Source organism: Natrix helvetica (assembly GCF_964273705.1).
Source record: "Natrix helvetica genome assembly, chromosome: Z".
NCBI classification, from domain to species: domain Eukaryota; kingdom Metazoa; phylum Chordata; class Lepidosauria; order Squamata; family Natricidae; genus Natrix; species Natrix helvetica.
This window is the reverse complement of record NC_138554.1, coordinates 59,305,937-59,429,765: the sequence shown is the minus strand read 5'-3', so window position 1 is coordinate 59,429,765 and position 123,829 is coordinate 59,305,937. Positions and strand designations below refer to the sequence as shown.

The following is a 123,829-nucleotide window of genomic DNA, read 5'->3' as shown; positions in this document are numbered from 1 at the left end:
GTAATTCTTGAGGACTTCAAAAATTTCAGCGATGAGTTCTATGTCCGGTTGTTGGGTGGGCATGGCCATGTTGGCCTCCTGTACCACGGTGGGAGGCATTTTTGCCTTCCCCAAGTTCTGGAGGCTTTACTTGAGCCTCTGGGAGGTTGAAAGCTGCTTCCCCCAGGCTCCAGAGGCCAAGTTTGTTTTTTTGGAACTTCTGGTAGGCCCGTTTCCCCCCCTCCCCAAGCCTCTGCGTAGACCCTGCACTTACCTCACATCCAAAACAGGCCGCATGGAGACTCCTGGGAGAGGCTGGGCGGGTTGGGAAGGGTGGGGCAGGCGGGGCCAGCCAGAGGTGGGATTTGAAGGTTCTCCAAACTGGTCATAATGTTAGCTACAGGTTGTCCCAAACCCAGGCAAAGCCATAGCAGCCCACCCCTGGTCAAAAGTCAGGAGAGCATCTAGTAAACCACCTCACTTAATGAACTCCGATCTCTGTTCTCCCCAATGCACTTATTAAATGAATGCACAGGTGAAGTATAATATGGGGTGCCCCATATTATAGTGCAGGCAGAAGCCCATCTGCCTTCAGTCTCCTAAGGCTCCCTCCCACTCCCTGAAATATCCCAAACTCTGCTTCCTATCCCTTGAGGGTCCCTACAGCTTCTTGGGCCTCCTCCTCTATCTCCCACCTCCATTCACTGATCCCCATATACCTTTGAAGAGCTCCAGAGCCCAGACGATTGGGGTACAGAAGGACAGGCTGTTCCATTGCCAGGACAGGTGGAAGAATTCAACAGTTGCGATCTTTTTATGAGATGCTAACTAAGCTCCTGGTTTTCCTTTTTTTCACCACTTGCTTTTTTTTGCCACTAGGAATGAGAAATTCTCATAGTTTTCCTTCCCTGTATAGTTTCTATCTTTCCCTCCCCTAGCATTAGCAATCATATGCTAAATGTTAATGCTGGGAGAAGGAAAGAAAAACCCTCTTGGCTTTCCTTTCCTTGCTAGCCCTAGCATTGGGGAGTGGATCAGGAATTGCACAGGGGGATGCTACACAGGTTGGGAAGAGTGCTTGGTTGAGTGCAAGTGATCCATGTAGGGAGGGCAAGGGGCACAGAATAGGTGGCTGGTATGGATCAAGAAATGTGTGTGAGGGGGCTTGAGGCTGTGTAAGAGGTGCTATGTTGATCAGGAGGGTTCTCCTGATCAACACAGCACCTCTGTGGGGTTATATGATGCCTGGCCAGTGCTTGGGAGTATGTGACTGGTGCTGTGCAGGTCAGGTACATTGTGCGTGTATCTGTGTGGGTGGATGGCATGGGCCAGGAAGAGTGCATGGGGGTATGCAAGAAGCCAAGTGAGTCAGGGAAGGCACACAGAGTTGATGAGAGTGTCTGGGGATGTGCAAGAAATGTCCTGTGAGTCAGGGAAGGCATTCACAAGGCAGCACAAATTGGGGGGAGGATACAGGGGGAGGGGAGAATAGCATGAATCAGAAAATATATGTTAGGATTGATTCCTTCTCTATGCCCAGCTACTCCCTCCCTTTCCTCCCACTTTTCTTCCCTTTCCTGCTGGCATGTAAGTGGCAAATGCTGGGCGGGGGGAGGAACAAGAGATTGTTAAGATTGGTGGGAAATTGTCATGGAATGTTGAAAATGAAGCTCACACGACATAGCGGCAGCACAGCAGCAACCAGTAGTATTAAAGCAGTCACAACTTTCCAAAACATTATTCCCTCATGACTCATGAATCTGGATTTTGGTCAAAATCTGTTAACCTATTTGAAGTACCTTTGTAAAAAAAAAAAAGATTTCTCTATGATGTAGTATTTTGCTCAAAGTTCATGACATGAGAGTTTTAGTGGTATATAGTACACAATAAAGTGCATAGATTAAAATAGTTTGCTTGAACTTTACACATGTGGATCTGGTCACTTGTGCCTGACAATGATATAGTCATTAAGCACATCATCATGTGATCATGCTACTTAGTGATAGAAATCCCAGTTATCATAAGTAAAACATGGTCACATGGATCATTAAGTAAGGATGTGTGAATTCTGAGTTCCTGCTGGTTTCCCCATTGCTTCTACTTGTAAGAAGCTGAAAGGGAATATCACAAATCACGATTACAGGACTGCAGTTTGATATTGTAATTGCAACTTGGGCATTAAGCACCCAGATAACAATTATGTGACTTCAGGGATCATGCAGTCCCCCTTGCTATTTTTAAAGTGTTCAGTTTGTATCTGGATATTCTACTTTGCTTTGTTTTCTCTTCAGAGAAAATTAGCCCTTCACTTCCAACGTTTGTGCGTAAACATATTATACCCTACAGTATGTTCATAAATCATTTGTCTCTCTGTGGAACTAACATCTGCTATATCCATTACAAATATTGCTCTGTATTTCACAGAATCTACACAAATATGACATTAAAAATTATTCAAACTTAAATTAGGGCATTTAAACCAATCAACATTGTGATTCCATAATCCATAAAGTTGATATAAGCAGAGAGCATGTCTGTGCTATTTAAATTCCTGGACAGTTGCTTTATTTTTAGAATAGGCATTTGATAATGTTAAGCTCTAAGTTAACTGGATCTTTGTTATTAATTTCATATGTACCAAAACGGTTCTTGTATATGTCCCATTACAGGACTACACATCATTGCAAGACTGTCAGTTTAATGACTATGGCATTATTTAGAAACATTGATTTCTCTACTATTTGAGCAGAATCCTTCTTTCTACAGCTACCATTACATAGCACTGTGTTGCTTTAAACAAGACAACTGTTCCTGTGGCTTAGAAAAGAATTTATGCCTTTAATACCAGTGATTTCTGATTCACTCTGCAAAAGTGTGGCATATTACAGCAGTAAACCAGCCTGAAATCTAAGCAAAACCCCGCCATGACTGAGATTAACTATGATTTATATGCTCTCAGTGAAACAGCTAAGGTTTTGCCAGGTGCAAAGACAGATCACATTAATCAAATCCCAAACATGGGCAAGAGGTTAAAAGTCCATTCAGGCTATAATTATCTGTTTCTGCAGCTGGACAACATGAGCTTGTAGACTGAATCATACACAAGAAAACAGGTACAAATCTGTCTAAAGCAATGTTTTTCAAACTTGGCAGCTTTCAAGGTATGTGGTTTTCAACTCCCAGAATTCCTCACATATCTTAAAATTGCCAAGTTTAAAAAACAGAGATTTACAGTAATCAGTCTAATATTCTCGATCACAGATAATGATAACCAGATGATGCCCATGAGTGGTGATGTTAGCTTTGAGAACTGAATTACACTGATTATATAGCTCACCTCATTGTAAAATAATATGTAAGGGTTTATTTATTTAAATATGAATTGCTCTTTTTGTTAAAGTTTGAGAATGTTACAAAAATGTTTCCTTTTACCAAGCTGTATATGAAAAGTTCAAATTGTCAGAACATTTGTATTTGTTTTGCAATACATTTTTCATATGATTAAGAAAAAAAGTGTTTGCTTATAGATAACATCAACATCACATTTGAAATAGAAAAATAAAGGCTCAATTCTATTGACTTTAGGATAGAAAGCATCTTCCCAGGGAACAGAGAAGTACGTATAACAATTTTTCATTAAATTTCAGGCTCCAATATTAACTATTTTTTAAAATGCCTGCTATAAGTTCTGCAACTTCAACTGTTTGTACACAGTTTAAATGCATATTTCTTTCCATAATAAAGGCTTGAGTTTATATTGGTTGTTGAACTTCATGATTGCTTTTAATCAGTTTGTGTTTTCTTGCCATTTCTCTACCTTCAAACACACTAGCTTTTCCTCTTAATTTTGGAGAGGGAAACTTAGTACTGTAATAGAGCATGACATCACGGACAGCAGTTATCTTGTTTGAAACTCAGGAAGAAAGAAAACTGCTTGAGACTTAGATGTTTGAAGGTAGAGACTGCTTCTTTAACTTATGTAAAGCAGTAAGTCAATTACAATGCATTGCAACAACCAACTAACATTACTAAATTGTTCACAATGCAAATCCAGTCATTGCCATATGCAAATATATAGCTTTGGATTATTTTCCTCAGTAAAAAAAGTCTGGTTTTGACTCATTTAATTGGGTAACCTTTATTCTTTTGAGTACTTATATTTTAGATCATATTTATGCAGAAATATTGAATATTCAAGAGTACACAAACTTCAGCACCTGATGACCAACATCTACAAGCTGAAAAGGCTATTACTAAATGAACCTTGGGTGTTGGATTTTTCAATGTAGTCAGTTCACACATTAGTTTCAGTCTATGTACACTAATCAAGTGAGAGATGTGTATATAAAGTATTGTCTAATATTAGAGTTCTCACATTGTGTCCTGTTCTTTCAGTTACCTGAATTGAAAAGTACTTTTTCCAACACAATTTTTACAAAGTTGTCTCTAGCAAAATTTATTGAAATGAAAGGGGTCAGCATACAAGGACTTCAGCAAGTGAACTCTTTTCAACTGGAAACCAATACATCTCTCTGCACATTTGGGTGGAGATTTTCTGTTTCTTGCCCTCACACCTATTAACATTAACTTGCCAGGAGGCAATTCTCTTTACTGACGAGGACATCTGCAGCTAGTTGTTTATCTTATGTTATGTTGAACCTTTATCATTCTTGGAACTCCCTCTTGCAACATCATAGAAAAATGGAATATGATCAGCCTGTTTGATTTTCACTTTGCCCTCAGCTTGTGTTTTGTAAATTTCCAAGCGGATAATTGCAAAAGTTGGAAGGAAGCATTTGGTTTTTATTCAAGCTATGTAGACCCAGATTCATTTGTCCTTGTCCACAAGAAATAAGTGGCAACAACTATGCTAATTCAAGAGCATTCTGCTTGGAAAAGCCTGCTATGTCTTTGACCCTAATGGCTCATTTTTAAAAAAATGACTGTTTAATCTGGACTCTTTTTTAAAACTGATGGGTGTTTCATTTGTAATTTTTCAATCTTGAGTGATTTTTCTTTAAATGTGTATTGCCTGAACTATTTTGTATAGATGGAGAAAAGCAGACAATATGTATAGTTAAAACAAAACTAACAATGTTGGATAAATCACTTGCCTTGCATACTTAGCAGAAAGTTGGGAAAATATTTCCACAAATAGACGGGATCATTTGAAAAACCTAGAGCTGGAAGCCTGGCACAGGATTAAATCTGGGTCCAAGTTAATAAACAGACCTGAAGGTGAAAGGCTTCTCTTTATTTACTCAGTAAATATGCTATTACCTGCTGAGTCACGTGACACATATTGTTAGGATAGTGACAACACCCATCAAGTATAAATACAAGAATAACATTATTTCATAATTCCATGGAGGCTAAAGAGAAATACTACTGTAGTATATGATTGGATGTATTACTAATGGTACCCAGTTCATAACCAGAGATCAAATTTATAATATATTCAGTTATGTGACTGCATTTGGGGTGCTGGACAACTACTTGCTTTCACTGCAAGTTGTAGCATCCTGTAGTGACATGACGTTATAAGACTTGTGGTGAAAACTGGCCCCTTAGTGAACAATGTTAACTTAATGACCCACTTAATGGTCTCTTGATGACCCCTTTTAATAACTATCACAACTTGCAATTATAATTCAGCACACAATTAGTCATAAATCAAGGACTACCTACATGTGATTGCTAAGAATCTATACAGACTTGATGGCATAGAATATAAATACATAATTGTCATATTATGTAGACAAATGCCGATCACTTTAAAAATAAAAATAAGTGGTTTCCTCATGCTTAATGAACAGATGTGTGTGCATATTTTTTAATGACCTGACAAGCTGCAACCCCACAGGATGTACAGAATGTTTCAGAAATCAGGATGAAGAAATGTGTGTGGGGTGTGTGTGTGTGTGTGTGTGTGTGTGCAAGAAAATAAAGTCTTAGCATGCACAAGGCTCCTGGCAGTTATGAGTATATAATTATGGGGGGAGGGGGATAAAAATAAAATTGAGGGGGTTATGCAGACAAAAACTTCAATTTCTTCTTTATCAACAGGATATTTAGAAAGGGAACACTGTTTTCCTTCACTAATATTACATGGGAATATCAGTTGAATTTATGCAGGTCAATTATAGATTGATAATTGTTTTAATTCATAAGGCTGAAAATCAGCCAAGATTTATTTAATCCAGAATTTAAAAACAAATTCTGAAGGTATAATAGTGTTTTTGAAAAAACTGTAATCAATTCAGCTAAGAATCTTTATTAAACTTAAAATGCACTGTGACTCCTGCTTTGGCAGCTTCTTATCAAAGGCACTTAGGTTAGAATTTTAAAAGGATACCCTATCATTTTTATTTCTATTCTTTGAGGTTCAAAAACCTTTGAGGTTTTTTTTCCCCTAAATGGACACTACTTTGCAACTGCAATAGAAAAACTTGATTAAGGTTAACAAAAGTACTTGTTAACATGCAGATTATGCCATTAGTAACTTGAATCACAAATTGTACATTCAAGTTCAGAGATTTGTGGTATCAATATTATTAAACACTTGAAAACCTAAGCATTATAATGGCATTGCCTTGAAAGGAAAATGTGATTTTTTTTCCTCCCAAATTTTCTGAAAAGTTTTTTTTCCTCCCACGTTTTCCTTTTCCCAAGTATTATGATAGCAATATGCAAACATCTTAATTTTTCTTCAATCTTAGGAACATACACTTTTGTATTGTTATGTATGAAACATTTTTAGCAGGAAGAAGGCTTTAATAATTCCAATGGGAACTGGATCCTGGAACAAACAGTCCCAAGTGCAATAAATAGAAGCTTCTGTTTGCGCTGTACAGAGCTGGGCTTTATTTAGATTTTGTCACTTAGTATGTAAGTGAATGTGTGTGCACACCTCCATTGTTACAAAACACTGAACAAGCTTACATAGAGGGAGCATAAATAAAAGGATTATAACAAATGCAAAATGAGAAGGAAAAGTTTGTGCTAAACAAGTGTCTTTAAATGAATTGGTATCAATCAAAAATCTTATAGAGCAGTGAGAATAAAAAAGGCTTAATAAGTAGTCTGAAGGCAATTTATTCTTTTATTATAAATTTAGAGTGAATGACCAATGAAAAAGGATGACAATGGAGTACCAAGAAAGCTCATATATCAAAATTTTAGCAGCATTTCAACAGTTCTGGGCTTCCAACATTCTTCAAGAAAAGCTTCCTCAAATCCTTTCCAGTAAATACAACTACAGCAATAAGTTTTAAACAACAGAACAGTCTTCTGGAAAAAAAAACACAAGAGTTGTACAACAAAGTGATTAATGCCAGAGAACTTCTCAAATGCTAATGCTTCAGAATTCCATAGCAATAAAAGGACACCAAATATTGTCTCTTAATTGCTACTTGGAAAACGCCTTATTAGATGCATAAATTAATTACATCAATTTGCAGCTTTTTTGATAGATTTATCTACTAATATATTCATTTTATAAAACACACAAGACTGGCAAACTAAGATAATTCCTCAAAAAGTAAAAACTGATTTCTTATACAACCTGTTAAATTATCTTAGCAATGCGGGAACTGCAGCATTATCAATCTTTCCCACTCTTCGTTGACATCCTGTGTTCTGATGAATAACATGCTGTGGATGTTTCCATGTCACCACTAATCTGGAGCAATATAGATACATGCAACTATAGGGTGGACTCTCCTAGTTTGGCCTGACTGCTACATTGAGATGTTATCAAAGGACAAAATGACGCTGCAGAATTTTTCACTTCACCAACTGTTAGTATCAGAACTAATCCTTCCAAATGCTTCTTGGAGCTAGTATTGATAATAAAACTCTCCACAGTGCCAGTTTTAACAGCCAAACACCTCTTACTTGAGTACTTCCCTTTTTCTTTAGATACTGAAATGTCACAACTAATGTGCACACTGCCAGTATTGCACAATTCCACTATATGGATGAGATTTACTGGATGCAATCATAGAAACAAGACAGGATTTCAGTTTCATCTTTCTTTTCCTGAACTTGTTCATTAGATTGATAGTAATGAACCAGAATGAGAATCACATACAAGTGATGGCAAACATGTTTTAAAAGAAATTTGAACTCATCATATATAAAAGCAGAGTTGGATTTCTAAAAAAATAAATGCAATGGGTAGTAGATAACTGCAACAATATGCTTTCCTACTTACAGGAAATATTAATATTATCTTGGCATTGCTGGTGTTTGATGAGTAGAAAAGAATGCTAATTAAAATATTTAGGGAAGGAGAGCAATAGCAAATACACATACTGACAAACAGTATAATACTGTCAAGCTATTCCCCTTCTTTGGTACTGTCTAAACTTTCTTATCCAAAATATTTAAGGGAAATGCAACATTAAAAAGCTACATTTCAAAGTATTTATAAAATCAATGTGCATACAGTATTATACACAACAATATGATATGAACCACATTTTACCAATGTACTTCGGTACTATTTTATTTCAGTATCATTAAACTTTTTTCAAAAAAGAATCTTACTCAGTTTACATTTTGCTTCATCATATATTATTATGTTGACAAATGTCCCAGCTTCTTAATGGGTTTTAAAAATCACCACTAAATGATACATTATATACAGGTTTTACTAGAGATTAAGTTCTAGGCAATTATTTTCATCTCACTTATAACTTAAGGTAGTATTATCAACTACAAGCATGTAGGTATATGGGTGCGTGTCTATATACACACACAGACACACACACACACATTGTACAGAAGAATGGCACCAAAGATACTCATAGTATGTACAGTAGATGTTAGATACTGAGGATAAATGACTTGCAGACTATCTCTTACTGTATGGTTGATCAGGGAGTTCTGCATTCTGAGGATGAGACTTAAAAGAGATACTCCCTTTTTTCTGGAAAGAACAGTGAAGTATCAGACATATGGTAATATTCCATACATTAAGATTGCCATAATGCCAGCACTGAATAAGCCAGCTACAGGAACAGTCACAAACCAAGCTAGAAAGATATTGCGGAAGAGATGCCAGTCAACAGCCTTCTTGGATCGTATCCAACCAACAGATACCACAGAACCAACCTTGAAAATTTGAGAAAAAAGTTAGAATTAAATATATCTTAATATGTTTAAATATATATATGACGATAGATAGATAGATAGATAGATAGATAGATAGATAGATAGATAGATAGATAGATAGATAGATTGATAGATAGATAGATAGATAGATAGATATGACTGCGGGTCAATAAATTTTGCTTGTTTAAATAGTCAGGAATTCTTTATTGATTACCACTAGCACATTACCTTGTGAGTTACATAGCACAAACCAGCAATTTGTGGAAAGGGATGGGTTAGTAACCACCAACAAGTATGTCTAATGTGTGATGCAAAAAAAAAAAAAAACCTTCACTTTAATAAGTTACATTTTAATGCTAAGTATAAATGACATCCCAACCCTTCACTTTCTCAAGATAGTCAGAAAGGTTAATGTGCTGTGACCATTAAACAACCATATTTATGGACCCCAGTTTATAAATAAATGCCAGTCAGCTGATGCCCAAAGTTAAAAGGCTCAAAAAGATTGTTCACATTTTAATTTCTTATTCATTTTTACATGGAGCAAGTTCAATAAATTCTTTCCAATTATTGACAACAGCATAATCCACTTAATGTATCTTAAAAGCTAGTCAAATGACCATTTCTGATCAATCAATTCTGACAACATTATTTTGGAAATGGATTGCAAACAAACAAACAAATAAATTCCAAGAATCTGTTTTGTAACCCCAGAAAAGTTTGGCTGTTTTAAAAGATTGTAAACGTGGTACATTAAGTGCTCTGAAGTAATTTTGGGAATCAAATCCAAAACACTGCAAAGCCTTAGAACAAATATGTATGCAAACTAATAAATTGTTTCTACTCATTTTTATCTGGATTCTATGACTTTTCAATCCCTCTTAATTGTCAGTTGAATGCTTAACAGCAAAGATTAGGACACCACCTAGAATGACATTCTATGAAGCATCAGCACTTATTTCAAAGGGGAAAAAATATGGTTACACTCTTCTTATATGCACAAGAATGAATTTTGGGCTCATGGGCTTCTTTAGATCATGTAATATACATTGGCAGTGTAGCTGTAGCACACTTTTAGCAGCACTGAGCAGGTGCCAGGGACAGCAGAAACCTATTCAAGTATTGGAGGACACAATCATCAGCATTCAAGAATGACAGATGATAGTGCCCATAACTAAAATTCAACTGATAACTGATCCAACTATTGCATATTAAATGGGAGAATAGTTATTAAATCTTCTATAATCCCAAATCTTGCCCCCAAGTTCTTTTATTTCTGTTACAAGGGCATGAATAGTGTTCAGTTGTTTTTTAACTGGACCTGAAATCTGCAGCCATGTGACTGCTAATTGCAGTAACTAACTCAATTGTTTCAATGCATTTCATACTGGAGTATAAACAACATCTACATGTCATCCTACTGTATCAAATAATCAGTACTATTACCTAGATCAGGGGTCGGCAACCCTAAACATTCAAAGAGCCATTTGGACCTGTTTCCCCTAGAAAACACCGGGAGCCACAAAACCTGAGTGGGAGTGACTAACTCGACATCACTCACTCACATCCAATCACATGCCCCCCCCCCACTAGTCATTAGGGCAGTGAACAGGTTGTTAAAAAAAACCCTGGAACCACAAAACCCTTTTGACATATCTCTCTCTCCCTCCTCCCTTTCTCTGTCTCTCTCTCTCCGTCTCTCTCTGTCCCCTTCAATCTCCCCTCTCTCTGTATCTCTCTGTGTGTGTGTCTCTCTCTCTCCCCCTCTCTGTGTGTCTCTATGTCTCTCTCTCTCTCTCCCCTCCTCTGTGTATCTCTTTTTCTCTCTGTGTCTTGCTATGTCTCTCTCTGGCCAGCTGTGGTTGTGAGAGGAAAAGGAGAGGGAGGAGGAGGGTCCTCCTCCTCCAGGCAGCCAAAGTCCCCCATGCAAGTTTTAAAGCCATGGCTGGATGCTGCAGGCCCATCATCCTTTCCGTCATCCCCTCCCAGATCCCATTTCCACCCGCCAGCCCTCATGTTGGCAAGGCCGGCATTGGTTGCGGCCTGGTTGGGACAGTATCTTGGGGCGGAGAGCAGGTTGCATGTCTCTGCAAGCAACTGAGGAACACCCAGCACCAACAAGGGCCAGAAGAAGCTCCAGCAAGAGTGAGGCACTGGAGAATCAGCCCCGACCGCTTCTCCATCACCCACCGTTTCCCTTACCTTCTCAGGCCAGGCAAGGAGTGACTGGGAGGGGAGGGATGGGGCCAGCTAGTGGTGGGATCACCCAACCTGGAGGCACAGCAGAGGGCCCAAAGAGCTGCATGTGGCTCTGGAGCCACAAGTTGCAGACACCCGACCTAGATGTTTTATACTGTCTTCAGCCCTTGCTCATTTTTTTAGGTTTATCTTCCACTGATCAGACTCACTAGTAATATCTCCATCACTTTTTTGCTAGCTTTTTTCTTCTTTTCAACAAAATTAAGAAAAAGACTAGGAAGAATGGGGCATACAAAAATGAACAGATGTGTCTGAAGTTCTGGCCTGGCTTTTGTGGTTGACTCGTTACATATCCCTGCTCACAATCAGACCACAGTAATGGGAGGGGATAGGGAAAACTTTGGGATGTAAGAGAATACAAGTTCCCTGGAAGTGTGAGACAGACTCAAACCCCAAGGTTATTGCCTGGGATCATCCGAGGCAGACAGTTTATTTGCAAAATAAAAACAGTGCAACTGATTGGGAAATTCAGGGGGGGGGGGGGAAGAAAAAGGTTTTCTGATGTTGTTTATGCACCAGAACTGGCTTTTCTACTTCTGTACCCATAAGGTTTTTAATTAAAGTTATGGAGAAAAAAGGTTCTGGGAGGGTCTTTTTTTTTTTTTGCTGTTTAATGCAGTGGGACAGTTGACATTAAGCTAGTTCTCAGGGTAATGGCCTACCTGGATTCCACCAGGTCATCCTTGAGATGTTGGCTATGGTCAAAGAAATGGAAGAAAAAAAGAAGCCAGGAAGTGATTCTGGCTTGGGTATCAGAGGTTGCTATCTCAGGCTGGAGCAAGAGCACAGGCCGCTTGCACATGCCCTAAACCAAAACCCAAGAAGTCTGAGCAATCACCTGCAGCCAGGAAAGAGTGAGAGAGAGATGCCCCGTACCAGGCACTGAAGATCAGTGGATGACAAATATGGACAAGGCAGCAAAGGCCAAAGACCCCCTTCTCCCTGCCAGAATTATGGTCTGACGTAGAAGATGGAGAGCAAAGTGGCTAGCCAAATAGGATGAACCTCCTAAGTGGAACATCCCAAATGCCAGTTACAGCCCATCAATGGAGCATCTGAAAGAGAAATTCACAGGGATGGAAATTCGTGCTGCAGCAACACCAGGAGCCGCTTCTGCTACTGGCAAAGGGATAGTGGAAACCCTGGTGGCCCTGGCAATTCCCTCTCCTCTCCTTCAGCCAGCAACACAAGCAGCTGCACCTGCAGTCAGAATGCCAGTGCAAATGGCCTTCACCACGCTGTCGCCACTGTTGCACCAATAGCGCTGCTGTGGTCAGGACCAGGGCTGTAGTCAGGGCTCTAGCCTTGTGGTTGCATCTGGGATTCCAGCACTGGTACCAATAGTGGCAGGTTGCATTCCACCTATTGCGGAGAAACAGCAGCCAACCCCCTTGGTGGTCCTCTTTGATGGGTGCCCGAGGCACCTAGCCCATTTCTTGTCTCAAGTCTGAGATTTCAGTGTCCTTGGGAATAAAGTAGGTCCTTATGGCCTTGCTGGACTCGGGGTGCACCAGATACCAAGTGGTAGAGAATTTAGGAATGGGGCTAAGAAAGCTAAGGAAGCCCATAGCATTTTCTCAGCTAAACAGTTCTGTAACAGGTGAGTGCCAGCAACTTTCTTAACTGAGTTTGTGAAGCTAAAAACTGGGACTTACAGAGAGACTATTCAATTTATCATGGCTCCGGAGATGACAGAGGCCAAGGTCCTGAGCCAGTGGAAAAAATGGGAGTCCATCTGTCAATTGGGATAGAAACAAGTGGCAGATGTGAAGAAAACCAGCAAGAGTTAAGGAAAGTGCTAAGCCACCTACAGCTAAGAAAGTGAAAGTGGAACCTGCCAATAAATCTGCCAATAAACTAAAGGAAAGTCTCACCTTAGAGCTGTTGATTCTCAAGGAATATTGCAACCTGGCAGAGGTCTTTGGCAAAGGTATCAAACACACTTCTGCTCCAGAGACTGTGTGATTGAGGTGGTGCCCGAGGCTAAACTGTCAAAGGCAAACTATATACACCTAGGGAGATGGAGGAGGTCTGCACATTGATAGAGAAAAAATTAGCCAGGAGCTTCATTCAACTGGATAAGTCAAGGATAGCAGCCCAAGCTTTTCAAAGAAAACAAAGATGGATTAGGCCAGAGGTGTCAAACCCGCGGCATCACGTTGTTGTCATGTGACGAACCACAACTTTCTCCCCCTTCGCTAAACTGGAGGTGGGCGTAGCTCGTGCATGACACATCCGGCCTGTGGGCCACAAGTTTGACACCCCTGCTTTAGGCTGTTGGCCAATTATAGAGGGCTAAACTGTATATGCGTGGTGAATACGTACCCACTCCCTCTAATGAATGACCTGTTGGGCCTGCTTGCAAAGGGAAAGTTACTCATGAAGTTGGACTTGAGGAACGCATACTACAGAATGAAAATTAAGGAGGGGGACAAATGGAAAACAGAGTTCAACTGCCTTCAGGGTTGCTACCAGTTATGTTTGTGCTATAGTGGGGCCCCAGGGGTGTTCCTGCAGCTAATAGATGAAGTCCTACATAAGTATTTGTACAAGGTGGTCTTGGTGTATCTGAACAATTTATTGATATACAAAAAACCAAGGAAAAGCATATGAAATTGGTCAGAGCAGTGCTCAAGAAGCTATGGAGGACTCAGCTTTTCATGAAGTTGTCCAAGTGTGATTACCACAAGATCAGCTTAGACTACCTAGTGTACTGGATTTTAAAAGATGGCATAGGGATGGATCCCAGGAAGGTCCGAGCGATCTTAGAATTGGAACCTCCATGAACAAAGATGCAACAGAGTTTCCTCAGCTTCATGGATGGAGGGAGGATAGCCTTCCTGGGGAAGCTTATCTATGGACTTTATTGTGGAATTGTTGGAGAGCACTATGATCTGGCTCATTACAGACATATTCTCTAAGCAGGCCACTTTTTGGCATGCCCTAAGATCCCCTCCTCTCAGGATCTGACTAAGCTCTTTGTACAGCATGTGTACTGGCATGGCATTCCAAAACACACAATTTCAGATTTGGGGATGCAATTCACCTCAAAAATTTGGCCTAAGTTCTGGAGGTTGTTAGGCATCCTCAGATGAATGGAGCTTGTGAACGTATGAATGCAGTCATGGAACAGTACCTTTGATGCTACATGAACTGCCAGAAAAATAATTGGATTGAGCTCTTGCATATTGCTGAGGTGACTATCTAGTAGTATTGGGTTTTGCCCCTTTCGAGTGCTATGGGTGTGGAATTTGTGCCTAAGCCAGAGCTTCCTCAAGAATCTTCTTCGATGACTTCATTGGCTGAGGGGATGAATACTCTGAAAGCTATCTGGCCTGTAGTGCACAAACATTAGAAGTAGCACGGGAAGTGCAAAAGAGACAGGCTGATAAGAGAGTACTTCAGAGGGAATTTAGAATAGGAGATGATGTGTACCTGTCCACAAAGTTCTTGCAATTGGGCCAACCCTGCAAGAAGCTGAGCCCTGAGTACATAGGTCCTTTCCATATCATCTGGATTATAAATCTAGTGACAATGGAATGAAAGTGACTAAAAAGTCCTAGGTGCATTCACCCAGTATTTCACTGTATTTCCCAAAGCACTTCCATAGCTTATTGCTGAGGCTGGCCATTAAGTCGGCTCTCCCCTCATATGGGTAGACAGAGAGAAACACTTCAAGGTCAAGGAGACCCTTGATTCTCAATACCACAAGGGGAAGTTGCATTATTTAGTCTTATGGAAAGGGTTTTCCTTGACAGAGGCAGAGTGGGTGGCAAGGGAACGTCCATGCCCCTAGGCTTATTCAGACGTTCCATGCCTCTGACCCCGATAGGGTGTTAGTGCGAAAAGCCATAGTGTAGAAATAATGTGCCTGTTTATTTCTTTGTAGGGTTAATCTTCTTTCTGGAGAGTCAGCATATCATAATTGACTCTCAACATAGCCCTGCTTGCAACCAGACAACAGTAACGGGAGGGAGGATGGAAGGCATTGGTATATAAGGGAGGTTTACAAGAGAACTCTGAAATGCAAATGTGCTGCCTGAAAGCATGAGACAGACCCAAACCTCAAGGTCATCACCTGGCAGGCTGTTTCCAAAATAAAGCAAATGCAACTGACTAGTGGACAATGGACAATCAGAGCTCCAGTGGGGAAAAAAGGAGTTCCTATGCTGTTTTGCATGCAAAAACTTCAGAACTGGTTTTTCTACTTCTGTACCCATATGGCTTTTCAGTAAATTTATATTCTTAGAGAAAAAAAATGTCCCAGGAGTTTCTTTTGCTGTTTAATGCAGTGGGACAGTTGACAAGGAATTTATAGGGAAAGAACTTGGAATGGTAGTACAAACAGAACGTAAAAAGCACCACATTTTATTTAAACACTGAACTAAAAAATTGTAATTTCCGTATTTGAATTTATTTTTTTCTTCAAATTTTTAAAAGGGCATCAGTTATACTGGTTTTTAGAAGCAATTGTATACATTATACAAATTTAGTGTATTTATTTTAATGACAATACATATTAGAAAAGCAGTTAAGTTCATTACTAAAAGCTACAATGTCTAGAATTTCAAACAGCTAGGCTTATATTGGTTTGAAATTAATCACCATTTGCCTTCAAACAGAAAAGTTGCGACTTAGACTGCACTGCACTTGTGATTGTTTTCCCTAATTTTTACATTCTATAATCCACAAGTGTCCAGTATGAAAAAAAATATTTGTGAGAAAACTACTATTAATGCAAAGCTAACATTAAATTTAAATTTGTGGAAGCAAGAATACTAAAATGTTACATTTATTGCTTGTTAATTGATTATTAAAATGAATTCTACAATGTAATTCACAAGTTGCAAAAATAATAAGCAATAAAAATAATAAACTATGGTCTGTGTAATCTAATATTTGTTTTAAAAATCAGTTTCCTATTATTTGGAAGAATTTAGAACTCAAATTTTTAAAGCATTTTTGAAAGTAAATAAAAATTCCACATTTTGATTATTAATGTTATAAGCAATGTAATATATTGTATGTCATGAGACATTACATAGTGAAGGCAAAATGGGGAAAAATCAGAATTTACTATTTATTTATGTTCTTAAATGATTGTGAATGTGTTTAATTGGCATGACCACTGCAAACTCCAATACCTTGCAATGAGTGGAGCTTATTGGAATACCCACATTTGAGGCTACAAGTACGGTTAGCGCACACATAACTTCAATGCAAAATCCACTGTGAAGAAATAAAAAGAGACAGATGGAGATTTTGTAGCGTAAAAGTGACACATAGGAAATCCCATGCCATGCATTCATCAGGAAAGTGGAAGGATGAAGGATATAAAGTGTCAGAACCTCTTGGCAAAGAAAAATGCAACAGATCAAAGTTCATGTGTGGCATGACCTACAGAAAAAATATGGCTATTCAGAGCCAAATCTATCAACAAGGTTTGAGACAGCACTCAAGGAAAGCCTAATACAGATTTGTTTCAGCTTATTGTATTCATAGTAACAAACAAGAGTCCTTTACACTTTCTGTATCAGGTGATAAAATGCCTTAGTTCTATTCTCATTATTAGAGGTTTTTTCCCTTTTACTTTTAAAATGTAGATATAATTTTTATTTAATACTCTTGTGCAATTGCATAGCCATATGAATAACTCAGCATCAAATAAAAAGCACAAGTTTTTAGTTTTTGCACAAGATCTGAGCAATTAACAGGGCATGCAAAAATCCAAAGGCTGCCTTTTAAAGGAACACATAGCTACATAAAATTGAATATGGCTGTGCATTTAGTTATGAATAAATGCTAATAAGTTTAAAAATGCTCAGCTGTAAAAAAACCTTGAAAGATAATTAAATGTTTGAGAAGGGAAGTAAAACCTCCTATATCGTGTATTTTATAAAAATATGAGGAATGTCTTCTACATCCAATTTAAGTTTTTTACTGTGGTATCATGCCATTATAAACTGATCTGAGCAAGGTTAAAAAAAATAAAAACAAATAATCCAGACCAGCTTGGCTGCAGTCACAGGGCAAAGGCATACCTTGCAGTGTGTAGTACTGACAGGAAGTCCAACATTGGAAGCTATCACAACTGTGAACGCCGAAGCCAACTCAATAGTGAAACCACTGCAGGAAGCATAAGAAAACACTTCACAGTCACTCTTTTTAAAAAAATAATAATTCTTGATCTATCAGTCTGGGCTTATACCTTGCAACATGCCAAAAGCTTACCCGTTCTTCTTCAAATGCTTTCCTCCAATGTTTGATCATTGAGTTATATTAAAAGAATAAGAAGCTGCTGGATAATGAAAACTGTACACACACGCATACATCCAGATTAAATTAGTGAAGCAGCTTTCTGGTACCTGATATCTAATCTATATTCCAAGAAATTAAGGCTTAATTAGCAATTAGGTTAGCAGCAGAATTCTAGTATGCACGAAAAACAAATAAAAATCATGGATCCAGTTTTTAGTTTTAGAAAGCAAAACTAAACTACTTTGATTTATGCCTTTTCTCTATGCTATTCAAGACATTGTCAGACTTTTCTGCTCAACTCCAACACTTTAAGCATATTATGTTAGTTTAAAGACAAGATTTTCAACTCAGATCAAAAGCAAAAATAATTAGGGGCAAAGATGTCACAGCAAAATTTATCAAAGTATTATTCACTAAACAGGCACTCACCTTGATGGTGTGATAGGTGTGAGGTCTTTTCCCATTGTTTGGATCACTCTTCGTCCCCAGACCCAGAGGCCTACACAGATGCCAATGCCTCCATACAGTAGCAGCCAAATAGGAGTAGGAGAATCTTGCATTACACCACCCTGATCATATATAAGCCAGAGGGCAACCAAAGGGCCTATAGCATTGCTAGAGAAGAAAATATAATATCAAATCCTAAATACTTTGCTGTAATAGCCTGCAGACCATCTTAGCGTACATCAGACTAGCTTCTTACAAAAAGCTGTTTTTCTATAAGCATTAGCCTTGTGCTGTCTTCTCAGTCAATCTCCTTCAATGTTCTTAATTTCTTGCTTCCTTGAGCACAGTGGCTGTGCTGTTATGCTATTAGAGAATACCAAATGACTCTTGTGCATATCTCATATTACTTGACAAAAATCTACACCTAACATAGACCAACCATTAAAGTACTTTGCTGATTGTTTATCATTGGTTTTATGATATTTATGCCCAGGTGACTTCAGAACTATTGATTATGTAATAGTTAGTATGGCAACATTAGCCCCAAGTTCATTTCTGAGCTCAAATCCAACAGTTGGTTTGAAGTGCTAAATGTTATCAAGTCTCGCTACCTCAGGTAATGTTTTCTCTGAAAATAAAATATAGGACTCAATATGTATCTTGGAATACACAATGACATCAGTAAAGTCCTAGAAATTTTATGAACAATAGTGCCAGATATTAGGACTCTTTCAATCTGACAAATGACTTAGAAGACATTGGACTTCATACATAACATTTTTCTGCTATTTGATAAGCAGTAGGACTTTGTGCAAGTCTGGAAAAATTGTGGTTGTTTTAATTGATAAAACAACCATCTACCATCTTGATGTGACAAAACATACAAGTCCTGCTCATTTTTTCTGAGACCGGTTGTGCAATAATACCTACTTAAAATTGTGATAATTCAAAAGCCGAATTATTATTTCATTAGGTTTATGACCCATGATTAAGACGAGATAAGGGAAAGAAGATGTGAAGCAGAATAATGCTCTGTTACTTTACTATTATTAACATACAGCATTTCTGAACAATGTTGAATAACTTGTCGCTGGACAAATAAATTGAATAATTTTCAAAACAATACAATTTACAATAAATTTGAAACAAATCTGAAATGAGATGACAGTGTTTAAAATTCTAAATAGAGTATTTCATGCTTTAAACGTTTCAATTTTAAACCACTTTGCATAATGCTAATAAATATATATGTTCACTACAGAAAATATATTTTCCAACAACAGCAGAGAAATGAAAGTGTGGGACAAGAGCAGGAGAATAGAGACTTGTTCAGGTTGATTGTTTTTCATATACTTAACAATGGAAAAAGAGAACCTATCTATTTATTATATTTATATCCTGGATTTCATTCAGGAGTTCAAGACAGCATAGTGTTTCCTGTCCTATTTATCTTCAAACAACCAATATGTGAAGTAATTTGAGCTGAAAAAGAATGACTACTTCAAAATCATCTGTGAACTTCTGTGGCTGAGGGTGAATCAGAATAATTATCTCCCGACTCTTAATCCAATACCTTAACCATTACTTACTCACTCACACTATCACAGCAATGTTTTATTCAGTTTCAGCAACTTTTTATTCTCACGCTTATGCAGGAAATGTAATAAACTCACAAATGTAAAACTGCAGTTGGAATTTGCCCAACTAGTTCAGTTTACCACAAAAACATATTAGCAGTGCTTTACTTTAAGAATGTGAGAGGAGCTAAAACTCATCAATGCTCTTTTTAATGTTTCTTTGGAAGGATCTTCCAAAGACATTCAGTTGGTTCTTAACCTAACTGGCTTCCAGAAACTGCTCAAATCAAAGCTCTTCCATGGAGTATATTGGTCTTGACTTCATCTTGGTTTGGTTGATTCAACTTTATTAGGAGTTTTTCATTAGTTTATTGGTAGTATATTATTATTATTTATTTACTGCATATCGTTCTAACATATATTTGCATACCACCAAAAGTCCTTAGGGGTTTGGCAGTCTATAAATGTAAAAAATATACATAAGCATTTTTCTATCTTACATCATCAGTTAGATAATTTCTAGTTCCTGTCTGGAACTATTTGCATTGTGTTATTCCCTAATCAATAAAAATATTGATATAGAAGATAAACAGTATCAGGTGTTGAAAACTGGCTTGCAGTCATAAACTGCTTTATTTTCCAATTGTATCAATTGTATCTACATTAGGAAAAGAGACTTGATATGAAAAGCAGGTGGTGACTATGGAATAGATGCATGGAAATACTGTAACCAAGTGACACACTTTTTACAATTTGTAATGGAAGATGGGTTTTTTAATGTTTGTTTGTCCTTGTTCAAAAACAAATAAAAATGTTTTTTTAAAAAAGGAAGAGAGATATTTTGGAAATAACACACCTAGATTTTTGCTTAATTTTTATTATAGAAATCTGCAGAATAATAAAGGCAGGCAAGTTGGGGAACCTGATAGATATCATGACATAATAGGCTCCAAGCCATTTATTTCTGCATTACCTTTTATTCTGTTTTCAGCATGTATTACTTATCATTATCCTCATCCTTAAACTTCACAAAGAGATACAATATAAATTGAGAACACATTGTATAATTCTTATCTGTTTCCTAGTAGTATTGGGGGTGGGAGGTATGTTTTAACCCAGTTTCTGATCAGAAAGGGGGAAAAAACAATAATTGTAGATGCAGTCATTAACTAGCTGAGGCAAAATATTCAGCTTCCAAATACTTTAAGTTTCTCCTGTGATTCCTCTAGGAAAACTTGAGAAAAACTACTAATTCTGTAAACACTGTAGAATCCTGATTATATTATTAATATCACTCAAGGACACAAAACTGTGCCAGCTTTTGAATTCTATTGAATTCTTCATCAAACTACATCAATAACTACTGTATTATTCAAAGTATAAGATGCACCTTTTTTCCTCAAAAAAGAGGCTGAAAATCTGGGTGCGTCTTATACATTGAATACAACATTTTTTGCCTCCTGAAGCCCCGCCTCCTTCACCCTGCATACCCTTATGGAAGCTTTCAGAGAGCTCCTGGGGGCTGGGGAGGGCAGAAAAAAGCAAAAATGGGTCATTTTTTGCCCCCCCCCCCCCCCGATCCCCAGCAGCACTCTATAAGCCTCCATAAGGCTGTGCATGCAATTTTTCTGACAAAAAACAGGCCATTTTTTGCTCATTTTTGCCCCACCCCCACGAGCACTCTGCAAGGCCTCCCCCCAAAGGCTATTCATGCCTTTTTTGGAGAAAAAAAATGGGCCCATTTTTGTGAAAAACGGGCCATTTTTGGGCGGTTTGCAGAGTGCAAAAACTTTTTTTCCCCTTTTGGAAAGCTCTTTACCTGATTGATGAGAATTAGATTCATCAAGTGCTGTGCCAGCAGAAGGGAAGTCTTTAGGTGCTGCCGATTGTCAGTGATTTCCTTCTCCAGCACATGGATAAATACACCTGGAAACATCTACCTACCTCCTACTCGCTCCCTCTCTCTCCCTACCTATCTACTGTATTTTTTTCTCTCTCTCTCTCCCTCTACCTACCTACCTACCTACCTACCTACCTACCTACCTACCTACCTACCTACCTACTCTCTCTCTCTCCCTACGTATCTATTGTATTTCTCTCTATCTCTTTCCATTTCTCTCTCTCTATCCCTCTACCTACCTACCTACAAACACACACTCTCTCTATCTCTCCCTACCTACCTACTGTATTTCTCCCCCCCCCTTTATCTACCTACCGATCTACCTACCTAACTATTCTCTCTCTGTCCCTACCTACCTATTGCATTTCTCTCTTTCTCTCCCTCTCTATCCCTCTATCTACCTATCTACTTTTTTAAAAAAAATTGCCTCTTCAAAATGTTGGTGTGTCTTATACTCCGAAAAATACAGTACTTCTTTTTCGTTCCCCTCTTTCCTTAGGTCAATTTTACCTTTCTTGATATTCAGTCAGTCTAATAAAGATATCTGGGACTCAAATTAGGATGCTGAAATTTTTTGACTAGCAAATCTCCCTTTGTTTTTGACATAATGTGGAAATTTAGATATTCAACAGCAATATCCTTCAGTAAGTGAAGAGGATTTTACATCATTAGAAATGGGAACAACTCGGTAAAGATGCCTCCTATTCTACTAGTAGTTAAGCAAGCAGGGTTCCCAGTGAATGTATACTGAAGTAATATTTGTCCCAGGTACTTTGCTTTTATAGGTTTTTTTTTCTTTTTAAAAAACCCACCAGATATAAATTAGGCCAATTACATTGATATAAACATTAATGTACTGTAATTTCTTTCTATCTTTTCTAATCAATTACACATAAATCTGCATGATTTATCTAAAGACACATTAGTGTTAATAGGTTTTATATTTTAAAAAATGGGACAGTAACCATTTAGCTATTAGTTTCAACAGCTTTGAAGAATTTTCAGCACATGAGTCCCAGCATCTGGTAGAGCCTAATGTAAGTGTGAATGTGCCCCATGGATCCAGATTCTGAATAACCTTGGATATAACGTTTAGTTATGGTCCTATTCATATTCTACTAAATCAGAGCTTCTCCCTAACATATTAATGCACAGTATTTGTCAATTAGGAGTGAATGAAAACATTTATATGAAAAATTACATATTTTAGAGGAAAATGCCCTTCTAAAGATAAACATTCCTTACAAGACCTCCATAATGTAAAGGTATAAACAAAGGATTATCTCTCCTCCCCTCCCAGAAAACAAAAACAGGATCAAAAGATTGTAAAAGTTGCTAAATAGAAAAACATTCTTTTTGATAATAGTGATTCTCAAAAGTTAAACTACATGCAACTGCAAACAGGTCACAAGAATATTATATTGTGCTTGTAATACATTCAATAGCCAATGTAAAATTGGTAATTACCTGTCAACAGGATTTCCATATATTCCATTTTCTACGTATGAATAGTGTTCCATTCTGGCAATCTTTTAAATAAACTATTATGGCAATATTGCAATGTTTTATGTTAAGGGAGAACTGTTGAATATGATTGTTCTCTCTCCCCCCACCCTTTTCCCTGCAAAAAACAGCATGATCCTGTCTTGTAAATGCATGGATGTTTCCATAATAGCACTGAAGGTCTCTCTCAAGCTGTTTATCTGCCATTGACAATTTGTTGTTGCAGAAACTCCAGTAAGTACTCACAGAATATAATTTGGGAATTGCTATTATATATAAAGAAGGAGAGGAAATAATAAAGAAGCAGAAACTATAAAACACCCACAAGGTTAACACTTGAATATTATAGCTCACCAACATCTTCAAGCCAGGATATCTGATAATAACCATCTGCTTTCCATTCTTCCTGGAATGAGCTGCTATTCTAATCAATCATACATAATCTTATGGACAGTTACAAGGGATTAAATGGTATCGTTTTCCTTTTATAACCTAGCTGGGTTTTATAATCACTAATTCTAATTTTCCTTCTAAAAATATTTGCAGAAAGCAGAGAGTATTTTTGAATTATTAGCAACAATTGGCCTCTATGTAGAAGAACAAACACACAAAGTAAGAGATGAGAGTTTCTTTTTGTTATGAGAGTTCTGATGACTGTATTGGCTTAGTAAGTTTATATGCTTGTGCTGGTTTTTTTATTTTTACTTGAGCAACCATTCCTTGGTTTATTCACAGTAGGGGTGAGATCCTTGTTTATCTGTGGTTTTTTTCATGCAAATGAGTAGAAACTATGGCAAGAAATAGGTTAAAGTTGACATAAAGTTATAGATAAAACCATTTTTAAGAAGCATCTTAAATGTTTAAAATTGTTGAGAAGCAGTGCAGAAGACCATAATGATATAAGAACTCTCAACAACTGGAATCAATCACAACACTCATAAGTTGCTATAGTACAACAAACATGTAGGCATTATTACTTACCTGACATCATTACCTCCATGAGCAAAAGAGCCAAAGCAAGCTGTCAGGATTTGGAGGAAGTGAAAAAGCAGATGCACCTGTGAAGAGTCCCGTTCATCTCTTTCTTCTTCTGCAGTATCTTCATTGGGATTATTAGGATCTACTAACTCTGATGCCAATTTCATCTCTACACCACCTTCGTCTGCTTCAATTTCGGCTTCAGCTACAGCATTGCAATAGCTGGAGTAGCTGTCATAGCGAACCCTCTTTTTGGAATAAGATACTGTGTCTGTAACTAGCTTTTCACTGTCTTCTGGGGTTGACACATCAGCAGCCTTGAAGGAAGAATGCACAGGCATCCCACATATGGCAGCTGTGTAACAAGTGTAGCTATTATTGCGCCGTAGTAACTTGTAGTTATTTTCTTGCGAAGGCCTATCTTCATTCCCTCTATCTAGGTGTATTTTGTGCAGTAAGTCTTTGTACAATCCTGAGTCTTTGTGCACAGTGTGGTACACATGGATGTCACTCTTCATGTGGCCATCAAAATTAAATGTACCATTGGAGACAGGTGATTTCACCATACTGTGAGTCATTGAAAATGCTCTTCCTGAAACATTACAGAAAAATCTTATTTTGCAAAGGAAATTCAAAAGGTTTGCAACACATTTTAGAAAACATTGCCTCTTTATTTTCTCCCCCCCCCCCCATAAATCTTCATTAGCAAGTGCAACTAGGACAATAAAAGCAGTAGAAACAATAGATCCTATTTAAGAAAATATACCCAGACAGTCCTCAACTCACAATGATTTGTTTAATGAGAGTACAACTGCCTCAGAATGTTACTTACTCTATACTCACACTTAAACCATTGCACCATTCTTGTGGACATATAATTGCTATTCAGGCCCTTGGCAACCGACCCGTATTTGAAACTGGTTGCAACATCCTGCAGACACAATTGCAATTTGTGATCTTCTTTTGCTGATTTCAAGCAAAAAAATGCCATTGGGATTTCCTTAATGACCAGGGTGATTTACTAAATGATTGTTTACAAAGTTAAAACTTGGTGCAACTCTACTTGTAGTCACGATGATAGAAATTCCAGGTCCAATTGTGTTTTTAAGTGAAGGATTACCTGTATTAAATTAAAATGAATTAAAAGTGCCAAGCCCTTATGTCCAGCTTTAGGCTAAAATATAGGAAAGTATCCAGAACTGGGTGGGTTCTGTTAAAGTTAAAAAGGAACAAGGGGGCAGGGATAAAATCAATGCATTTAACTAGTGCCATATTCAGTTCAGGAGTGGCACAATGGCTCAGCTGATTTGTTGGCTTGAAAGCTGGAAGCTCACGTTCAAGACCTGAGTGCCACGTAATGGGATGAGCTCTGATCTTTGCCCCAGCTCCTACCAGCCTGGCAGTTTAACAGCATGCAAATGTGAGTAGATAAATAGATACCACTTTGGTTGAAGTTAACAGCACTCTGTGACATTATGACCATGTGAAATATCTTCGGACAGCATTGACTCAATGGCCTTAAAACAGAAATGAGCATCTCCTCCTATAGGCGGCAATGATTAGCAGAGTAAAATCTGCAGAGACACTTTTATTTATTATATTCAGTACATATCCCGACGCTGCAAATAGTGGAACAGCATTTTGCAATGTTACATGTGGCACAGAATTATCACCCTCTAGAAATTAGACATAGGCCAAATCTAGTCTATCAATGCATGAGGAGAAACATAAGCTCAACCATTATATCCTAATAAAATGGGCAATGGAAAATGACTTGTTTCAAGTTTCTACCTTTATTGTGTCACAGAGACAAAATCTTTTAACTATTGGGCCCTCTTTACACCAGTACATAGAGGTTAATATTTAGGACCTCATCAGGATAAAGCTAATTTATCTAAATCAATGGCAAATAATTATGAAACGAAATGAAGGAAAAGATGGAGACAAAGGATGTATGTATGCTAGGTCATTTTCCTGGCTCACTTGACCAGCCATCCCTCCTTCTTGGACTGCAGCAACTTTGTGAGGAATGGCAGAAGGGGCATTTTCAAATTGGCCTGCTATCACTTTTATACTTGCACTATTTATAACAAATTTGATTCCATATTCTTTTTACCTTTCTTTTGCAATTTGTCATGTCTTTACTGCTATATTATAAATGTATGAACAAAGCCTGTATTCCTTCATACAGTTTTGATGATGATGATGATGATGATGATGATGATGATGATGATGATAATAATAATAATAATAATAATAATAATAATAATAATAATAATAATATTAGACTGTATGTTTTGACTGAAGCATAAAAATGTTCTACTGTTGGTATAGCCACAGAAATATTCCATATTCCTGTTCTTTATCACTAAAAAAGATGAACTGTCCAGAGAGATAGGTTTGCAGTACTTAGAAGAAAACAATACAAGATTAGGAAAATTGACCAAGAGTAGTAATGCATCTGAAATATATTAGCAAAATTAATTGAGAGGTAAGAAAGGAAGTGCTTCTTTGTGTGGCACTTGGCGAAGCATAGATACAAGGATGATGCATAATTGGCGAGGTCTGGTGGAGGCTAGAGCTGTACATAAGCCTGCATATATATTATTCAGAGAGAGAAAAATATGCCAATTATTTTTTTGCTTGTATTAATTGTTATAATTATAAATTTGTTAGAGGGCTAGAGAATTAATACATAGCAGTCTGACACAACACATAAAACACATATAGAGAAACAATACATAAGCTCTTAATTTCTCACCATATGGTACACGTGGATGACTACCATTTGCTATATTATCTGATACACCAGCATCCTCTGTTCCACAGCTAGTCAGGGGAATAGTACTTTCATCACTTTCTTTTACACCAGGAAGTTCTTTAAAGACAGGTATATCCTCTTCTTGAATTTTGTCAATGCTTTCGTCAGATATTTTTGATAGTGCACTTTCCTTCTTTAAGCGACCTAGATAAAACGCAGGAGTTTAGAAACAATAGTTATTTTACAGACCCACCTTTCAGGGTCAACATGTCTGATGTCCTTTAAGCACACTGATTACAGTGATACAATAATTTACTATTTTGTTAGCTAGAGGCACAGTTGATATATAACTTCACACTAATAAAACAACAATGTTTTTAGCATAATCATCAACTATTTCATTTGGAATACCAAACTTTAATCTGTCTTCTTAATTTGTACTTCAAAGTATGTTGCAAAGAAGAAATATTTTTGCCAGGACCAAAACGTTCTGCACTTAGTTAAAAGCAATCATGTAAAATTTAATTTATTTTACACACAATTTGCATTTCTTGTATGTAATAAAATTGCATTTGGGATCATGGTAATTTTTAAAATGCAAGCAATAAAATACCAGTCTTACATCACTCAATAAACAAATACTTATAGTATGTTATTAAAATATTATAGCAGTGGTGCAAAACCTTCATGTTAAAGATTTAAAATAAGATTATTTCAACCAATCATTTTATGAAAAAGCATACTTGCTATTTTTCTTTTCATCCACGGACATACAAATATCCACACTAAGGCAGCAAATACAATTGATACACCAATTGATATCAGTGTTATTGCCCATAAAGGAAGTGTAATTCCTAGGACTGAAAAAAGAAGAAAATGAAAGTGTGCATTTCTTATGTCAGCTATCATATCATATCAGCTAACACTTATGTTTAAGAGGATCTGGAATATTGTTTCAGAAATATAAGCCATTAAATCAGAAAATTAAGTCACTTTCTTTGTAATGCAAGAATATACTGTACTTTTCAGAGTATAAACACACTCCCCCGCCTTAAAAAGTGGATGGAAATGTCTGTGTGTCTTATACAGCGAATGCTGCCAAAGCCCCACCAACCTGCCAGCCCCCCCTTAGATAGGCCTCCTAGAATACTGCCTATCAGCTGTTCCAGGCTGTGGGGATCACAGCAACCTATCGGCACCATGGCCACCCATTGCCGCTGTCACCTATCACCGCCTCCGCACATCCCATTTTCGGCTCATCCCCGGTGGTGGGGATAGGCAGCAGTGGGCCAATAGGTGACAGTACCGATGGGCAATACTGATCACTACAGCCTGGAACAGCTGATAGGAGGTATTCCAGGAGGCTGATCGAACCGCCAATCAGCTGCTTGTGTTAAATCAAGCTGTACTGAAGCTGACCACAGTGCAAGGAGGCAAATTGTTTGCTGCAAAGAGGCAAATTGTTGGGAGGCACAGGCAGATTTTTTTCTCCCTTGTTTTCCTCCCCAAAAGTTCGGTGCGTCTTATACTTTGGGGTGTCTTATAGTCCGAAAAATATGGTAAATTATTTTACAAATACAGTAAATTATTTTACAATAATACCAACAATTACAAAATTGTTGGTATTATTATAAAGCAGAAGATTGCATTCCATCCCTCTTTTTTGGATTACACAGAAAAATATATTATGACAACTGAACTTATTAAAATTTATTTTAAAATCATAAAACACGAGAAATATTATATTGTGCTGGATTTAATGTTTAACCTCTCATAAGGAGAATAGAATTTTTATACTAATTCACTTAAATAAAAAGGATATATGTACAGCAATTGCTGTTTTTCAAGCCAAATATTGGAAGTATTGAGGCTAACCTTTGAAAAATCTTGGCTTGGAGGCATTACTCTTTTGATGGAAAAAAAAAGCCAGGCTAAATTAAGGTGGGAAGAGTATAAAATTATATTTTGTGGTCCAAAGGACAATACAATTTTTTCACAGCAGACGCCATCTACTCACCTGGAGCACCTGTATACATTATCGAGAAAACATTAATAGTTATTGTAGCAGCATAGAATACTGGAAGAGCACGGAGACCATTTGGTACTGGATCTTCCTACATTTAAAAAAATAAGAATTTTTGAGATGTAATTGATCAAATCAGATTGTTTTTTAAAAAATCAATACATTATGCTCCAAACATTTTTAATACTAAAATTATTTCAGTCTGCTTGGAAAAACATGCAATAATCAAAAGGTAACCCATGGCTTCTGAATTCTGGCATCAGCCCCATCGTAAGAAAAAAATTCAGAATTCAGAGAATATACAATGTTGATCTGCTATATGATTTAATTTAAAATTATAGAAGGTCAATTTTGGCTGGTTTAGTAATCTCTCCTAGAAAAGGTAAAAGTTGACATTGACATTGAATATACATAACTAACAGCTTGTTATTAGGTAGACGTATAATATTATATATATTATAGAAGAAAAAAGATGATGGTCCCATCAGCCCAGAAAAGTGGAGCACATGCTTCATTTTATAGAATGGTGGTAAGATTCGAAGATCTGAATTATTTCCACTGAACTAAATATATTCCCTAATCTATTTCGTAACTTATCATTCTTTCAGATGTTTGACCTCTTAATAAACTAGCAAGAACTTAAAAAGCCAAACACTTCTTAATTCCAGGATGTTTCTCTTCTTGATTAGTTAAATAACTGTGCGGGTTAACTGGAGCAGGGGAAGGCCCTGGGAAGCTTAGAGGAGGCCAGGTCCACCTGCTCTAGGCCAGCGATGGTGAACCTTTTTTGGCTTGCGTGCCATAAGTGGGAGGAGCGTAGGGGGGTCGTGTGCGGGCATGCCGCACCCATAATGCAATGTGCGACCCCCCAGTGCGCATGTGCGCACTACAGGCACGACCCCCATTTTATGTATGCTTTTTTTCGCCCTCCCCAGGCTCCAGAGGCTTTATAGGATCCTGGGGAGGGCAAAAACAGCCTTCCCTACACCCCCCGCCTGAGGCCCTCCAGAGGCTTCAGGGACCTTCAGGAGGCTTCCCTGAAGCCTACGGAGCAGTCAAAACGACACTTGAAGCAAATCACTTCTGGTTTGCTCGGAGGGTTGTTATAAGCACTCCGAAGGCTTCAGGGACCTTCAGGTGGCTTCCCTGAAGCCTTCGGAGCGCTCAAAACGACTCTCCGAGCAAACCGGAAGTCTGTTCGTGAACATCCGGTTTGCCCATAGGGGCCAGTTTTTTGCACTCCAGAGGCTTCAGGGAAGCTCATGAAGCCTCCAGAGGGCCTCCCGGAGGGGGGGGGCAGGGGAGGCTGTTTTCGCAGGGCGAAGAATGGCTTTAAAAAAGGGTGAACTCAGCTGGCCAGCGCAAATGCCCGCGCTTTTTCAGCTGACAGGGCAGCGCCTTGCGTGCCCTGACAAATGGCTCCGCATGCCACCTGTGGCATCCTGGCTCTAGGCCTTGCAAGGCCCCCCTCCACTGAGACACTTGATGCAACACTTCCTGCCCCTCATGATCCATACAGCGCTTGGATACACTTGGTCCCTACAGCACTCCCCCCCCCCACGGCCAAGGTTCCCACAGACCTTGTCCTTGCTTCCCACCCAATATACCCTATTCCTACTTTGCCTAGTTTCAAAGATTTCCAGAGTTTCGGAGCTTGTGTTAGGGAACACTTCATTGCTGGTCCGAATGTCACAGGTCCCAATTTGGTCATTTTCCAAATGACCACATTGAATAGTGATTGCTCAGAAAATGGTGGCATTTCCAGGATCACCTCACATTACCCAGCAATGAAGCAGTCTGTTCTGCTTCCCTAACACAATGTGTCCAGAACTTCCTGAAGAAATGCACATACCATGTTAGGACAGTAGAACAAATCACTCTTTCCATTGGCTACATGGCTGCATCCTGAAATAAAGTGCCTTTTCAGTGCTGCTACAATTCAGTGCATCTACTTTGAAGCCACTGGGATGGTGCTAAGTAGCCTAGCAGTAAACCAACTTGGTATGCTTTCCTAATCCAAGTTCTGGGGCTTTTGAAAGGTAAGTGAAGAGTATAGAGCCGGGATGGCGAACTATGGGCATTTGTCAGGGCACGCAAGGTGCATGTGCAGCTGGCCAGCTGAGTTCACCCTTTTTTAAAGCCATCGTGAAGCCTCCGGAGCAAAAAAAAAAAACGACCCTATGGGCAAACCGGAAGTTTGGAAACTGACTTCTGGTTTGCTCGGAGGGTCATTTTGAGCATTCTGAAGGCTTCAGCGAAGCCTCCTGAAGGTCCCTGAAGCCTTTGGAGAGCTCAAAACAACCCTCCGAGCAAACCAAAGTCACTTCCGGTTTGCTCGGAGGGTCGTTTTGACTGTTTGGAGGCTTTAGGGAAGCCTCCTGAAGGTCCCTGAAGTCTCCGGAGACCCACTGGGGGGACAGGGGAGGCTGTTTTTGCCCTCCCCAGGCTCCTATAAAGCCTCTGGAGTCTGGGGAGGGCAAAAAAATAATACAAAAAATGGGGGGTTGTGCCTGTAGTGCCGCATGTGCACTGGTGGTGTTGCACATTGCATTATAGGTGCTGCATGCCCGCACATGACCCCCTGCGCTTCCGCCACTTATGACACGCGAGCCAAAAATGGTTCACCATCGCTGGTATAGAGCCTGGGGTGAGAAGCAGGCCGAAGAACTGTGGGGACATGGCTGGGGTAAATGGAAGGCGATACGCAGGGGGGCATTGCAGTATCCCTGTCAGTTATAAGGGCAGTGAGTGTACTGCAGTAGTCCTAAATTCAGGACCAAGTCAAAAGTAGCTTTTGGGGGGATGAAAATGTTGCTATGCAATCAATTACAAATAAATGACTATTATACTTAATGTGTCCCTCTATGTTCAATAACAAATTATTGTTGTACCTGGAGAGTTACCGAGAGTTTCAACGTAATTTTTAGAGTAACATTAAAATGTATGTATGAAATAGATAATTTATTATTTTAACCAAAATAGTTTAAAAATTGAGGATCTAAATTTTTAAACCAACTAGGTATGCAGATATTCTTATTATACAAATACTATTATGCAATTATTACACACATGCTAAAATGTCAGATATATCTTTAGAATACTCCTTGTACTCTGCAGATACTTCTTGTGTTTCATTATAATTTGCATATCATTTTCATTTTATTTATTAGCATTATGGTTTTAATGCAATATTATTATTCTATTCTTGTGAATCAGAGTGCGTACATACTGTAAAATATATATAAACATAATTAAATGCTATAGCTTTATAATCCTATAATTTATAACCCTATAATGCCTTTCAGTGTGCCTGATCAGAATGAGGTATAACAAAAAGGAACAATGAACTGTTAAAACAGTACTAACCTTATTTAAGATGAAAAATCTGATCAAGAGAAACAGCGCACCAGACATCATACCAGATAGTAGTGGGGAGATAAACCAGGAGGCAACTGAATATAAAATTTAAAAAATATTACATTCAATAATTGGCAAGATTCCATCCAATGTAAAATTCCACCAAAAAACAACTTGTTCTTTATGTCACTTTCTAATAATTGTTTAAATCGACTCAAAGTTATTTTTTAAAAACTTCAAAATTTGGCCAAGGTAAAGTTGTTTGAATCCAACAGATTTTAATAGAGATGTTATATGTCTACTTATACTAAGTAAATTTATATTTAAAAGTACCGTATTTTTCAGAGTATAAGATGCACCCTCCTCCCCGTAAGAGAGGATGAAAATCTGGGTGCATCTGATACACTAAATGTAGCCCCACCCACCCACCAGCCCCAACTCTTTGGTCTCTGCCGCCCAGCAATTTACCTCCTTGCAGCAAACCGGGAAAATGGGGATTGCAGAGGCTGCAATAGGCTATAGCAATCCCTGCAGCCTGAAACAGCTGATGATCAGGAGGCCGAACTTAAACTGAAATTGAAAGTGAAACTAGCTGTTTGCTCCATGAGGCAAAATGCTGGGAGGCAGATTTTTTTTCTTGTGCTAATCAGGCTGTTTGCTGCAAGGAGGTAAGTCAATAACTATAAATGCATATAGAACAGTGGTTCTCAACCTATGGGTCGCGACCCCTTTTGGGGTCGAACGACCTTTTTACAGAGGTTGCTGAGGACTCTCCTGCCGAAAGGCTGGCGAGAAGCCGACTCGAAGGGAAGGAGCGGCTCAGGTTCCCTGCACGGCGGAATGAGAGAGAGGTAGGTGTGTGTGTGTGGGTGGGTGGTGGGTGGTAGGAAAGTAGGAGCTGGAATGGAGGTGAGGAGGGGGAAAAGAGAGACACGCACAGCACAGAGGATACTGAGCAAGCAGCTCGCTCCAAGTGATGGAGGTTGATGGGAAGAGCTACGGAAGCCAAGAGGTACCATTTCTAAGGCATAAAACAAGGCGGGTACGCTGAGATTCCCTATTAAGACTGTTACCCATGCTTACCATGGGTAACAGTCTTAATAGGCTTTGGCTCCTCTCCTGTGGCTCTCTGCTGACCCAATTGCACAATCTGCTCTCCTCCCCAAGAAGGCACGGGTCTCTCGCCTGCTTTTGCAATTCCGCGTCCTTCGCAGGCAACTCAGTGTCGGGAAGAGCTCCAGCCCTTTTCTCGCACTGATCTCTTCCACGTGCAAAATACCCTCCTGGGCCAGGATCAAGGCTCAGGGGACAACAACTCTCCTCCCACTGTTGCCACTACGCAATGAGGTGAGTAATTGGGTACGCAGCGCAGGGGAGCCACGCTGCTCAGGAGACTCCTCAGCGTCAAATTCAGGTCAGCGCAAGCCGTGGTCCCCTTCGTGTTGGCTCAGGAAGGAGGAGAATGGGGAGCAGCAGCAGCAGCAGCTGGTTGGGTGCAGGGAGGGAAGAGGTCCAGTTCTTCTGTGCTGCACAGAGCTCTCCTTGTGCAGGGCTCTGGAACACTTCTCTCTCTGCATCCAGAGACGGCTGCTCCGGTTCTTTCCTGAGTCAACATGAAGGAGACCAACCTGAGTCTGGAACTGAGGAGTCTCGTGCGCAGCGCAGCCAGCTACTCACCTCAGTGGCGGCAGCAGAAGTAGTCGCTGTTTCCGCTGCCGTGATCCTGGCCCAGGAGGGTATTTCACTTGCATGCACAAGAAAGAGATGAAAGAGAAAAGGGGAGAAAGAGAGACAGACAGAGAGAGAAATGAAAGAGAGCTGGAAGGAGAGAATGGGAGAGAGTGAAAAATAGAAGGAAACAAATTACAGGGAGAAGGGGGAGAGGGAGAAAGAAATGAAACAGAGGTGAAGGGAGAGAATGAGAGAGAGGGAAAAGAGGGGGAAACAAATCAGAGGGAAAGAAAAGAAGAGAAAAGAAAGAAAGAAAGAAACTAACTTTCTCAGACCTATGAAGAAAGCAATGGCAAGCTAGATCTCTTGCCAAGAAAACTGCACTTTGCCAGAAGGCACAAATTGGAAGCAAATCTGATTTTTAAAAAAGAAAATAACAGAGATGGCAAAAAAAAAATGCATCTGAAAATAAGATTATTTATAATGTTGGATAACGTATTATATTGTCAAACTCAAAAGAAATCAAAATATATATCTTATTGCTGTTAGTATAATCTTGCTAGCTTCTATGAAAAGATTACAGAAAAGCTATTTCTTACAATTAATAGCTTTATTTTGAATTTGCCAACCTATTCAATGAGAAAGAAAGAAAAAGAAAGAGGGAGAGGGAAGGAAGGAAATAAAGGAAGAAGAGAAAGGGAGAGGGAAAATAGAGAAAAACAGAAATGAGAGGGAGGGGGAGAGAAGAGAAAGAGAGACCCTATTCGCACAGAAAACACTGAGCCCTGAAACCTTAGTAGGCATGTCTGGGGGGGATGTCATGTGACTGGGTGGGAGTGATGTTGAGTTGGCCACACCCACCCAGGTTTTGTGGCTCCTGGTGTTACATAGTAGCAACGAAAATAATTTTATGGTTGGGGGTCACCACAACATGAGGAACTGTATTAAAGGGTCGTGGCATTAGGAAGGTTGAGAACCACTGCTATAGACTGTTCAAATTATTAGACTTATTTTTTAAAGACTGCTTTATTATTGTTCTAGACAGCTTAACAAATTAAGAAGCTTTTTAAAATAAACGCTTGATCTGAAGAGGCCCAGTGCTATTATACCTACTTTTAAATAGCAGAGAATAACTATACTTCCAGAAAGTACACCACTTTTAACAGCATCTGTACAAGTATAGTCTGAAATGTAACACTACAAACAGTGTATATTGTCTGTGCTGTTTGTTGCAAGGAGGCAAATTGCTAGGAGGCAGAGGCAGATTTTTTCCCCTCATTTTCCTCCCCAAAAGCTAGGTGTGTCTTATACTTCAGAGCGTCTTATACTCTGAAAAAAACATTTCCTAGATTTCATCAGAATTTTTTTACTCTGTGCTCACAAGTCAAGTTTGCTTAGTTTTTCTTTGTATTAAAATGTCCATCTTACTTTTTTAGTTTTTTCCATATAGCTTTTAGTGTTTAAAATCAACACAGGAGTTCAATTTCTTGAAGTTAAAAAAACCGTTTAAAACCGGGGGAGGGGGGGGAGAGAGATTATGTGTGTCTATGTTTATGTATGTACCAGTATGTAAAAGTGGTTTTATCTACTAGTATAAATAATGTCATATAAATTAACTAAATAAAAGTCCTACTGAAGTTTATAAATAATGAATTTATGCATGTACTCCTCGACTTACAACCATGATTGAGCCCAAAATTTCTGTTGCTAAGTAAAACATTTGTTAAGTGAATCAATGCAGTTGTTAAGTTAGTCACACGGTTGTTAAGTGAATCCGGATTCTCCATTGATTTTGCTTATCAGGTTACAAAAGACAGTCATGTGACCCTGAGGCACTGAAACCATCATAAATATGAACCATTTTCCAAGTGTCCACATTTATGGGACTATGGGAATGCTGCAAAGGTCATAAGTGTGAAAAAGGGTCATAAATCCCTTTTTCAGTGCCATTGTAACTTTTACTGCTCACTAAATGAAGTGTTGTGTGTTGAGGACTACCTCTAGTTTAAATTCTTAAAAACCTTTTAAAATTAACAGTAACATATACTTTGTAGACATATAAATATAACAAAATTCAATTGAACATTGTGTGAAAACAATATGCATATCCCTAATTTTGGTCTACTCAACTAATTTTACCAAATTTAAGTGGTTGCGGAAGGACATCAACCTATAATATTTCAATAATACTAAACGTTTTCATAGTTAACACAATTTTAAGAATGCTTTATTTTTTAATGCAGCTGTGTAACATTAGAGAGCTAATTTAGCGAAGTAGTTAAGGCAGTGTTTCTCAACCGTAGCAATTTTAACTTGCTGAATGGGGAATTTGGGGAATTGAAGTCCATGTTATTTTAAATTTACTAAGATTGAGAAATGCTAACTCAAGATATTAGGCTAGAAACTAAGAAACTGTAAGTTCTAGTCCTGCCTTAGGCACAAAGCCAGCTACTGGTGGGTGACGTTGTGCTAATCACTTTCTCTCAGAAAGAAGGCAATGGCAAACTACTTTTGAAAAATCTTGCCAAGTAAACCTCAGGGTCTTGTCAAAGTGGTCTCTGAGTGAGAATCGGACATGACTGACTAAAAGAAAAAATATATACTACAAATAGAAACATTTATATTATAAATAAAAATTGTAGTATGGAATTCAGGGCCTGTGACATCTGAAATTGCATTTCAATTTGTAAATGACTTTTGTCTTAATTAACCCCGAGATTCATTAGAACAAAAATATATCATATTGCTCAAGCACCTTTTTCTCCCCTTTCCCCTCAGAGACATATATCAATATAATTCTAAAAGGCTAACCTCTAACCCAATACATTATAGATGCATAGACATTTAATTATCAGAATTCCTGTACATTTCTGGCTATGCTGCCTGGCGAGTCTAATTTTTGTATATTATCTTAATAAAACTATAGTTTACAGTGATGTTTGAACTATAAACAGTAGCATTCTGGACAAAACTTTACAACTCATAGTTTGCACAAATTATCTGAATATAACGATCACATAAAAGCATAGTAAAATTCTTCAAAACACTTTTTAAAATTCATTGCATGTTATACATAAAGAGAATATAATTTACCAATCTTGACAAGTTCCATCCATTGGACTCCTTGTGTGCCAATTGCAACTAATGAGAAACCAATGGTTGAACCTACTATACAATGAGTTCCAGATATTGGAAGTTTCAAAAATGATGCTATCAGCTGCCAAACAGCAGATCCTAAAATGTAAAAAGAACAATCAAGGTAGAGTATTTTAACATTCTGGAGTATCTATCAGAATTTTAAAGCATTTATAGTCCTGCAAAGGCAGGAAGAACAGTGTTACTGGATGCTACCAATTCAAATTAGAAATAATTTGCTCTCTACTGATTTCAGTTCAAATAGTCTCAATTTCTGTAATATAATAAAAGATCTTGAGGTTAGCAAATATTCTTACATCATGATATATCTTTTATTGTTCCACTTTTATTAATACATATACTTAGTAAGGACAAACAACTAAAGGTTCACAAGTATATTTTTTTCTTTTGTTTCGGTAATTTCATCATCAAATATGGGATTCTTATAACTATCCAACCCACACCATTTTCAGTAATCCCATCACTATCTACCATTTCAGTATACCTGACAGAATTCCACCTATATCATATTTCAATATGATCCAGTATCTCACTCATAGCTGTAGAAAGACAGAGTTTATGCAACAAACTATCAATTTTATATAATTCTTAGAGGCTAATACTTTTGTGAATCTATTGGATTACTACTGCTAGTAATTCTCAACATGTTACTATAATTGGGACTAGAATTTCTGTGCTAAGCAAAATAAATTGTTATGTGGGTCAGGCCCATTTTAGCTTTTTTGCCATGGATGTTAAATAAATCACTGTACGTCTTAAGTCCCATCGTGCAGTCTTTAAGCAAATCTGGCTTCCTGCATTAACTTTCCTTGACAAAAGCCAGCTGGCAAGGTCACAAATTGGGATCTTGTGGGCATTGCAAGTATCTTAAATACCTATCAGTTATCTAGTGCCCAAATTTTGCTGATGTGCTATCAGGATGCTGCAATGATTATAAATGCAAGGACCTGTCATAAATCACTTTTCCAATGCTGTTGTACTTTGAATGGTTGCTAAAGGAATGGTTGTAAGTTGAAGATTACTGTATTTCTTTCCTATGCTTCAACCACTTCAATAAGGATACAATCCAGCCTGCAAAGGAGATATTACAAGGTAATAAATTGTTGGATGAAGTGTATAAGGTAGAAACAAAGAACCACTCAACTAATCTAAAAGGAAAATAATGTTGATGGATAAAGTAATCCTTGTAGTAAATGTGCTCTTGTATTAACAAGCAAATATTTTTCTTTTTGAAACAATTAAGAAATGTAACAATGTCAAATATTTACAAGCAATAGTAAGCCAATAAATTCACAAAAGTGTTAGACTCTTATCAACTTAATTTTATATTTTAGTTCATTTGTTTCATTATCTGGAACTGTACACAATAAAATTTGATTTGTTGATTACCATTGAAGAAATAAACAGGGCTACTAGCATAATTTTAAAGAAAGTCACACCAATGAATTGCAGGAAATAACTCAATAGTTTAAAGTGTACAGGAATGAAAGAGAAGGGTAGGCACTGTAATAAATAAGGGAGAAAGGAAGGAATCCCATGTGCCAATAAAAAAACTATTCATATGGCATAGCACACTTCAAAAAACACTTGTTTTTCAATTCTACTTCTACAAATGGGATAGAGAGGCGAAATCTGATTAAATAATGGCCTTTATATGATAGATAAATCTAAAATTAGAATATACTTTGCTCTAGAACAGCGGTTCTCAACCTGTGGGCCACGACCCCTTTTGGAGTCAAACAACCTTTTCACAGGGGTTGCCGAGGAGACTCCCACGGAGAGGCTGGCGAGAAGCCGTCCCGAAGGGAAGGAGTGGCTCAGGTTCCCCGCGTGGCAGATGGAGAGGTGGGGGGGGAGTAGGAGCCGGAATGGAGGCAAGGAGGAGGGGAAGAGAGATGTGCGCAGCACAGAGGACGCTGGGAAAGCAGCTCGCTCCGAGTGATGGAAGTTGATGGACAGAGCTATGGAAGCCAAGAGGTACCATTTCTGAGGTGTAAAACAAGGCGGGAAAAACAAAACAAAACAAAGGAACGTAGGATGCGTGTATGCTGAGATTCCCTATTAAGACTTAGCTTAGCATGGGTAACAGTCTTAATAGGCTTTAGCTCCTCTCCTGCGGCTCTGCTGACCCAATCGCACAATCTGCTCTCTGCCCTGAGAAGGCATGAGCCTCTTGCCTGCTTTTGCGATTCCGCGCGCTTCACAGGCAACTCAGTGTCGGGAAGAGCTCCAGCCCGCTCCAGCCCTTTTCTTGCACTCATCTTTTGTGTGCGCATGCAGGCATGCAAAATACCCTCTTGGACCAGGATCAAGGCGGAGGGGACAATGACACTTCTCCCACTGTTGTCACTGCACAATGAGGTGAGTAACTGGGTATGCAGTGCAGGAGACTCCTCAGCGCCAGCCTCAAGGTCAGCGTGAGCCGCGGTCCCTTTCATGTTGGCTCAGGAACATATAAGAGGTTCCACAAATCTACAGTGCTGTTTAGAACCGGTTCCAGCTTCCTCCCACCACCCATCCGCACATCATCAAGATGAAGAGCGAGAGGAGGAATTCTGGCAGTTGAAGTCCACAAGTCTTAAAGCTGTCAAGTTTGAACACCCCTGGGGGTTTTTTTCTAAAGGGTTAGGGGTGCAAGGGTCTTTTAACTTGACATCTTTAAGACTTGTGGACTTCAACTGCCAGAATTCCTCCTCTTGCTCTTCATCTTGATGATGAGCCAACATTTTGGTTGCTGAGCAAGAGCATTGTTAAGTGAGTTTCACCACATTTTACAAGTTGGCCACGCCCACCCAGTCACATGACTGCCAAGCCAGTCCCACCTACAAAACAGGCCACACCTACAGAAGAGGTTCTAAACATTTTTGAAACCCACCACTGCTCAGGAAGGAGGAGAATGGAGAGCAGCAGCCGCAGCTGATTGGATGCAGGGAGGGAAGAGGTCAAGTTCTCCTGTGCTGCAAAGAACTCTCCTTGCGCAGAACTCTGAAACTCTTCACTCTCTGCATCCAGACACGGCTGCACCAGCCCTTTCCTGAGTCAACACGAAGGGGACCGACCAGAGTCTGGCGCTGAGGAGTCTCCTGCGCAGCGCAGCCAGCTACTCACTTCTCAGTGGTGGCAGTGGAAAGAGTCGCTGTCCCCACCGCCGTGATCCCGGCCCAGGAGGGTATCTTGCTTGCACGCACAAGAAAGAGATGAAAGAGAAAAGGGGAGAAAGAGAAAGAGAGAGAAAAATGAAAGAGAGCTGAAAGGAGAGAATGGGAGAGAGGGAAAATAGAGGGAAACAAATTAGAGGAAGAAGCGGGAGAGGGAGAAAGAAATGAAAGAGAGCTGAAGGGAGGGAATGAGAGAGAGGGAAAAGAGAGGGAAACAAATCAGGGGGAAAGAAAGGAAGAGAAAAGAAAGAAAGAAAGAAAGAAAGAAAGAAAGAAAGAAAGAAAGAAAGAAAGAAAGAAAGAAACTAACTTTCTCAGACCTATGAAGAAAGCAATGGCAAGCTAGATCTCTTGCCAAGAAAACTGCACTTTGCCAGAAGGCACAAATTGGAAGCAAATCTGATTTTTTAAAAAGAAAATAACAGAGATTGCAAAAAAAATGCATCTGAAAATAAGATTATTTATAATGTTGGATAATGTGTTATATTGTCAAACTCAAAAGAAATCAAAACATATATCTATTGCTGTTAGTACAATCTTGCCAGCTTCTATGAACTTAAGAGTTCACTATGAAAAGATTACAGAGAAGCTATTTCCTACAATTAATAACTTTACTTTGGATTTGCTATCCTATTCAATGAGAAGGAAAGAAAAAGAAAGAGGGAGAGGGAAGGAAAGAAAGAAAGGAAGAAGAGAAAGGGAGAGGAAAATAGAGAAAAACAGAAATGAGAGGGAGGGGAAGAGAAGAGAGAGACAGACCCTATTCGCACAGAAAACACTGAGCCCTGAAACCTTAGTAGGCATGTCTGGGGGGGATGTCATGTGACTGGGTGGGAGTGATGTTGAGTTGGCCACACCCACCCAGGTTTTGTGGCTCCTGGTGTTACATAGTAGCAACGAAAATAATTTTATGGTTGGGGGTCACCACAACATGAGGAACTGTATTAAAGGGTTGCGGCATTAGGAAGGTTGAGAACCACTGCTCTAGAAATATTAAATAATACTCATACCAAGGTGGGTATTTCAGTCACAAATATCTTTGGAGTAGCTTATCAAAAATTATCTACATGCCATTTGTATCAACCAAGCTGAACAAGAATTTATGATTTTAAAAGTAATAAAACTATGATAACATTCTCTCTCAAAAAGATCATTCTATTCTGTTTTAAAGTAATCTATTAACATAATATTCAACAAGTAAAACTATCTTACAGCATTATCTTCCTAAGCAAATTGTTTTTTTGACTCTTAACATAATGTCTCATTCCCAAAGCTTACTGTTTGATAATTTATGATCCCAATAGATATATTTTTGGGCAACTATAAACTAACACAGCGATGGGGATGCATCAAAGGAATGCCTTCTGGTAGTGAAAATGTTTGGATCAAATGGTTTTAAAGTTCATTTGACAATCACAGAACTTAAATTAAAGACAACTGATGAGACAAAACTTTAACTGTTACCTATTCTTATACAAATACAGTATATTAGGAATGACCTGAGATTCTTGTTTTGGTCCTAATCAAACAGATACATCAAGTATTAACAAAAATACAGGATAGCAAGATAAATATTCTAATGTTAACTAAGCCATACTTTGTATTGAAATATCTCACAGAATGTAGACCTATATTCTAATTCCTCTAAGGAAGGATGAAATGCACCTTTCATAAATAAACTTGAATATAATATTTTAAGCGGACTCCATTGTTTCACCATTCATCTAAAATTAGATGTAAATATTTAAAATATTTAATCATTATCTGTATTTAATCATCAACAGTCAACACACTTTAAATAACCTTAATTTTTAGAATTAATTTATTTGCAACTGCATATGACTCCATCTATTTTTAAAAGATAATAATTAACATAGCTACAAATAGTAGAATTATTTTTTAAAGGTGACAGTGAAAGACAGGAAGCATATGCTTTTAAATGAGATGTGAATTTTTTATCCATACAGATTTCTGCTAGGTTAAAAAACAGGAAGTAATTTTTGTTTTCATGATCAAGTATGATAAAATTTAAGGCAGCATTTTACCCTCAACATTTTGTCTTATAGTTAAATATTTATATAAACTAATGAGTCAAAATATAGTACTTGACAGCCTATTTAATGAAGATTCCAATCCTGCTCTGCAGCAAAAAAAGGAACATCTATACCAGTGATGGCGAACCTATGGCACGCGTACCACAAGTGGCACGCGGAGCCATTTGTCAGGGCACACGAGGCGTTGCCCTGTCAGCTGGCCAGCACGCATGCGTGTGCTGGCCAGCTGATTTCACCCTTTTTTAAAGCCATTTTTCACCCTCCCCAGGCTCCAGAGGCTTTATAGGAACCTGGGGAGGGCGAAAAGAGTCTCCCCCCTGGAGGCCCTCCAGAGGCTTCAGGGACCGAACGCTTAAAATGACCCTCCGAGCAATCCGGAAGTGACTTCCGGTTTGCTCGGAGGGTCGTTTTGAGCGCTCCGAAGGCATCAGGGAAGCCTCCGGACGGTCCCTGAAGCCTTCGGAGCGCTCAAAACGATCCTCCGAGCAAATCGGAAGTCACTTCCGGTTTGCTCGGAGGGTCGTTTTAAGCATTCCGAAGGCTTTAGGGAAGCCTCTGGACGGTTCCTGAAGCCTCCGGAGGGGCGTGGGAGGCTCTTTTTGCCCTCCCCAGGCTCCTATAAAGCCTCTGGAGCCTGGGGAGGGCGAAAAAAGCATGTAAAAATGGGGGGTCACGTCTGTTGTGCGTGCATGCGCACAGGGGGGTCGCGCATTGTATTATGGGTGTGGCACGCCCGCCCACGCCTCCCTGCGCTCCCCCCACTTGTGGCACACGAGCCAAAAAAGGTTCGCCATCGCTGATCTATACTTTCTGGTTATTGCTGTTATCTGTCTTCAATGCTCATTCTTCAGTGACAGACAAAGGTAGCGTTCAAAAAAAAATATCTAAAAGTTCTCTTCTATATACACTTCAAGTGGGAGGGAGCAATAGTGTAACCGCATAGCATAATATCGGCTCAGAGTTGTAGATAGTCCCAGGACAATCAAGTCAAGCTGCCAAGAATAACCTCCTGCTCCTCAGAATGGATCCCTGCAAATATTCTGAAATGTCATCCCTTGAGGGCAATCTGATCTGCTCACTAGAAACAGAGGGCTATATTCTCTTGATAAAATCAAATCTCCCTTTACCTATTCGTATTTGCATTGTTGTTGGGAAGAAAATAGGAGCTTCTTCTAGCTTATTTTTCCCAAGCTCCAGTGTAAAGAAAGGAAATTACTGTTCTCCCATAACCTCACCATGTTCCAAAGAACAAGAAACACTGATTGTAAGCACAAATAGAATAAATTAATAAGACAAGCTACTAGTTTAAGATTTTTTAAAATAAAAATTCATAAAACTGTAAATACATGTCTAAGTCACCAATATTGTTAAGTATACTACAGTGCTATGTAGCAATAGCACTTAAGACTTTTTTAGCACTTCACAGTGCTTTACAGCCCTCTCTAAGTGGTTTACAGAGTCAGCATGTTGACCCCAACAATCTGGGTCTTCATTTTATATGTCTTGCCAATATCTTGTTATATATTACTTTTTAAATAGTTTTAGAAACTCATACACTATATTGAGATAGTAACCTTAGTAAGTCAATTATATTTCTAATTTTTAAAACTTAATAAGAATTGGGGAGTGGCAATGAGAATTTCTTTTCTAAAATAATATAGTTAACTATAGTTAACATTAAACTTGCTCTAAATCAACTGTGATCTGACTCTAAGGTCAAAAACAAGCTATAAAATTAACTTCTATTAAAGTGGGTTCCAATAAACTACTAAAGACATCTGGTCAGGGAAAAGTTTGCAGAACCTGATTCCAAGGCCTGCTTTTGATTTCTCAATAATAACTTCCCCAATCTCTACAGGAATTTTGTGGATTGAGAAATGTGCAAATTATTACTTTAGTTTTGCCAAGAGGATCTAAGAACTTCTAATTGTTTGAAGAAAATAATTAAATGCTTAGAAAAATAAGGTTACTTACCAAACATTGCACTGACTTCTCCAGCCATAAGTAGACCTGTTGAGTTGTCATACAAGTTCACATCAATTATACCTTTACGAATAGTTTCACCTACTTTTGCTCCTAGCAATACTGAACCAGTAGTTTCAAAAATTGAAGCTAGGATGCAGGCTTGGCGCAAAGTAACTACACCAGAACCCACAGCAGTACCAAAAGAATTTGCAACATCATTTGCTCCAACTGAAAATGCCAAGATAAAAGCAATGATAAAACCCGCAATGACCATCCACAAATATTCATCCAATGCCATTTTTCTCCAAGTGTTCTTGTAGTTAGGGTTCCCGTTTAAAACTATTTTAATTAGACAAAGCTGAAAGGTAGTGAGCAGATTTAAAAGCTGATTTTATGCACACAATGAGTTCTCTCTGGAAAGTGCTGTGTGGTACTGGAGCGTGAAGAAACTGCTAACTGGTGATTTTCAAGCTACTGTCAATACTGTTTGTTTGGCTCAATTCAGTCACCAGCGAGATCCATTCCATATTTTGCTTCAGTAGATTTACAGTTGTAGTGATCTCTCCTGCAAAAAGAAAAAAATGATGAAAACCTAGAATCAAACACTATATAATTATAAATAAGAAAATCTAGAATGCCATATGATACTTGGTAACTATACATAAAATGGCTGAAGTCAGATTACAATTGACAATATTTAGGGTTAATGATAAATTATAATTGAAGCTGTTCTACTTCCTAGAAAAAAACTTAAACAGAGATATAGGCATAATATTTTGATCTTCACCAACTATCTGTAAAAAAGAATATATTAAATTAATATTTGATTAAGCAAGAATGGCCTTTAGCAAGGATGCCTGCTAAGCATAATGAAAGCATAATTAATCTGTGTAGTTTAAAATAATTTGAGTGGGCTTTTTTTGCGTAAATTTGTCATACTTTGTCTCTTGTAAAATAGCAGAGACTGGTGAAAACTGAAAGTATCCTTGTTCCTTAACTAATAAAGTTTATAATGTAAAGGTTACTTGATCCAGATCTATCAATAATATATTGTCTGTTCTGTTAAACATAGTTTGGGACATATTGAAATACACCACTTGAATTACAATCACATATATTTGATCATAAACAGATATTTCCATTATAATCCTTGAAAAAATGAACTAACTCTGAAACCTACTATTGCTTTAACATACATAAGATTTTACTGGTAATATTTTGTGTCAGGTAACAAATTCTATTCAGAGAAAAGTTAGATTCTGCTATTTGAGTGAGTTTTGAATACTTGACAAATGATATAATTCATTTGTGTCATTATGTCTATATATTATACTACCTAGGACACTGAAGCCTCGCACTTAACTACCAGAATTAGCTTCTTTATTTTACTAGTGTGTTCATTCAGGTAGTTCTTGTTTAACAACTATAATTGGAATCAGCAACTCAGTAGTTAAAATTACTAAATGAAAAATCATGTGACTTTGAGTATGATCCTACTTCAGTTTTCTTTTGTTTTACACACCTGCGAATATTGTAAATGCGAGCACTGGTTGCAGTTACTTTTCCATAAATACAACTATGAGCAGTCACTATGAGAGGCAGTTGCTAAATGAGGACTACTTGTACTATCAACATTGTATGTTTAAAAGAACAATTCCTGGAAGTACTGTATCTCCACAAAAAAGGATGTTCTGGCACTCTTTTTAGGTTTCTAAAGCATCTCTTCCTACTGCGACTATAGTGATTGTAGTCTACCCCCTTGGAAGCTCCTCTGATCCCAACACATGTAATCTTGTAATCATTCTGAGATACAATAGCCTGACGGAGAAACCTGCTTTACTTTCAGCTACTGTAAAATATCCCCAAGTTATTTGAAGTATCTTGGTTGCTTTGCAAACAGGTCAGCTTTACTATTTTTATAGTAAAACATTTTTCTTACTATTTATATCTAAATTCTATCATTTAATTTTTTAGTCCAGTTATCTTTAACACCTAAAAACAACTGAAATAGTATCTCAGCAGCAAGCCTTAGAAAGGCAAAGAAAGCTAACAAATTCTCCTGCCCTGAAAAGTCCTGGAACACTGACCTTATTCTACAAAGCCTAAGAGAAAGGACAGGATGTTAGCTCTATCACCATGGTGAAATAAATGCACCGTGATGAGTCAAAAATGAACTAGAATACGCCCAATATAAAAAAGAATTTAATTCTTAACTGTAAAAAGTAAAGTCTCTAAGTCAGATTCAACTCCTGGAAATTTCATGGTCAGAATCTGGTTTATTATTATTTTTGGGTTTTTCTTTGTTTTTATTTTAATTTCTCCTTATAGGTGACAGCTTTCAATTTCCTAGTGACTTCCCAAATAAGTGCTATCTAGGTCTGATCCTCCTTAATTTTTTACAATCAGCTAAAGAAATTCCATAAATCTGCCTTAAGAGATCCATGTTTATTACAACCTGAATAATTACAACTGGCACTGTGGTCAGTAATACAATGGTTACTCAAAAGGTCAGAGACCTTGGAAAAGACATGTAGAAGCATTTATCAGAAAAAGACACACAGGGATCCTCTTGACTCCTTAGTATAGAAGAGGAAGGAAAGTTAAAACTCAGACAGCCTTGCAAGATTCTCTTACTGCAACCTACCTCAAGTATAGAAAATCCTTATTTAACATGCTTTCATTCAGTGACCATTATGATGATGGTGCTGAATGAGAGGAACTCACTATGTGCCTTTGTATTTGCAACTGCTGTAGCATCAGTGGAGAATCCAGCAGCAGGTTGCAAATAAAAACTGAGACTACATTGGATTTGCCTAACAATTGCAACTGGGACTCTTGGAAGTGCCGTCATAAGTTAGTGGAGTTACATGATGTTGCGTCTTACAACCATATTGCTTATAACAAAGTTCCAGAGCTCAATTCATTAGTAAGCAAGGACTATCTGTATAAGACTAGTTTTTCTGTGGACCACAGAAAGTGGTCTCATCTGATCTATTTCATATGACTGACAAAAAGGAACAGGAAGAACCAGCTGATGATACTAAGCCTGTCAGACATATAGAGTGGATATAAAAAGTCTACACACCCTTGTTAAAATGCCAGATTTTTGAAAATCAGACCAAGATAAATCATTTCAGAATATTTTCTATTTTTAATATAACATAAGCTTTGAAAAATAAATTTAAATATTTTGTGTAAAATAATAATAAAAAACCTCTTGTAATAATGTGGTTGCATTAAATTGCACTCTCTTAAATTAATACTTTGTTGAAGCACTTTTTTATTTTATGACAGGATTCAGTTTTTTTGGGTAGGAACCTATCAGCATGGGACATTTTGTCCTGGGAATTTTACTCACTCTTCCTTGAAAAAGTACTCCAAATCTGTCAGATTGTGAGGACATCTCCTGTACACAGCCCTCTCCAGATCACTCCACTGATTTTCAATTGGATTTGGGTCCGGGTTCTGGCTGGGTTATTCCAAAACTTTAATTTTCTTCTGGTGAAGTAATTATTTTATTGACATGGTAGTATGTATTGAATTGGTGTTGAGTTGAAAGGTGAAATTCCTCTTCATTTTCAGCATTTTAGTAGAGGCCTGAAAGTTTTGTGCCAAAATTCACTGATATTTGAAACTGCTTATAATTCCCTTCATCTTGATTAAAGTTCTAGTTTCAAGTGAAGAAAAGCAGCTGCAAAGCATAATGTTCCCACCATCATATATCACTGTGCGTATGGTATACTTTTGATGATGTGCAGTGTTGTTTACGTGCCATACTTTTGGAATTATGGCCAAAAAAATTCAACCTTTGTCCCATCAGATCATAACACATTTCCTCACATGCCTTCAAATTTGATGTAGGGTTTTGCAAAATGTAACTGGGCTTAGATGTTTTCTTCATAAGTATCTGTCTTGCCACCCTTACCCACAGCCCAGACATAGGAAGCATACTGGAGATTATTTTCACATATGGTTCACAAATTGCCAAAATTTCTGCAAGCTCTTTTAATGTTGCTGTAGTCCTCTTAGCAGCCCCTTGGACCAGTTTTCTTTTTTTCTTATTTTGTCAACAATTTTGGAAGGGCATTAAATTCTTGGTAACATCCATGTTATGTCATATTTTCTTCATTTATTGATGACTGTCTTCATTGTGCTCCATAGTGTAACCAATACCTTGGAAATTGTTTATGCCCTTCTCCTGACTGATATCATCCAATGATATCTCCTTGATGCTTTGTAAGCTCTTTCCAACCACGGCTGCTGCTGTAAGGGGCAACTGAGTTAAATGTCATAAAAAATCCTACTAGAACAACTGAACTTTATATGGGCTTGGTCAGAGTCACTTTAATTGATGGCAGGGGTGTGTATGGCAGGATAGTAATCAACTATTTACCATCAGTTTGAATGTGATTGGTTAACTCTGACCACATCCACTTACCTATCTATAAAATAGCATGAACACTTATGCAGCCACATTATTCTAGTTTTTATTGTTATTTTTCCCTCTAAAAGATTTTGGACAGTAAACTAGATAAATCAGCTGTAATTTTAATGCAACTCCTTATATTTGCCATTTTTTAAGGATGAAACTATGAAACAAAGTAAAACTGCATTCAGGCACATAGGAAATGCTAGGGGAGCGAAACTGGGTGACGGTAATTGAAACTTAAAAAAAAATTGTTAATCTTACTTTGGACCTGCAATTTTGGTAATACCTGCCTCAAAATAGAGGGAAATTATACCACTCATTTTTTGCAAATATATTGCCAAAATTCGGAGGCATGGTCCAATATGATCCATTAGCTGCGGAAAAAATGGTTTTGTTCCAAAGGCTGCTTATATTGATTTAGACAAAAACTGTAATCACAAATAGCAAGAAAATCATATTTCATAATTCCAGGGATGTATCAGCCCATGCCCAAGATTAAGAGGAAGGAAGGTCCAAGAACTCTCTAACAAGACGCTGGTAGCCTACATTAAACAGAAAAAATTGTATGGATGCTTCAGTATGTGATAATTTCTAAGAAGCAATCACCTGAAGAAAGATTGGATGGGTAGATAAGAGGAAACAGAAAACTTCAGAAACTCTCATTCCAAATCTTATTTTGGAAGAAGCTTGAATAAAAGTAACAAATGTAGCTGCTATGTTACATTAAAAACAACAAATCTGAAACATGACAAAGTATTTGCAGCATACTTTGACAGAGTATGAGATTATGTATATGCTCAGAGGCTTGGTGCTGCCACAACAACAAAATGACTGAAAAAACCTGATCTAGTGAGTTCATATTTATAATACTAGATTGTAATAGCCTTAAATATATTTACCGAAAAATAACAAATACTGTAAACCAAATGTATTCGTAATCTGAAAAACTAATGATTCCAAGTAAGTATATTAAAAGCTGTATAAACTACATATTATAAAAACTAATATCAATAGAATTGAGAACTGTAACAAAATGAATGGGTAATGTTAAGTTGTTTTAAAGTTTACTGAATATAGATTAAATAATTTAAAATAATCTGGCTATAGTTCTTTGGAAACTGTTTCCAGCAACCTTCATTAGTGATCATTGTTGTTTGACACTGCATTGCTTTTTTGCAGTTCCAACTGCAGCTTATGTTTATATCAAGGGCAATAGTGAAAATAATTTCACAATACCATCCATGGAGAGCTAATGAAATGGAGTGTTAAGCATTGGCATCCATTTCCTCATGATGTAGCTGCTTATCCATAGATGCTAAGTATTTCCATAAAAGATGTAACTGGAATATATTTGGACATCACTGTTGATGTTGATGTATTCAGTCACTGAACTGCAACATGATGGCATAGCTTCATCCATCCAAGCTTTGAAAACAGCTTCCAGATAGTTTTTGATTTTTTTTTTTTACATTTGTCTCATTTGGGCCATAGTTATTTTATGAGAATGGACACACAGTTATCCACATAGCAGATAAATTTTTGAGTGATCATTTTTACTGAGTAAAATCTGTGTAGCAGGCAGCAATTCACCCTAATAAAGTATTAAAAGAAGGGGGGGGGGAGGAAAAAAAGCAGTCAGCAAAAGGTTTGATTTCTCTACTATGGATTTACTTGTAACACATATTTTGTTTATTTCATTTATTTCTCATGCATATCTTTAATAATTGCATGGATAGAATGAGAGAAAGTGGTTGGTTCAAATTTCATCAATTTCATAGTTAAATAGGAATTAAACCTTGCTCTCTTCTACTACATGGTTGTTTTCTATGTAAAATTGTATTATAAAATATATTTCCCAGTATCCATAATAAGGGAACAAGGAGTAGGCTGTTCAGGGTCAATTAAACATTTACTGGAGGTTCTAGGCAAGTAAACTACAACTTTTTGGTGGATCTAAATACTGTAATGGTGGATCTAGATAATGCATTTCTAGAGTTAATAGCTATTATAAAAATGTTTCACTCCAGGCTTCTCCTATGAACATTTTCCTGACAATGCATTTTATTTGTGCAAAGTGCATTTCAACTGAGCACGATGCTGTTGTTACTGACAATACATACTGTAAGTGATTATCAGCCTATTATTACTAGTGTTACAATGACAGTTAAAAAGAGACTGATATGTACCATTTGAGAAAGATGCACACACACACACACACTGTGGATAGGTTTGAATTCTCTACTGTGTGTGTGTATGTGTGTGTGTGTGTGTGTCTGTGTGTGTGTGTGTGTGTGTATCTTACATTAATCTTCTTTAAGACCATCAGTCTAACATTAATCTGAAATGATATTCCCACCAGTTTGAATATATTTTTGTACCATTCTGCTGGCAGTAAGGATTTAAATAAGTGTTTTAATTTCAACTTTAGAACACATTTTATGGACAACTTATCAGACGGTAGCCGGCATAATTAGTGACCTTTAGCCTTCTAGAGAAGCACAACTTTTCAACACAAATTCCATGAACATCGAAGTTTCACATTTTATAACATAGAATATGCTATGAAATGTGAGATAAGATATGAAAAGTATAATAAACATATATGACCCATGATGAAGGGAGAAAGAAGAAATACCAAATTTCTATAAAAATAAATGACACAAAATGCATTCGCTCTCCAACATTGGAGTCCTTGGTGCTTTCTGAGCTTGGTTATTTGCTAGCAGACATTTTGTTGCCTAACTAGGTAACATCATCAATGCTGAGAATTTCTACCTTATCTTTCTTAAAATCTGAAGGGTACATCTAAGGATACCTTACAAAGGTTCTCTTTCCCCCTTTCCTCTTCTTATAGCACGCTTTCAATCTCATTTTATAAGCTGTGTAGTCCTCAAATGTAATCTTTGGCAACTCCACTTCATTAAAAAAAAATCTCTTAACCAATTCCATCTCCCATGTTCACAATCCTTCTAAGATAGCACTATTTTCCACAGTCTCAAAAAAAAGCATCAGCCTTCCCAGTTACTTACCAATTTCTCTTTTAGTTTGTCTTGCCAATCAAAAACTTAATTTATATCTAAACAAAGCAACTCATACTATAAAATATTACTTCACTATGTAATTTTATATTTTGGGAAACCTTACAATGAGTTCACAAAAATTGTTTCATTAAGCATTAAAAAATAATTTTTTCTCAAGTTTGTTTCCATGTTATTGGAACTATTGTAAAAGTATGTATTATTGTAAAATGTACATTTTGTTCACCCAGTTCCTCTGATTAAGATAGTGCTTAACCAAAGTCTTAATTTGACTTTATGAAAAACACATTTTAATTAAACACATTTAAGGCACACAAATTAAAAAATAGCTATTAATGTATTTATTTCTATTATAAACAGCTTTCCAGCTTTCCTTTACAGATTTAAACTAAAGAAAGGTGGAGGAAGTATTTTCCTACCAGGAATACTGGCTCTGTATTTTTATCAATTCCCCATGTTTAACAGTTTTATATAACTTCACAGACAATTCTCCCCCTCCCCCTCGCTACAGGTAGTCCTCAACTTACAAGAGTTTGTTTAGTGATTGTTCAGTTAGAACAGCACTGAAAAAAGTGATTTAAGATCATTTTTTGCACCTACGAGCGTTGCAGCATCCCTGTGGTCATGTGATCAAAAATTGGATGCAATTGGTTCATAGTTATGACAGTTGCAGTGTCCTGGCGTCATGTGTTCCTCTTTTGTGTCTTTCTGACAAGCAAAGTCAATTCAATTAAATTAACAACCACGTCACTAACTTAACAACTGCAATGGTTCACTTAACTTTGCCTAGAAAGGTCGTAAAATGGGGCAAAACTCATTTAACAAATGTCTCACTTAACAACATAAATTTGGGGGTCAATTGTGGTCGTAAATTGAGGGCTATCTGTATTTGGATTATAAAGTGTCAGATACAGCTTGACTTTTTAACAAAGCACTACATTTTAAGCACCATTCAGATTAGAAAAGAACCATTTAAGATTAGAAAAAATTAAGCAGGTACCAGGTCTCAGTGGTTTTAGGAAAAATACAGTAGACAAATTTAAAGTTCCTTTTTATTAAATGGATATGTGTTTTTTAGAAATCAGAAATTTTAAAAATTCAGAAAATGTAAAATTTTAAGCCAGGCAAACCTAGAACTGATTTTATCTTTTTAACCCTTGAAAAGGCATAGTCAAGACAAAGATACTATCAGAGGTAAAGGTGCTCTCAGTCATGCAAGATGTTTACATAGCCAAGTTCAGAATTCATGGAAAGGCTGTTTATTGTCAATAGATATTGTATCCAAAAGAAAACCATAACTATAAACAAATTGCAATTGTTATCCTTAAGTTTTATTTGACAGAATTTCAAGGTAAATCCTGCTGAGTTATGGAATTTGTTTACAAGACACAGATGAATAAGTGCTTTGCAAGATTTTTAAAGACAGATATGTTCCATCATGCCCATACAGAAATTCCATGACGGAGAATTCTAGTTTATTATTAATGATAGTCTTTTATCTAGGGGCAACTCCTGCCAATTGATACATTCATTTTGTCTTATTTTTCACTTTATAGCAACCATTTATATCTCTGTATAATTGCCCTTAATTATCAACTAAAAAGCATTTCTTTTACTTAGAAGCAGGTTTAAACATAAATTCTCAGAAATAACATCCAATCTATCATGTAGACTAACTTTTAACTATTAACCCCTAATTATGGATACTTTTATAAAAGTAACAAACTGTGTTATAAGGTAACTTTACCTTTGATAATTAAATCCTCAATGTATTCAGTTTTGTCTGGACTATAGGAATGTTTTATACAAATTTCTAGGTCTTTTTTAGTATTATATTACTAAATAAATTTTGTCAATCTTTTAGAACTAAGTTTATAATAACAATAAGTATTATTCATCATTATCAGCATATATCAACATATTGTTTGTTTAATTGCAAGCCAACCTGTGGGATAATACACACACAGACACTGTATACTTGAATATAACAGATGCACACACACATACACAATTTATGAGATAAACACATCTAAATTTACCAGGGGGAAAAAATCATTTCTATACCAAGAAAAGAAACTTAACATTTGTCAGAATTTAACTATTTTAATTTCTTTTCCTTATTAAAAAAACTTTAAAACATTTTTGACAGAAAAAAATATTACATACATACATACATACATACATACATACATACATACATACATAAAATATAAAACTGGAATCAAGCAAAACTCATTTTATAATCTAATTCAGTAAAAAAGAAATATATGCATTTTATAAAATTTGACTTCATTTTGTTAATTTTTTTTTAAAAAAACATATAAACTCACTTGGTACTTCTAAGCTTTTTGAAAGAGATGCCAAGTTAATTCTTTCAGCAACTATGCCCTGCTAATCACAAATACATTCCTAATGTCTAAAATAGGTACTCTTATCATATTCAGCAGTCACACCTCAGGAGCTGAGATCTCAAGCAGTGAAATGTCCTGTAACTTACAGAGCAACTTCGGTAAAACTCACAGAAGAACTGCAAAGCAAGACAAGGCTCCTAAGTATCAACCAGGGTTTATACTCAAGGTAAAAATATGCCTCCTCTTAACAGGATATTTTAAATAGGGCGGATACTTAAAAGACAGCATAACTCATGATTACAGTAGTTATACCAATTTAATTTAATTTAATTTAAAAGAGTTCCTGTTAATCTGCCTCCCTCCTTTGAATGAATACAATGGAAAATGTTTTTTTAATTCTGAACTACATTTTAAAACCTCCTTTTCACACGTTATTTTTATAATAGCTGGCATTACTCATCCCAATGTTATATTAGTTGTAACACACACACACACACACACACACACACACAGAGGGGGGGGCAGGAAAACTTCACAATTTTTTAAAATTATAAAATATTGGTATCAGAATAGCTGAATTAGAAAAAAAATACATTGCATTTAAATACTGCCTCAGTTTCTAATCAAGCTGGAAATTAGCAATGCAAAGCAATTTTTACCTAGCCCAATAATTTTTTAAATTGAGTATTTTAGCCAATTAAAGTAGTTTAGAATGAATATGAAATTTTATAAATTGTCAAACACTATTAAATGATTAGGTAATTACTTTGATGACTTTAGTTGCATGACACAAATCTTCTATGTTGTTTAAGCTTTTGTTTATCATTAACTAAGAACTTTCATGAACAGCATTCAGCAAATTTAAGAGAATGGATATTGTGAGGATACAGTAGTTTGACTATAATCACATCCATATTTACTGCATACTACATGTTATAACATGATTTTAACTGAAGCACTTCTTTATTAAAAATTAAAATGACAACCCAATACACACAACTGTAAGTAATAGCACATTTTATGATACAAGCAGAAACAACAACAAAAGTCTTTTGTTCATTTTGGTTTTAGTCTAGATGTATTCATTTGACGTGGAAAGTTGCTTTCCCTTTTATAATATTTTACACTTTTTAATTTAAGCATAGGAATATTGAAACCCACAAGAAAGGAGTACCAATGTTCTTCAAGTTCTCCAAAATGAGGACCCCATTTAATCCTACTGATAATGTGGAACCTGTCCCCGAATTATATGACTATTTATTAAGGTTTTTTTGCTTTTACTTCTTTCCCATCGACGTCCATGGTATCATCAGACAATGAATAGATCAAAGTATACGTTCAATCAAATCTGTATACAGGGGTTGTGAAAAATGACCTTTATCATGGTCACATCACTATGTGGTGGAATTTGGTTTCATGACATAAAACTTTCCCTGCAGAAACCAGACTCTATTAAGATCAATCCTGGTTAATGGGAAGTCTGTGGGGAACATTTTGCATTGCTCTGTTAATAGGTTTTGAATTTTGAGCACATAGAGTAGTTCAATTTCGATTTGTAGAGTAGTACTACAAAATTAATATTTGGGAATTGAATTTCTAATCTTTTGTAGATAGAACCATAAGCTATTACTGTATGCTGTTGCAGTATATTTAACATAAAGATGAAGTTTCTAGATATTATATTTAGGATTTGCCATTGATTTATACCTGCTCTACGGTGGATTGATTCCCTTAGAAAAAAAAATGTAAATTATTTGGAGGTGAGCCAAGTTCATTATTGTCATTACAGTTACAACTGACTTTTGCAGGAACATTTAATAGTAGCTTCATTTTAGTATACCGAATATGGTCTTTCCTAGTGATAGCATATCACTGTGATACTGTGTTTACAGATTACAGAAAAACATTTTATGTAGTTATCTTTGTGCATAATCCAGAAACTGCAGTTATTAATCATGCTGACAGGGTCAGTCAGCCATACATATATATAATTCCTTCAAAACACACTGCAATTGGTGCTATCCTTATCTTCTGAACAAAAGTTACATATCTAATATATCAAATATACTAACAGTATATTAGCTATGTAGCCAAGTTCAACACACTAGCTATATAACCAAGTTCAGGATCATCTTGCTAGCACAAAAAATAGTCAACAAATAATTAACACTTTCCAAATGCAGATCTGGACAATTACAGATATTACAGTTTATAAGTGGCAATTATTAAAAATATTGAACTTCTCTGGTAACCACTAGGAAGCACCAATGTAGTATGTTTTAACCTCTGTTTAAACTATTCTGTTCAACCTAGATCAGCGTTGGTGAACCTTTTTGGCACCGAGTGCCAAAACAGGAGCGCACGCATGCATGCACATGCATGTGCCATAGACCAGAAAAGCAGCTACCCAGTGCGCGTGTGCATGCCGGGAAGATGATCTTCCAGTTTCTGGCACGTGCACACCAGCAATTTAGTCTTTAGGCTTCATAGATGTATGCATACGGTAAGACCAGCTGGACGGTGCTCATGTATGTGCTGGAAACCGGAAGATCATCTTCCCAGTGTACGCATGCCCACAGGGTGGTTGCTCTTCCGGTTTCTGGCGCATATGAAGACCAGCTGGCTGGAACGGCAGAACCCAAAAGAGTAACAGGCGACAGCTCTGCATGCCACTTCTAGCACACATGCCATAATTTGCCATCACGGCCCTAGACATCACTTTTTTTCTGCATCTCCCCCCACCCTTAAATAGTTTTCTTTTTAAATAAATGAATATTTTAACTGTTACAAATCTCTACAGTAACCCTAACTTTCTATTTTGTTAATCCTGGGGTTTAGGTATATAACAGTGGTGTAGAACCTGCAGTTCAAGAACTAAATATGACTCCCAAACTCTTGTATATCCCATGCCTGAGCAATCATTTTTCTTTTGAAAATTTCTGCTTCTGCTTTTTTAAAAAAAATTACAATCTAGCCTGTTATTTTTTCGAAGTCTCTTATCTCAGCATAAAAACTGACTCTGCTTAGCCTTAAAAGATCATTCAAGGTGAGTTAGATGCTGCCACCTAGCAAGATTTACATCAATATTATGTTTTTATGCAGCAATGCTGCTAGTAGCCCTGCATTAGTGTTATAAATATTATGTGAAGATCAAAATTTTAGTGTCAAAAAGGTTGTTAACTTATGAGTATACCACTACAGATTTTGGACTGGATTACACATTTAAACATTTTGGATATGAGCCTGCCAGTAATCAGAAACAATTCTATAAGCTTTCCTTTACCACCATTAAACCCTATAATCAAGACATCCTCTTTCCCACTTTAAGAGTGGGAAAGCTTAGTTCTGATTTAAATTCCCACAAGTCTCAATTCATCCATCTAATCATTAAATCCAGTGATTGAGCCAACAAGCACAAAAGACTATGTTACTGGGGGGTGGGGGTGGGGATTGTTTGGCTTGAAAGGATGTATTTAATTCTAACCCAATCAAGACAACCTCTAGTCACATGAATCCATTTAGTCCTCTAATAGCTGTATTATAGAAAGACACAAAATGTTCCCACAGAGAAAAGATAAAGAGTTGGCTTAATCTTTTAAATTACTACATATAAAGGGAAAACAAAAACAAACTGCTTATATCAAGATAAAAACAAAGAACGGAATATTTCAAAAGTTTATTATTAGACTGTGACATGGGAAAATATATGATTGACACATCTACCAATAATACTGCATAAAATGTTTTATAACTAAGATACAAACTAAACTAGGGATGCAGTGGCTTAGTGGCTAAGATGCTGAGCTTGTCAATCAGAAAGGCCAGTAGTTCGGCGGTTTGAATCCCTATTGCTGTGTAATGGAGTGAGCTCCCATTACTTGTCACAGCTTCTGCCAACCTAGTAGTTCGAAAGCATGTAAAAATGCAAGTAGGAAAATAAGGACCACTTTTGGTGGGAATGTGCGTTCGGCATTTAGACATGCTGGCCACATGACCACAGAGATGTCTTTGGGCAGCGCTGGCTCTTCAGCTTTGAAATGGAGATGAGCAACTCCCCTAGAGTTGGGAACGATTAGCACATATGTGCGAGGGGAACCTTTAACTTTACAAACTAAAGTAGGATTTAAAATCCACATAAGTAGCAGTTCAAAATTGGTATCTTCAACAGATATACTATGCTCTAGAAACAATTTAAAAACAAGAAGTTTCATAAAACACAACTTTATTTTAAATAACCCATCATGTTTGAGAACAGTATACTTCATAAAAATAGATTAAAACGATAATCATGAAAGAAGCTTCTATACTTTAATGCCATACCAAAATAGCTGAGAAAAACAGTTTAGAAGAAATACATTTTAGAATGTATCCAACAATGTAGCAAGGTAGCAGGAAACAGCTCATTGTGAACAAGTTGATACTCAGAAAATTCAGTTACAGTATCAGAATATTATTTCATTACTTACATTAATTAGCATGAATTATCTCAATACTCAAGCAGTGAATCAGACTCAACCTGTCAGCCACGAGGGCCATCTTACTATATCCCTTCCTGCTGTCCAATACAGAGGAAAGGTGGCCGGGGGGAGGGGAGAAGAAAAATTCAAAGAGTTTTCTTAAAAATAACAAAGAAAGTAAGCGTGATGAAAGATTACTAGCTATTTTAGCATCAACTGTCAGATCCACTTTGTACAGGTTGTAGCATTGGCTTACTTGATACGCTCATTTTCTGAAGAAGTGGAGACCGCATATCTGTGTGGGCTATTCTCATGTACATCCAAAAGAACTGAGTCTGCAAAGTTTAAGTCCCGCCTCTTCCTGCTGAGCTTCCCCAGCTTTTTTGACGAGACTAATATGCAGACAGACGTGCGTGAACAAAATGAGCTCTCCCAGAATAACGGTCTGGACCTAAAGGGTGGGCTGGATGCTGTCTCCACTTCTTCAGAAAATGAATGTACCAGGTAAGCCAACGCTACATTTTCCTGACTCAGTGGAGACAGCATCCCTGTGTGGGACATACCAGAGCTTGTCTAGCATCACGGGAGGGAAACCATCTGGGACTAATCCCCTTGACTAACCCTGACCTGCTGTAGGACTCTCCTCCCAAAAGCCGCATCAGCCGATGTGTACCTGTCAATTCTGTAGTGCCTAATAAAGGTGGACAGAGACGACCACGTAGCCACCCTGCAAACCTCATGCAATGGTGCCCATGTGCCCTAGGCGGCCATAGTGGCTGCGCTACACGTAGAGTGTGCTGTAATGTTATCTGCATGGGCTGATCCTGAGATGAATATGCCTTTGCAATGCATGCCCTAATCCACCTCCTCAAGGAGGGAGACAATGCTCTGAGACCCATAGATTCTGCTTTAAACAACACAAACAGGGCTCCTGTGCGACAAAATGAGGCTGTTCTGCGTAAGTAGATCTTCAAGGCTCGACGGACGTCTAGGGTGTGCCAGCTGTGTTCAAAGTGATGGGTCGGCTTTGGGCAGAAGTTGGGGAGAACCAACTCCTGCGCACGATGAAAGATAGAATTCAGCTTGGGAATGAACACCGGATTTACCCTGAGAACCACCCTGTCCGCATAGAGGGTGCATAAGCTACTAGAAACAGAACTTTTTGTGTCTCTCAATGGCTCGAATGGAGCCTGGGGGAGCGCCTGAAGGACGAGTGGCAAGTCCCAGGATGGATAACGATGTACGGTAGGAGGATGCAAATCAGAGGCACTTTTTAGGAATTGTCGAATGAGTGGATGGTTGGCCAGCTATCTGTCAAGGCCGGAACAGAGAACGGAAGAAAGGTCTGCAATCTGATACCGAAGTGTGTTGGGAGCCAATCCAGCAGTCAACCCGCTCTGTAGGAATTCAAGGATGTCGCACGTCCATGCCTGGAGCGGGACCATCCCTGTGGACCCGCACCAGGTGCAGAAGGCCCTCCAAGTGGTGTCATAGATTCGAATAGTGGAGGGTCTCCTGGCCACTTGGATCATTCGAACGACTTATGGTGAAAGACCCTCTGCTGTCATTGAGCGCCGCTCAACTGCCATGTGGCCATGTGGTCCGGATGCATCATGGCTCCCTGTCGTAGAGAGGTCCTGGAGGGGGGGACCCCCCACGGAGGAGCGACTGACAGGAACAGGAAATCCATGAACCACAGGTGTCGCAGCCAGTAGGGAGCCAGGAGAATCAACTCCGCCCATTCTTCCAGCATCTTCCTGATGACTCTCTGGATCATGGGGAACGGCGGGAAGGCATAAAGAAGACCCGGCGGCCAGCGACAACAAAGCGTGTTGCTTCCCTCTGCACCCAGAGACGAGTACCTGGCATAAAACTGAGCAACCTTCTTGTTGCTGCTGGTGGCGAAGAGGTTGGCCAACGGAGTTCTGAACCGCCTGGTGATCTCCCGAAAATGGGCAGGATGGAGTTCCCACTCCTTATGATCCACTTGGACTGGCTCAGCCAATACGCCATGACGTTGTCAGTGCCTGCGAAGTGTTTGGCCTGAATGGAGAGGAGGTGTTCCTCTACCCATGTCAGCAGCAGCAGGGCCTCCTTCATCAACCATTTGGACTGGATGCCGCCCTGCCTGTTGACGTGGGCTTTTGCCATCATGTTGTCCGTCAGGACTAACAGGTGTCTGCCCGTCACCAACAAGTGAAAATGCAACAGCCCCAGAAAGATCGCCCTTAACTCCAGGAAGTTGATTGTCTGTTGTTGTTCCGAGGGCGTCCACTGGCCCTTTGCCACCTCGGTTCCGGAATGGGTTCTCAGCCCATCAGGCTGCCGTCGGTGGTCATCGTTACTTGATGAGGCTCCCGGAACAGGCACCCTTGCATTATGGCTTGAAACGACCACCAATTCAGAGACCTGCGGATGCTGTGGGGCAATCTGATTTGAACTGTAGAGCAGCTGCTGTTGTCCTTTTGAAAGGGAAGGAGCAACCATTGGAAAGGCCTGCTATGGAGCCTGGACCAGGGCACTATTGCAAAACACGAGATCATCTTGCCTAGCAGCTGGGACAGCTGAAATAGCTGTACCCAGTTCTGCCTCCCGACTGACCATGCTAACTCCCGGAGCCCTTGCTGACATTCCCTTGATAAGAAGACCCGACCCTGGCGGGTGTCTTTGAGTGTGCCCAGATGAATTATGCATGTGGGAACTAGATGGCTCTTTGAAAGGTTTATTGAGAAACCATGAGTTTCCAGAATGCTTATGGTGTCCCGCAGATCCCTGCAGGCCTGTTCTGGGGACCTGGACAACAAGAGAATGTCGTCCAGGTAGCACATAATTTGAATGGGCCGGGCTCGTAGGTGGGCCACCAAGGTTGGCAGAAGTTTGGTAAACATCCTGGGTGCTGATGAGAGACCGAACGGGAGGGCTTGATAGTGATAATGGTGTCCCCAATAACAAAATCACAGGTACCATCGACGTTCGAGACGGACTGGGACATGGAGGTAGGCCTCCGTCAGATCTATCGAGGTGAGGAAGTCGTCCCTCTGGATGCCCTTTAGGATGGTCAGTAACGAATGCATCTTGAACTGCCAGTATACAATGTGGCGGTTCAAGGCCTTGAGGTCGAGGATTGCTCTCCAGCCCCTCGACACCTTCGGGACAATGAACAGCAGGGAGTAAAACCCCTGCCCCTGTTGTTCCACCGGAACTGGCCAGATGGCCTGTATGTCCAAGAGGTATTGAATGGCCTGGTCTACCAGGCGCCTCTTTTCGCAATCCCGATATGGGACAGAGGTGGAAAAGCATTGGGGGATAGGAGAGAAACTCTAGGCCTGTTTTCACCGTCTCCCTCACCCAGGCATCCGTTGTTACCTCCTCCCATTAATCGGCAAAGAAGGCCAAACAACCGCTGATGGGAAGGTTCCTTTCTCAGTCACTTTCGCCTGCGGAAGGGATCAGTGTTTCCTGAACCTCAGTACGATCTCCTGGAAGGGGGGAATCGTTGGTAACCCCTACCTGTTCTGCCCTGTTGCTGTTGGGGACCCTGACATCCTGAATACTGTCTGGCCGGACGGGAGAAGCCGTATCCCCTGTCCAGGGTCCAAAAGAATGACCTGTGACGATATGGAGCAGTCCGATTCTCAGTCCTGCGGAACATAGAAGGCAGAATTTTCCTTTATCTTTTGACTCTATAAGTCTAGGTTCAAGGGCCCCCCTGAATAATCTATCCCCCGCAAATGGTTCAGAGGCCAGACATCACTTGTTTTTGGTATCAGCATGCCAAGGCCGCAACCATAATAGACGTCTGGCCACTATAGCTGACTCCATTGACTTGGCCGTGAACCTGGTAGCATTGATGGAGGTATCTGCCGAGAACTGTAGGGCCGCCTTCAGCTTATTGAGATCCTGATGGGACCTCGAGTCCGAAACTGGGATCCTATCCCTCAACTGTTGAAGCAACAGGAGAGCAGTCCTGTTAAAGAAGGATGATGCCGTAGCTGCTCTAATCGATCAGGCGGCTGACTGGTGACCCTTAATGAGAACGTGCTCCGCCCTTCTATCCTCAGCCTTCAGGGCATCTTCTGGATTGCTAGGGGTCACATTGGGTGAGGACAACGCCGCTATTAGAGCGTTCACTGAAGGAACCTCCAAGGCCTTGGCTAGATCAGGCCCAATATTGTAAAAGCATCTGTCCTGGGCAGAGGGAAAAGGAACTGACACTGGGGACTTCCATTGCCGTTGGACAACGTCCAGAAAGAAGGGGGAAAGGGACTACCCTGTTTCTCCCAAAATAAGACCTCCCCGGATAATAAGCCCAATTGGGCTTTTGAGCGCATGCGCTAAAATAAGCCCAATTGGGCTTATTATCCGGGGAGGTCTTATTTTGGGAGAAACAGGGTAGTCCCTTCCCCCCTTCTTTCTGGACCTCACCTGAAAATAAGCCCTCCACAAAAATATTGCAACACTGCTACAGCCATGAGGTGATCATGTTGGCCGCCTCCCGCACCTCAAAAATAATAAGGCCTCCCCAAAAATAAGGACAAGTGCTTATTTTGGGGGTGAAAAGAAAATAAGACCCTAGGCTGATTCAATAGGAGCCTCATCCTGAATGAGCCTGATGACTTAGGAGGAGTCAGCTGGAGGGCTTAGTAAAGAATTGCCCCATTAAAAAAACAGTGTTTTGAAATTAGCTACCATTTCGCACTTACGACCAAAATAGCAACTACCACCTATGGCGGCCAAAATGGCAACCGCAATCCTCTCCAGAGCCAACAGGTGCTCCTGAGCTTCAGTAACAAAGGAGAAGCTTCTCCTAAAATCCAAAATGGGGGCCGCCATGTGTTTGGCGCCGAAAAATGGCGCCGGCTGCATTCTCTGGAGCCCAATGACACTCCGGACGTTAACCAGGCAAGGAGAAGCCTCTCCCTGCCTCCAAAGGCCAAGCACCACCTGCTTACACTCTCCTGAGCAAAAAAACAACAACAAAAACGTTCCAGAGGCTTGACCAGACAGGGAGAGGAAGCCTCTCCCTGTCCCCAAAATGGCAGCCATCACCTATTCGGCTGCAAAAATCCCGCCCACCGCACTTTCCGGAGCTAAAAACTGCTCTGGAGGGTGAAACAGGCAAGGAGAAGCCTCTCCTTGCCTCTAAAATGTCAGATGTCGCCTGATAGCACTCTCCAGAGCCAAAAGACGGAGGTTCCAAAGGCACAAGGGAGCGATCTTGGTTCCCACGCTTCCAAAAAACTTCGGGACTGGATCATAAGTATTGGTTTTGGAGGAATCATAATTTTGAACGGTTGCTAATTGAACTACCATAACTCGAGGAATACCTGTAAAAAAAGATCATAACATCAACTTGACAGGAAGACTAGAAGTATATTTTGTTTAAACAAGCTATAATAACTAAGTGTTATAATAATATGCTGTGACCTCCCTTCTTTTACCTTATTGAATCTGGGAGGCATTTGCTTGAGCTGCTTCCAAATATTATTTTACTAACTAGAACTAACTAGAACTAAAATAATGGTTCATCCTACTTTGCCTAGGTAATAGGTAATGACCATTTACTTGATCTCTACACCAACACAATAGACCAGGCATATTACACTTGTTTCATCTTATAGGACAGCGATGACTAACCTTTTTTGGCTCGCATGCCACAAGTGGGGGGAGTGCAGGGGGGTCATGTGCGGGCGTGCCGCACCCATAATGCAATGCGCAACCCCCCAGTGCGCATGCACACACAACGCGCAACCCCTCCATTTTTACATGCTTTTTTTGCCCTCCCCAGGCTCCAGAGGCTTTATAGGAGCCTGGGGAGGGCGAAAAGAGCCCCCCCCGGAGGCCCTCTGGAGGCTTCAGGGACCGTCCGGAGGCTTCCCTGAAGCCTTTGGAACGCTTAAAACCATCCTCTGAGCAAACCGGAAGTGACTTCCGGGTTGCTTGGAGGGTCGTTTTAAGTGCTGCGAAGGCATCAGGGAAGCCTCCGGACAGTCCCTGAAGCCTTCGGAACGCTTAAAACCACCCTCCGAGCAAACCGGAAGTCATTTCCGGTTTGCTCGGAGGGTGGTTTTAAGCGTTCCGAAGGCTTCAGGGAAGCCTCCGGACGGTCCCTGAAGCCTCCAGAGGGCCTCCGGGGGGGGGGTCTTTTCGCCCTCCCCAGGCTCCTATAAAGGCGAAAAATAGCTTTTAAAAAGGTGAACTCAGCTGCCCAGCGCGCACATGCACGCTGGCCAGCTGACAGGGCAGCGCCTCGCATGCCCTGACAAATGGCTCCGCGTGCCACTTGTGGCACGCGTGCCATAGGTTCGCCATCACTGTTATAGGAGATAGTGTTACAATTAAAAGTCAGAATCTTATTACCTGAGATTCATTCTATCCTGACTTTTTTGGCATTTTTAAAGCCAATGTTCCTTTGTTTATAGAGCCTGCAGTTGGATGAATATAGTAGTTGCACTTGATCAACCTAACCAATGTGATAGGATAAAATGAGAGAGGAATAATCATGTATATTACTCCTAACTCCCTTGAAGAAAATGTGACATCAATATAAGATATGAGTAAGATAAACCAGAAATTTGAGGCAAAGCATTTGCTAAAAAGTACGCATTTTAAGCAGTTGAATACAATTAGCAAACCAGAGAAATCAGAATTCCAGAATAAAACTTAAGTTTTCAAAAGCATTGGTTCTGCTTATTAGAAATCAGGTATAAAAGCACAATGGACAATCAAATGACCATAGGTTATTGTGCAGTTGCAAATGCCAGGCAGTTGTGAAGCACCCGAATGATAATCACATGGCTGTGGGAACACTGCAATGGTTATAAATGCAAGGACTGGTCACAAAGTTACCTTTTCAGAACATAGCAAGTTTGAATTATTTCTAAATTGGACAGCTGTTAAGCGAGGTCTATTTGTTTATGAATTATCCCAACACCATTTATGTCTTTTACAAAATTCGGATTCTTAACATGGGACCATTCTTCCAAGTTTAGATCAACATGGCACAATATTAAGGCAAAATACAGTAGATTACAAAATAGTCATAAACATGGAGAAAACCACTTGAAGACAAAACCAGCAAAGATTCGTTTGCTAAAGTAGAATAATGTATAACAGAGCCACAAATTTATTCTTGTTGAAATGTATTCATATTACAACATAAAATTAAACATACAAAGGTAGCTGATCTCTTACATGAAGGGGTTAAAGTTTGAACTTTCCAAAATAGTTCATCATTAAAATATATTTAACAAACAAAGGATATTGTCTAGAGAGTCTGTTAATCCCTAACTACCAATGCTAGAATAAATTTATTAGTTTATGTGATGGTGTTACCAGCTAAAGGAGAAGGGGAAGTGAAAGGCATTGCAGCATGGAGTTGCAGACAGAGGAGGTCGGACTGCTGGTGGAAATAGTAGGGAGTTAAACTAGAAAGTCCTCCACATTCCTTTCCAGGCTTAGGATTCTATGAAGGCAAACTACTTCCGAAAAACATTACCAAAAAAACTACAGGGACTTTGTCTAGACAGTTGCTAGGAGTCAAGACTGATTCAAAGATTTTTTAAAAAAGTAAATTATAGAACATCCTTTTCCACTCCTATGATTCTATGACTTGCTTGAAAATGAAGCAACAAATCAAGGCTCTATATATGATGCTACTGATTGTAATTTTAGGTTATCTCAAGAGGCAAACCTTAAAATACAGTGAGCACTACAAAGAAGTGGTTGCCACATTCTCTCTCTCATGGCAAATTAAGTATAATTAAATCTTTAGAATTTCCCATAAATACAGAAAAGAAGAAGGTAGGGCAAAATACATTTTTTTTCCTAGGAGATAAGAGGTAATAGTTCACATTTTTAAAGTTATCCTGAACTTATAATTGTGGTTGACTGCAGACTGGATTCCCAGGAAGAAGAGCCTGCATTCCAGAGGTCTAAGAGACCGGGTGGGGTGGGGGGTAGAAACACACACAACTGTAATAAAAACAAAGAATTACAAAGTAGTCTTTATAATCACAATTAAGCCCAAAGTTCTGGTTGTTGTGGTCAGTAACCAAGATGCCCACATGATTTACTTGATAACCATAGTCTTGGCTTGCCCTGTTGTCATTAATCAGGGGAACTCAGATGATGGAGAGACCCTGGGAGGCATGGCCCAGGCCTGGCCCAGCACTGGGCTTTTCATAACTCTGATGCACCTCTTGCACAGCTTCACACCCTGCTAGGTCTCACACCCTTGAGCCTCCTGTTAACCCCATCATGCCTTGTTCCACATACCTCTTCCGAAGATAAAGAGTGCCAACAAATATAATGTATGGCCCTTCTGCAGAAGCCATTTTGTGCCATTCTGGAGGCAAAGGCCATTTGCACTCAGAAAGACATGATTTTCCAGTGTGTCCTTCTGAGACTCACAAGACAGGTGGCCACTTCCGGAGAGAAAGGAACTGACGTTGCGACGACACGACATGTTGACACTTTTGCCGCTGGACGGTCCATCTGGACATAAACCGTCCCAAAGAGACGGTGACAGGGAAGTCTTGCTGATCTCAGGGACATCGCAAAATCCCTGATTGATCCAAGAGAATCTCTTCTAGCCGGCGACAAAAGCACAGCCGCAAGCTGCTGAAGTTGGGACAGCTCCGCAACGGAGGAAAAGCAGAAAGAGAAAGTGTGTCCATCTGGTGAAGAAATCTTATTTTTATAAAAGACTGCCCAAAAAAGATTGAAGTTAAATTAAATTGGTAAAGAAAAGGAAATAAGTGGTGGAATTAAGCATTATTGGACAGTGTGTTATCTTTTTTTATTTTCTATCATGGAAGTTTTGTGAACATTTTTTACTTTTTATAGTGAACATTTCGGATTTTCTTTTTCTTTTTTATCTATGGATTAAATCTTTTCCTTTACTTCTACAATACTGGTTGGGATGGATTTTTTCTTTTTATTTGGTTTCATTTAAGAACTTTGTTTCTTCTAAGCCTGAAACATAAAGAAGATTTAAAAGGTATATAAAGAGGGAAGTAATCTTAGAGGGAAAAGAAGTTACACTGCCACTTTGAGGTTGAGACTTGGAAACATTGCTTTTTCTTTTTTCCCTTTGATCATTTTGACCTTGCACTTCAAAGGCTTCAGCTTGTTTATAGAGAAGAGCATGGATTGTTTACGCAGGTGCTCTCTGGATGCTTGTTGCTAGCTGGAAAAGAAGTGAAAACAAAGATTTGTTTTTTAAACTAGAGTGGCAGTGTTTATTAATTGGAAGGATCACACAACTTCAAAAAGAAACCATAATATTACAACACATTATGTCTGGAATTCAAAAATTATTAGAAACAACAGAGAGAATTGAGAAGAGATTGGAAAATATTGAAAATATAAACTTTAATGTGGCAAACTTGATGGAAAAATGGAAGATACTCAGCAAATAAAAGATATTCAGCAAATGAAAAAAGTGGAGGCTGGTGTCCTAAAAACCCAAGGGAAAATGAACAAAGAGGCAAGCTAACAGTGGATATTGAACTGAGTGTGATTGGAGATGGAAAGAATGGAACAAGGAAAGGGAAGATAGATGGAAAGGTGCTTTACTACAGAAGGTATAGAAGAAGAAGAAAGAGAAAAATGGATGGATTTAAGGAGAGAAATTTTGACAAAAACACTACTGATAACCAAAGATAAACTGATTAAGGAAGCTGATGGAGGGTTTCGAGATTTGCAAGATATGTAATAAGCAACAAATTGCGAAGAGAAATCCAAACAAGTTGATTAAGGAAATAACCAGAAGACTAATTCCACAAATGGCAAAAGAAATAGGACTACACTACTACTGGAAAGACACAGGTTGAGATATGAAAATTAATAATAAAACACTAGTTAAATTTAGTTAAAATTAGAGAATTATGTTAAAAATGTAGTGCTAATGGATAAAGTTAGATAAATAATTGAAAATGATAACAATGTATATGTAGTATTGGTTTGATAAGAGGATAAAAAATTTAAATGATGAAAAAAGGGGAAAAAGTAAGTTAAACAGTCAAACTATCGTCAAATAAATGACTGATAATGATAGTAATGTAATAATTTGTATCGATAGGATAAAAGGGAAATTGGATATAAATTGTAAACAATGATTAAGAAAAGAGGTCTAAAATTTTGTTATTAAACATAATTATTATTTTTTTATTTTGAATGTGTTATAAAGGTATAATGTGGTTGGATGATATTGAAAATAGATAAGGGAATGCCACTATGTGGTTTTATTTTAAATTTTGGAATGTTTGTTATAAAGGGACGTTGAAACAACTAGTCATATGAAGGATGAGGTATGATGATAGCAATATATATAAATATATGTGATGTAAAATATATAATTTGATATGAATCAGAGGTGATGACTGTGGAAGGGATGCACGAAAGCTCTTTGTAACCAATTGACACACTTTGTACAATTTGTAAGAGGATTATTTTGTTTGTTTTTATTCAAAAAATAAAAAAAAATATTTTTTTAAAAAAGATGGCCACTTCCAAAATGGAATGAAGCCATATGTGTATCGGCTGGGTACTTTTTCAGAAAGGTTATCCTTGGAAATGGCCTTTCTAAAAGATAATTAACTGATGCGACTCACAATTTTCCTATACAGAAACCACCTTGTGCTATCCCAGAAGCAGGCAGTACTTTGAAACCAGGCACAATTATCAGAGAGTAAGAACTGGGCCATTCCCAAGTTATTTGTTTCCAGGATGGCATGGGGAGGCTTCCATACAGAAAAGGTCATATGATGCAGCTGATTCTCTTTTGGAAAGGCAATTTTTGAAAGTAGTAAGTGGAGCAAAATAGGAGGCCCAAATGTGTGGGACCCAACAGGGCAGGAAGAAGGCCCAAGGCCCTTGGGGACTTAGCCAAGCAGGAAATTGAGCCATGTGACCCAGTAGGCTGGATAAGAAGAAACACAGAAAGATGGGGGCTGCTGCCGCAACTTGGTAGTCAGCTGTAAGGGCAGGTTGCTCACCCAGCAACCGAATTGTGATCACATGACTGCAGAGGCATTGCATGGGCTGCAACTTTGCACAGATTGTTAAATAGCTTCATTCAGCACTGTCATAGTTTTGAATGGATACTGACTCATTTGAATGGTTGCAAGTTGAGGATTACCTGCACAACAAAGGAATACAAGATCATTTTAATTTATTTACAAATTGAATATTATGCCTTATTTCATCCCTCTGGGTGGCTTCCTTGAATCCAGTATAATAGGTATAATTGGCAAAATCCATTTGGAAGAACAAAGATAAGCAAAGGTATAAGGCAATTTCCCCAAACCGCTAAACCTGACAAAATGTCTGGATTTCAGAAGATAAAAGTATTCTAGAACAGAGTTCCCCAATCTTTCCAGCACTACAGGCCAGAGGGAGGGATGGGTCCACACAAGTGATAGGCAAGCATGCATGCGCAGCTCCTTTTGTGCAAGCAGTGGACATATGCACCTGCCACTCATACAAATGGAACGGGCACACACATTTGTGTATCAGTAGCAAAAATGCAACAATGCAAGAGCCTGGGTTCAGCTAGAGTAAGTTTTTCATTGTCTCTTAGTCAACCATAGAAGCAAGAGTAACAAGTCAATACAAACAGCCTATGTTCTCATTTATGTTAAACCAACATAACCTTCTCCAAAATCTTGGTTTTTGGTTACATGTAAGTGTACTTGTATAGTGTTGGCCAGAATTACAAATACAACAAAAATCTGAATATCAATTCTTATAATTAACAGTATTGAACACTGCAGCATTCTTGTATTATTGCATAATTTATCTGTTGTTACTGAAAGCTAACTGAAGCTCTTCACAGCTGTTTTATTCATGGAAAGACATGTGAGACAAGTTCTATAAATACTATCACATGGAACTCTTAACAACATGCATCCTTCTTACACAGGATCTGTGTAAAACTGACACCCTACACTCTTGGTCAAAGGTCCATGGCAACTGCTATTTTGGGGGAAACACTAGTAACATTTTAGTCAACAGTTTGTCCCCATAGCATATCATTCTCTCTGAAAATCTAAAGTAGCCATTCTAAATAACAATTGATTATCCCAGTAGATGATACTAGGAAATTTATATCTTTTGTTGAAATACCTCAGGTAATTTCCCAGGAATATAGAAGAATAATTTAATGAAATCTTGATATTATAAAGACATCATCTGGATCACAGAGCAGTTTTCTATGCACCATTATAAGTGCATTGCATAAACAGAAAATATCATAATTGTTTATAGAATTATACAGTAGTCCTTGACGCACAACCATTTGTTTAGTAACCAAAGTTACAAAAGCACTGAAAATACTGACTTATGAAACTTATGACCACTGTAGTATCCCCATGGTCACATGACCAAAATTTGGACAATCAGCACCTATCATATAGTTATGACAATATAAGTGCCCTAGGAAATCTATGTTCATAGAAATAGCCATTTTTTGGGTTAACATCTTACCTTATAATTCAAATTACTCCACTTGTATGCTATTCTTTCGTACCCACTTTCATACTTTACAATTTATAACTCATTCTCATAGAAACTCAGAGATATATCAATCACTCAGAACTATATAGTTAAAAAAAGAAGAGGTTGATAATGGGGGGGGGGATTCACATTAAATATAGTTTTAATCAACTTCAAAAGATAACCCTAAGTTAACAGTAGTGTAACAAAAAAAAAGATACTGGGGGCATTGGCTTCTTCCCTTTTCTCACACTACTGTGTTTCCCCAAAAATACGACATATCCTGAAACTAAGGCCATGCCAGATTTTCGCGGTAGGCAAAAATAAACCCTCCCCCTAAAATAAGCCCTAGTGAGGGGGTGGGTTTAGCCAGAACAGGGGACAGCCCTTCCCTTCCCCGGTCACCTTAGGGCTTCTTGGCCCCTTAATTGGATCAGTTGGGCTGCTCCGTTCACAAAACAGCTGATTCGTGGATGCCGCTCAGGCCTCTACCTACAGCAAATGCCAGTCGCTTTTGCAACCAATCACTGCTGCAAAAGAAGCTGGAGCCCAAGCAACACAACCCAAATGCCTCATGCCCTCCTTGCCTAACAGTGTCACAGGCCCACGGAACAGGAAAAGAAGGCATTAAAATCCATACTCTTGGGACATCGGAAGAAGCCCTGCGAGGAGACGCTGCTGCTGAAGTGCAGACAAATCCCCCCCCCAACCTGCAAATCGTCCTTTCAAAGAGGAGTTTCACCAGGATGAAGGTGACACAAATGCCGCCTTCAGCCACCTCTTCATCCTGGTGAAACTCCTCTTTGAAATGATGATCTGCAGGTTGGGGGGGGGGGGGATTTCCTGCACTTCAGCAGCAGCGTGTCCTTGCAGGGCTTCTTCCGATGTCCCAAGAGTATGGATTTTAATGCCTACAGGAGGCAGGAGCTTCTCACCTGCATATTCACATTGAAGGCTCGAAATGGGGCATTTTTGCGAATGGCTTGGAAATGGGGAGGGAGATATTCCTGCCTCTCGCCCTGTTCTGAAGGTCAGCACAGACTGAGAACAGGATACGTAAGAGACTAAATCCCCCCTCCCCATTTTCAAGAGGTTTGAAAACGCCACATTCCAAGCCTTCACATTATCCAGGATTGCAGGATTGAAGGCATGCGTGAGGGAAGATTTTGTCAGTCTGTGACCTTCAGAACAGGGGGAAAGGCAGGAATATCCCCCTCCATATTTTCAAACTGTTTGCAAAAACGTTCCATTTCGAGCCTTCTGCATATTGCAGGACTGAAGGCTCGGAATGAGGCATTTTTGCGAACGGCTTGAAAATGGGGAGGGGAGATTTTCCCTGTTCTGAAGCTCAGCACATAGGATAAGAGGCAAAATCCCCCCCACTCCTTTTCCTGGCAATCGTTCTTTCCTTGGGATTTCAGCGCAGATGCACATCCCCCAAATGTTCTATCCGAAGCCTTCTCTGCGTCTGTGCAGAGCTCCCAAGGAAAGGATGGTGTGTGTGTGAGAGAGAGAGAGAGATCCCTACCCCCCCCTCCCGGCAAGGCAGCCACATCCCTCCACTAACCTGCTTTCCTGCTCCATTCTCCACTGCCACATGCAGGGCAAGAAAAGTAGTTTGTTAGTTTACTTCCAACTTCATGAGATCTTTTTTTTTTTGCAAGTTAGTGAAGGGATGTGGCTGCCTTGGAGGGGGAGGGTGTATGTGTGTGTGTTCGTTCTGCCAGGAAGGGCTCCCCCCTCCCGCGAGCAGCACAGTCAGCTGTTCCGCGGCCAGCAAACAGGACAGGCGAAGTCCAGGATGCAAGGAGAACTTGGGTCATTGTGGCCGCAGGCAAGCAGATGGTGGGATGGAGGGGGTGGGGCTGGTGGGCTTGCTGCTTTCTGCACCTGAAAAATAATAAGCCCTCCCCCTTTAATAAGCCCAAGGCCATATTTCGTGGGTCAAAAAAATATAAGACCCTGTCGTATTTTTTGGGGAAAACGGTATTAATCTTTAACATTTAACCATTTTTACTATATATTTTGAAAATTAATCAAACTAGAGCAAGCACGTTGAAGTGAATATTGATTCACTTTATGCCCAGTTATAGAATAGAAAAAAAAAGCATGAACATAAAATTTTATGTTGTTTCTTTCTGTTCAAATTCATATGCACAGTGCAAAACAATGGTGTTACTGTGCTGGGAAATGCCATTCCATGAAAACAAAGGATTCTTAATTATCCATCGATCACCTACATGAGCTCTGGAAGACTTTGATCACCCTCAGAGGCAGAATTGAAGGTTGCACTGCAAAGAATGTTATTGAAATCTAGGTTTTACCTAGAAGAATGCTCTGTGAGGTAAGAGATAGTTAACAAGAATTAAACTGGAATGTTGAAAGTAAATTAAACTTCCTCCTGCAAGCACCAACTAGTTTGTGAGGCATTGTGTTGCTTTCTTTCCAGTTAAGACAGCCAGATAGGAGGAAAAAGATATAGAATTTTTCTGATATAATAAACCATATAATGAATGTTTCTGATATAATAAACTATTTAAAGCTTATCAGTTTGACTCAATTTTTTCTACTTTTTAAACTATTTTAAATTAAGTCATGTATACTAAAATATTTTAGATCTAAATGTTAAGGTCTGTAACTTATTATCCAGATCTGTAGAAGAAAGAAGACAAAAAGATATTCAGAAAAGACACAGGCAAAAACATCACTTCTGTTGGCATCTCCTTAAATACATTATGTGATCTGCCAAGACAAGTTCTTTAAAAAACTGCCAACTATGTTTCTCTTCCAAATTCAAATCACTTCACAGCAATAGAAGCCCCATTTGAATATATTTTAATAGTGACTGTAGAACACTGATAGTTTTATATCTACATAAGAAAATAAACCACTAGCTACTATGTAGATAAGCTTTCACTCTATTTTCAATATTTGAAATATATATTTAAAACGTAAATAATTTAACAGGATATAGTTATTACTGTTAAATTATAAGTCTTTATTAATTATTAAATTAAATGACATTATTAAGTATTAGATAAATAGATAAAATTATCACTGATGACAGGAAATCATAAGGAGAAATAATATACAATAAATCTAATAAATTATAATCACCTTCAATGTAAGCAACTAATAAGCAAGATACCTCTACGTACCAGATCAACATTTTTGTAATCACCACACTTGAACAGTTAAAACCAGATCATAGAGCAATTTATCTTACCATAAAAATAGGCTTTTTTCCTTGTTACATAAAAGGGTAGGAAAATGTGATGATGATGACAACCAAAGCTGGTGAGAACCACAAAACAGGGTTATCTTTGACCAATGGAATCTGAAATAGGTTCTCTCTGCTGCCATGAGTGCAGCAGGCCTGTCCTAGCAGGATGAGACAGTTCATGAGGTAGCCTGGACGTCTGCCATTAAGAGCTTTATAGGTCATAACCACGCCTTGAACTGCCTTCAGGTAGCCTGGTAGTCAGTGAAGTTCATTAAGCAGAAGTGTAATATAGGCCATCCTAGGAGCCCCAAAGACTTATCTCACTGCACTTTGCACCAGTTGAAGTTTCTGAATGGACTTCAAGTATAGCCCCATGTAGAGAGCATTGCAATAGGTCAGGACAGAGACAGCATTACTCAGGTAGTCATGTGTGGAGATTTATTTTGCTCAAGTAAATACAAGTTTCTGGAGGAAAAGTCATTGTTGTTTTCAATTGCCACATTTTTATAACAGCTTTAACACTATTAGAAAAGAGGGTATTTAAATTAGATACTGTTACCCCTATAGCAATGAATTCTGCATACAAAACCTCATGCGATGAAGAAAAAGCAATATACAGTATGCATAATGGCTTCCAAAGAAATATAATACTGTTACCATAGGATTTGTTTTTAAATCTTGTCAAGCAAAATTCTTGATAAGAAATTAAAATGGGAAAGATTCTCAAGAGTGAGGATGCAATATAAATAGCCTAATGCTTTACAGATCCTTTGAACTAAAATTCCATAAGACATTACCACCACATATCATGGATCCAGCTTCAAGAGGCTATAGTTCAACATACACATAGAATACCAGACTATCTATCCTTAGAATAGAAGGATTCCTCACATTTATGTAGAGAGCAGTTGATTCTTTCAATACTGAAAATTTGCAGACACATAGAGAAGCATGACTCAAGCAAAGATAGCAAAATACAGAAAACAATGATATCAAAACAATGAATCTTTTCAAAAATAACATTAAAATATAAGCTAAAATAGAAAAGCAGAAAGATCAAAACTCTTCAATATTCATAGAAGCTATTTAAAATCTCAAGAACAAAAGCTCAGCAAAAGTTGTGCAGTGGAGATTGGGAAAAGTCCCAAGAAGTCTAATAAGATGCCAGTTTCGTTAATAAGTAGATTAAGGAAGCCATAAAAGGTAAGAAAGCTTTTCCCAAATTATGGAACTGTTGCTTAAATAAGTCAAACAAGGAGTACAAATTGGAAAAACAAATTAAAGTTGATAATAACGCAGAAAAATAATTGAGAGTATATTTAGAAAAATTAAAATAATTTTAAAAGTTTATTTAAGTATCAGAAGTAGGAAATTGGTGAGAGTTCCTACCATTACATAGCAAAAAGAAAAGATGTTCATGCATGAACTAAGTTTTCTTTTTTTTCAGAAAACTGCACTTGAAAAACTAAGTCTAATAAAAATAAGGAAGAACAGAAGCCAGAAGGAAACCAGCCAGCAATAGAAGTAAAATGTAAAATTATCTTTCAAGCAAAATATTCTTATCTTAGAAAACGTTTTCAATATTGAAACATTGCAAAGAAATCAGAGCTACATGTTCTGATAACTAATAACATGAGTTGTTTATTAATTGAAAATCAGCTTTGTAGCTACAAACCGAAGCTTCTATCTCACCACCAAAATAATAGTACAACTGCACATATATCTATGGAAAGGATGAGCGATTATATATTTTAGAATTTTGACATTTGTTAACAAGTATTAGCAGCCATAATTGAAATGATAAATTAAGAAAACAGACAGATCTCACAATAAAATCAACAATGATGAAGATAGGCAGCTACAAATTATAAAGTGGGGACCTATACTGCAATTGATCTTTTTAGTACATGTCTCTAATCATGATCAAACCTACCTTATACTATTATACTCCCTTTATATACAGTATTAACATTATGCATACCATATTTTTTGGAGTATAAGATGCTCCGGAGTATTAGGCGCACCAAGATTTTGAAGAGGCAAATTAACAAAAAAAGTTTTTGCACTTTGAAGACCTCCTCAAAACAGCTAGTTTGTTTGTCAAAAAAAGGGGCATGCATAGCCTTTAGGCGGCTTATAGAGTGCTCCTGAAGGCTAGTAGGACAAAAATGAGCAAAAAACGGCCCTTTTTTGCTTATTTTTGCCCTCCCCAGCCCCCAGGAGGTCTGGAAGCCTCCTAAAGGCTATGCACGGCCATTTTTGCAAAGGGGATGGGGGTTTGGGAGGCCAGAAATGCTGTATTCAGTGTTTAAGACACACCCAGATTTTCACCCTCTTTTTTGAGGGAAAAAAGTGCATCTAATAAACTTGATCGAACACAGGCACGAGCCCATTTAAGGACGTACCTTGTGGCATTGAGAGTGGCCAAACGCCAATATTGTGCCACTCTCATTGCATCCGCAGAGAACCGCCCTGCCGCCCTGTTTCGGGTGTCCCGCTCCCTCTTGTTTCAGAGGCCGCGGGAGGCCCCTCTACAGGGCAGAGCAGAGGAATTTGGGAAATATCTGCAGGATAAAATCGCTCAAATTCGGAAGGATTGGGTCCCTGTTAGTGGTCCAATGGAGACGTCCGTGGCGAGTCTTGAGGAATCGACCTGGGAGGAGTTTGACTTGGTTGCCATCGAGGATTTGGACAGAATGCGTGGACGACTGCGACCCACCACATGTTTATTGGACCCGTGCCCCTCCTGGCTTGTACTGGCATCCTGGGAGGTTACACGAGACTGGCTCCTGGACCTAGTGAACGCCTCGCTGAGCGAGGGGTCTCTCCCGGCCGCCTTGAAAGAGGCGGTGGTGAGACCCTTGCTCAAGAAGCCTTCCCTGGATCCTTTGGAGCTGGCCAATTATCGTCCCGTCTCCAACCTTCCCTTTTTGGTGAAGGTTGTAGAGAGTGTGGTGGCCTACCAGTTTCCACGGCATCTGGAGGAAAATGATTATCTAGACCCGCGCCAGTCCGGCTTCCGCCCCGGTCACAGCACGGAGACGGCCTTGGTCGCGTTGGTGGATGATCTCTGGAGGGCCAGAGATAGAGGTTGTTCCTCTATCCTGGTCCTATTAGACCTCTCGGCGGCTTTTGATACCATTGACCATGGTATCCTGCTGCGCCGGCTGGAGGGGTTGGGGGTCCGGGGCACCGTTTTGCGGTGGTTCGGCTCCTACCTTTCTGGCAGGACGCAGCGTGTGTTGGCAGGGGAGGAGAGGTCGACCCTACGCCCCCTTACTTGTGGGGTGCCACAGGGGTCGGTCCTCTCGCCACTCCTGTTCAACACATATATGAAGCCGCTGGGTGAGATCATCCGTGGTTTCGGGGTGGGATACCATCTGTACGCTGATGATACTCAGCTGTACTTTTCCACCCCGAACCACCCCAACGAGGCCATCGAAGTGATGTCCCGGTGTGTGGAAGCCGTACGGATCTGGATGGATGACAACCGACTCAAACTCAACCCCTCCAAGACGGAGTGGCTGTGGGTACCGGCTCCCCGGTTCAGCCAATTAATTCCATCATTGGCCATCGGGGGCATTCAACTTGCCCCCGTGGAGCGGGCGCGCAATTTGGGCGTCCTCCTGGATGCCCGGCTGTCCATGGATGACCATGTGACAGCCGTGGCAAGGGGGGCGTTCCACCAGGTTCGCCTGGTGCGCCAATTGCACCCCCTACTGGACCGGGACGCCCTACGCACAGTCACTCATGCGCTGGTGACGTCTCGCTTGGACTACTGTAACGCTCTCTACATGGGGCTTCCCTTGAAATGCACCCGGAGGCTACAGTTGGTCCAGAACGCAGCCGCGCGGGTAATTATGGGGAGTACTAGGTACTCCCATGTGACACCATTCCTGCGCGAGCTGCACTGGCTTCCTGTGGTCTATCGGGTGCGTTTCAAGGTTTTGATAACAATCTTTAAAGCGCTCCATGGCTTAGGACCTAGTTACTTGCGGGATCGTATTCTGCCCCATACATCCCTGCGACCAATCCGCTCGCACAGAGAGGACCTCCTCCAGGTGCCGTCCACCAGACAGTGTCGAGGGGCGGTGCCTAGGAGTAGAGCCTTCTCTGTGGCGGGCCCAGCCCTGTGGAATGACCTCCCCCCGGATATTAGGAATACCTCTGACCTCCGCTCCTTTCGTGTAAAGCTCAAGACCCACCTTTTTCAAGTTGCTGGCCTGGCTCAACTTTGATCCAACTATATCGCTCCTGATGGGTTTTTTATTTGGGGTATTTTAATTGCATTCAATTTATTTAGGGGTTTTTAAACATTGTGTTTTTACTTGTTTTTATCTATCAGTTAACCTCCTCCTTGTATATGTCGTATATATGTCTTGGTATATGTTTTGTTATATGTATGTCGATATATTTATTTCCTATGTTTTGTTGTACGCCGCCCCGAGTCCTTCGGGAGAGGGTGCGGCTAAGAAATAAATATTTTTTATTATTATTATTATTATTATTATTATTATTATTATTATTATTATTATTATTATTATTATTATTATTATTATTATTATTATCATCATCATCATCTTATACTCTGAAAATTATGGTAGTTTATTTTAGAGAGCCAGCTTGGTGTAGTAGTTAATGAATCAGGCTGGAAACGAAAACTGAGTTCTAGTTCTGCCTTGGGCACAAAGCTGGGTGGCTATGGACCACTTTACCTGAAGCCTAGAAAGGAAGCAAAGGGAAACCGCTTCCGAAAAATCATACCAAAAATGCAGGAACTTGTCCAAGAATTGGACATGACTGAACAGAAGAAATTAAGATTTTATTTATGGATTTTAGTAATATGTTATTATATTTCATGTTGGCTGATAGATTATTATTTTTCCGCAGACTTGGTGGTAACCATACCAGTGTTGGATATTCTGCTCTTAAAGAGTTACCTGCTCTAGTATCTTGCCAAAGAGAAGTCTGTATTCTTTAAAGAGGTAGCAGATGGAGTAGATACACTCAGATATGCTTATAGAAGAAAGATTGTGGAATTATATGCATCATATTCTACGCAACCTAGAGATCATATCATGAAAGAAGCAAAAAATCAAGGGTTAGTATATGATAAGCTATTTAGTAGAACAAAGCAAGTAAATAACAGTGAATAATGCTTTCATTTTTTTGATATCACCACAAATACATATAATACAAATAAATTTAACTAAAAAGCATTAAAAAACAAATATATTTAATCCAGACATATCAAATGTGCAATAATTTCAACAATTCAAAGTTGTCCAGTTTAAGATACACTTACCAAATATACTGCCAAAAAGACATGTCCAATATAATAATTCCTTTTTTTTAATTTACAGATTACAGAAATGAATGAAAAATGCACCTTATTAATGAAAAGGTCCACCTACTCAGCAGGTGCACAAAACTTTTGAGAGAACTGCTACTAAATATGTAGCTTGATTTACTGGTTTTTATATATAGTTTTATTTACTTTTTAGTTCCAGATTGGTTTTAGTTATATTGCACTATATTTTATCATAATTTGTATTATATATTAAGGTAAAATATAGGTGAAATAAAAGCTATGAAATAATTAATCTAATTTTTTAACAACATTTTGTTTGCTCTCTGAACCTAATTAATAATTTTTACTGTCTTTTTAAAAAAATTGGACTTGTGAAACAGGTCACAGACTGGCATAACCTTGATCTAAAAAGGTTGTTTTTGCAGATTTTAGATAATTTTATAGCATTTGCTAACATTCATGTCATAAAATCTTTTTAACAGTATAAGACAGCATTCTAGGAAAATAATCATGTATGCTTCAAAAGAAATACAACTACAAAATCCGATTCAAAATATTTACATATATTGCTTTGTCTACTGAAAAACTTTTATCCATCAAAAATGAAAATTATTTGATTAGCAATTATTTTACATTGCTGCATAGAAATTAAGAATAAATGCAAACAAAAAGGAAAAACAAAAAAAATATTTTAAAAAAAGAATTCCTTAAGTAATAGTCATTTGGCTGCGTCCAAAAAGAGTCATTTCTGGGACCCATTCTATGGAACATCAGTTTTCCAGAGAATAGACTCGCCTCAACCCTACTAGCTTTCCTCAGGCCTTGAACATCTAGTTCGGTTACTGACTTTAGGCTCTAGATGTGTGGTTGAGTTTATATTGTAGTTATGTTTATTGTGTGGTTTTTATTATCTTAGCTGCTGTTTAGGTTAGTTATTATTTATTTATGAAGATTTTTTCTGGTTTTTCTTCACTGTTAGTAGTCAAGAGGTATCTTTAAGAGGGTTGGCCATAAAAACTGAATATGGGCTTTTTCAATATAGATTAGTTGCATTAATATTAATGATCATTACATTAATAACTTCTATTCTTTTTTAAATAATCAAGAATAAGTCCTTTGGCAAAATCAGAAATTCTAATATGGTTTAAACATGTCTCTCGTCTTGATATTTCCCATATCTATTGAACATTAGACTCCATCATCGATCACCAACATCTTAACTGTGGGGTGATAAATCTAATAACTCCAACTTGCTGTAGAAAACTTATTTTAAACAAAGAAGTAATTTCCCAAACTGTAAGTTCTAAACTATTAAGTCAAGCATGGATAAAGACAGCAAAGAATAACAGGGTTCAGAAATGTGCCAATAGAATGGAAATCCATTTCTGCATCAAGATTTTGGTTTCTATTAAATGAAGAACACCTCAGAATGCAGCTCAAAATAAACATAAATATATCCAGGTACACTCTGAAATTTCCATTTAGCACTGCAGACGATACAGAACAATTCATTCATTCACACATATATTCAGAAGAAAATGCATCTTTCTGTACAATTGGATGAAAATCAAATAGAATGACAAAGTTACTATTAAAAAGAAGGGGATATGATTGACAGTGTTCACAATATAAAACAATAAAAATGATTAAAAAATATTGTTCAGACCAACAAATAGATACATCTAAAATTAGAGGTAAGCAAGATGACAAAAATTAAATTACTCCAGATGATTAAAGCTAAAATATACTGTAACAGCTCCAAACAGTAATTCCAAACTATAAAGAAAGACAGTAAAGTGGCAGATATTTATTTATTATTTGTCACCTATTTTTCCATGGGGCTATTCTAGGCAGCATACAGCAATAAGACAGAGAAATGAAAATAAGTATAAACATAACAGCATCAAAGTAATGAAACAATAGAATAAACAATGAACAGGAAAACAATGTGAATATAGCAAGATGAAAATAAAAAAAATGAGCAGGTGAAGCAAGGAATGAGGGAGGAGGTGGAGTTTGCTATCAAATCTAGTGTAGTACTCCCCCATTGGGTCCCCAGACTAACCACCCGAGCCAGATCTTAGGCTCTATAGGAGGATGGGGAAGATCTCATCTTATGTTCTAAAGGGCAGGCACTATGGCAGAGAAGGATCTTCTGGGTCCCGATAGTCAGGAATTCTTCCACCAATGAGATCTGAAGTAGGTACTCTCTACTGGCATGAATGGGGTAGGCTTGTGCTAGTAGGACAAGATGTTTTATCAGGTAGTCTGGATCTATGATAACAAGGGCTTTAAAGGTCATAACCAACACCTTAAACTGCACTCAAAGCCAGTACAGCTATCTTTCTCTCACCTCTAGAGAATGGGGAATATGAAATCTTGAGTCTCATTGCTGTTTCTATTGCTCATCTTTACCTGGCATGATTTTCAAATGCATGACATTAAACACTAGCATCATTCCAAAAAAGCCCGAAGTAGTTACAAAGTACAGAAGTTCTCCAAAACAAAATATAGGTAAAATATTGGTAACAAACCTACCGTATCTTCAAAACTATCCCCAGGGATATGACGTTAATTTGGAAAAGACAATTCCTAAAAGCCTGTAAAAGCTATGATTCTTTGTACAGTTATTTTCATGTTTAAATTATGCATTCAGTTGTTGTAATTTAATCACTGAAAACAGATGTAGATGACTGCCTCTGTTATTTGTATTAACATTGTGCAAAACATTTAAGAGATGCTGGGAAATGTTTAAATATAAGGACAAAGCATTTCTTTTTGAAATTACCATTAAAGCAGCTTTTTCTTTTGTAAGCCTTTTGTATCTGCTTTAAAACTTTGTTCCCAATTATCTCCTAATGCATGAAAATCTATTTTACTTTAAATGAATAATTTTCCTTTAGGCTTGATTCAAAGTATCATCCCACATCAACCAATTGGTCATAACTTTTCTGAACAGGCTATAATAGGACAAAACCTATCTCTCCTTATACCAAAGTCTCCATCTGATTCAGTTCCCAATGCTATTTTTGCTTTGTTAAAGTCATGTGGTAAACCCTTGTGCCTGAGATTAATAACATGCCCATGTTCAACCAACAGAAGTACTGTAGCATTCTGTGACTAGGAGGACTGTAATACAAAATTTCTCCTTTAATTGATGATAGTTGAGGCATGTTTTCTTTCTCATTATGTAAAATGGAATAATTGTATGTCCATTTGTAACAGCCAAGCAGAACTGCTTTATGGAGAAATGAAAAATAAATGAAAAATAAACAGCAGTTTTGCTCATAGTCAGAAATTAAATCCCAGTGAAACCATTTAAAGTGTGCTTATTCCAAAGGAAGTCTAATTTAAAAATAAAAGTGCCATTCTTGAAGAGGGAATGTCTTGTATAAGTTGTATAAGTACTAAGTTGATAACCTGAGAAATGTCGATTTGGAACCCCAATTTACCTACAATTTACAACAGTAATTTTAATTTTCGGCTGTAAGAGTGCACATCTTTTGGTCTCTTAACTAATGCTTTTTTCTTCTTCTCCGCGATTCACTTAAAGCAGGAGTACAGGCTGATCATGTGATTCCTCAACATCAAATCTTGCGGGCTAATTGCTTAGGGCCCGGATTACATTAAAGCCGCAAGATTGGGAGATCTATGAACTGCGCATCAAGGGAACCAAGAAGATAAAAAAAGCACTAGGTATGCGCATATTTAATAGCAAGTCAAACAAAAGAGCAGTTAACAGAAAGTTCCTATCCCCTCCCCTCTCCCGGGAAGGTCAAGAACTGGCTGGAAAATGCATTAACTTCAACACAGGAATAAATGCCACTTCCCCACTTTTTTTTTTATCATCACCTGGGTGAGAGAAGCCAAACGTTGATTCAGGATCCACTTTTCACAGCACTTCTCTATTGGCATAATCCTCACCATACCCAACGATTATCCAGTAAAACTGGCTACTGTCTGACACTAAATGCACTTCGCGGCTACCAAACGCTTGCAGGGGTTTCGAAATGTAACAAGCAAGTCACCTTCCCTCAAGAGAAATCTGGGCTTGTTTTCATTTCTTTCCCCCTAGCATTCGCACAAGAAGCCGCATCAGACAGGACGGGGGGGGGGAGCGTGGCCCGTAAAGAAAAAGGAATGTGGGCAATGCCTGTAGATAACAGACCGGTCACTATTCACAGGACTTCAGGTCATCGCAATCAGGACGAAGAGAGAGACGCCAATTCCCAGCGCAAACCATTCGCCAACTTCCTATGGACGCGGCTCGCCAAAGGCGCAAACGGGAAAGCCGCTCGGTTCGGGCGTGCGCGCGCCTGGACGGCCAGTTCTATTTACTCACCCTCCAGCCACGCGCTCGCTGCACCCGGCGCCTCGCCTACCCCGCTCTCCACTTACTGCCGCTAAGCACGCCGGCGGGACCCGGATGCACATCAAAACGAATAAATAAATAAATAAAAAGCCCAACGGAAGTGAAAGGAGGAGGCGAGAACACACGGGGAATCGAGAAAGGAGCACAATCCGGACGTCCGCTTTTGGATTTTCCTACCGCAAAGCGGAAGAAGACTTGATCCCAGAAACTGTTTAAGGAATCGAGCGATTTTATGTCCGCGTCACAGCACGTGCCCAGGAAGCGATCGTAGGATGTTATTCTCATCCTAGAATAGATTCCCCTTCCCCCCAGTCGTATAAAATGCGACTTCGATACCTGCAAGGCTGCAGTTGAGTGATGGAATGAGTCAGAGTTAAAGGGGCCACTGAGGCGGTTGAGACTTGCTTTAACTTTTAACTTTCTTTTAAAAAGAGATTGGGGACACGGAAGTGTGAGGGAGAAGAGAACTGACGTTTTTTTCTTGTTGTTTTTAACTCAACTGAGTCGCCTTTTCAAAACAGAGGATCTGAAAAAATAGTTATTTTTATCTCCATTCCCACCCCCGCTTAGAGAACCCGGGAGAATGACAATAGATGTCTTTGATGCATGAATGCACCTGCCAGGTTGTCATCATAGGGCGTTGCAGACGCAGCTGTGGTTTTTTTGCACGGATAATACAGCTTTTTTCCCCATTTAGCAACCCATAATTTGGGATGGAAAAACCCCAAGGTATTTTCAAATTCTTACTTATACCTGGAAAAAAAAATCGTTATCTTTCTACATTGCTCCACTTTGCTCCCAAAGTAAGCAGCCTAACCTACCTCAATTCACTATTAGAGTAAATAATGACCTGAAAGAAAAGCTTACAGTTGATTCCCAAGTATGCCAATCTTTTCAGTTAATTACCATTTAATTATTCATGAATCTCCTGGCAAAGCCCCAAACTGCTAAGATTACATAACACTAAAATAATAAACCAGAGCTTACATGCTGCAGTGACTGGCTTCACAAATCAAATTTGACTGTCAAAGCAAAATCAACTAAGAATTTAGCCTTTACTCATTTAACCCCAATTCTAATGCTCCTAAAAATGCTTTAAAACTATAGTAGTTGAGGTCCTGTGATATTTTTAAAAAATCATGTGAAAATTATATTGAAGTGAAAAATGCAACCATCAGAATTTTTTAATATTATCAGAATGCTTAAATCTGAAAATTAAATTCATCTGGAATGTTGTATATCCATTGTATTGTCAATATTTTGTTTCTTGCCTATCTGTATCTGGTGAAATCCAAGTATGCTAATTTAGTTTTGATCCACCATTTTTCCTATGTACCTTCAAATAATTTCCACTGCATGCATCTTTTCAGTCAACATTTTTCTCAGATGTTATTACTCAATTTTCATTCTCATTTTGAATTCAATGTTTTGATGACATCACCAAATACTATTCCTTCTATTGCTTTCTAATAAGAACAGATATGCTTTAAAACAGGCAGGTGGTGAGAGCAGGTACACAATCTTTTTTGCTTTAAAAACATGGGACATACTGTTAAGATAGACCAGGGGTCCTCAAACTTTTTAAATGGGACAATTCAAAGTCCCTCAAACTGTTGGTGGGGCGGACCAGCTGGATGGACGTGGCTAGGTCATGTGACTAGGTGGGCATGGCCAATCCATTAAACAACGCACAGAAATTAAACTTTTTTTTTTGCTCCTGGGGGTGTTTTAGTTGCTTTTATTTGCATGTTGCTCTTTTGGTTTACTTTTCTTTTCACTAGATGGTTTTTTCAGTTGTTTAAGAGTCTAGTGGTCCACTTCAGGTAACTCAATTTTGTAGCAATGCTTCTCAGTCCCAAGGAGCTTACAATCAACAAGTCTCTGTCTCTCTGTGTCCCTCTGTCTGTGTGCATGTTTCTCTCTTTTCCTCCCTCTGTCTCTCTCTCTCTCTCTCTCTCTCCTTTTATCTCTCTACTGGAGGTGGGGGAGGTGAAAAACGGGGCCATTTTTCACCTCCCCCACCTCTAGAAGCATTCTGCAGGCCAAAAACAGGCTAAAATGGCCCATTTTTTGGCTTTCCGGGGCATCTGCATGTCCCATTTTTCACCAGAAACTGCCCAAAGAAAACAGCAAAATCCAGAGCTCAAAAACATTCCTTCCATTTCCACAAAGGAGATGAAACTAACAATAAGCCAATTTAAGTATTGTTTTTAAGCATTTTAAATATTTCAGATAAAAATCAGTAACTTTTACCCACTCTATAATGTAGTTAGTTATTCTGGAATGTGTTGAACTACTATCTAGTACTTCCCCTTTTTTCTGATATATTGCTAACAGAAAAAATGGAAAAGTACACATAATAAAACAACTTACATATATCGTAATTTGTCATTTAAAATAAAATTAATAATGAGAAATAGGTATGTAACAAAAGTTTTGTACCTTAAACTGCACTTATCAACAAGTGATTTGTGAAGCAACCAGTAATAGAAGAGTTTCCTGTGCTTTTGCAAATAGACAACTTTTGGTCTATTAGGAGCAGAGGTGGGTTGCTGCCGGTTCGACCAGGATTGCCCAAACCGATAGTAGCAGAAGCGGGAGGCTCTGCCCATACACCCCGATGCTTCTGTGCATGCGCAGAAGCATCACGCAAATGGGAGCGCGCCCAAACTGGTAGTAAAAAAATTAGCAACTCACCTCTGATTAGGAGATAAGAAAATCAGACTCCCTGCCTGGAAATACATTAAAAAGTAATCAACACTTTTATAAAATGGATCATATAAGAAGAAATGGTTTATCATCTTGACCACACCAGTCCTACAAATGGTTCGTTCAAAAATTATATTCTGATATAATTTGTCACTAGCACTGAATTGAAGTAACAAAAGTTCTATAATAATTCAGCAATGTGATTTGGGAAAGGCAAAGCTGTTGTAGTGAAATCTGCATACAAATTGTTGAAAAAAGTATGTTAATTGCTTACTAAACCTGAATCCCAGGTACACTGTTTGATTTTTCTTTTGACATTTTTAGAAGCTAACATAACAAATCCTAGAGAAAAATATTGGGCTTAAGTTTCTGCTCCCCAGTTCTGTTCCATTAAGTTTAACAATGTCTTCTAGAATTGGTGAAAATAGTTTTTAGAGAAAGACTAAAAACAAAGAATCAAGTAGTTGGTGTTGCTACTTGGCATGTCCAAAGTAGCTGTCATTTATCTCATAGGAATGCAGCCTGCCTTAACTATAAAAAGACAGTAGTTTTTCTTGAACTGTCAGTATTCGGCTCCTTCAATAGTTCAGATATTTCTCCTCTTACTCTTCATAAAAATTTATTTCATGAAAGAATTATGCAAATGTCCTTACTGGAAGAAATGAACTATTGTCTCCTGATGCTTTTCCGATTTGTTCTATGTGATAACATATTTGTCATGTAAGTCTTGAATTTTTCAGATGTACAGTGTATATACAAACTAAAGGCTTTGAAATCCAGTAAAGGAAAAATTAGGGTACTGGACACTTGAAAGATTTCACCAAATAAGAAGTCTGGCTAATAAGTATTAATATATCAGCTCAGGAGTTTTAACCGAAAATTGTAATGAAATAAAATTATGCATAGTAATTCCCATATTATCTACTGAAAAAATACATTTCACACATATCAGATTTTAAATATTTTTTACTTTTGTAAAAAATAAATATTTTATACACAGAGGCCATGAAGACGTTTTACAAGAGCACACTTACAGGTAACATTAATTGTGATATTTAACAGATTTAACATTACAAGGAAAGTGGTGCTACTTTCAAATATATCACATACAGAACATAAAAGGATGCACTTTAGTAAAATACAGGCTGTATTTTGACATAACTCAAAAACAACTAGAAAAACAAACACCATAACTTAGCAAGGTATACAGATCAGTCAGCCAACAGAAATGTATTTATCTCACTTGTTTTCTACTTCTACTACATTGTTTAGATGGCTCATAAAATTAATACCTTACAGCAATCAATGCAAGCGGGGGACAATTCTAGCAACTTCAAATATATGCACCACTTAATAGTGTGACAGGCACCTTTTATGATTACACGCAGTGATTCAATTTTTTCACTATCAGTTCTGTGAGTGGGGCTTGGTGGGGTCATGTGACGGAGTGGACATGGCCAACTCAACATCCCTCACGGCAGCTGCCGCCTTTTTGCTAGCCAGAACTGAGCAGGCAGCAGTGGCTGGAGGCTTCTCGCTTATGTTTACGCTTATCTTTGGTGAGCAGAGCGGGCGAGGCACGGAGGCAAGGCGAATAGCTGGGCCGCATGGCAAAGGCAACATATATAGGGTGGGGTGGGAGTGGGTAGTGTGAACGGGCAGGTGGGGCAAGTGGCAACGAATGGGTGGGGGCGGGGCCAGCCAGAGGTGGTATTTGACGGCTTGGTGAACCAGGTAAAATTTTTGTTACCGGTTTGCCCGAACCAGTCGGAACCGGCTGAATACCACCTCTGATTACACTAGTATAAGTATGAAGCTTATATTCAGATTTAAATTATCTGCACTGTACTACAAAAGGATACCAGAAAGGAATCCTCACAAAAATAATTACATGGAAGAGATCAAAACAGTATTAAAGATATATTGCTCTAATCTTTTTGCAGTCCAATTGATCAACCACAGTTTAAATGTAACAATTATTTTGATGTAGAAGAGAGAGAGAGAAATGCATAAATGTATAACAAGTGTATTAGAATTGAACATTTAATAGCCAAAATTATTGTCTATTATTGGAAAAATAATACTGTTCATGTTTAAGATGTAAATTAAAATACAACCAACTAAAACCTTCAAATTTTCAGACATGCCCAAATAAAATATGCTGCAAATATTTAAGCATCTGAATATTTTATATTTCCACTGTCAATTTCACTTAACATTCTTGATAAACCAACAAATAATTGATATTTATCCTCATAAGCCTAACAAATAATTGATATTTATCTATTATAAGTCTGACAAAAATAGTGCTGTTATCTGAATTTCAATATATCCTATTTTAGCATTCTACCTGTACGTCTAAAATGTTAAGTTTGTCCCATTCATAAAATATTGCAACTTACTGCTATATTATCATTTATCAGCCTTCCATCCTTCCAAGGTCGGTAAAATGAGGACCCAGATTGTTGGGGGAAGTATGCTGACTTTGTAAACTGCTTAGAGGGCTTAAAGCACTGTGAAGCAGTATATAAGTCTAAGTGCTATTGCTATTGGGGAGATTTCTTAAAGAAATAATTTCAGAATTCAATAGAATAAAACAAATAATTAAAAGGACAAATGCAAAAATATTCTTGTTTTATCATATTCACAGAATGGACTGTTTGTTCCTTGCTCTAATTTCTGTTCTAATTGCTGCATACCGAAATACTTTTCCTAAACTTTTCATATTTTATGTATATTCAGTTGCGCATTACAATTCAATATATCTGTCACATTGAGTGCAGTTTATTAAAAGTCCCACTGTGGGAAACTATTCATTTACAGAAGTAGCTGAATTACTTGCAGCATTATGGCACATCAAATAGTTTGTGCCTCTGTTCCTCTTCAAATGAAGATTTGAAACAACTGCAGTGCTCTTATGAGCTCATATTTTTTACTGGAAATGAATTAAGAAATAATAGCAGTATATATTTCTGTATGTTTCAGATGTTAGAGAATCATTGTACAGTAATACATAAATTCAGAGCCTATGGTCAAAACATACATTATGCAATTAGTGCACATTTTAAAAATATTAAATACCATTAAAGTTGCACTGCAAATAATTATCATCAACACTCTGACATCCTCAGCACTTCAGAAATTAAAAACTTCATTCCACCAAAAGCTGTACACTATCAGTCTGTTTCTGTGGTTGCTGCTGGTGGTCATATTTTCTTGCTAGAAAATAAATACATTTAGATATTAGGATACAATCCGAATGTATTGCCGAAAGTGATCCACATAGAATCAATAGGGCTTATTACCAAATAAGCATACACAGGCTTGCTTTCTAAATCTTTATTGAGCGATAAAATCTTCTGTTGGCGGAAATAATAAACTGCAGTGTAGGTCTATCAGTTTCCAATACAGCATTCTGGACCAAAGTTAATCATTTCGCACAACTACCAAATGTACATTTTAAATCGCAAAGAATTATTTCGCTCGATACAGGATTATAGCAAATCATAATAGCAGCAGTAATCCTAAAAAGATCTTCAGCAATTATAAACTATATAAGAATTAAAAATATATAAATATATATTTTTAGTTGGGGCATCAATCTACTACCGGTAGGTTTGATTTTAACAATATACATGCAATCTTTTTATATTTTCGAGAAAGGGATAAAATAGTAGCATACATATTCTAAGAACCAATAAGGAAAGCTATTTACATTTAAAAAATCACACTACTTTAATTTTGTAAACTGGAGTTTGAAAATCGGCTTTCACATAAATGTAGGTAGAAAATAGACAAAAGTATCTTATATTGTGAACTGGTCATATCCTTAAATCAATCTGTTTATATTAGAAAAATATTTCTAGACCTTTCTTATATAGAGGCACAGTTAAAACTTCCAATTCATTGTTTAGAGCTTGGCTTTATAAAAGCCTTACTTAACCAAATAACATAATTGGGAAGGATCTTTCAGATCCTCTAGTCCAGTGATGGTGAACCTATGGCACGCGTGCCACAAGTGGCATGCGGAACCATTTGTCAGGGCACGCGAGGCGCTGCCATGTCAGCTGGCCAGCGCGCATGCGCGTGCTGGCCAGCTGAGTTCGCCTTTTTAAAAGCCATTTTTCGCCCTCCCCAGGCTCCAGAGGCTTTATAGGAGCCTGGGGAGGGCAAAAAGAGCCTCCCCTGCACCTCCAGAGGCCCTCCGGAGGCTTCAGGGACCGTCCGGAGGCTTCCCTGAAGCCTTCGGAACGCTTAAAACCACCCTCCAAGCAAACCGGAAGTCACTTCCAGTTTGCTCGGAGGGTCGTTTTAAGCGTTCCGAAGGCTTCAGGGACTGTCCGGAGGCTTCCCTGATGTCTTCGGAGCGCTTAAAACCACCCTCCGAGCAAACCGGAAGTCACTTCCGGTTTGCTCGGAGGATCCTTTTGAGCGCTCCGAAGGCTTCAGGGACCGTCCAGATGGTCCCTGAAGCCTCCGGAGGGCCTCGGGGGGGAGGGAGGCTCTTTTTGCCCTCCCCAGGCTCCTATAAAGCCTCTGGAGCCTGGGGAGGGCGAAAAAAGCATGTAAAATGGGGAGGGTCACGCGTTGTGCGCGCATGCGCACTGGGGGTGTCGTGCGTTGCATTATGGGTGCGGCACGCTCGCACATGACTCCCCTGCGCTCCCCCCACTTGTGGCACGCGAGCCAAAAAAGGTTCGCCATCGCTGCTCTAGTCCAACTCCCTGCTCAAGCAGGAGACCCTGTACCATTTCAGACAAATGGCTGTCCAATCTCTTCTTAAAAACCTCCAGTGATGGAGCACCCACCACTTTTGAAGGCTGACAGTTTTACTTATTAATTATTGTCACCATCAGAAAATTTCTCCTTATTTCTAAGATGGATCTCTCCTTGATTAGTTTCCATCCATTGCTCCTTGTCTTGCATTCAGGTGCTTTGGAGAATAGGCTGACCTCTTTTTCTTTCTGGCAGCCTTTAGATATTGGAACACTGCCAGCATGTTACCACTAGTCCTTTTTTCCCCAGAAGTTTTTTTAAATTTTTAATTTAACATCAGTATCTACATGAACAGTATATTGTCTGGGTACAGTTCATTTTAAGAAATAATAGTAATAATGATAATAATATTCATAACTTTGATGCTTATCATATAATATTAGTATTTGCTTATCTACCTTAGTAAGCCTTCAGTCCATCATCTCTTATTTTTTACTTTTTAAACTTACATAATAATCTTCACTTCTAATATCTACTTGTACATAGTAGTAACTATAATAACTTCCACCATATGACAATATATATATAACCTTTTCTTTTCATTAGACCAGACACACCCAATTCCAGCAACTGTTCTTCATATGCTTTAGCCTCCAATCACCTTATAATATTTGTTGCTCTTCTCTGCACTCTCAAAAAAAAAAAATTGACATCTTTTTTATATTGTGATGATCAAAGCTGGCTGCAGTATTCCAAGTGTGTTCTTACTAATAACTAGTAAGTTATTAATAATTAAGACTTTACAAAGTGATATTAACACTTCATGTGATCTTGATTCTATCCCTCTGTTAATACAGCGTAGAAGGGGAATTCATCAAATTTGCAGATGACAATAAGAGGCAGGAATAGCTAACACTCCAAAAGATAGGCTCAGGTTCTAGAAGGAACTTAACAAACTTGAACCCTGGGCCTTATCCAACAAAATGAAATTCAATGGTGAGAAAAGTAAGGTTTTACACTTGGGCAACCCCCCCCCAAAAAAAAAACATGTAGAATATGTGGTACCTGGCTCAATAGTAGTGACAAAGAGAGCTGGGACTCCTAATGGACAGTCACTTAAATATGAGATAGCAGTGAGCTGCAGTTATCAAAAAAGCCAAGTTCTATTCCCTCATTTAGATTGTTTATGAAGTCATTGAAGAGTAATGGGCCTAAAAGAGAACATTAAGGTACTCCCCTGCATACTTCCCTCTATGTGGATGTGGCTTCCATTAATAATTACATGTTTAGTGTGATTAATCAGCCAGTTATGAATTCATCTGATGATGCAGCCTTATCCATTTTTTCTATGTTACTAATGCAGCGGTTCTCAAATAGTGGGGCGCGCCCCCCTGGGGGGGGCGCGAGGCTCCATAAAGGGGGGCGCGAAGGCTCCCTTTCCATCTGGGTGCAACGGCGGCGGCGTGGGCGAGGCATAATATATCCCGCCTGGAAGTGGCAGCACTTCGGACTGTGGATTTTCATTGGAGCCGCGGGCTGGAGCTGTGCAAGAAGCCTGCTCGGGTGGGGGTGGGAGGGAGGGAAGCATGGCTGTCCCAGGCTTCCCTCCCTCCCCCCCCAGCCCAAGCAGACTTCTTGCACAGCTCCAGCCCACGGCTCTGATGAGTCTCTGAGCAGTCCCCAGCGCTGCCACTTCAAGCCGGGATATATTCTGCCATGCCCTCGGCGGCGTCTTTATGCAGGTAGCTCGCCTCCCCGCCAGCAGCTCCACCGCCAGCATTCCGTCTGGAAGCGGAAGCGCAACAGCCGCTGTTGGGGAAGGGACAAAGGGGCGGCGGTCGCCCGATCTTGCCACTGCCACCCCTTCGCCCCTGGTAACGGCGACTGTTGTGCTGCTGCTTCCAGCTGGGATGCTGGAGGAGCTGCTGGCAGGGAGGGAGGGAAGAAAGGGTGGAGGGAGTAAGGATAGACAAGCAAGAGGGAAAGAGGAAAGAAGGCAAGCAGGCAGGAAGGAGGGAAGAATGGAACTGGAAGGGAGGCAGGGAAGGAGTGAGGGAGAAAGGAAGGATAGGAGGATAGGGAAAGAGGAAAGAAGGCAGGCAGGCAGGGGGAAAGAGGAAGGAGGGAACTGGAAGGGAGGCAGGAAGGAAGGGAAGGAGGAAGGGAGGGTGGAAAGAAGGATAGACAAGTAAGAGGGAAAGAGGAAAGAAAGCATGTGACTACGGTGGGAGACGAGGAAAGACCGGTGTGCTATGTTATGCAGAGGTGTACTTATAACAATTTTATAGACAAATTATACTATTTATAGTCGCGCGGGGGGGGGGGCGCGAAATGTTTTCTTCTTCCTAGGGGGGGCATGACAGAAAATAATTGAGAAGCACTGTACTAATGGAAGGTTGTGGTCTATTTTATCAAAGGACTTACTAAAATCTAAGTATATTATGTCCATTGCATTTTACTGGTGTACAAATTTAGACACTTTGTCAAGAAGTATAATAGGTTTTATCTGGCATGATCTATTTTTGACAAAAAAGTAGACATCTGGTTATAACTTTGTTTGTCCCTAGATATTTGCAGATTCATTGCTTATCTTTTTTCAGGATTCCCCCAGGTATTAATGTCAGGCTGATAGCTCTGTAGTTTCCTAGATCCACCCCCCCCCCCCCATTTTTTTTGAAGATGGGAACTATGGCAGCTCTGTTTGAATCTTCTGGTAGTTCCCCGGTCCTCCAGCATTTTTGAAAGATGGTTCAGTGGTTGAGATCTTGTCTGCCAGCTCTATCAGAATCTGAGATGTAATCTGTCTCCACCTGGTGATATGAACTCATTTAGAGTGGATGTTATCTTACTGTTTTCTGATTTATATTCCTAATCTGTCATTTACTGTACTGTTTTTGAGAGGTTGGATTGTTTTTCCTTTTTGTGTAAAGATAGATATAAATAATGAGCTAAGCAGCTTTGCTTTCTCCCTGTTGCCGGTCACCTGCTTGCCTTCTTCTCCTGTTAGTGGACCGATCATTTCCTGTACTTTTTTCATGTTCTTTTTTACATCTTGAAAGAAACTTTTTTAATTGTTAAAATTCATTGCAAATCTTAGTTCATTCTAAGCTTTAGTTTTCATCTTTGCAGTTTGGATTTATGTGCTGATATTCTACCTCAGTTATAAGCCCCCCTTTCTACTTTTTTATATTTGTCCATTTATCAGAGAGGTTTTTGTGCAACCATGATTGTTACTTCAGGAATCTATTTTTCTTCTCCAGTAATATTGTTTTATACTAGGTTTTTATAACTTCACTTTGGCATTGAATTCCAATTGAACTTGCATTGAAGTCCAATATTGTCTAGTGCCCCCCCCCCCCCCCAATTCCTGTAATTTCAACCCTTCTGTCATTTCATCTCTGTTAGTGAGAACTAAGTCCAATATGGCTGACTCTAGTTTCCTCAAATACCTTTTGGGAGAAAAAATTGTCTGCTAGGTTCATCAGGAATCTGTTTGATCTTCCATTAGATGCAGAGTTTGTCTCCCAGTTAATGTAAGTATAGTCAAAGTCCCCCATTACTGTTGTGTGCATCCTGAGCACTGTAACTAACTACAACTCAAATGTTTATTACAGCCAGTGACCAGATACCAGACATTACAGTCAGAATTAAAAACACTCAAGGAATATGCAATTAAAATTCTAGAATAAAGTAATAAATAACAAATAAAATCCATATTAAAACCACAATTTGGCATCTAATCTGTCAGTTACACATGAGCAAATCACACGTCCTAACTACACTATAATACCAATCCTTAAACTGTACCCGTAGTCATTAAATATTAAAATACAAGGGAGTTGTATTAATTGAGCTGCATTAATTGTGTAAAACAGCTATGATGGATTAATCATGTTTTCAACCAACCCTCAATGCTGCTGTGCAGAATCTAGCCACCTGCACTGATATCACAGTTGATTCTTTCTTAGGCAGCCATTGGAGATTAGTAGTGTTGGAATGGCCAGGATATCTATCAATTATTGGGAGAATATGTTTTTGTTAATATCTCTATAAAATGAGCATTGAAGAAGTATGTTTCCAAGAGTCTCCACCTCTCCTGAGCCACAGGGACAGTCTTTTAATCAATGGTATCTTTTTATATTTGCCATGCAGGACGGTCGATGGAAGCGCATGACAACTTGAAAGCAAAAATGCTTTCTGGTGGTTCGTGGTCTCCAATGGGCTAAAATAACTGGCATGAGTAACAACATATCTAATAGAGTCTGGAGCCAGAAACAATGATGCTTTCCCTAAGGCTGCTTGCCTCCCAATATCTTCTACCCTTTGTTGCAAGTTTTGTTTTGCTTGGTCATAGTCCAACTTGAGTATTGAGGCTGGAGAAAAGCCTAGTTTGGCAAGATTGGACTTCACGGCCTTGATCCATAAAGAGGAGAATTTGTCTTGGTGAATTAATGGAGCAAGGCCTTGTGGGGAAAAAAAAGCTTTAGCCAAAGATTTAAAGAAGCTATACCGATTCTTACTTCGACTTTTATTAATCCTGTCTCCAGGCAGAGAAGGCATTGACAGACAATGCAGTATCTGGAGAATTGCTCTAATAAATTTGGACTGAACTCTTTCCAATGGTGTGAAACATGAAGCTGAGGTCTGAGCAAGATCCCATAAACAAGCTATGCTAGCAATTTGGCTTGAAAGAGCTTAATTGCGGCAGGAACATAGTATCCTCCCTTTGTGTGGAAAAAATTGGAAATAGTGTTTGCTGATCTTTGGCCAGAGACAGCCGCACATTCACCATGTGCTTTTCTTGAGCTGGTAGCAAGAACGACCACACCTAGATACTTAAAGGTGGTTAACTTGCTCTATGTTATGATCATTAAGAAATTATGAACAGAGTTTTGGCCTTTTTGCAATGGCATAATCTTAGTTTTCTAGTAATTTATGTCCAGTTTATTGTAATTTCAATACTTGACAAGAGCTTGCAAGGCTTTTAAAACTTACTGGTGTCCTGGAAAGGATCACACCTTCATCTGCATAGAGCAACAGTGTGATGTTTCAATCACCTATTTTTGGGGGGTGGTAATTTGGCTTATTTAACCATGTCATTAATAGTATGTAAGTTGAAAACCAAGGGGGCCAAAATGCACCTGTTTACCTCTGCTTGAGGTAACAACCTTGAGAGGGACCCTTGCATATTACACCTAACCTTGAGGGATGTATCATGCCCCATCGGAGCCTGAGTCCATGGAGGATGATGAGCCAGTGCTAGGGCCAACGGAGGTCGAGGGGGCAGCCTTGTTGGCTTTGGAAGAACAGGGAAGGAGCTGGATGAGGTGGCCCTGGGTCCCTTGGGTGTTGGATGGCTTGCCAGCAGGGAAGAAGGGTCAGGACGATCGAGGGGGGGGAGGGAAGAGAGGGCAAGCAGTGGCGATGAGGAGCGACGGACCTCAGGCTACGAGCAAGGACCGCTCTCTTCTGATCCCCAAGTAAAGAGAGTGGAGAGGCAGGAACAGCACAGGAAGACCTGACAATTCAGGAGGAGAGCACCCCGCCCCTCTTCAAAGGCACACCTGGGGACTGAGATTTAAGGAGATGCTGTGGGGAGGGTGGCTTGTCAGGAAGCTGAGTTTGTGGAGTTTTGTGTGCCGTTGCCTGTGTCTGGAGATTCATTGCCTAAGTCTGGAGATAAGTGCCTGGAGATTCATTGCTTTGTGGCTCACTGCCTTATTCCTTTGCTTTGTGGAAGTCACTGCCTTATTCCCTTGCCTTGCTAGATTTCTTGCCTGGAAGCGGTTGTGCTAACAGCATTTTGCTGGACTACTCGCAGCCAGAGGCTGCTGGAGTTGTGTGTGAGCGTTTTGTGCTCCGGGACCTGCCACAAACGTGGAAGCGTTTGGGGGAAAGTTGGAACAATAAAGGGGAGTTTGAACTATCAGCTAACTGTTGCATCCGTGCCTTGCCAGGGTCATCACAGGATGTTTTAATATGTAAGGCATATAACAAATGGAGAAGCCTATGATCAAATGAAGCAGCTTCCAGCTTCTTCCATAGCTTAGTCCTGGTAACCATATCAAAAGCTGCCTTGAGATTTATAAAGGTGACCTATGATACAGATCTATTTAATGCATATTTTTCAATCAAGTGATGGAGGACTAAGCACTGATCTATAGTGCCTCTCCCCTTGCTCTTGCTCGTGGTCTGCTGAAGAGCAACCAACTTGCTCTTCAGCAATTAAGTTCTCAGGATCCAGCCACTTCTTTCATTTATCTTGGAGATGTTTGACATAGAGATTGCTGATTATATTTAGTAGACTTACTAGTCTGTAATTAGCATGCTCGTCTCGCTTTCTTTTTAAAAAAAAAATGGGACAACTGCCAGCCCCTAATCCTCTGGGACATGACCATGGAGTCAATATAAGTGAATAGTGTTGCCAGGACTGGAATCCATCACTCCATATTATTCTTTAATAGTTCAACAGAAATGAAGTCAGCTCCTGGAGCCTTCCCGGTTCCGAGTTGGCCAATAAGAGCTTTAATTTTAGACTCTGAAACTGGGGACCATTTAGGTAAATCCTTCATTTTATACCTTATTCTCTAGCTGAAGTGATCTTCATACATTCTCCAAAGATAAAGTTCCCAGGTTGTAGGAAGTATATGGGAGTCTAAATGGGTATAAATTATGTCAAGAGTGGCAGGCTATTAGATGCCAGAACAGAGAAGAGTTCTTTCGCTTTGCTGTCTCAATAAGCTGTTCCCAGGAAGACCTTGTATCATGTGTCTTCTTAAATGCAATTAATTGCTGGAATTGTTTTTTTTTTAGTGTGAGATGTTTAAGAGTTGTTTTATTACCATTATTGTTTTATTGCCATTATTGTTTTATTGCCTCAGTTTCGTGCATTTTATATGCCAAGGTAAGAGCTTTCTTGGCTTCAACACAGCCCTTGTCAAAATTTGGAGGCAATGCAAGTGAGAAGTTAAGCTCACGTGGTAGTAATGGTTGTAGCTTATGAAGTAAGTTTTTATATAGTTCTGGTAGCTAACCAATTAGCAAACATTTCATCTCTTTCATCTGTTTGGCTGGGTGATCTGTATTATACAAATTATGGCAATGTCATTCCTTTTTCCTTTTATATTAATCCAAATGTATTCGAGAAGATTTTCATCATTGTTGTGTGCAATTCTATAGAAGTGTTGTTATTGTATGTATGTATGTATGTATGTATGTATGTATGTATGTATATGTATATGTATATATAGTGCAACTCCATCTTTTTTATTAAGTCTATTTCTTTTGAACAGTTTAAATCCTTCTAGTTGTACATTCTAGTCATAGACTTCATTCCACCAAATTTTGTAATGGAGTGATGTCATGTCTGCCTTCTATACTAGGATTTCAAGTTCACCCTGTTTGTTCCTCATACTTTTGAGTATTAGTGTACAGGCATCTGAGTCCTTTATGACTAATCCTGTGTTTATTTTCTGCTTCTCCTGTTTTGGGTGAGTTCCCCCTTTTTTAACATTTGGTTGATTTGAGTTTTGTTCTTGGAATTAGTTTCTAAAAATTTGTCTCCTCCGCTTCCAATTTTAGTTTAAAGTTCTATGGATAAGGCAAGCCAATTGGTTTCCAAAGATATTCTTCCACGTTCTTGTGAAGTGTAGCCCCTTCTGTAGATATTGTAGTCTGTGATGTTAAGAATCCAAAGTTCTCTTGACAGCATCATCCCCTGAATGGTTTGTTTCAAAAGTCCTGCGCTCTATCATTGGATGCCTAGCTTTTATTGGGAGTACAGAACAAAACACCACCAGGCACTAATTTCTTTAGTTTTCATGCCTCTTCATAGTCTCTTGATATTGTTTTCAAGGTCTTTGTGGTGTCATTTCTCCCCACATAAATGGGGTATAGAAAGAAAAAAATATGTGTAGGATTGAATTATTTTAATAAACCTCTCAGTAACATATTTCATCACTGTTTCTGAGAGACACCCTAGATTGTTCTTTGTTCTTTCTTTGTGATCAGAATCCTTTGAAAACAGAACATTTTAATCCGTACTCTAATAGGAATAACTAATAGCAATCTCATTCCCAAGTCTTATTTCTTTTACAGCCCAAATGGTACAACTATTACAAAGATAAACAGCTTTGTATGTACTTTACCACCATCACTCATCAGTGGCAGGGAGTAATTATTTCAAAACAGAACAGAAATTGAGAATTCTAGAAAAAAACATGGGTAAGAACCTAATTTGGATGACTAGATATTTCAACTATTTATAAATATCCAAGTCAAGTATTTTCTAAAGATCTTTAAATCTTCTAGCGATTTCTCTATCTGATGTTTTTTAACATCCATTTCTCAGAATCATGATATAAGGAAGAATACCATCCCAATTATGCAAATTAACAGAACAGAAAAAGCATGAGAAAGACATGAATAATAAACTGTGCTACTGTACATTTCTGATCAGTATAAAATGTAGGGTATGATTCAAGGATCATTAGCAATCCTGCAATCTCTATTGGATTTAATTACCTTCAAGATCCATACACATTATCGTTACATGAGTAGAAGAGTAAAAGGATCACAACCCTAGAGCACAACCCTTAAATGTTTTCACATTCAGAGTAGTAACTTCAAGTGGTACAAATATCAGGAGTCAGATTTATGTTTCATCACATATATTTAGTATAAATTTCTTTTTTTAAATGGGATCTATAGCTTATCCAAACCTTAATAGTGTTAAAGTAAATATATTTTACTTACCAATAGAATACATCTCTAATTGCTGCCGAAGACGGACTTTTTTCATGCTGTCATAAAAATTTGGTTCAGGTGGTATTTCTACAGTTGGAGGTAATGTAAAAATCCTCATAATCTTCCTCTTATTTCTGAAGCCCAAAGAGAATAGAAAACATAAGTAATACAAAATCAGATATATTTCTCTTAATGGTAAATAAAATTAGCAACTTGCCTTAATTTCTACCGCAAAGAAATAGAAATACAATTGGAATTTCAATTAGAAGTGGCAAAGATTATCTCCAATTTCCTGAGAAAGCAAATGTTACCATCACTGAAAGATGTAACTACAGAAATTAGGCTATGAATATTTAAATGTCACTTGATAGTAAGGCTTCTTACTCACTGCATTCTAGCACCCATTATTTCATGCAAAAGCCATAAAAGCCATTTTTATGTCCTATGAGGAGCCTATGTGTTCATCTAAATGTGAAATGCATATTATTTAGATGCTGTACTCAGTGTGGACATGAAAGTCATTGTAAATTAGCTGTTAGCTTGTAAAGATCCTTTGAATGGAGCTTCAGTCCAGCAAAGTTTATCAATTATAGCAAGGTCATGAAGGTGCTATGCCTACTTCTTTGGCTGATAGTCAAATAGCTAGTACAGAGACTTCTCAAAAGGAAGAGTAATTATGCAGGAAGTGTTTCAGAAACGGAGTCTGTAAACGAAGAACTATCCAGTTCAAATCTCTTATGTCACAAATTTTCCTAAATCTTTCATGCATGATTTAGTCTTTCTTCTAATACTAAGTAAGGGATCAATATTAATTAGATTTTATCAAATTGCAGAAAGATAAAATGTATGAAATATTTTGAAAATCTGGCTGAAATCAATATTTAACAGCTTATTACATTATTTTTCAGAGTATAAGACGTACCTTTTTTCCTCAAAAAAGAGGCTGAAAATCTGGTGCGTCTTATACATCAAATACAGCATTTTTTTCCTCCCGAAGCCCCGCCCCTTTACCAAAATGGCTGTGCAAAGCCTTATGGAGGTTTTCAGAGTGACTGGGGAGGGCAGAAATGAACAAAAAACAGACCATTTCCCCCCACCCCCCAGCAGCATTCTATACGCTTCCATAAGGCTATGCATGCAATTTTTTTGGACAAAAAGCGGGCGTTTTCTCAAAAAACGGGCCGGCTTTTGCTCCCAGGAGTACTCTGCAAGCTCCCCCAAGGCTATTCATGCCTCTTTTTTTCTTTTTCTTTTTTTTAAAAAGGGCCCGTTTTCGTGAAAAACGGGGCCATTTTTGGGAGGTTTGCAGAGTGCAAAAACTTATTTTTTTCTCTTTTGGAAAGCTCTTTAACTGATTGATGAGAATTAGATTGACCAAGTGCTGTGCCAGCAGAAACAAAGTGTTAGGTGCTGCAGATTGCCAGCAATTTCCTTCTCCGGCACATGGATAAATACACCTGGAAACATCTACCTACCTACCTACTGTATCTCTCCCTCTCTCTCCCTCCCTCCCTCCACCTACCAACCTACCTACTCTCTCTCTCTATCCCTACCTATCTACTGTATTTCTCTCTCTTTCTATTTCTCTCTCTCTAACCCTCTACCTACCTACCTACACTCTCTCTGCCCCTACCTACCTACTGTATTTCTCTATCTCCCTATTTCTCTCTTTCTATCTATCTATCCCTTAACTACCTACCTAACTAACTAACTACTCTCTCCCTCTCCCTCCCTACCTATTGTATTTTTCTCTCTTTCTCTCCCTCTCTATCCCTCTATCTACCTACCTATTTTTTTTAGTTGCCTCTTCAAAATCTTGGTGCGTCTTATACTCGGTGTGTCATATACTCCAAAAAATACGGTATTTCATCTTCTTGCCATTCTGCTTGCAGATGTTACTGTTATTCATACTGTTCCTTTCAGAAGATTTATTTTTAACACAATAGCAATAATGATGAATTTTCATTTCTATGAAGTTTATTTTTAATATTAGCTAAGCCACACTTACCATGGCCTAATTTTTTGAAAAGGCAATTATTAACTACTGAAAAAAATAAGAAAAGTTCAAAACTCTGAACCTTAAGCAGCATAAATTATTCAACATTAGTAGAAAAAAGTCACACAATACTCATAATAAACATTTATCTGAACATATCTATGGAGATTCTCAATCATACAGGTTATTGTTGTCCCAAAGGTGTTTCAGCAGAACTCAAAAAGCTTTTTGGATGAGAAGCAACACATCTTCAAGCAAAAACAATGAAAATCCAATTGCCTTTTGAAAAAGCACCCTTGGGACATATATTTGAATGACAAATTGTGCCAAGGAATGCCTTCATTTTCTTTATATTATTATTATATATTTTATTCATTAAACATGAAACTCAGTTAACTGAACATTCAAAAATGCATCACAAATATCATTGACTGGTGCTAATGGTTGATACGTTGCTGCCAGCGTCCTAGGTATCAACCAAGTACCGTCTTAAAATATACGATGTTCCGAATAGCAGTGTTTTTGCAGTTTCGCTGTTATTGGAGGAAGCTGCAATTTATTGATGTATTATTATTATTAAAATATTTATTACTAAATCATACTTAGTCATGAGCAATAAAAATTTAGTCATCATCCTCATAAAAATGCACTGATAGGAAGGGGTTACTATTACATGGTGAGATGTGAAATACTGAGAAAGAACCAGGATTTTTCCCAAATTAGGCAGGCATATTGATAACGTATTTCCCTCCCACATCCTTCCTCCAAATCCCTAAATAAATAAAACCTATTTTATTCACAGAAGTTCCTGTTTTGTTGCCACTTCTAAAGCTGACAAGTTTGTAACTGTGAGCCCAGAAGCATGGACCCCAAATCTCGAGATAACCAATTGCTGATTCAATAGCCTGTATTTGCAAGCCTAGCCGTATAGCCGTAAAGTTTGTAACGTTATTGCCAAAAGCTTTGACAATATCGCAACTTTCCCCTAAGGCCAGGAATCGTCTAGGAAAAGTACCCAACACTCGATAAACCGTGGATTAGAAAGCCGAATCTCCCAATCGGAATTCAGCAAGAAAGTAGTTTCTCTCAGCCTCCGCACCTACAATGGACAGAAACGTGCAATGATCTACCGAATTTACGTCGCAATGTATTCCTAATCAATATAGAAATAGGAGTAACAGGGGTCACTTCTTTCCCGTTGAGATTCCCACCTGCGGGCGTACACCAACAGGGCCAAGCTGGCCAGCACCGCCAGTAAGTAAATGTTGGTGGCTTCGTTCCAAGCCTCGTGTACTGAATAGTCCATGGCGGCTACACCGCCCCCACCACTTTCGCCCAGAGCCCGGGCACCGGCCATAGGGAATCGAGGAAATCGCAGACTGCCGACCCTCAAGCAGGAAACGAGACGTGACCTCAGATCCTTCAGACGTTACCAGATCGAAAACAAAGGCTTGACGGGAAGTATGGATCCCTACGCCCTTCTCAGCTTCCGGGTTGATTTAACGCTGCAGATTGTGATGAAAACGAGCCGTCTGATGAGGGAAATGTCGGCTTTGTACAATTGCGACGTGGTATTATCTTTTCCCCCCTCCTTATTCACTCGGATCGCCCCACCACCACCACCACCGGTCATCCCAAAGAAGTCTCTTTAAAAAGCAGCCATTGGTTTTTTTCCTGTGCGGAAAAATGGGAAGCTTTGAGTGCTCGAAGCCGTAAAATGTCTTCATAGAATGCATAATTTCTGCACGCGGAAGCCAGACTTCGACTGGAAAGGAAACCAGTAGGAAATTTGGGGATAAAATTTCATCCATCCCTCATATTTTTCCTCTGCCTCATTCATCTCTGCTTCAATTCCCGCCACCCTCTGCCTCTCCCTCTGCCTCAAAATCAAAGATTTTGCCCACAGTAGACATAATGTAATCTGACATTGTGATTACAACATGGCAATTTAAATTTGAAGAATGAACTGTCAATCATTAGTTAATAATCCTAACCTAAATTAATCTAGCAGGAGAAGAAAAGCAAATAGTTGAAAGAAGTAAAATTCATTGATGAGCAAAAAAATTTAAAGGACAAAAAAGGAATAAAAACCTTTATTTTTGCATGGAAAAGTGACTCTTCCAAAAATGTGCTTGAGCCAGTATTTTAGCTAATATTTGTATTAGTTCAGAATCAGAATCACAGTAAGTTAAATGGCCATATAAATTAGTTTAAATTTTTTTCAATATAATTCAAAATTCATTCACAGGCTGTAAATCACTAAAAACTACAGCTATTTTTCAAATTAATATATGCAATCACTCAGATTTGATAAAAATAGAAAGTACTGTGAATTTGATATTTGAATTTTATCAATAACTTTTGCAAGGCATGACCATATTTCCTGCACCATTTCTCAGTTCCTAAACTGTCTACCAACATCCATTGTTAACTAATTACTTTACACATTAAATCTTATGTAATTTAATATTTTATTCTTTGAAGGAATATAATAATAGCATTCTGAGACATATTCTACTTCGTTTATATAATATTTCTTTGAATAGTTCCTTCCAGAAAGGTGCAATTTTTCTCACATATTCTACTTTTGTATAGAAACTGATAAAAACACATCTGATTTTCAAATTGTTTGCCAATTTATAAATCGCCTGGATCTGTGGATTTTCCATTTTATATCCTTTTGCAAATTTCAAGGACTGCTGAACAAGGAATCTAAAAATTGGGCATCAATTATAGATAGTTCCTGAAGAGTTAATCATAGAAAGTATTTGTTATTTTTATCCTATTGCTGAGTGTAAAAATGTATAATCCATTTGAAAAATTCAAGCTTTTTATGTTGACAATCTCATGATTATTAATAATTAATTTTACAAATAATATTTTAAATGTGTTTGCCTTGAATTATCAAATTAATAATACTTTTGTTTTAAGAGCTGTTATGGTGCAGTGATTACAATGCAGTACTGCAAGCTAACTCACTGCTCACTGCAGGAGTTCTATTTTGAGCTGCTCAAAGTTGACTCGGCCTTTCATCCTTCTGGGGTCAGTAAAATGAGGGCCTAGATTGTTGGGGGCAATAGGCTGATTCTGTAAACCACTTAGAAAGCCTATGAAGTGGTATATAAGTCTATGCTATTGTTATTTAATAATAAAAATTGGATGGAACATTTGTCTGGCTTGCTCCTCTCTCTTTCTCTCTCTCTCTCTCTCCCCCCCCCTCTGTGTGTGTGTGTGTGTGTGTGTGTGTATTGCTGATCCTATTCTACTTTATTTAACCCATAAATTCTTTACTTCTGAAGGCATTCATCATCTATATAAGTTTCTTTTTAATCTGTTTATTTGGCTTATAGACCCACATCTTATCATCACCTTCCTGACATTCCTTTCCATTGTTAACTATGTATGCTTTACATCATTTTCATTAAATGTCAGGCTTGCCTCCGTTCAAAACTCAAGAAAGAAAACCCCCAACTCCATTGAATTAGAGAAGAGGTACTTTTATTAAGTTTGAAGTGATAGCAGCAAAAGCAAAGCAAGATCTGATTCAAAACGCATGACAGTTATAGATGAAAGTCATCCCAAATCCCTCCCTCCCAGGTCCTGCATTCAGAGTCCAAGAGTCTACTATGATGTTGTGGAAAAACTCATCTTCAGGTATTTCTCCCATCTGGAATCTCAGGATGGTTGGCCTTGATTGAGTGTAAACAATACCACTCACAGCACCATAATTCATGAGTGCAAACATCCTTTTCAGTTTTTATGGATTAATACACATCAGCTCACTTCCCCATCCCAAATATTGGGGGCGGGGCTCCCCATTACTATTCAGATATAAAACAGGAGAAGTAGAAAACAAATGCAAGATCAGCCCTAAAAGGTTCAGACACCTATACACTAAAGCTCAAAGTATTGGAAACGAAGTCATAGTACATGAGGGCGAGGACAATATTGTTTTCATTACTGTAACTTGGTGGGATGGAACCCCTAATTGGAATGTACTAGTATAAGGATATAAATTGTTCAGAAAAAAATCCAGACCCAACAAAAGAGGCAGGGGAGTTGCATTTTATGTAATAAATCACTGCAACTCACTTAAATGGCATGCACGCTCGCCCGCTGCTCATGGAAGTAAGGATGTGCATGCACCTTACCAGCCATTTCCATGGCCCAGTTGAAAGCCCCTCATAGACCACTAGTCGCCTCTGGATTAGTATATTACTATATTCTTAATTGCTGCACATGCACAGTTGACTGAAAACAGTTCTGTGCATGTGCAGAAACACGCCAACAACAGCAGAAGAGACCGGGGAACAGTTTGGGGGCGTGGCAGGCCTGGGTCGCTGCCAATTCCAGCAACCCAGGCCGCCATACCACTACCAGTTCAGTGGTAATGGTATGGCCAGCTGCTCTCTTCCAAGTTCTGGGACACACCAGTCAGTGCCAGAACCCGGAAGAGAGCAGCTGGCCGGTGCACATGCACACTGGACCAGCTGGCCAGCGTGCATGTATGTATGCGATGGAACCCGAAGAGCAGCTGGCGACAGCACACATGCCCACAGAGAGGGCTCTGCGTGCCACCTCTGTCACGCATGCCATAGAATTGCCTTCATGGCTATATAATAGACTTCTATAAAGCATTTTATACAGTAAACAACTGCCTACTTCTTGAAAAGGTAGAACTATGTGGGATAGACAGTACAACACCAGATGGATTTGCAGTTGGCTAACAATTGCACTCAGCACATGGTTCTCAATGGGACTACATCAATGTTAGGGATGTCAAACTCAAGGCCCAGGAGCTGGATCCGGCCCACAGGGTGCTTAGATCTGGCCCATGGGGCTGCCCTGGAAATAGTGAAGGACCGACCCATGGTGTTTCTGCAAGTGAAAACAGCTTGCGAGGGCTATACACTGCCTTCCTGAGCTCTGTTTTTGCTGGCAGAGAAGGAGGCCATCCCAGGTGAAAACGGAGCTTGGGAGCCTGTTTTGGCTGGGAAAGCGCTCAGGCCATCACAGGTACCTCCCAACACAAGTGATGTCATGCTGGCCACGCCCACCTTGGCCCCCTGAGGTCAAACACAAAACTGATGTGGCCCTCAATGAAATCAAGTTTCATCCCTCAAGGTTAACATAAAAAAATAGATTTCTTATTAATAGTTTAGTTTTTAAACAATCATTATGTTTTAGCATATGGTTGTGAGCAACTTAAAATCAGCCTATTTTGAGCTCCTGTTCTCAGCTTTTTTCACATTATTTTACTCTCAAAACTAAGCTGTATTGACAGGAAAACATGTATATGATCTGAAGATAAATTACAATATAAAATCAAATATATTTAAATATTAGAAATACTTGCCATGTTTTCAGAAGTCATATCAAACAAATATGATAAATGACTAAGATGCTAAAAAACTTTTTCGTCTTCAGAACAAAGGCTAAAACACAAATAAAAGAACAAAGGCCCTTCATTTTCCTTTCATTGGAGAAAAAGTTAAATAACATTGAGAAATTATAAATAACAGACATAATAATTAAAGAACACAAAGAAACCCCAACTGTTATGAGAACCATTGAATGCTAAGTTTTCTTTTAAACACAATATTCAAAACAGTGAATTGAAACTTTCAAATTTAATTTAAACTTCAACCTTAAGAAAATTACAGTACAATGCGCCTTCATATTCCATGAATAATTTTGCAATGAGAAAATGGATCTTCTCATGGGAAATTCTGGAATAAGCTAAGCAGTTTGTGGTATACTATCCTAGACCCTCTGTCTTGCTTTAAACTTCTTTAGTCTAACAGGCATAATTGAGCACTATAACTAAAAAATAAAATTAGAAAGTTGTGCTGATGTTGATGAGACAGGGAGAATCAAGGCAGATGTAGCAGTCGTAATATAATATATAACAAAATTATGCAGATATCAAATGTCTGTTGCCAGATATATTAATATATCTTTTACATGAAAAGTTCATAATTAAACCATCCTATGACAAATTATTCCTCATTTTTCCCCATCCTCTTCTACTACTACCACGATCATTACTATTGTTCAACAAAAATACGGGCAGGACACAACATAAAAATATAGATACAAAATAAAAGCATAAGACAAATGGACATATAAACAATTGTAATGTGGTAATAGTCAATGATAATTCCCCAAAGGCTTCTGGAACAATATGATGATAAACTATATACTGTATAACTGTATAAACTATATGGAAATAAAGACAGTAAATGAAATCAGATTAATGACCTGTGGTATATCCAAAGGGAAAAGTGTACTAATTGCAAAATCTCTGTTACAGATTTATGTACTATGAAATAAAGATGTAAATAAAGAAAATAAAGATGTATCTGGGAATTTAAATTTCAGGAATCAGGGTTACTGGGGAGTTGCTTGGCACTGACAGGGCAACTTTTTAAACAGATGAAAGAGCATAAGCACTAGTTGCTCTCTGCATTTGGAATTTATAAAATGAAACCAATCGTGAATTGGTTTTAGATTGTTTTCTGAGAAATTGGGAAAGTAACCTCGATAGTGGGACATGTCTTAATTGTGCACAGTGCTAGAACATGATTATATCTCCTTATCTTCCTGAGAATCCGTTTTTTTCATTTTTAAACATATTTTATTATAGTTACACACACACACACATATATATGTGTGTGTGTGTTGTATTTGTGCTGATAAATAAATAAAGGGAGACTAGTATAGATCCATTTCAAGCTATTTAGCTCTCATCAGCTAGCCATACTCTTACTGGGATTTGAACCTGGGCTGTATTACATATTAGGCAGGAGTCTTAGCCACTAAGCCACAGGCTCTCCTCCTTTATCAGCTGAGCCAGGGAAATAGGTATGTATTTGTGTTACAACCCCTGGTATGCCCAAATATGGAAGGAAGCTCACTACTCCCTCTTTCTCTCCTTTGGCTCATTACAAAAAACCATCCAGGCAGAAAACCATATTTTTATTTTTAATGTTGCCTTTTTATATTTGTGTTGTATTTGTGCTGATAAATAAATAAAGGGAGACTAGTATAGATCCATTTCAAACTATTTAGCTCTCATCAGCTAATCACTTCATCAGCTATTAATTTGTGTTTCATAGTATAGGAATCCCCTCCCCCGAGAATGAAATATTTGGGGGAATATTACGAAACAGAATATTATACTTCCCCAAAGGAGAAATGGAGAAACATATTTTATAGCCAGTTTTTCTTAATGTGCCTATTCACAAACAAAACACCTTCACCTCCAGTGATGGGATTAAAATTTACATCCTTCTCCACCCAGATTCTAAGAACAGGACATGACCTTTAGGACATGATAGGATTAAGCCACCACCATTAGAATAGCAAAAGACACAGAGCTCACTACATTGGACAACTCATAGGGACATTTCAGACATTGCACAACCCCCAGCAGCATGACGGAAACCTATAAAGATCCATCTACTTATTCAACCAATTGGTCAGCTGCCCCAGAACTACATGCTGTTGGTGGTTCTGGTCAACAGTAAATAGACCTTCTTTCTGTTAAAAGCTTCTGCAGAAAGCACCAAGAGATTGGAATGTTTCAAAATATACTGTATTAAAAATCTGAGAATTAAAGAATTCAGCCTTTGTAAAATAAATTATCAAGATGTTTCTTCTCTCTCTTCCTAGGCAACTGAATTGTCATTTTCACTGCTAGATCCTCTAAGAGAAAAGAAGATCTTATGCAATTTTAACATGGAAGAAGAAGAGCAGATTATTGACAAAAGTGTCTGTTTCCTTCTTTCTGATCCAGAAAAGTATCCTCTTCACTCCTAAGAACCTTATCTAGCCTGGAAATGGGTTCTCCTTGATTTTAGAGTATTTCGGTGGTGAAGCTACCAAATGCAAGCTTCCAATGGAAGATAGCACTCTTCCAAAAAAAGACAAATTGCCTATTTATAATTAATTAATATTTTCAATAAAATAGATAAAAGCTTTCTATCATAAATATTGAATAGGGCAATTACTTCCCCCACCCCCTCATTGCAAACGGAGGGGAAAGGTTGTTAAGAATAGGGAAAACTATTGAACAGAAAGGAAGAAGCAAGAGGTGCAAATACTGGCAAATACTACTATTGCAAAGTATGGATGCCCTTGAGATTATGCTTGGTAAAGTCAATTGGGCTGAAATCCCATCTTTTGTAACAGTCTTTTCTCCCTTTCCAGTTACTTTTTCCTTTCCTTTCCTTTCTCCAGTTTTTCACTCACCTTTCTCTCCAGTCCAGCTCCCCTATAGTCCTCCATTGTCCTCTTTTTCTTGTCAGGAGGACTAAGAAAGAATTGTATGGGGGTACCAGGGTCTTTATGCTTGTGTTTGTGTGTGAGAGAGGAGTTTCTCTATGTATGAATTGTCAGGGGATACAGATACAGATCCGTCAATGTTTAAATGGAGGCAAGTAATTTAAATTAGTCACTAAGTCCATTATTTATTTTTGTGCTGGCTCTTCCTTTTTTTCCAAGGTAGATTCTGGGGAGGGCATGTTTATCAACAGCAAGTATAGTGAAATGATGAGCATGTGATGGTTTAATCACTCCAAAGCCACCAGCAATCATTTACTAGTTAGGACATTTAATAAAATGGTGTTTCTATTTGCCATGGCACTTAAATGCACACGCCATCCTCATGTTCCCTCCTCCCCACAAATATCCCTAATGTTTATCATCCCCAAGTGTGATAAATGTGAAACCAGGAGGGATTGCTTTTCAGTATAGTTGGTTTTTTTTTTGGGGGGGGGGGGAAGTCTTCCTTTGGAAATCAGGCTAATGTCCCAGATTGTACTCAGACATTTAAATCACTTCAGGTTACTTTTTCTTACTACTTTTTCTTCTTCTTCCTGAGTTGTCATTTTTAATATTCTCAAGGTTGATTTTATGTTTGTTAAATTTACCATGACTATTGTAAATTGTCCCACAGATGGTACTCATCATATAAACTCCCAGGATTTGGATTGCTTGCAATGTGACACAAATACAATAAATAAACTTTGGGTGAAGGAAGACAGCTGTATGTTTCAAAAGAGTGTATGTTTATCATTTATCTGCTCTTTATCTTACGTGCACCATCACAGGCTAACTTTGCCCACAATTGGTATTTGATCATGAATGGCTCAAATTTTCCTCAGCATTCCATCCTTTTGAGGTTAGTAAAATGAGGACCCAGACTGTTAGGGGCAATATGCTGACATTGTAAAATTCCCAGAGAGTGCTGCGAAGCACTACGGGGAGGTATATAAGCTAAAGTCCTACTACTTTCCTTCCTCAACTCCTTATCCCCCTTTTTTCTAGCTATAAGTAATGTGCAGTGATTTGTTTTAGTAGCTGGAGAACGATAGCCTGGTCTTACAATCTGATTTTCCAGTGGAAACCGATAGTATTCCCTACTGTGACTCTGACCCAAGAACATTTGTGATTTTCTGAGTGATCTCATAAAATCATAAAATCAACTCATTTATAACAGAGGTCACTATCTATATGGTTGCCATGGTTCTGGGAATTCTATGATGTCAGGAATCATAATAAACTGATGTCACAGCAGTGGCATTCTCCTGTAGCCTCCATATGGAATAACATGTGGTTGCTTAGTAACTGCATAGAATCACCTCAATTGTTGCCTGCAACATTCCAAGCCATCCCTCACTTGGGTAAAACGAGCAAGAGGGGATAGGCATCATGAGATGTGTTGCCCCCTTTGCGACCCAAATTTTCCTGGTTGGAATGCTGGTATTTTTTGAAAGGTTGGATGGATTTATACTTCCATGCCCAGCCTCAAACATTAATTGCAAAAGGAATACCAATTCTCCTAGTTATGACAATGTGCATATTCAGGAGACACTTGGTAATTCCATTGAATTTCTTAGGTCATCAATTTTAAAATTATGGAGTAGATTAACTAAATCAAATCCTCATAAATATTTGGATGAAAAGGGATCTCATGAAAATCTGCTGAAAATACTGTACAAATCATCCAATGTCACACAAGTGGCACTCAAAGCAAAAATAATCAAAAAGGAAGAGACTCAAGAGTTGGAAGTCCAAAAGGATTTAACTACAGAAATTTTGAAAGCTTCTAGGGACATCAGCCTGACAACTAAAAGCTATTCAGAAGGGTTAAAGAATGATCAGAATAAGGGAAAGAAAGATCATTGGCTTCAGAATAATCCAAGAAAAAAAGACTTGCCTGCTAGGTTACCAACAAAGAGGCAAGGATTAGCAAAAACCACAGGGAAACTTGCAGAAGATCAAGCAAAACATAACTCACATACAATGGCTGAAAAACGGTGGAAGCTTGCAGGGCGACAAGTCCCTCTGGCTACCATAGCAAAAATTGCAGAAAACAAAGAGAAAACTCATGAGTTGGAGATCCAAAAGGAAGTGGCCACAAAAATTTCAGAAAATTCCTGGGACATCAACATGAAATCTAAAAGCCCTCTGGAATGGTTAGAGAGCCATCAAAAAATAATACAAGATGATCATGAGCTTGTAAAAAAGCAAAAAGAAGATTTATTTCTTATGTTCCTAACAAAAAGGCGACAATTTGCAGAAAGTATAGGAAAACTTCAAGCAGAGCAAGTAAAACCTGCTTCACACACAATGGCTATACAATGGTGGAAGCTTGCAAGACGACAAGTAGCTCTGAAGGATAAGAAGTGGCCACATGGCACTCCTAAAGCAAAAATAAAAGGGAAAAAAGAGAAATCTCATCAGTTGGAGATCCAAATGGAAGTGGCTACTGAAATTTCAGAACATTCCTGGAACATCAACATGAAATCTAGAAGCCCTCTGGAATGGTTAAAGAACCATCAAAAAATAAGTCAAGATGATCATGAGCTCATAAAAAAGCAAACAGGAGAAGATTTATTTCTTATGTTCCTAACAAAAAGGCGACAATTTGCAGAAAGCATAGGAAAACTTCAAGCAGAGCAAGTAAAACCTGCTTCACACACAATGGCTATACAATGGTGGAATCTTGCAAGACGACAAGTAGCTCTGAAGGATAAGAACTGGCCACAAGTCACTCCCAAAGCAAAAATTGCAGAAAACAAAGAGAAAACTCATGAGTTGGAGATCCAAAAGGAAGTGGCCACAAAAATAGAACATTCCTGGGACATCAATATGAAATCTAAAAGCCCTCTGGCATGGTTAAAGAGCCATCAAAAAATAATACAAGATGATCATGAGCTCGTAAAAAAGCAAACAGGAGAAGATTTATTTCTTATGTTCCTAACAAAAAGACGACAATTTGCAGAAAGCATAGGAAAACTTCAAGCAGAGCAAGTAAAACCTGCTTCACACACAATGGCTATACAATGGTGGAATCTTGCAAGACGACAAGTAGCTCTGAAGGATAAGAAGTGGCCACAAGTCACTCTCAAAGCAAAAATAAAAGGGAAAAAAGAGAAATCTCATCAGTTGGAGATCCAAATGGAAGTGGCTACTGAAATTTCAGAAGCTGATGACATCAGCCTGAGGGTTAAAAACCCTATGGAAAGGTTAAAGAGCCACCAGACAATGGTACAGGAAATTCATGACCTTGGAAACAAACCAAGTGAAGGAGGCTTATTCCTTCAGTTGGTAACAGAAAGGCAAGGATTTGGAGGAACTTCTGGAACATTTGCAGGAGAGCAAATAACACCTACTTCACGTACAATGGTTGAAAAAACAGGGAACCCTGTAGCACTACCAGATCCTCAGCTGGTTTCTTTCCTTCACAGGTTTCCTCAACCATCAGTTCACTCCTTACGGAAGCGCTCCATTTTACATCTTCCGACTCAGCTGCCTCCTTTGACTTCTTCGGTTGTAGTGGATGATGGCGGTGAGGATCAGTTTGGTAAAGTAGATGAACAGAATGAGCAAATCTCAGAGAAATTTTTGGGGGAGGAATTTGAGTCTCAGGAATCAAAAAAAGAAAATATTCCCATACACTTAATAATTAGAGGAAACAACACCAGAATCATCACTGAGGAGCCTGAAACTTTCAACGAACTGTTGCCTGGTGAGACTTATTGGGAGCATCATGGACCCTCGACCTCTGCTCCCCCTTCATTTGATTTTTTATCAACCACTGATAATTTTTTCCCTCAGCGTTATGCCTTTGAATCTGAGTGGCAAAAAACAGCAAGTTCCAGAAAAATGGAGAAACCCCCTGATGAGGTAAAAACAACCTAGATAAGTAGTCCTAACAAGTGGACTCTTAGGAGTTTTACCAAGACTTGGTTACTTAAAAGTATGTCTTCTAAGACCAAATTGGTGTAAATTATTTGTACATTCATTTCTGTAAAAGCAGTTATTGTACTAGAGTAAAAGCCCTTTTAGATTGATTATAGTAATGTGAGAATGCCATTTCTCTGTATGATTCCCATGTCTATTCTCAAGCAAAAGTGACATGTGTATTTATGTGAGGTTCTTACAGATGCTCTTCAGCATCTGGGAAGAGTGGCATATAGCACAAAGGTAAAGTAACTGAAACGTGAAGACAAAGAAGAACAGAATGAGGTTCACCAGAATTAAAACAGAGATTTCAGATTAAATTATATGGTTTTTAAGAAAACTGGATTGGTAGAACTGTTGTTGCTTTTAAAAGGTAAAAATGTACCTTTTTTTCGCTGGGGAAAGGAGCTTTTTATGGATTGGAAGAATTGCAAAAGTCTGCAATATCTCTTGTGTAAAGATGACAACTGGTCTATAAAGAAAACGGATTTACCGAACAATGATAGAGTCAAATATTTCCTGCACAAGATGATGATGGACCATTGTCTCTGACCAGATTTTTCAACTTAATTTCTGCTTTTGAATTTTGACACACTATTTTAAAGGGGCAAAATGGATACTGTAATAAATACCTATTTTTTTAAAATAGTAAATTTGACAAAAGTTTTCTAAACTTTTGTAGGTAAAAATTAAACTTTGACAACATATCTCTATTCAAACAATAATAAATAAGGTTTACTTTAATTGATATTTTTGTAATAATCCATACACAGCATTGCAAATTAAGAAATAATCATTACTTGTTTACATAATTCCTGGCTACTTTTTAAAAATATTTTTTACCCTGATACATATAGTTTCTCCCATGTGTTAGCAGTAATATTACTTTTCCCATCTATATTTATCGGAGTACGTTTGGTCAGTTGTTTATGAAGATTTTGTTAATGTTATGTAAACTTGTTTTTTATAAAATATATGATTTGTGTGTTCACTGTACTTTTCCAAGTGGGTTTATTATGAATGTGCATTTATAAGACTCACCCTATGTGATTTTTTTTCCTGATATAATCCAATGGGTATTTTGTCAGGTTTTGTGGGGCTAATAGATGCTTTGGCATAAAGGCTTCCTACTCTTCCATCTGTCTGGTATTCAGCAGACAAGCTAGATGGGTAAAAGTTGCCAAGGAAAATTACAAGACTGCCTGGAGGGGAACAAAAATTCTGAAACTTGCCTTTGTCTTGTCTTGAGTTTACCATGAATTGGTAAGAGCCTCTTATCAAAGTATAAATCAATAATAAACTAGATTCTAAGTTAATAAAACATGATTAAAAACATATTATGGATTAGTAGAGTATCTTCAAGAAATGGGTTTAGATTATAGCTGTTACTAAATTTTTATATTGTGTGATATTGGGCTAAGGCATTCAAATTAAGCAAGTTCTTGCTTAACATTATCTGACAACTAAGCTGTTACAGAACAGTCCAATATATCTGATGAGTACATCTTGCCTTCTATATCATTAGTCAGGATGAAGAAAATGTTGCAGTACATGAAAACCTATCTTCTATTTTGCTTCTCTTTGTTTAACTTTGCAGATAGCAAGGCAGGAAATTCCAAAATACCAAAACGTCAACATTATTTACCAGTACTTGCAATTGGCTCTTTCAGTGACAACAATTATAATGATTATTGCAATGCTATTTTTCATTAAGGTAAGCTAAAATATTTTACTAGAGATCCTTAAATTAATTTATTAACCCACTATATCTCAAAGCCCAGTAATGAAAAAATAAACATTCCAACTTTCAAAATATTGCTTTCGTGAAGAGCTTACATTTCCTTAAACACTAACTCAGGGAGATCCCATTACTGCAGCAGGATTTAATATAATATATTCAACCACAGAGAGCCGCAGCAGATGTGATAGTGCCATAACAACGTCACAAGAAAGGGTGGGACTGGTTTTTGTAAAATAATTGGTGATGGGGGGCAAATAGAGATAACTAGATGGGTGTATACAGTTGGATTCATTCTACCTCGAAGTCTGATAGGGAACACTAGGCTGGAAGGCTTGATTTGGTCCATAAGACCTCCTTATGAAGCTTATCAAACCACGTTGGAGTCAAAGACCTTTTTATGATCAGAAGATGGAGAAAAGGAAGACTTTCTTACTGGGAAACAGAGAAAAAGACATTGTTCTCTAGCCAGTGGTTGATTCTTTTTCCTCGCTGTGAAAAATCTTTACATTTATCCCTCACAATCTCGTCTCTCTTTTTGGATTAAACAGATCTATTCTCATCAAGCTGCCAAAGGAATGGAAGGGACCCCTCTAGAAAAACGGTAACTCTTGCCTGGAGATACTTAGTTATTTGCAGCTCTCTGCTCTGAACATCCTCTTTATGAGGACTAGTCTCAAGGTTTTTTGGCCATGCACCTGTGAGTTTCACTTTTAAAAAGCAAGTTTTAGTGCACAGGATGCTGCATGTAAAAGTTGAAAACACTGATAACATGGCTGAATAATCTGCTTTTTTGCTGGCTGAATTTGTATGTAAAGCACCGGCTTCCTCTTACATTCCTCAACTGGTGTTATATGTCCCCCTTTCCTCTTGGTAACTTTAAACTATTTTCAGTGCTGAACGAACACTAAAGTTGAGATTGCCAGGCGGGCATGCATGCTAATGAAGCCAAAAATAAGTAAAGCCCCAAAGAGATACCTGGTTACCTGCAAGATGCATTCTTAATCTTTGGAGATAATTGCAGTTGTGGGTTTCTCCACATCTTCCGATCTTGTCTGCTTTGGCTAATGTCAGGTTTGATGGTGTCCAGCCACAGTGTTCTTTGATGGCCTGACATCCTTTTACCGCTAATTCTTCCAATATATCTTTGCTTTCTCCAGTAAATAACCTTGCATGACATGGCTGAAGTATAATTACAGAGGGAATAGTCCCATTTTGTGAGTTAGAGGACATTTTTATTTTTTTCATTACAAAATTATTTGGGCATATTTGGATTTGGCCAAATGTTATATTACTGCAATAAACTTTACATGGAACTTCCCTTGAAGATCACTTCAAGTGCCCTTGAAAGCAACTCAGATGCTACAACTGGTCCAAAAAGCAGTGACACGTGCTCTATTGGGTATTCCTATGTTTGCCCTCTGTTGTATATGCTGTCTTCCTTCTGGATGTAATAAGTTGCTGGTTGTTACCTTTAAATCTCTACATGGCAGGGACCAGGGTATTTGCGGGGTCAATTCTCCCTGCCCATCCTACCACTCAAATAGGGTAGGTTCGCTCCAGGTCCTTTCCATGAAGTCTTGCTTTTTAGTGGAATTTTGGAAGTGTGACTTTTCCTGTGGCTGTCCCTACCTTTTGGAGTACCCCCCCCCGCCCCCAAATGATTCAACAAGCCTTCTCTCTTTAAGCCTTTTGGAAGGCTGTCAGTACCTGTGCTTTTATCGAGATGCAGGGATGGAAACAGAATATCTGAAACTGATGGTGCTACCTCCCAAGGGGATGACTGAGAAGGCTAGTTTTTGTTTTCATTTTGTAGTCTTATATTTATTGGTTTTTCTGCTTTTATTTATTTATCAGACCTTTACAAATCCCTGAGGTTCATTCTGTGGAAAAACTGTAAATAATTACATGTGCTACAAAACGGTCACTAATATTGTTTTCCTGTTTAAACTTTCAAGCACCATAACAAGCCTTTAGCATTTTTGTTGAGATGAAATTATTAGATATTCTTAGAGTGTTGTTTCCAACCTAATTGAGTAACTGAGCAGAGTTAAAGATATTGTAAGAATAAATTACCCCCTGCAATACAGTATTTTATTTTCAAATGTAACTATATTTTTCTCATGTTTTAGCAAGTATAAAATTAAATTAACATTTTTGATTTGCTTGCTGGCACAATGGAGGACTGGAGACATGCCTTGCACAAGGCTTGTGATGCTCGGCACAAAAGAGGATTGACCTCTTCTGCCACAAATTCATTTACCTGCAAAGTATGTTCCAACTTGGGCGGGGCTTGGATAAGAAGGCTTAAATATGAAGTTGACTTTCCTCCAAACCCAACAGAAAAGGCCACATGGTGAGATTAAAGACATCTTTTTGCAAGCCTAACGGCAGTAGTATTTTTTTAAAAAAGACTAAAATGATAGATCCAGGGCATGGAGGACCATACAAAAAGCAAGCTTACATACAAGTGTCTACTGTTGCAAGTGCTGCTGCAAGACACACATACAGTTCTTGGGGGCCCTGTTACACCACTGCTCTATGAACTGAACTGGTTGCTAGTTTGCTTGGGAATGCAGTTCAGAGTATTAGTTATTGACTAAGTTATTGACCAGGTGAAGATGAAATATTCAACTGCTGCCAGAATAATATTAAATTCTGCTTTTAATTTCCTTATCAGCACTTCTTCAGACGAAGACACTTTAAAGAACAGGTAAGTAGTTGCAGTGTGCAAATCAGGATTATATCTCTTTTAAGAATTTCTGAAGTGGTTCAGAATGCATCTTCTGATCCACATTTATAAATTACTTGTGTAAAACAATAGAAAAAAAGAAGTTGTAGGAAATAGGAAAAGGAAGGAGAAAACAAAAAAGAGCAAAAGCAACCTTCATATTAAAAGATTAGCAATTTCGGAAAGAGCATTGGACATTTTTGACCATATCAAATGGATGGTTTTAAAGGACATGGCAGAGATTAAGGAACTGAGACAATATTTTTGTTTACTTGAAGTTAGACCATAGCACTTATTGTCCTCAGGTAAGGACCAGAATGTCAAAACTTTTTCTGTTTTGCTTTTGCATTTGCGTTTTAATTGGATCCTATATTTACTCTTTGAACAACAGTCAGAAAACTCACAGTAATGTATGGACAAATGGCTCTTTTTAGAAATGGAAATGCTTGATAAATTAATAAAGCCCTCTGCTAGAGCATGATATAATTAAAATAGCATACAATCTAAAATAAAACATAAAACAATAAAACTAGTATTCCTCTCTAACTCAAATGGATAAAAATACTGCATGAAGAAGGAATTGAGTTTTCCCCCCCAGAATTCTTTGCTAGAATTCAGGACATAGAAAGCAAATGAATATTTTGTGGATATGAAAAATTGGATCTAGATCTCAAACAAAATATAAGTCCTTTCTGAAAAATCTAGCCTAGCAACACTGCAGTTTGGGAAGGGAACATAAGAATTTGTATATGAATACCTGATGTTCCAGATTTTCTTAATATATCCAATTCAAGAGAACATATTTTCCAGTGTATGTTAAAATATATAATGATGTTTTCATATTAGCTTGGCTTAATAGAATCTAGAAATGTAGATTTAGAAGTCAGTTGCTGCTTTCTGGCAAAGAAGCTAGGATCTTGCAACAGATTTATCAAAAGAAATGGCACTTAGATTTCTATGCCACCCTAAAGTGCTTTACAGCACTCTCTGAGCTGTTTATAGTGTCAGGATAACACCCCCAACAGTATGGGGGCATTATTGTTGGGGCAATACTGACCTTGGAAGGATGAGCCAACCTTGAGCCAACAGGATGTAATTCCTGGCTGTGGGCAGAGTTAGCCTGCAGTACAGCATCCTAATAATTAGCCATACTACTCAGGAGAGAAAGTACTGCAAGGTGTGAAATGAGGCTGAGTTGGCAAACTAAAGAAAAAGAGGCCAGGGCTGTTGAAAGAGAGTAGGAAGTGAAACACAAATAAACAAACAAACAGAAACTCAAAGGACTTGTTAAAATATCTCAGTATGTAATATAGTATTATGTTTTACCTGCTACAATTCTGGGTTTGATTCAAAAATACATATCCTGACCTTTATAGCCAATTCACGAATAAACCCCTGGGAATATAGTGTGTTTTACTCCTATGTAAATTTACAATTGGATGCCAGCAAAGAATCCTTCCAAACACAGTTTTATTAGGAATAAACAATATTCTTTTTATTAGTTGCATCCATTTTATTCTTCCTATCTATTGAAATAACCTTTATTTAGAAGGATACTTGTTTGCTATAGCATAGAAATAGTCGTGCATTTCATTTATTTATTTATTACTTATTAAACAAATTTTTACAGCCACCCAACTCACATATAGATAATTCCAGGTGGCTTACAATATTTATTAATGTGGTGTAAACAATTAATTTCATTCAAGTTTGTCAAGAAAGAAAAAGTTGGAGCATGGTAGTTTTATTCCCAGTCTTGTTGGAAGGCTAGTATGAGGCCTCTGGAATCTTGTTTTACTGCTCACTCACATGCTGACAGACTAAAAGTAGCTGTTGTGAGAAGATTCTATGGGTGGTTATTGAGCCCTCTTTTTTTAGAGAGGGGGCTACCAGAGTGTTGTTGAAATTGCTTCTAGAATATTATGAGGCGCATCAAGAAAAGCAATTGGTACTGGTTTTCCTTGATGCACAAAAAGCATTTGACAAGGTAATTTGGAAATTTATAACAACAGAACTAGATAGGATGAAAAATTTACAAAAATGATAAAAAAAAACTTTATAACACCCAGACAACCAAAGTTCTGATGAACTGAGAACTAACAGAGAAGATCGAAATAAAAAAGGGAATTAGACAGGGATGCCCCTCTCTCCTTTGCTGTTTATACTAACTCTGGAAATATTGTTCAATGAAATTAGGAAGGACCAGGGAATAAAAGGTTTAAGACTTAAAAATGAAGAATATAAGACCCAAGCCTATGCCGATGACTTAGTATTGTTTTAGAAGATTCACAAGAATACAATCCGAAATTAATCCAAAAATTAGAAGAATATGGCAAAGTGGCAGGATTAAAAATTAATAAAAGCAAAACAAAAACGATAACTAAGAATATGACAAAAAAGCAAGAGGAATTGGAATTAGTAAGTAAAATGCAAATAACTAAGAAAGTAAAATAAAGTAAAATACTTGGGGATCTGGGTGTTGGCAAAATGTTCTACAATTAAAGACGACAATTAATAAATAGTGACACAAATTAAAAAAAGATTTAGAAAGTTGGAAAAATATTCAGCTATCACTAATGGGATGTATAGCCACATTTAAAACGAATATTTTACCAATATTTTATTTTTGTTGCAAGTTGTACCTATTAGTCCAGGTAAAAGTTTCTTTCAAGGATTAAACAAACTAACTGCTAGGTTCATCTGGCAAGGACAAAAAGCGAGGATTAAACTAAAGTCAATGCAAGATAGCAAAGAGAAAGGAGGCTTAGCATTACCAAAATGGGAGTTATATGCATTAGCAGTAACAACAACATGGGTAAAGGACTGGATAGAGTTAAAGAATAAAAGAATCTTGACTTTAGAAGGCCATGATCTGCAAACAGGTCAGCGTTTCTATGGGGTGATAAAAATAAAACGCACAAATACTTTCAAAACATCTAATTATTGCAAAACTGGCTCAAAATTAAAAAAAAAAAAACACTGTGAAAATCCCGAATTGGCTATCCCCGACAGAAAGGATGATGCACCCAAATTTTACAGATATGAATAAAGTGTTAAAATACAGAGACTTATTTAACGGACAGGGAAATTTTAAAACAATCGAAGAATTGGCAGAACAAAACATGAAAGTTGACTTGTGTAACCTACTTTCAAATCAAAATTAAACACAATAATGATACTAAATTTACGGCATCAAAATGGAACCATGCGAATTACATAAAATAATCCAAAGCTCAGAAAGAAAGATGATAGGGAGAATATATAAATTTCTTCTTAAGTATAAGATGGAAGAATTAATTATGAAAGACCAAATGGTAAAATGGGCACAGAACTTTGGCTACAATATTGAATTAGATTAATGGGAAAAGTTTGGGGGGACAAATTTAAAAATGACACTATCGGTTGCATATAAGGAAATCCAGTACAAAATTTTTTTAGAGACGGCACCTGGCTCCAGTAATGTTAGCAAAAATCTCAGCAAATACCTCCCAAAATGTTGGAAATGTGAATCAACACACGGAACATATCATGTATGGTGGACATGTGTGGAAGCTAAAAAGTATTGGAAAAGGATTAAAAATTGGCTAGAGTCAATAACAGGAGTCAAAATATATTGAAAACCAGACGTTTTTCTACTAGGAATAATGACTTTGAAATATAAAAAAGAAATCCAGTATTTAATTTTACACATAATTATGACGGTGAGGATGCCTTCGCTCAGAAATGGAAAAATAAATTAATACCAAACAAAGATGAAATAATAAGAAAGGTTATGGACTGTGCCAAAATGAACAAATTAACAAAAGAAATCCAGGGAAAATAAGAAACAGAATATTACCAGATATGGGAAAAATGGTATAGATGGATGGAGGAAAGAAACAAGGATCAATGAAAGAAGTCAATAAAGTCCAAAAATGGAAGTTAAGGAGAATTAACATATATATATGCACACAAGAGAGTTTAAATTTATTAGAGGTAATCACTCAATGTAGCAGATAGATGAGTAAAATAAGAGGATTAAAAATGGTGAAATGCAAATGAAATATACTAGAAGGGGAAATAACATAAGGAGAATTGTATTGATTTGATATTGCTATTAGAACGAACAGGAAGTTCCTGTTTGTACTGTATTGTGTAAACATAGTGTACATCTAAGTTTTGTGTGTGTGTATTTTGTAAATAAAACAAAGCTCTTAGCAAGATATGCACCAGTAGGAAAAGCTGGTAGGAAAAGCAAACTCTCTGCTTTTCTGCTTCTTAGTAACATGTCCGTTCTACTTTCTAGAATATGTAGTTTTATAAACACATCGTAATATCATCTTTTTATTTCTTTTATATCTACAGAAGTCCAGGAGAGGAAGAAAAAGAGGAATACTAATCATACTTTTCACTATTTATTATTAAATATATTAAATATGTTATTTGACTTGTACCTTTTTTTTTGGTTATCCTTATCCCGAGGCTGAAAAACATTTCAGAATAGCTATTCTCTCATCTGGAGCAACTGCAACTGGGTTGGGCGAAGGGTCTTATTTCTCATGGTCCTAGTGGTTACCAATGATAAAATCTATAGGTTTCATGGTGTCAGAATGATGTTTTACAAATGTGTAGATCATTCACATGACATTGGTGTAGCGGATTTATGTATGTATTCATTTATTTATTGCATCACTATGAAATCTTCAATAATATTTTGAGATTTCCAAATGCAGAATACAATATCAGGTCTTTTTATATCTGTAATTTAAATTATGACTATATAACATAAAAAAGTATGAGGAAGTGAAATAAGACTCACAGTGTGACTGAGATTTCACATCTGCAGTTCAAAATAAAAATGTAACATATTAAAAAAGACTGGAGAATAAAACAGGTTGTGCTGCTGGCTGAGTATTCACAAAATGTTGAGCTGGAGACCGGGACTCAAGAGGTGGTGGTGTCAAGCCAGATGTTTTTATGTGGGAGAGGAAAAAGGGGCCGTTTTTTGCTTGTTTTTTTGCCTCCCCTTCCTCCCCCGAACACTCTACAAGCCTCCTAAGGACTGTTCATGCCCTCTTTTTAAGAAAAACGTTTTTGGGAGGTTTGCAGAGTGCAAAAACC

General features: G+C 38.3%; 3 protein-coding genes and 1 long non-coding RNA gene across 11 annotated transcripts; 2 read left to right on the top strand and 2 right to left on the bottom strand.

Moving 5' to 3' along the window:
• The first annotated feature begins 3,562 nt into the window (after positions 1-3,562).
• On the top strand, positions 3,563-5,783 carry LOC309381581. The gene is made up of 2 exons (XR_014173568.1): positions 3,563-3,595; positions 4,375-5,783. It is a non-coding gene; the product is annotated as an uncharacterized lncRNA (long non-coding RNA).
• A 1,275-nt stretch (positions 5,784-7,058) lies between these two features.
• SLC20A2 (solute carrier family 20 member 2) lies at positions 7,059-83,977 on the bottom strand. Of its 6 annotated transcripts, none has more exons than XM_081933347.1 (12): positions 83,323-83,803; positions 79,100-79,223; positions 44,173-44,728; positions 36,924-37,064; positions 32,169-32,254; positions 28,797-28,893; positions 27,523-27,639; positions 26,780-26,983; positions 24,022-24,610; positions 18,043-18,228; positions 16,500-16,584; positions 7,059-9,096 (listed from the first exon to the last, which is right to left on the bottom strand). In XM_081933347.1, the coding sequence occupies exons 3-12, from the start codon at positions 44,459-44,461 to the stop codon at positions 8,932-8,934; spliced, it is 1,959 nt and encodes a 652-aa protein (XP_081789473.1). In that variant the 5' UTR covers positions 44,462-44,728; positions 79,100-79,223; positions 83,323-83,803; the 3' UTR covers positions 7,059-8,931. The 6 variants fall into 6 exon arrangements, with proteins under 6 accessions (XP_081789473.1, XP_081789468.1, XP_081789472.1 ...); XM_081933342.1 differs by lacking the exon at positions 16,500-16,584 and adding an exon at positions 17,397-17,481 and having other exon boundaries at positions 83,323-83,801; XM_081933346.1 differs by lacking the exons at positions 16,500-16,584; positions 79,100-79,223; positions 83,323-83,803 and adding exons at positions 17,397-17,481; positions 83,869-83,977.
• Positions 83,978-87,505: 3,528 nt separating this feature from the next.
• On the bottom strand, positions 87,506-103,516 carry SMIM19 (small integral membrane protein 19). The gene is made up of 3 exons (XM_081933350.1): positions 103,220-103,516; positions 100,022-100,146; positions 87,506-89,770 (listed from the first exon to the last, which is right to left on the bottom strand). Exons 1-3 carry the CDS (start codon positions 103,363-103,365, stop codon positions 89,703-89,705), a joined length of 339 nt encoding a protein of 112 aa, XP_081789476.1. The 5' UTR covers positions 103,366-103,516; the 3' UTR covers positions 87,506-89,702.
• Positions 103,422-123,159, top strand: LOC309381967 (uncharacterized protein). 3 transcript variants are annotated; one of them, XM_081933349.1, is made up of 5 exons: positions 103,422-103,545; positions 115,860-115,974; positions 116,550-116,602; positions 118,679-118,711; positions 123,074-123,159. In XM_081933349.1, exons 1-5 carry the CDS (start codon positions 103,472-103,474, stop codon positions 123,105-123,107), a joined length of 309 nt encoding a protein of 102 aa, XP_081789475.1. In that variant the 5' UTR covers positions 103,422-103,471; the 3' UTR covers positions 123,108-123,159. The 3 variants fall into 3 exon arrangements, 2 of the variants coding, with proteins under 2 accessions (XP_081789475.1, XP_081789474.1); XR_014173607.1 differs by lacking the exon at positions 103,422-103,545 and adding an exon at positions 109,682-109,810 and having other exon boundaries at positions 115,858-115,974; XM_081933348.1 differs by lacking the exons at positions 103,422-103,545; positions 118,679-118,711; positions 123,074-123,159 and adding exons at positions 110,829-111,074; positions 117,856-117,952 and having other exon boundaries at positions 115,858-115,974.
• Positions 123,160-123,829: the final 670 nt, after the last annotated feature.

Bases quoted from the DNA above. Each gene is read 5' to 3' on its own strand.
- SLC20A2 (XM_081933346.1), bottom strand. From the start codon at position 44,461: ATGGCATTGGATGAATATTTGTGGATGGTCATTGCGGGTTTTATCATT. The intron at 18,229-24,021 runs GTAAGTAATAAT...TTTCTTCTCTAG, and splicing joins CATGGAGGTAATGATGTCAG to CAATGCTATAGGCCCTTTGG. The intron at 17,482-18,042 runs GTGAGTGCCTGT...TGCTTCCTGCAG, and splicing joins ACACCTATCACACCATCAAG to TGGTTTCACTATTGAGTTGG.
- SMIM19 (XM_081933350.1), bottom strand. From the start codon at position 103,365: ATGGCCGGTGCCCGGGCTCTGGGCGAAAGTGGTGGGGGCGGTGTAGCC. The intron at 100,147-103,219 runs GTGGGAATCTCA...TTTGGGCTTCAG, and splicing joins CTGTTGGTGTACGCCCGCAG to AAATAAGAGGAAGATTATGA. The intron at 89,771-100,021 runs GTAAGTAAAATA...TTTATTTTCTAG, and splicing joins ATTAGAGATGTATTCTATTG to CAAGAAAATATGACCACCAG.
- LOC309381967 (XM_081933348.1), top strand. From the start codon at position 110,925: ATGTTTGTTAAATTTACCATGACTATTGTAAATTGTCCCACAGATGGT. The intron at 111,075-115,857 runs GTATGTTTATCA...TTAACTTTGCAG, and splicing joins GCTGTATGTTTCAAAAGAGT to ATAGCAAGGCAGGAAATTCC. The intron at 116,603-117,855 runs GTAACTCTTGCC...TTTATTTATCAG, and splicing joins GGGACCCCTCTAGAAAAACG to ACCTTTACAAATCCCTGAGG.